Source organism: Meriones unguiculatus, chromosome 6 (assembly GCF_030254825.1).
Source record: "Meriones unguiculatus strain TT.TT164.6M chromosome 6, Bangor_MerUng_6.1, whole genome shotgun sequence".
Classification (NCBI taxonomy): Eukaryota; Metazoa; Chordata; class Mammalia; order Rodentia; family Muridae; genus Meriones; species Meriones unguiculatus.
Window position 1 is genome coordinate 10,785,276 of NC_083354.1, and position 123,397 is coordinate 10,908,672.

The 123,397-nt window shown below is 44.0% G+C and overlaps 4 protein-coding genes and 1 non-coding gene across 8 annotated transcripts in view; 1 reads left to right on the top strand and 4 right to left on the bottom strand.

Moving 5' to 3' along the window:
• The window catches only part of LOC110560491 (glutathione S-transferase alpha-4), a 16,149-nt gene extending 14,405 nt beyond the window's left edge, over positions 1–1,744 (bottom strand). The window contains exon 1 of the mRNA XM_021656445.2: positions 1,591–1,744. The gene's annotated coding sequence lies outside the window, so the exon portion shown is untranslated. The remainder of the gene's footprint in view (positions 1–1,590) is intronic.
• A 15,614-nt stretch (positions 1,745–17,358) lies between these two features.
• Positions 17,359–58,809, bottom strand: Cilk1 (ciliogenesis associated kinase 1). The gene is made up of 13 exons (XM_021656457.2): positions 58,560–58,809; positions 53,426–53,480; positions 49,595–49,716; positions 48,362–48,441; positions 38,844–38,976; positions 36,062–36,233; positions 33,771–33,938; positions 31,274–31,576; positions 28,589–28,779; positions 28,322–28,470; positions 25,344–25,472; positions 22,919–23,041; positions 17,359–22,018 (listed from the first exon to the last, which is right to left on the bottom strand). The coding sequence occupies exons 1-13, from the start codon at positions 58,658–58,660 to the stop codon at positions 21,864–21,866; spliced, it is 1,881 nt and encodes a 626-aa protein (XP_021512132.2). The 5' UTR covers positions 58,661–58,809; the 3' UTR covers positions 17,359–21,863.
• Positions 58,690–80,381, bottom strand: LOC132654588 (uncharacterized). 4 transcript variants are annotated; one of them, XM_060384719.1, is made up of 3 exons: positions 79,884–80,381; positions 79,313–79,370; positions 58,690–58,832 (listed from the first exon to the last, which is right to left on the bottom strand). In XM_060384719.1, the coding sequence occupies exon 3, from the start codon at positions 58,807–58,809 to the stop codon at positions 58,690–58,692; it is 120 nt and encodes a 39-aa protein (XP_060240702.1). In that variant the 5' UTR covers positions 58,810–58,832; positions 79,313–79,370; positions 79,884–80,381. The 4 variants fall into 4 exon arrangements, with proteins under 4 accessions (XP_060240702.1, XP_060240701.1, XP_060240703.1 ...); XM_060384718.1 differs by lacking the exon at positions 79,313–79,370; XM_060384720.1 differs by lacking the exons at positions 79,313–79,370; positions 79,884–80,381 and adding an exon at positions 76,299–76,520.
• A 7,456-nt stretch (positions 80,382–87,837) lies between these two features.
• Fbxo9 (F-box protein 9) lies at positions 87,838–108,259 on the top strand. The gene is made up of 11 exons (XM_060384717.1): positions 87,838–88,016; positions 89,489–89,548; positions 92,057–92,156; positions 94,767–94,897; positions 95,537–95,651; positions 102,346–102,464; positions 102,670–102,760; positions 103,377–103,472; positions 103,763–103,856; positions 105,760–105,911; positions 107,681–108,259. Exons 1-11 carry the CDS (start codon positions 87,872–87,874, stop codon positions 107,787–107,789), a joined length of 1,212 nt encoding a protein of 403 aa, XP_060240700.1. The 5' UTR covers positions 87,838–87,871; the 3' UTR covers positions 107,790–108,259.
• A 1,107-nt stretch (positions 108,260–109,366) lies between these two features.
• LOC132655050 (U6 spliceosomal RNA) lies at positions 109,367–109,470 on the bottom strand. Its single transcript, XR_009592632.1, has one exon. It is a non-coding gene; the product is annotated as a U6 spliceosomal RNA (small nuclear RNA).
• Between the last annotated feature and the right edge of the window lie 13,927 nt (positions 109,471–123,397).

The window sequence follows — 123,397 nt, forward strand, 5'->3', positions numbered from 1 at the left end:
CAGGTGTTTGTATTAATCTCCCATCTTTCACACTCAGAAACTAAACTGCTTATCAATTAAGTGGATCGGTTTATGCTCACAAAATGCCAAGCAAGGGTTTACACGCTCGCTTAGATGCAAAATGTAAAGTCAGGAAAGAGACTCTTACCTACCTAGGTCCTTGAAGCTACTCAAGACTAAATGAAGTGTGCTGTCCTGTGATAAAAAAGGCTAGGGCAAGTCTGAGAAACAAACCCAAACAAACATCTAATCAGAGCGTGCTTCAAGAGCCTCGATGTCTCAGCACAGCACAGCCCAGTGCATGAGTAGGACCAGGAGGAGAACCTCAGTGTTTGATCATTTGGGTCAAATCTTCCGAACACATGGAGCAGATTCATAGATGCAGAAAAAAATTGTTTACTGTTGAAGCATCGTGGCATGGTATAGCTGGTGTCTACCTCCTTTTTCAGTAAGTTAAAAACAACTACTTGAGGCTTTCCTAGGGAGAAATATATATATATATATATATATATATATATATATATATATATATGAGGACTGGAGAGATGGCTCAGAGGTTAAGAGCACTGCTGGCTCTCCCAGAGGTCCTGAGTTCAATTCCCAGCAACCACATGGTGGCTCATGATCATCTATAATGAGATCTAGTGCCCTCTTCTGTTGTGCAGGCATATATGCAAGCAGACCACTATATACATAATAAATAAATCTTCAATATATATGTGTGATGGCTCGAATACAAATATATATTTTCAAATTCTGCTTTGCACCTTATGTTAAGCAGTCAGTTGAGCCCCACTTAAATCTTACTTTTTAAGTTAGAGTTAGTAAGTGTGCCCAATTGTATGTACCTAAGCTGTGACAGACAATGCAAGCCTATAAAGGCGTCCATTTGCTGTTTTCTTTAGAATCATGAAAGACTAGGAGTTAGACCGACTTTCAGGTAAGCAGACACGAATACATGATAAAGATGTTGAACTTTCAAAATGGCTGGCTTCTTCTACAGCCTCCCGGCCCCTTAAAACAATGGCCTTGGAGACTTTTAACAGGTTCTAGGCTGGATTAGGACTGGTTCACACAACAGCTGCAAGCCAGAAAAGCACGCTTTCTTCAAACTGACCAGCCTTAAATTAGCAGAGAAAAACTCTTCAGGGGCTTACAAAAAGCCCAGGCCTTGAGAAGAGACTGGCTGTTTCGGCTCCTGTGCTGCAGAAGGTCCTTTTCTCCGTGTGACTCCTTATCCCCAGTGAATGCCTTTCTTCAACCGCTGATCCTCTCTGCTCCAGTTTGCGGCCTTTGAGATTTCTTCCCAAGCCACCTGTTGTGGTCGAGATTTCCCCTGCCTTTTAATTATTTAATTGGCAGAGAAAAGAACTCCGCGGAAGACCTCTGAACAGTACCAACCACTTATCTACTATGCAGAAAAACGTATGCCTTTAATCTGCCCTGCACAAGCTTTGAGATAACGAACACCAAATAAATCACAGAATCGCTGATTATAAGCCGTAGCGTTAGCAAAATAGTTTAGCTAGTCAGCGGAACTATTTACACACACACACACACACACACACACACACACACACACACACTCACCTTATTCTTCAGGATCTCACCTCCGAGCACTCACTCGTGAAAGAAGCTGTAAAGTCAAAGATCACTGTCCTTCAGGCCAGGCTGAAATCTCCGCCCACCAGCCATTGAGCACTTAGGGAATGCGCCACAAGCTCACTGTTCCTTAACACTTTGTTCCCCAGGGAGAACTGGCTTGCCCTAGCAGCTTTCGCTGGCTCATTAAACAAACGTCACACTCTTTGGAGTACACGCTTTGGGGGTTTTGGCACTACGGAGGGGGCATGACGATTCCAATTCCTATGCTGGCAGTGTTTACATGCTATCTGTATGGGGGAAGCTAGGTAATACAAGCGTTAGCTCCAGGCCATTCAGCTGGCCTGTCCTCGGGGACCTAGCAACCTCTTAATCATCACCTGCAGCCCCCAAGTGAGTTCCTGATAAAAGGACCACATGCCACCCCAGTTTCTTGCTCTGTTCCTGAGTTCTCTTTCTCTCTCTCTCTTCTCTCTCTTCTTCTTCCTCCTCCTCCTCCTCCATTCTCTCTTTCTCTCCGGCCTCAGAGACCCCTTTTCTCTCTCTCTGTCCCCACATTTTTTCCTCTCTCTCTCTCTCTGTTCCCTCCCTGAGAGAGTGAGTTTTCTCTCTGTGTCTCTTCCTGTCCTCTCTGTCCTCATGGCTCACTGGCTACCTCTATCCCAACTCCTTCTCAAGGCCCTCACTCCCCCCTTCTCCCAATAAACCTCCTTATACCAGATCTGTTGCCTGATGTAATTCCTCAGGGACAGACCTTGGCATAGGCCAACCATGGTTGCCATGCATCATAGCAATAAGCATGTGGATGCATGCACTTTATTTAAAATAACTACAGCAGCAACATATTGAAGGACTATTGCTTGTAGGTTTGTTAATTGTGAGTCAAAATCATGAGGTACAATAGAGAAGAATGAGCATTACACTATGGTCAATTTTTGTGATGCTAAAACAGAATATTCAAGACTCAAGAGTTTATTTGGAAAACAAACTAGAGATTTACAGTTCTGGAGTTTGGTTAATCCAAAATCAAAGGAAGCCCATTTTGCTGGCCAGAGTAAAATGAAAGAAAGAAAAGAGTGTATCCTCCTTAATGAGAAAGAAAGAGAGGAGCAAGCTCATGTGTTCTTCTTAGGAGTGGGTTCCTGATGAATGCATGACTTTGTCCTCTCCCTCTCTTTCTCATTAAGGAAGATTTTCCCCCTTTCATTTTACCCTGTATTGTATAATGAGGCAGATGGTTATAAAAGACATGATCACTATTCCTGGAGCCATTTGTAGTTAAGATTACAAGTGGGCATTTCCCGATTTTTGAGAAACAGAGGTTTAATCATAGATAGACATGAACCTAGTTTGTCCTTACTATAAGATGGTTTTAAGCCTACGATGAAGACAGGCTGGCTCTTCAATACCTAACCCACTCCTCAGGAACAATGATCCACTCATGACCACAGACCCCTCATGGACCTCATCTCCTCTTTTTAGTGCCGCCCCTCAAAACTGTCCTAATGCACAGTAGGGTAAGTTTCTGTAACAGGCCTGGCAGAAATAAAGATACTTTAAAGAGACACTTTGTGTCTCTCAATCTGACTATCAGACTATTCAAACAGTGGACCTTAAAGAAATGCTACTCTCCCCAGGAATCTCGTGAAGGGAGAAAGATTAGGTCCCAGCCAGAGGAACAACTTGTCTCCTGGGAAGCGATTTGCTTCCCACGGTTCCAACAGTTTGTCAGAACATCTTACAAGATGACACTGAAGCCCAGAAAAATGATGCGTCGTTGCCGACAGGACCACTGCCTAGACCACTACTGCTTAGATGTGCATATCCTTGGCTCTGTTTAAACTGTGATCTCATTTTAGTACAGACTTGAGGCAGGAAAGGAGGAGGTCACTGGATCCTTGCCCTTCTCCCTAATATGGCTATATTTTCCACTTTCTTTGTTTCTTTGGCTGGTTGGTTTGGTTTTTTGAGACAAGGTTTCTCTGTTTAGCTTTGACTGTCCTGGACTGGATTTGTAGACTAGGCAGGCCTTGAACTCACAGAGATTTGCCTGCCTCAGCCTCCCCAAATGCTGGGATTAAAGGTGCTACCACCACCGACCCCAGCTCTGAGTCCCACCTTTAAATAGGCTCCTTTAATATGCTTTACTAAGGATGAGTGGCTAGACCCGACTGAGGAAGAAGCCTGTTATCCTGGAAATCTGCCACCTTTCCTACTTATCCGTGTCTCCTCTCCCTCTCTGTCTAGAGGCCAGGCTCTGACTCCTAGTCTCTCGCTTCCATATCTGAACACGGTATTTGGAGTAAACTAAGTCTGTGTTTCACGCCGCTCGACTTTGGCTCTAGAAAAATCATCACATCCTCTCTAAGGTGAGAGCAGTCTTTGTTACGTTTTGTGGCAAAGAATCCTGGTAAATCCTGGCCCACAAGACTCAGGAGACTTACAAACCTTGCAAGACTCATGAAGCTAGCTATTCCTCGAGGTTGAATTAGTTTTCAATTACTACAGGACAGGAGGTGCCTTTGTGCAGCTGACTTCCAGTGGTCTGATGAGGTCTGGGATGCAGCTCTCAGACCCGTGCTGAGGCGGACTTCTCAGTGATGCAGGTTCCCGAGTCCCCATCTTCCTGTAAGCGACCCTTCAATCACGCTCCTGTAGGTAACCATGTCAAACTGGTCAGTGTAATGAGGAAAATGGGCTTTTAGATAAGTTCCCTTTTGTCTGTCACTGATGCCCTATCTGGGCAAAGAGACATTGGTTGCATCTCTCTGGGGAAAGTCGGACCACACAAGTGGCACCTAAACAAGGACCTTAGCATGTGTCAAGGGGAAGCAACCCCACGCTCCCTGCTATCTGAGGAATAAAATATCTCACCAAAGCCAGGCAGCCGTGGTGAGCACCCTTACATTCCAGAGCTAGGGAGGCAGAGGCAGGTGCATCTCTGTGAGTTTGAGGCCATCCTGGTCTACAGAGCTAGTTCCAGGGCAGCCAGGGCTACACAGAGAGACCCTGTCTCAAAAAACAGACAGACAGACAAACAAACAAACAAACATAACCTCACCAAGACTGAGCTAAGAGTGGAACATCCCTGTGTGGAATCACAGGGTGGCTGTCGTCCCCTATGTATTGTGGGCTGACATGCCTCCTTGATGAATGGGGCCTACCATTTGAGTCCGGGGGTATCTTCCAAACAGCTGATGGACTATAGAGCATATTTGCATCCCTGAAATAGCCTGTACGGGGCTCTCATCCTCAGCTATGGCAGCGACTGTGTGGCCACTGCCAGGGGTCATTCAAAAGATGCAACTGTGGCTGAGCTGTCTGCCTAGAAAATGCGGGACGACTTCCAAAGAGAAAAATCCATATGGATAGCATTACACATTCCAGTCTGATTTGGTAAGAAAAACAGAAAAAAAAAAAAAAAAAAAAGAGAAAAGAAAAAGAGATGAGATGAAGGTGTTGCCTTGCCATGTCGTACAGCTGGTGGTGTGTAAGGGGAAGAGGGCATGTGTTAGAATCTATACTGAAGAGCCCTTCCTCGGATCCAAAGATGGGAAGAATCAGTGTGTAGAGAAAGCAGGGTTGAAGGGACAGGTAATACTTCTCCAGGTACAACTTTCATACGGAGGATGTAGAAACCCATGGTCCCACATGCAGAGGAGGCCAGGACTGTGTTCACAGGAGAGCTGAGAAAGAAGTTATTTCTGCCGGGTCCTTGGGATTGGAATGGGGCCTTAGTGGTTTGGCTGGGCCCCATGGTGGGATGGGATCTTTATGTCAAAGGAGAGGCTTCAGGAGTCTATGTGATTTAGACCAGCATTCAGATTGAGTTTATCCTGAAGGACTAAGACATTTAGGAGTGGATAAAGACAAAGAAAAGCTGGTAAAAGGGGCCTGTCAATGTCACTCGAAAGAACAAGGGGCATGATTTCTGTCAAGGCAGAATTCCGAGGGAAAGGTTTGACAAAAAGTTCTGTGCTCAGCTGCCTCTGGAATGCTTTAGAGCCAGAATGGAAGTTTACTAAAGGGGGGAAAAAGTAGAAAATAGACCAATACAGGTGCAAAAGATTAAATGTAACCTCTGGGTTACATATGCGGTGTACATTTCCTTCCTGAAAGAAAATGTCCTGGGGGTGGAAATTGTACACCCAGACATAGGCCCCTTTAGCAGCCAGGCCAGAGGTGGCTGACAGAGAAGCAAAAGCCATGGTCCTGGGCTGTGACCTGTCAGAACCAGGGAGCTGGCTCCAGTAACAGACAGAGAAGGGACAGCTGGGCCCTCGTCTATCATGATCCTGGACTGAGCCAGTCCTGTTGAAGCGATTGTAAGTGGGAAGATGTGTAATGGTCTCAAGACAGCATGTGAGAATGAGGCTGAATATGCCTTCATCCATGCTGCTGTACCTAACATTGCTCTTTTGACAAGTGATGACAGAATGAAGAGATCTTCTCATTCTTTTTTTTTTTTTAAGAATTTTTTAAAATTTTGTGTGTATGGGTGTGTTTTGTTTGTTTGTTGTTGTTTTTTTTGTTTTTTGTTTTTTTTTTTTTTTTTTTGCATAATGTCTACCACATCTGTGCAATGCCCACAGATCTAAGATGGGGGCATCAGATCAAATGGAACTGGAATTCCAGACAGTTGTGAGCTGTCATGTCAGTGCTGGGAATTAAACCCAGGTCCTCTGCAAGCATGTAAGTGCTTTGAATTAAATGACCCATATCTCCAGATCTTTTCATTCTACACTAGACTTTAGGAATGTTTCCTTTTCAGTATTCCCTTTATGATCCAAGACCAATTGACATTTGGTTGTAATAGATGGCAGTAGACTTTCAGAAATGCTTCCTATAAAAAGGTTTCATTGTATGTTGCTAAACCTTGAGAGTTCTACAGATTTGGAAACATATTTACAACAACAACAACAAGCCCAGCAATTACAGAGCTTTGATGAAGGTATTCTTATGTGGGCAGAAAAGGAAATCACAGGAACAGCCATAAAGGTGTTGGGCAAGAATCCCAGTGCTGGGCTGGACTACTTTTCTATGAGCTGATGACCAGGGAGACCCTTGAGTCCTAAAAACCGTAAAGGCCATTGCCAGTGCTGTCGGTTGCATGCCAGAGCTAGAAGGAACGTAGGTAGTGCTCAAGAGACTGCGTTCTTTCGTTGCAGGCCATGGAGAAGTCAAGCTAGAACCGAGCTGAAAGGTTCTTCCTTGATGGCAGACTTTTGTAGCCAAAAAGGCAATACATGGCTAATTGGGGGAGAGCCGTTCTGCTCAGCTGTGGATCCAGCACGATAGGCAGGATGGCATGGCTGATGCAAGCAACGACTTTCTAATTGAATTTAAGGTCAGCCTCATGGGAAGAAAGTCATGTTTGGTAATTTTGTGGTTGTTGTTTTGTTTTGTTTTCAAAGATTTATTTATCTATTATACAATATTCTGGCTGCATATATGCCTACATGCCAGAAGAGGGCACCAGATCTTATTACAGATGCTTATGAGCCACCATGTGTTTGCTGGGAATTAAACTCGGGACCTTTGGGAGAACAGACAGTGCTCTTAACCTAGGCACCATGTCTCATTTTTTTATTCATTATTTTGGTTTGTTTGTTTGGCTGTGTGTTTTGGAGACAGGGTATTCAGTGTAGCTATGGCTGGCTTTGAACTCAAAGAGAAATCTGCCTGCCTCTGCCTCCTCAGTTCTGGGATAAAGGGCAAAAGCCACCATGCCTGACGTATTATGTTTTCTTGAGGCCTTGAATTTCCCTAGAGGGGTGCCACTTACTGGCTTCCTCCCATGGCTTGCTCAATCAAAACCCAGAACCCAGAACCTCCAGACCAAGGATGGCACCACCCACAATGGGCTGGGCCCTCTCCCATCAAGCAATAATTTAAAAATATGCTCTACAGTTAGATCTTATGGAGGCATTTGCTCCTTTTAGATGACGCTAGCTTGTGTCAACACTAGCCAGGACATGCTATTAACTAACTGACTTGTTAGATGTCACGCCTCCTCCCAGGTGCCAGTGCCTGGGTCATTCATTTTTGCCCATATGCTGGATCCTCTGTAACTATACCATTTTTATATGTCTGTACACTTCACACACACACACACACAGAGAGAGAGAGAGAGAGAGAGAGAGAGAGAGAAAGAGAGAGATCATCGACCAGGACTTACCTGAGCATTGGTGTGCAGGGTTATTATTGGGGGTCCATCATGTGGGTGCCATTGACTGCCCAGATGATGTTTTTCACTCCCTCGAGAGTTGAGTTGATGCCGTGTAACTACAAACTCCAAGCCTGTATCAGCTTTAGGTAAGGCTTAAGTTGCTCATCCTATATCGTACTGGCTAGGCTTCTGAGCTTCCAATGCTCCGATTAGGCATACACTCCAGGAGCTTACAGCCTGTGTTCCTGAGGCAAAGGCAAGCTCTGCGGGGACAAGATGAAATTCTTTCCTACTTCCTAGCTGCTATGCTCTCAGGGTCCGGCCCAAGCTAGGCCTCACCCTTAGATGAGTAATCCAGGACATCTTCTTTCTCAGGATGAACCTGCCACCAAGCCTTCGCCTTTCCAGGAATTTTAAACATTAAACTGATGACTGTGAACATGATCTATAAGAGGGTCTTCTTGCTGCAGAAGCAGAACTGATTGAACTGCTCCAAGACCAGAGGGCACTCTCGGTAAGGCGTGTTTCTACTCTCCTCTAGAAAGCTGAAAAAAATGGGCTGACTCTGTTACCATGTCCTCACCTTGTTGGCGGAAGGTAAATACAGGCAAACCCCTAAGTGTCCCAAAGCCTTTTGTCATCGCTGTCCCCTGGTGATTCTCCCACAGTGCCTGGAGCAGGAGGCTCAGAGAAGTTGCTGCCAGTCAGCATCCCTGGGTTAGCTTTTTGAGAAAACCATCTTTCTATTTTTTTTTTTTTTTTTCATTTTGTTCTTAAATGGTCAGTAGCTACTGAGTGGGCTCTTCATCTGAAAAGGTCTGGATTGAGGCAAAGGAAATAGGACTGGCATTCTGCAGGAAGGGAACCCTGCAGAGCCCAAAGTCCCTGTCTGTCAAAGAGCTAGTTCACATCAGCCCTGCTGACAGTATGTCTTCTCACAGGCCGCCCTCGTAAGGCCTCATGAAATATTTTCCACAGAAGTAGTCAGAAAGGGGGCCTGGAGAGATGGCTCAGTGGTAAAGAGCACTGGCTACTCTTCCAGAGGACCTGGGTTTGATTCCCAGCACCCACATGGTGACTGACAACCATTTGCAACTCCTGTCCAGGGACTCCAGCGCCCTCTTCTGCCCTCTGCGGGGACCAAGCATGTATACAGCACAAAGACGTAGGTGCAAGGAAACCACACACATACATTAAAAAATAAAACAAGAACAAAAAGAAAGGAATAAACAAGTAGGAATGAAGAATAGAGGGCTAGGGAGATTTTTTTCCTCCCATCGGTTTAATTCAATTGGTGGTTCAATATTTGTGTACAGTTGCACTTGAAACAAAACATGAGATACTCTCTAAAGGAATATGAGTGCTCTCTCATTATTGAATTATTTCCACAAAAATGTTTACATTGATTAAATAAAAGCCAGTCTCCATGTTTGTGCTTATTTTTTTTCCCCCTCTAGTTAAAATACTGTAGCTGCAGCATTGATTCTGACAGTTGCTAACCGCTGCCTTATGGATTGTTTTCCTTCTTGTTTTATGGGGTTTGCTTTTTGTCTTCCTATGTTGAGGGGTGTGTTCTGTACATAAAACCCCTCATTGAAAACTTACTTTCCTCCGTTTAAAAATTTCTTAGTAGTACATTCTCTGAAAGTGGTAAATCGTCCTTTTTCCAGAGGTGTTTCTGCTGTGTTCACAACTTCTGCAATTCTCCGCCCCATGATGAATTTTTCTAACATGCGAGTTCTGTTCCAGGAGCCTGTCACCCAGTACTCTACTTGCTGTGATAGGTATCCAGCCAAGACTATCGAAGTAAGTCAACACATGTCTGAAAATAATACTAACAGACCATACTTAATTTCTAAACTGTATAAAAACAAAAAAGGTGTGTGTGTGTGTGTGTGTGTGTGTGTGTGAGCCTACAAATAATCATTCAGGTATTAAGACAAAAATAAGACTGGGGTGTGTCTGATGTTTATCTAGCATAAATGAAGCCCTGGGTTTGATATCAGCTCAGCAGAATACTAGGAGTGTGCTACCATGAATACTGGGCATGGAAGCACATGCCCTATAACCCCATCATTCAAGGCCATTCTTGGCTTCTGTCCCAGGCACCGTTTTATTGCTACGAAGAGACACCACGAACAAGAGAGTGCTCCTAAAGGAAAGCACTGACTTGGGGAACCCCCAAATCTACATCTGTGAACTGTTGGAGAGCATGAAAGGTTCAGTCCTGCTGACCCAAAGCTGCAGGATCTACATGACACAGGGCAACAACAGGATACTCAGGAGGATCCAATATTGTTTTGGATGCCAGCCCCCACCCCCACCCCAGAAAGGCAAAGTGATAACTGTAAAAACAGAAACAAAACAAAACAAAAAACCCAACACAAACAGTTCCCCCAACCACAAGGTAGAAATCAGGCATATCCAGGACATGGGACATTCTGTGACATAATGGCTCAGACTCAGGGCCACGGACATGGTAGAGAGGCAGGTGTTATTCAGTGACTCCTCACGGATAGTCTCAGTGATGTCAAGGGGTTGAAACAAGGGAAAGGCTGAGAAACCACCGCAGCCTCGGGGAATCTGAGAAAACATGACCAAATACCCCCCTCCATCCCCGAATAGTTAAGAGGACCTCAGTGAAGGAGCCTAGTCTGCTGCCCATTTACTCGTGCCCATTTACTCGGTACTGCTTTCTTTCTCAGTGTGACGTGGCTACGTAAGGCGTTAGCACCAGGGAGCCCTGCCTGCCGGCGCTGTGGTACAACTTCACCCCCTTTTTTATAAGTCTGAAGTTATTCTCCGTGTAAGGCTTACAGCCCTTGTTTGGAGCAACACCATGACACATGACTAAAAACTGCATGAGGATAAAAAGACCTGCTGGTTTGGGTGGGTGTGATAATCCTCGCCTGTTGGAAATAAATACCAAAGCGTGGCACCCCCACGAGAAACAATGTTTGCATTAAAATACTCCCACGAATCCAGAGGAGGCAGGAGACTCACCAAACAGGATCAGCATAAAGCTAATGACTGTCAATTAGGGTGAGGGCTGCACACGTAGAATTTTGCACACGTAGAATGTTTTGTTTGCTTGTGCCTGAAAGTGTCCATAGGAGACTGAAAGAATAGAACAAAAGCAAAAACCGCACACGCAGGCAAGGAACCTAGGCTGCCAGCTGAGCGACACCGGAAACAGAAAATTCACCTAGAGGATGTGTCATTAGCAAAACTGGCAAATTTTACTGTCACTTCCCTTTTCCTTTTTTCCTTATTAACTAATAGATAGTCACCAGCCATGCCCTGATGCAGAAACCAAGGGTAGCATAAAGGTGGAAAGAATTCCGCTAGTTATATTCTATTTACAAAGAAAAGTACCTAAATTTTGATGTCACAGAAAGAAGGAAAGGAAGGAAGGAAGGAAGGAAGGAAGGAAGGAAGGAAGGAAGGAAGGAAGGAAGGAAGGAAGGGAGAGAGAGAGGAAGGAAGGAAGGAAGGAAGGAAGGAAGGAAGGAAGGAAGGGAGGGAGGGAGGGAGAGAGGGAGAGAAAGGAAGGAAGGAAGGAAGGGAGGGAGGGAGGGAGAGAGGGAGAGAAAGGAAGGAAGGAAGGAAGGAAGGAAGGAAGGAAGGAAGGAAGGAAGGAAGGAAGGAAGGGAGAGAGAGAGAAAGAAAGGGAGGGAGGGAGGGAGAGAGAGAGAGAGAGAGAGAAAGAGAGGAAGAGAGGAAGAGAGGAAGAGAGGAAGAGAGGAAGAGAGGAAGAGAGGAAGAGAGGAGGAAGAGAGGAGGAAGAGAGGAGGAAGAGAGGAGGAAGAGAGGAGGAAGAGAGGAGGAAGAGAGGAGGAAGAGAGGAGGAAGAGAGGAGGAAGAGAGGAGGAAGAGAGGAGGAAGAGAGGAGGAAGAGAGGAGGAAGAGAGGAGGAAGAGAGGAGGAAGAGAGGAGGAAGAGAGGAAGAGAGGAAGAGAGGAAGAGAGGAAGAGAGGAAGAGAGGAAGAGAGAAAGAAAGAAAGAAAGAAAGAAAGAAAGAAAGAAAGAAAGAAAGAAAGAAAGAAAGAAATAAATTCCCTGACAGGACCCCGGGCTGAACGGGACCTGTTGTGATGTGGATGTAAGATCCACTGCCTGGCAAATCCGTGAACCTCCAGTGGGTCGGACGCCTTTACTTCAGGGGCAGCTAAAGCCCATCTCGCCGACTCCATGCGACCTCTACCGTTCAGAGAGTGGACCTTGGGCCTCGCGGTCGTGATGGCTTTCCATCTTTCTGGAAAACCCAAAGCGAACGCAGGACACAGCAGCTAGGCTAGGTGCCATCCTCAACCCATCTTTATGGGCATAACCGAACGCTCGGGATTCGGGAGCAGAAGTGTTTTCTCCTATGGCTGCGTTGTCCCGTCGCAGAGCAGGAAGATGCCACCGTTTTAAAAAGTGAGAGAGGCTTTCACTTTGTCTGTTTCATACTCTGGATCCGGGGGCGCTGGGCCATTTTTTGTAAAGAAATGATCCTAGCAGTGCAGGACTCCAGAAACTCTGCAAGCTATAATCCTGCTGGGCCCGGAGAAACCTGGGATTTGACCAACGGTGCTAGGAGAGGTACGGGAAACCAACGGTTTTGTACGCTCTCCGGCGCGTCGCTTCGGCCACCGGACGGAGACGGGGACACACGCGAGGCCCGCGAAGCCCGAGATGCTCGGGGTGTACCTCCCGCCGCCTAGGCCGCCTCTGCAGAGCCGCGCACGCGCACCGACGGCTGCCCCCTCAGCCCGCGCCGGGCGACGCCATACTGGGGCGCCTGCGTCAGGAACAGCACCTCGGGCGTAACCGGAGGGGGCGAGGCTTGGAGAGGTTCAACTAATCCAGACGGCTGTGCTTAGCATATCCCCGCCCCGCCCAGCTGCAATGCATTCTGGTTAGTGTGCCAACGACATTAAGTTTACAAAACGTGATTTACACTTTTTCCTCAGTTTACAACGAAGGAAGCACACAACTCACGTTTCAACGGTAGGAAATATTTCGGCTTTATTGCGGTGTAGCGGTACCGGCAGGTCGCCGAGTCACCATAAATGTAAAGCTGCAGCTTTTGCGAGCATTTAAATAGCCAGCCGCCGCACTGCCTCCGTCGGATGTGAGGGCGATCTGGCTGCGACATCTGTCACCCCATTGATCGCCAGGGTTGATTCGGCTGATCTGGCTGGCTAGGCGGGTGTCCCCTTCCTCCCTCACCGCTCCATGTGCGTCCCTCCCGAAGCTGCGCGCTCGGTCGAAGAGGACGACCTTCCCCGAATAGAGGAGGACCGGTCTTCGGTCAAGGGTATACGAGTAGCTGCGCTCCCCTGCTAGAACCTCCAAACAAGCTCAAGGTCCATTTGTAGGAGAACGTAGGGTAGTCAAGCTTCCAAGACTCCAGACACATCCAAATGAGGCGCTGCATGTGGCAGTCTGCCTTTCTTTTGTGCAATTTCTAATTTTAAAACAGTAATAACTTTAAAATAATGTGAACTCAGGAACAGTTTTCTAATTTTTAATTTAATTTTTTTTAAATTTTATTTCAGCTTGGGTTAAAGGCATGCGCCAAGACTACCTGGCACAAAGGAGTTTTTTTTTTTTTTTTTTTTTCTTAATACATATGTATTGCTACACACTGGATCATTAACGCTTCATGTATCTGTCAAGCACAAGGCTGTCAAGAGACCCCAATGTCATTTCTGGCTTTTTTTTTCTTGCATTTTTATTATTATTTACTTTTATGTATATGTATATGAATATGAATAAAATTTACTTTTATTTTATGTTTATGTATATGTATATGTATATGAACATCTTGCCAACCGTATGGACGTGCACATGTGTATCTGATGCCTGAGATGTTTAGAAGAAGGTGCTGGATCTCCTGAAACTGGAGTTCTGTTGGTTGTGAGCCACCATATGGTTACTGAGAACTGGACCCTGGCTCTTCTGCAAGAGCAGCAGAAGAGGATTCACCCTTCTTTCCAGTCCTTCATGCCCGGCTCTTAGCCAAGAAAGAAGCTGGTTACTCTTCTCTGGAGTCTCGTCTCTTCACCCTAACCTGGACCCCCTGCATGTCCTCTGTAAGAGGTAACCCTAACTTCCACCAGGAATCGGGGTGATGACTGATCTTGCTTTTTTTGAATGATTGGAAATATTGGGTGTAGCACTTGGGGTCCCCCTCCAGTGGGCCTATCTAAAATACCTCAAATGTGCATCAGTGGTTTTGTTTGTATAACTCTCAAGTGTAGAGAAGAATGGGTGTCTGGAAAAAGAGATTAAGGGAGAAGTAAAAGTTAGACTGGCTGTTGGCACTGTGAGTTCTAGGAAAGGAATCAGGAGAAGCCAGAAGAGAGGGTGCTTATTAAATGTCCAAGTCAAAATCCTGATTTTTTTTTTTTTTTAAGGAAATCTTAATCATTCAATTTTTAACAATAAAGACTCAGGAGCCAGATGCTGGAGCCAACACTTGCTAGCTCAAAGAGGAAGAAAAAAGTACCCAGTTGACCTTGTTACTCAGCTCAAGTCCTGAAGCCAAAAGCCTGCTAGTTCACCCAACAGCCCAGGAGGGGAAAGCCAGGGCCAAAGAGCTAAAGAAAGAGGTAGAGAGTTAAAGCTAAAGGCCAAGGGGCTGGAAGATCTAAAGAGCCCCAAAAAGCTTCTCCTTCTCCATGCTGTCTTAAATACTCTTCTGTCAAAGTCCCTCCTTTCTGTTCATCCCTGTCAGCTGGTTACTTGCTCTGCCTCTTGACTTAGGGTTAACATTGTTAAATCCCGTGTACAGAAAGCTCTTGGATTAAAGGTGTGTGTTAGGGCTGAACCACACGGAACAAAAGACAGGTTTGTACAGTTCACAATCTCAGGGACCACAATGAGATCAAATATCCTGCAACAAAAATCCACAGAGACTCGGGATATTTTCAGGCCCTGGGTTAGCTCTTGGAGTGACAGTGAGGGCCCTATCAGATGGCTCCTGGAGAAGGAAAGAGAGAGGAAGTTAACCCTTATTAAATTTTTAGGCTAAAATAATAGTGGACCTATCTCTCTTGGCTGCAGGTAGGTGCTGCAGTGTTGAGCTGAGATCAAGTCATAATGTCCTAAATCTGGGTAGCATTATTCCTTAGCAAGAAAAAAACAAACAAACAAAAAAAAAAACCCTTAGTGAGAAATAATTGTGTAAATAACATCTCATATAGATTTAAGCCTGGGCCTGGGGAGTGCCATTCCTTGGACTGTTAAAGAAACATATCAACCCATTTAGTCTTTGTTTATACTTTGGTTGTGTGGTTATTTCCTCTGAGATAGAACCTTATATCTTCCAACTCCTTAAAGACAGAATGTTAAAGGGGAAGGTGAAATAAATTCTGTTGTATAAAGAAGCCCATTAAGTTCAGGAAGTAAACAACTCAAAGGTTTCAGGAAGTCCCCGAAACCAACCACACATACTAAGTCCCTCCTTTACCAAACATATATAAGCAGTAAGGCCTGCTGAGAAAGACTCTCAGACAGGCTGGGCTGCTTAAAAGACAGTCTCTGAGTTGTTGAGCTGCCTGCAGGCTGTGCAGTATGCTTCAGGTTTCCAGCTTTGGGCTGTTACCCGTGCTGGCACAGGCTGTGTTGACAAAGTTGTCTTTGAGCCACTTCTGCGTCCATCTATAATCTTTCACTCCAACTCCCGTAAATAACTCCCATAAAACTCAGTGGTTGACTAAGCATATTTGGCTGCTATCCCTACTTTGGTTTGGGGTGAGTAGACATTTGTTCATATTGGCCCAAGAATATTGTCACACACTTTCCTATTGGCTTATTGGTTTAAGACTACCTTTTTTTTTTTTTTTTTTTTTTTTTAAACTGTCAAGGCCAGGCGAGAATCTTGTACTCAGGAGCAAGTTGTCCCTGGGTAAAGCCTATGACCCCTCAAACCTTAATTTTTCCAGTTGTTCATCTTGCTTTGCTTGGAAACACTGGGAAAAATATCCTCTGTGTTGATCCTCCTCGTCCTAGACTGGATACTGCTTAGAGGTAAGGTCCATGACCTCTGTGAACAAGAGAACCGGACATTTTGAGAGATGCTCCACATTCTCTTGGAACCTTGTTGAAAACTGTAGGGTAAGGGGGAAACACTGTTCCTTTAAATTTCTCTGTCCACGTTAGTGTAGGCCTTAAGCATGGTTACTGAATGAAAACCCAGTAGGTCAGTTACACACTAGTCTGACCTTCCTTAGTCTCTTCCAGTTATTATAATGCTAGTTCAGAGGTTCTCAACCTGTGGGTCATGACCCCCTGGGGTCACATATTAGATATCCTGCATACTAGATATTTACAGTATGATTCATAACAGTGGAATAATCATAGTTATGAAGAAGCAGTAAGTGAAAGAATGTTATCATGGGGGGGGCACCATGACATGAGGAACTGTATTAAATGGTTGCATCATTAGGAAGGTTGAGAACCACTGCTCTGGCTTCTTCCCAAGACCACCAGACCACCCACAGAAGTGCCTACGACTGGCAGGGAGGAGTGGATGAATCCTCAGACGAGGACCAGGGCCCTGGCCACTCCCGGCAGTCAACAGCGCTGCTACAACGAGCTAGCTTTTGCAAGCAAGCACGGCCGAAGTGGAGAAGATGGCAGCCATTGGGCTTGGAAGACAGTGCTGTGCAATGCCGCCTTAACAAAAGAAAGTCGGTGCAAGTTACATAGATAATGTATTAATATTGCTCCTATGCATGCTATGCTTAGAGTTCCTTGGGCAGTCTGACCCAGCGCTGTCTACCTACCAGGTGCAGTTTCAAAGGCTGTGACCTTTCATGTGTCCAGGTTAAAATGCACTCACAAAACCCAAGTGCTTTAAATCTCCATATGAGGGGATGAGGGGAACGAGGGACTGAATCCAGTAGGAAACCTACCCCGATAGCTTTTCTTAACAGACAGTATGGCTGACATCTTAAAAGTGTAGATAGGCCCTTGAAATGTGATGTCCGTAGGCCCGAGGTGTGTTGCTGACAATCGGGAGGTGGGCCGTGTGCTGCTGCACAAAGGGATCCACCCACAGAACTCTGACTGGCAGGTCTGATTCCTGCCAAATCTACTCAGTCAGTTAAAGAATGCTCAGAACATGCCTTTCCTGGAATGCGCTGCCAGCAGTCTGTGAACTGTGACTCTCTCTAAAGCCAAATGTGGTTTGAAAACAAAAACTAGTTAAGTACATTAAAAACAGCGACAAGAAATAGATATATGCTCAAGTTCTTCTTCTTCATTCTGAAAAAAATAACTTACTTGCTCTGCTGTGTTAAGTGTATGCTTCCAGTTCTACAGCGGTGAATGTAGCCAGTGATATCACCAAGGAAGCATTATAGCTGCTTAAGCACCAAAGGAATTAATTAATAAAAGACGACTACCCAGAGAGCCAGGGACAGTGTTCCTTAACTGCAATCCCAGCCCCCATGGTGCTAGAGACAGGACGATCAGATCAAGTCTAGCCAGTTTGGGCTACACGATGAGACACTGGGAACAAAACCATTTTCTCTCAGCCCTGACGGTACCAGCTAGTGAAAGTTCCGAAAAAGGAATCAAAGTTCTCAAACCAATTTTTCTTAAATGGTAACTTTATTTGGAGCAGAAGTTTCCATCCATAGTGTTAACAACCGTCAAACATCTCAGGATAAATCATTCAAAAAGTAACGTATTTCAGAAGGGTCTCTCTTTACTTCCCGTCCTTGGCCTTCTAGAGATGGGAAGATATGAAGATGGCTTTGTAATAAAATCGGCGGAATTGAACTGCATTCTGTACTGAGAGATGGGAGCTCAGAAGACCATCCAGGGTGTGTTCAAGCCACATTATCAGTGTTTAAGGACTAACCAATATGCTACATGCCCCTATTTTGTCTTGATAATTTACATAAACAGGTCATTACAATAAATTATACAAATGTAGAGTACATTAAGCTGGAAACTGTAAAAATAATTCTAAAAAAAATTCTACCCAATTTATTAAACAAACATATCGCTACAGTATGCTCAGGACAACATAAAACAGTGAGCAGGTCAAATGTTCTCTCATATTGCTTCTGGTCAGACAGTGGGTTGGAAGCCTGTGTTACCCATCCTCCCCTCCCCCCCATTGGCACAAGGCAATGGCTTGATGTTATGGTAACGTGACTTCCTAGGAAAATAGAGTGCCCATCAACTCCAACAGTACTTAAACTTGGAACTGGAAGTGAAAGAGTTTTTTGTTTGCCTTCAGGTAGTCAGGCCTTGCTAGCTCCGCAACACGACAGTGTCACTGATTCAGATGTATGTGGTCCTTAGGCAAGCCCTGCGCCTGAAGCACTGTTTTAGGATCTGTTTTCTACACTTGGTAACTGACAGGACTTATCCTAAAGAAAACGATGCTATGAATGGCAGCTCTCATGCAAATGAAGTTTCCCTTGTTTCTGTGAGGTAAACCCCAGCACCATAGCTTTCCTGCCACCAACAGGCCCCATTCTGTACCAGTTCTTGACTTGCAGGAGCACTGTTTTTGTCTTTTTCATAATAAATCCCATTTATTTAAAAATTGCTTAATTTAATTGTAAGTTTTATCTCTACGGGAGTTTTGTCTGCCTTATCTGTGTACCAAGTGTGTGCCTGATGCCTTCAGAAGAGGGCAGAGTCCTTGGAACTGGAGTTACAGGTGGTTGTGATCTGCCTTGTGAGTGCTGGGAATTGAACCTGGGTCCTCTGGAAGAACAGCTGGTGCTCTTAGCTTCTGAACCACTCTCCAGCCCCAGAAAAGCTTTGTGATTGTAAATGAGATATACTCATGGCTAGGAACAGGCAGTCAAACCCATCACTCCTGTCAGCGTTCTGCTTTTCATTTCATAATTCTATAGTGGCTAAAAATATAGGCAACAGGCAAATTTGACTATCATTGTTTAAAAGGGTGTATTTCCTTCCATATTACAAAGCATGTATACAATTTCTCCTTTACCTATTTTGATGAGGGTAGAGTACTTCTGAGGTTTTTGCTAGTTCTTTAGAACCTGGTTTTTCAGTCAGCTAGTTTTCTCAGCTGCCTAGCCACTTCTTTCATGTAAACGAGTACACTACACTTAACTTCCCGAGGGAAGCTGTTTGCCAGCTAAAGAAAGGAAACGAAGAGAGGGCTGGCTGCAAAGCCTTAAAAAACAATTTCATAATGCTGAACAACCAGGTAGAGAGGAGTCAGTCAACTAAAAAAGAACGTAATGACCTTACTGAATACTAGCTAGATTACAAAGAATGTGCTGTCAGTGATTTATTTGCATATCTAAGTGGTATCTACAATTTAAAACCAGTTTTCCATCTAGGTGAACAGGATCTGAGATTACTTTTTATACATAATACAGAAGAGAGAAAATAAATATTAACCTCACAGTAAAGGACTCATTTCTGAACATACAAATTTGTTGGTTTAGAATATAATACAGAAACAAAAGGTTTCAAGTTGTGCTTGCATATACATTTTCTAAAGTTCTGCTGCCAGCTTGTTAACAGGGAACGTCCCCTAGCAAACCTGTGCCCGTTATGTGCTTTCTTCGTGCCCCTCAAAATCAAAGTGCTCAGTCAAGTGTATTTTTGAGTCAAGATTCTCCAAAGCATAAATTACTTTCTGATTTTAGAGCAGACAGAGCCCTTGGAAGTCATTATTAATACATCAAAGCAATCAATCATTTATCAGCTTAACAGGATGAACCATACAGGAATATTTGCATTCACCTTACCCTACCATTTCAACCTATAAAAATGAACATTTCTATGGTTTGCTTTACTGTATTTTTGGAAACTGTAACCGAAAGAGTGGTTTGGGCCCTGGGAGAACGTGAGTCACTACGGCGCTGAGGTTGACTATTGCAGTCATGGTGGTCGCCCTTCCTTTCGCCTGAAGGGTGAGCATGAAGGGAGGCAGATGCGCAACACAGAGTTGGAGTCAAGCGGGCCCTCTGCAACTCCCTGTCTCCACGCTAGCTTTGTCATTTGCAAAATTGCTGTAAACATTCCTCTCAATGGAACAGCCTCTGCCCAATAGAGGTCTCAACCTCGAAAGACACCACACGAGGCAGGGTGAGGGTTGAGATGTGGCACAGTCTGGACATGACATCCTGGCAACTGTGATCTCTTGGGTAAGTTTAAATCCTCCCCTAAGTCTTTCCCGCTCCTGAAATTGTCCCAAGAAGTTGGCTCAGGTAGTTTGCGAGCGGCTCCTAGTCAGGTGTGGAAAGCTGAGCCGAATACGACATTCACTCAGTTGGGGAAAAAAAAAAAAGTCAGCAGGTGTGGCGGTGTGCGCCTTTAATCCCTGCTCTCAGAAGGCAGAGGCACGTAGATCTCTGAGTTCAAGGCCAGCCTAGTCTACTGAGTGAGTTCCAGGACAGATAGGTCTACATAGAAAAGACAGTTGGCTCTTCCGGTCATTCATTTTGGCAGGGATATAAGTCTGATAGTATGAACATAGGTTAAGAAAACTTCACATTAAAACAATGAAAAATTATAATAAAAAAGGTACTTTTGACATTAAAAAAAAAGCTTCCCTTTTAAGGGATTTTTATAAAAATTTTTACACGTATGTGTTTGTGTCAGTGGGTGGGTATCTACACACAAATGCAGGTGCCCACAGAGGTCAGAAAAGGGCATCGGATCCCTTGGAACAAGAATGGCCGAGTCATCTCTCCAGCCTGGATTTTTTTTTTTTTTAAATAGAAAAAAGTATGGAGAGTATTGGTGGGAGGGAGCCTCCGCTCTGGCTATGGGGGGTGGGGGGTGGGGAGGGGCAGAGGCAATAGGCCAAAACCTTCCTACCCTGCCTGCCTCCGTGGCTCAGCTGATTTTTAGCCAAGTGCTGTTTTCTGCATCTTTAGTCTGCTGTGGCTAAGTTGGGCATGGCCAGCTGAGGAAGGCTTGCTGGCAGTCCTGTGGGTGGTAGGTAGGTAGGTCGGTCGATCCTGGCTGGTAGGACCCAGGGAAACAAGAAAAGCTCACCTGAACAGCAGGTGACCACAGCTCCTGCCATGTTCCTCAGTGCCCAGCAGAGAGCTGTCTGTCACTGCTCAGCCCTTCATTCCACCCCCAGGCGAGCACTGCTGAAGTTGGAGGCCAGCAGGAATTGCAACTAATAGTGAGCAACCTTGTCCATCAAAAAGGAAAAAAGTAAAACTGCAATAGTTTAGCAAACCTATGCTTGGTTTTATCTGGACATTTGCAACTGTATTTATGAGTGTTATAAAATTTCAAAAACTACTTATGAAAACTTCTTTGTTCTGAGGGCAAAAATAAAGTGAAAAGATTCAAAATAAAGTGAGAGTTTAGGACAGAACAGTCGTAAAGAGGATAAAATTAGGGCCATTAGGATGTACAAAGCCCTGGGTTAAAGCCAAGCGCAGCAACACACACCTGCAATCCCAGCACTCAGGAAAACAGAGACATGAAGATCAGAAGTTCAAAGCTATCCTCAGCTACATAGTGAGTGGTAGGCAAGCCGGGGCTGCATAAGACCGTGTCTCAAAACAACAACAAAAGAACTTCTGCCCCCAGAACCACCAATATAAGCTGTTAAGAAAAGCAGTGGGTGGGCCTCTTTCTAAGATCAGTCCAAGAAAGCCTAATGTACCGAATGCGCCACGCTTAAATGTAGCTATGTCACGATAACCGCATACATTGAGTAAGTAATCCCTTATCCCACTGCCTTAAAATGCACCCTGTCACAATACTGCGTCAATATTATTACATATTTCAAAATCTGTATAAAATATTATGTGGGACAACAAACAAAAGACACATAATCTTTAAAAAGTTCATTACAAAGTTGACTGTATAAAATGCTAAAACATAATCCATATATACAAAACGCTGTTGTTTAAGAAAATAATGAGACCCAGTTTTAGAACAAAATAATTTTATACAAAAAGACGGTATTGCGTTCAAATCAACATTTTAAAAAAATTAAAAAGAAATATTGAAATGCGTTAGTTCAGAACAGCTGTAAGTGTGGGTGCGTTTACAGCGTCACGTGGTCCTGCAAGTACAGTGGAGTCAGCTGCGAGTCGGCTGCGGGAGAATGGCCTCCTGGCTGGGACAGTCACCGACGAGACGGGTACTTGGAAGACCAGTCTATCCTGCCATGCACAGGCTGGGCGGCTGGAGGTCTTGGGACCAACCCGGGGGTGCTCCTAGGCTGGGTGTGGAAGAAAGGACGCCCGGGGTGAGGTCTCACGGCCTTCAGGGAAGAGTAGCCTGCAAGGGAAGAGAATGCCGGGCTGACCCACACGGGCCTCAAGCCAAGTGCAGGAGGGCAGAAAACTGACCTTCAGGAGGAGCACTTGCCTCCTTCTTGGTGTCCCCTCCCGCAGATGAGGAGAAACCCATTGGAAGACTTGTCTAGTCAAAAATACTAGTGTCATTCTTGGCCACTCTTACTCTCTTACCTACAACCTGTCAGCAGATCCTGTTGGCTCTCCATCCCACGTACACAGAGAATCTGCTGACTTTTTATCAACTGTTAGCAACCCTGGCCCAAGCTAAGGCTCTTGCTTCTAACAGTGCTCCCATTTAGTCTAATGACAACAATCAGCTGAGGACACCAGTGCCAATGGTCGACAGATCACTTTACTCCACAGAGAATGCTCCGGTGGGTCCCAAGATCAGCCAGTGACAACATACTCCAGTACCTGCCCTCCACTCTATCACTCCTGACTTCCTCTAGATAACCCCTGCCTCTTTCTTGCCTCTGCGCACCCTGTATTTTGGCCTCTTGACTATTCTCTGAGCCTGCTAGGCCTTATCCACTGTGAAGCCCGTGTACTCAAGAATCCAGTACCATTCACAGTGCCTGAGGCGTGTCCAACACCTCCTCCCCACCTTTACTAAACGCCTCCTTTGCAGTGAACTTTCTTTGGTTTCTTGGGCTCCAGTCCCCGAGGCTCTACTTCTTGCCTGCGGTGGATTTTCTTCCTTAGGCTCTATGCACATCAGACTTACTGTATGTTTCTCCTTATTCACTCATCATCTACAGAGTGAAGGTTCACCCCGGGCAAGGAGTGCTGCCCAACTCATTCTGTCTACACTGTTCCGGGCTCAGAGCAGCTGTTTAGCAACTACCGGACTGATTTACAGATGATGTGAAAAGCAACTCACCAGGGGAGGGGTCTGCGAGAGGCGCCAGGTGGACCCTCTGCATAACAGAACCGATTTCTTTCTTCAGGAAAGAAGGGATGTAACTGCTGGTCAGTCCACTAGAACTTGTAGAACCCGAGCCAACTGAGGTATGGAAAGGAAAGCTCATTACTACAAAGACACACCCTGTGACGCCAAGAGTACCCAGCAGCACGTTTTTACTTTTGGGGGAAGAAGAAGAATGAGGAGAGTTCTGAGAATGCAAGCCACCACACCATAGTCAGAAAGGCCTGGGCGGGCAAAGGCAGTGCCTCCAGGTGGGCAGCAACTAAGGGACATATTTAACAGTTCCAGTGTTTTCCCCCCCAAGAATCGGTTTAACCTGTTCTGCAACTTTTTTTCTGTTCTATCGCATGGAATATACTTTCATGCCAATACATACAAATTCTGAAGTACAGCTGAATGCAATTCACTTAACGGATTCTCTTACTGATCCGACACATAGGTAAGCCTAATAATTTGTTTAGATGCTACAAATAGAAATTAAATATCCTGTTGCTAATTAGAAAAACTAACCATTGATAAAAATATTTTAAAATTTATCATTATTGGGTTTGTATGATGTGTGTGTGGGAGTGTAAACATCATGGCATTCATGTGGTGTCAGAAGGCACCTGTGGGGTCAGTTCTGTCCTGCCACCTTTCCATGGTTCCAGGAACTGAGCTCAAGTCTCCAGACTGGCACAGGAAGAACCTTTACTTGCTGAGCCATCTTACTGGGCCCCAGTAAAAATGTCCTAAAAAGTCACTGTTTCTGTCGACCTGCCTTTCCCTTCTTTCTTCTCTGAGGCAGTCTCACTGCAGAGCCCAGGCTGGCCCCATGAGCAGTGCTCCTGCTGTAGCTTCCTGTGTGCTGGGATTACAGGTCTGTGCCGTTAGGCAAAGCTTGTTTAAATCATTTCCATCTGAGAGTGTGGTGGGGCAGACTGCTCACTGCCCTCCTTTGTATTCTAGGAGGCTAATGGGATAACTTTAGCATGGACACATGAACAAGTGTTTCTAATGCTGACCACTGTGGCTCAAAGGCACACAGGACAACGGAGAACAATACCACTGACCCCTACACAGATAAAAGTTCCTCTTGTGAGGAGGTGGTAATGGTACAGTTGTTTTGTCTTGACAGCCAAAAGGCAGAGTGGGACACGCCCTGGAAGGCATGGACTCACTGTGCAGTACAGGTTAATAAAAAGATAGCAAGAAAAATGAGGGGAGAACTTGAACAAGTTCCCCCACCCCATGAAAGAAAGACACACTTAAGATATTCAAGTTTGGACTTAGGACACCATTTTACACCAGATCAGATTCACTTTAGTCTTGGGTACCAAGTGTCACCAAGGACGAAACACAACTATACCCAGCTGAGACAATGTGACGATGGCTGCTATAAAGCCCAAGATGGTCACACCCTTAAACTTAAAATGCTGATTCCAGCAGAGGACCTTTCGCCTGTGTGCACAGAAACATGGACACAGTGGTGTCCACCCTGGCCCCTTCTGATGAACAAGCAACAAACAGCCATGTGCTTATTGAGTAGACAAAGAATAGTGACCCAGTATAAAAATGGGTCATGGCACCATACAACCACATACGGTGTGGTCCACAATCTAGGGCAGATACATATACGTTACTCCTTAAAGTGAAGCGTTCACATAAACTTTAAAATACGGAAAACTCACTGAATTTCGCACATTTCTCAAATGCACAGGAAAAGTTAACATTGGTTCAGGCCTGGTGTATGGGCCGGGGTAGGCTAGTCTCTAGGCCTCGAGTGGGTTCTTGGGTGGCAGGATGGGCACTGTACTCCTAACTGAACCCTAATGGGAGGAGGTGGGGAGTGGTGAGGGTTAGGTGTGTGCTATGTGCTATCGAGGAGGAACTAGTACTAGCAAGGGCTGGGTATGGGAGACATCGTGGGGAAGCTGTCTACTGAGAACCTGGCTCATCATTTCGGAGGACTTTATTTAAGAGAAAAGAAACCACTCAACTAGAAGGGATTCTGATACCCTGGCCAGGGCAGGTCCACCGGTTGAAAAGTCCACCTGGAGCAGAGAAGACCAACACTGACTTGAGGAGCCAGGTGTTCAAAGCACACCAGGGTGTCAGAGGTCAGGTCTGGTAAGTCCGTAAACTTCTTTTTGGCTTCCCCCTGGGTCACGAAGGACTGCTCTACCCCCCACCTCCCCTGAGAACAGAACCCTGCAGGAGCTGGCTGAACCCCAAGGGCTGATGCTAAGATAGGGGGCGAAAGACAGGGAAGCTTAAGAGATGCCTGTGTCTGAGACCAGAAAGTCCTCATCCCACAGTTCCCTATGCTGCCCTTTCCCCAACCCCGTATCATCCAGAGAACTGGCCTCTGGTCACTCAGGAGCTAGCGACTGTGACTTGCCTGGGGTTATTTTGCTCACTACTGACACTGTTCCTGAAGACTTTCCAGACAGACCAGAACTGGACCATGAATTTGATGGAAGAAAGTCCTTGCCTGGATGTGGGAGCACGCCATTTCTTACATTTATTCCTAGAGAAGAAGAAATGAGCTTAAAATGCAAAATAAACCAGACAGACAGACAGAAGTACATACACACAATGGAATATTAGTCAGTCCTAAAAAGAACAGGATCTTGTCATTTGCTGTGACATGACATTAGCCCAAGGGAAACATGCTGACACACAATGAGAAACATTACACGATCTCGCTTGTATGTGGAATCTATTTTTGGTTGTGAGTCTGGCCTTTAGTGGCTGAGCCATCTCTCCAACCCTATATGTGGAATCTAAAAACAAAAACAAAAACCTATTCAAATATATTGGGATAAATGAGAAAACAAAACAATAACAAAAGCCAACAGCCCAGAGCAGGCAGGGACAAAATGGAAGAACTGTGAGAGGGATGCTCAGAGAACAGAGCAACATCTGTTAGTTCACGCCTCTCCACCAGTCTCATCCCTAAGGACCACAGGTAATAAAACTAAACTACATATGAAATCTTTTCTAAATTTGTAGCTTTATGGTGTTCTTGCCAAAAAAAAAAAAAAAAAAAAAAAAAAAAAAAAAAAAACAAATAATGGTAACTACATGAGATAGTAGATGCTTTAATTTGTTAGGTCCAAAGCAGCTCCCACCATGCACCCCACCTCTACCCCAATGGCAGAGCCACTGTTGTGAACGACAGCCCAGGCTCAGTTCAGGCTGGAATCTGACTGGGTTAACAGAAGGGTTGCAGTTGGATAAACAAAGCCCCAAATTAGCGCTCTGTTTCTCAGGAAAAGGCATGGTTTCCCTTATCCCCACCATAGCAGACAGCCTCTGGCAATGAGGCATCTAGCTCCCTATTAACACATACTTGTAACACACATCAAACTCCCCAGACCACCTCCCCCACCACCTAGCTACCTGCTTCCTTTGAAACTGGCAAGGCTTTCCCATCTTTTGCTAGTCTCTTGGAAATCCAAGAGATAGCCATGGGCAGTTTTGAATTTCCCCAAATAAAACATTATTTGGGGAAATACCCATGGAGTGGACCAGTTTGGTGGCTTCACTGCGCCCTTGCTGTGCGGGTTTGAATAGGAATGCGCCCTCCCCCCCCATGCTCATATGTTTGAATGCTTGGTCATTAGGAAGTGATGCTACTTGAGGATGCGTGGCCTTCTCGGAGGAAATGTGTCGTTGGGAGTGGACTTTGAGGTTTCAAAAGCCCAAGTCAGGCCCAGTGTCTCTCCTCCTGCTGCCTGTGGATCTGGATGTAGAACTCTCAGTTCCTTCATCAGCACCATGTCTGCCTGAGTGTCACCACACTTCCTCCATGCAGACATTAGACTAAACCTCTGAACTTGTAAGCAAGCCCCAACTAAACGCTTTCCTTTATAAACATTGCTGTGCCCATGGTGTCACAGCAATAGAACAGTGCCTAAGACAGTTTCTTACATTTACCCTAGTATATTTCTGATTATTTATGTGTAACCTATGACATGATGTTAGATATTTTATCAGACATAGTAAAGTTCATCTGAAACGTAAAATAAATCCCATACCAAACTTAAAAAAATAACACAGCACACAGAATACAAAAACTTTCTGTGGTACAAGGTTCCCTCGTCCCCCAGAAACTGATAACGTCACCTGGCAGAGGCAAAGGGAAAAGGCAGTCTTTGTGTGGAGCGCATGTCTCCTTTGTGACGGTCCGAGAGGTTTTCTTATGTGTCAGCTAACAGATCTGTCCGTGTCCTGGCTGTCAGGCGCCCTCCCTCAGGAGGACTCCTCCAGGGCTCCTCACATTTTCATCTTCCCAGACGATGGCTTCTTTCCTGTTACACGCATGTTCTCCCCACCCCACCCCACCCCGTGCTCCTGCTCTGCAGCCCTTGGTTTCCCTTTGTTCTCTGAGGTTCCACCTTCTCCCGGCCTGGAACACCCTCACTGTTAGCTGCTGATGACTTCACAGGCCTCACTCATGCTCCTCCTTCACTCGCAAGGCCGCCCAGGGCAGAACACAGAAACCCTGAAGCCAACCTCAAGACAAACCTCTCCCATGCTCCGTGCTCCTGCCAAAGCCAGGCTCTGCAGCTATTCCTTAGAACTCAAGCTCACACACTCTTCCACCACAGCTGCAGTGGCTGGACCCCTCTACACCCGGCATCCTGGGAACTATAAATCCAGGCTTCAGGATCACACTATCAAAACTCCCACAGCCTGGCTGGATTTAACATACTCCCAACCCCAAGTGAGTGAGTATGTGCATCCGTGTGCACACTTGTGTGTGTGTCTGCTTCATCATAATCTTCTTAGTGCTCAGCACATAGTAGGTGCTTGAGATAGACTGATGAGTTAATCTGTGAATGGATGATCAGACAATGGTGTGAGGTTGCGATCTGAAGTCTGGAGAGAGGTTTAGGCACCTACTAAACTACAGTGCTGACTTTTAGTACCTATAGTACTGCCTAGAAGGCATAGCTAAAGCTTCTACCCTGCTTTCCTGAGTGGCAGAGAGAGAAAGATGGGCTTTGGGGATGCTGTCTAGTTCTCGCCAAGTCATCCGTCTTCAGAGGCTCAGCTCACATTTCCTACTCTAAGGGCCCAAAGATTCCATGATGTCCTCCCTGACTCGAGGCCATGAGCACACTAACCACAGAGGCAACACAGCATGCAGCATGAGGCGTGTCTGGGGCTCGCAAGAAATTTGGATTTCATTTCATGAGCAATGAATAGCTCTGGAAGGGTTAAATGATGTGATCAATACAGTGTGTCAAGTAGGGCCCAGGAAGGAGCACAGAAGTACTTGTCCTCCGAAACAGAATCTGTAAACATATGTGGTCCCGGAGAGAAGACCAGCTATTGGTGACCAGGGGCGGGGTGTGCCCCTTCTGTTACCAGGCAAGTAGCGAGAATGCTTCAGGTAGTGCTGCTTTGCTGCCGAGCGCAGGGTCGGCGTGTCTCTCCTCTGGGAGGAGGCCTGGGTGGAGACACTGGTTCCCGTGCCCACCGGCTCAGATGGCTTCAGGTCCAAAACACTTTCAAACCTGCATCAGGAGAATGTGGCTTAGGTCAGGGGCAAGGCATGCTGGCGCATCGTCACAGAGACACCGGCGGCCCACAGATCCAAGTCGGCCTGCCCACGGGGAGAAACAGCACACTTGCCTGCAGAGGGTGTCATCGCTCTGTCTCCTCTTGTTTTTCACATCTATCCTGGTGAGAGAGGGACTAAAATCTAAGTCATCCAAATCGGCCCAATCGTCAGAGCCCTTTGTTGACCTGGAAATAAGACCCCACCTTCTCCTGCTCTTTGGCTTCATTTCACCATTTTTGTGTTCCAGGCCTGCTGGGATTTTCTGTGTAGACAAATAGAGGAGAAGGAAAAGAAAAAGCAGTATTAACAGGGTACATCTATCAATAATCTGTGCGTGTATTTGAGTATGTCTGTGTATCTGTGTGTGCCTGTCCATCCGTGCATGCTGGGGATGGACTCCACAGCCTTGTACATGATAGGCAGGTGCTTGAAGGTGCTACGCTGAGCGTAACCTCAGCCCACCGAGCAATGATTCCTATTCTGACTTTCCTTTGGAACACAAGAAGCACCTGGAGTATGGCGCTAACCACAGCCCCATCTGTCTGAAAGGGCATCTGTGGAAAACGAAAACCCTTACCTTCTGTCTCCAACTCATCTTACACCAACTATATTTTTTTCGTAATCAAAACTTCACAAAGTTACATGGAACAAGGAAGATTCCTACAGGAAAGTATCCTGATTTATTCTCTTGCTGCTGTGATGGAACAAACACCCCGATCTGAGTGCCTTAGCAGGCCGGGCGATGATGGTGCAAGCCTTTAATCTCAGCACTCAGGGCAGAGGCAGGAGGATCCTTGAGTTCAAGGCCAGCCTGATCTACAGACTGAGTTCTAGGACAGCCAGGGCTACACAGAGAAAGCCTGTCTTGAAAAAAAACCAAAAACAAATTAAAAAACAAAAACCCAAACCAGCAACAAAACAACTACAAAAAGTGCCTTAGCAGAGAATGTTGGTTTATCCCACGATTCCAGGTTCTGGTCCATCCTGGTAAGGAAGCGGAAATGACAGCAACCTGAGGTGACAGTCACGTTACACCCACAGTAAGGAGGAGACAGCAATGAATTAGTACATGCATGCTGGCGTCAGCCTGCTCCAGTCTCCATTTCTAAAGTCCAGTGCTCATGAGACAGTGTTTCCCACACTAGGAGGGGAGAGGTCTTCCCACTCAACTAACCCAATTAAGAAAGCCCTTGGGCTGGAGAGAAGCTCTGCGGTCATTAGCACACACTGTTCTTACAGAGGACCGGAGTCCAGTTCCCAGCACCACATCAGACAGCACACCACCATTTGTAATTCTCCAGAGAACTTAACACTTCTGGCCTTGTACATTATTTATTAAAAAAAAAAAAAAAAAACAGCTGAAAAAAATGTCTGTGCTCAATTAATAGCCCAGCATGGACATGAGTTCATAATAATAATATAAGTAACAGTCTACAGACAGAAGAATGATTTCCTGCTCCTCAGGATTTTCAAAACATCATCACAGGCATTTGGACCTTCCACTGGCAACAAAAAACTGGTCTGAGGAGGGAGATCGCCTTCCTTAGATGAAGAAATTGACTCTGTTCAGATCAACAGCAATAACACCCACAGATTACTGAGTTTTGTGATGTAGTCAGGGTTTCTGCTGCTGTGAGAAAACACCATGACCAAAAGCAACTAAGGGAGGAAAGGGTTTATTTCCTCTTCCTCTTCCAGTTCATCTCTGAAGGAAGTCAAGGAAGGAACCCAAGCAGGGCAGGAACCTGGAGGCAGGAACTGAAGTAAACGCTATGGCTACCGTCTTGCTCCCCAGGTCCTGCTCAACTTGTGTTCTGCCCCAGGATCACCTGCCCAGGGCTGTACTACCCACAGTAATCTGGACCCTCCCACATGAACCAGTAATTAAGAAAATACACTTCAGGCTTGCCCACAGGCCAGGCTAATGAGAGTGTTTTCTCAACTGAGCATCCCTCTTCTCAAATAACTATCTTGTGTCAGGTTGACATAAAACATACGAGCACTATGCACGTTGTGATGATACGATATAATAGGTACTATTCTAAATTCTCCTCAAGTATTAACTAAGTCAGTCCTCAAAACAATTTTGTTAGGTAGACATGATAGCTGTTTCTACTTAACAGGTGAGATGAAAGGGAGCAGAGAAGCCAGGTAACTAGCTTTCTGTTTCCAAGTGTTGAAGAGCAGAATTCTGGCTATAGCGTCCAGCTTGCCAGCAGCTACTCCCGTTGCTAGCAGCAGTGTGTGGTGGTTTGATGAGAACATCCCCCATAGGCTCAGGTGTTTGAGTTTGTGGTCCCCAGTTGGTAGCACTGTTTGGGTAGAGTTAGGAGGTGTGGTCTGGCTGCAGGGAGTACGTCACTGGGATGGGGCTCTGCCAAATTCGTGTATCATTTCCAGTCTGCTCTCCTGCTTGGTGCCTGCCGCTCCAGATGCAAGCCGTTAGCCCCCTGCTTCTACGGTCATGCCTTCGTTCTGCCATCCTGGGCTCTAACCCTCTGTCCCCATAAGCCCAAATAAACTCCTTCTTCTCTGTTGCCTCAGCCATGGTTTATCAGAGCAACAGCCCAGGGACTAATACAGATTCGTACTGTTAAGGAAAGGGCAAGAGCTGAATTCAGACCTCAAATCGAGGGCCTTCTCACAATGCCATGGTACTCTGAAGACGAACATACACGGCCTAATGCACGGAAAAGGAAACTATCAGTATTGATAGCCAGAAGAGAAATAACTATAGTTTCCTTGAAGACACTTACTGGCTGAAGATTCTTATTGTGGAGGGACGGGAAGAACGGTGGGCTTGGCTTGCCCTCCTGGAGATGGTCTGCCCTGGGGGCTTCGCCTTTGTAAGGGTGCACAAAATGCTGAGGGGGCTGACCGGCTTGGTTTGGTCGTGAAGAAATCAGTGTGTGTGCCTTGGTCGGAGGCTGGGCAGGGGGGGCTGGCTTGATGTAAGGAGTGGGGCCTGTCTTGTCTTGGACATCTTTCTGTGGTTTTCCTGAATCCTGTGTGATGATGCCCAGCGGGTGTCCAATCTGGAAGTAAGGATAGCGAAGTGCCTGGAATGACAAATGTGGCATTAAGAGAGAAGTCTAAAGGGATGACAAACACCATCATAATCAATGAACTATAGTTCACGTGACCACTTCACTACAGACGCTCACCCCAAACCTGCTGTACATCAACATCCTGCACTGGTAACCTCTCTTGCTTTTCCATATCCGAGCTAACATAACATTTACATGTTAGCTGCAATACTGAAAATTATATGGATAAAGCATATTGTATGAATCTGGGAATGGAGGGACTTGCCTATAATCCTAGCACTCAGGAAGGTGGGGGCAGGAGGATCAGAAGTCAAAGACCAGATCTGGTTAAACAGGAATTTCAGGTCAGGCTGAACTATTTAAGATCTTGTCTCAAAAGCAAGCAAGCAACCAACCAACAACAAAGCAGACAGTGGTTATCTCTGCCTTTATTCAGGCCATACCCTGAGTACAATACACCAAACTTCCCCACTAAGACAAGGTTTAGCTGCCAGCTGCTCTGGATAATCGAGTTTCCTGGTTAACCAAGGGATAAGCCTTAACATCCAGAAGCTTACAATTCTATGAAATTATATATATATATATATATATAATATATTATATTATATATATATATCTCCCCCTGGATTTGTTAATGAATGTCACTGAAAATAACAGCATTTTCTTAATGAGTCTGGAAAATATGTTATAAACATCTACAATTATTATATGTAAGCACAGACTCAGAATCCAACAATGTGGGTACCTGTCGGAGCCTTGGACTCTGGCATGTAATCTGAAAGAATTCTTGGTAGCCCCTGGTGTTTTTGCGAGTCTGATCTGATCTGGGGGCAGTTTTAGCTTTTTTGATACCATTCATCCCTCACTTCTTGGTTATAGGAGTTCTGTTGTAACTTGTTTAACTTAATAGTTTATGGGCATCCTATAAAAACTAAAGTGCTTCATGAGACATTCTCCTTCCTGCCCTTCAGCCATTTGTGACTTTCACCATCAGAAGTGCATGGACTTTCTGTGTCTGACCAGCGAGCTGCGGCTGACTCTTTGGGGTTTAATAATTTGTCTGCCCCTTAACTATTCCCAACCCTTACCTTTCCAGCTACCACAACTGGCAATTTCTTCATGTAGCCCTGTGGCTTTTGTGATAAAAGGTCACAGATCACCTTCTCTGGCTAGACCTGTTCCTTAACTTGATGCTCTGAGCAGCGTAATTCATTGTTCATGAGTCAGGCTGACAAAGGTTCAAACACAACTCATGCAAAACCAGGCTTGTGGGAGGCAGGTGAGTAGTAAGAGCTACCTCGGCTCTTTCAGGTACATTTCATAATTTATCAACATGTCCCAGGGGAGGGTAGGCGGGAAGACAAGAGGAGTGGACTCTTTCGGAAGCCCTGCTACTGGATTATAGGCAGCTGCACAGCATACTACCAATTACTGAATAAAGTGAGTAGGGAAAGTCGACCAAACTTTCTTAGATTTAGCTCTCGTACCCACAAGGTCATTTACCTCATGGAGTCTTTGTTAGGTTGAAAGCACATAAAACACACCGTGGCATGTACAAAGTGCATGGAAATGCTAGCTGCAGTCACTTGCCTGTCTACCCATTTGCCCTTCCATCTTTGCTCTCTGCCCATGAGTGATTGGGTTTTGTGAGGTATAAAGTTACCTTTCAGCAATCAGTGCTGGCTTATCACTGAAATACTGAATGATCTTAACTCGTAGAGAAGACATTTTAAAACACCTCCAAAGACACGCAGGTACACACTTTTTAAACATTATCATTATTACTATTATTATTTGTCTTTTGAGACAGGGTTTCTCTATATAGCCCTGGCTGTCTTGGAACAACTCTGTAGACCAGTCTGGCCTTGAACTCAAGAGATCCACCTGCCTCTACCTCCTGAGTACTGGTATTAAAGACATGTGTCATCATGTCCCGATGGCAATTTTATATTTTTTCATTTGTAGATTACATATATATCTCATATTGTGATATATTGTGTGACCTACATGTTAATGTTCAAAGCAAACATAGTTTAATCTGAACTATTTTAATTATGCACAAGTTTCAGATTATCTTAAATTCCTCTGGTTCAGACTATTTTCAGCCATGTTGCCAAATGAAAAACATATTATGTAATTTATAGAAATACTCAGAGTTAGGTATAGATTTCCTAAGAAATGCTTTGAACAGAAAAACCAAGCAAACCTGACTGGCGGTTGGTCGTTTCTTGGGATCCCACTGAAGCATGTCCCTCAGGAGCTGAATTGCCTCACTGCTAGCATTTGGAATTAGAGTCTTTAAGTTATTGGGTATGCACTGGGGCCAGAGGAAGTTCATAGCGCTCGACAGCTGGTAGCCTTCGGGCCAGTCAGTCTGCAGGAAAAGACAGGAAATGCTCTCAGATGGTTGCTGTGGCTGGTTACAGGCTGTCTACGTGTGCCCGTTACAGAAAGGCAGTTGTATGATGGCTCCATTCACTTCACTTAAGAAGGTGTGTGTGATGGGGCCTGGGGTATCCATGACGTTCCCTAACAGGGACTGCACTGTGTGCAACCTGAGGAGCAGCAGAAGCGACAGTGAGTTGTCCGCAGTGGAGCTTCTGTTATTAGGCTGTCCATCTCTGGAGGACTTCGGACTGAAGCCCATAGCAATTTCCCTGCTGTGCTCCCTGACTCATGGGTTTTGGAAACTGCCAGTATGATAACTGTGAGGGGGAGAAACAAAATAAAATGGCAAAATACCAATTCTTGGCCCAATACATTTGTGAAACTCCATGTGTTACTATACCACCAACTCGATGATTCTAAATATCTATGCTGAGAAGACGAGCAGAGATAAAGCTGTCTGTTCCACTTTCCGTGTTTTCATGCATCCCATCTGTACTGCACTGAAGGCTGCAAAATCCAAACAGCTAGGCGCAAGGCTCTCTCCAGTTCCAACACTACTATTTTGTAAGGCACACCACCCTACAATTTTGGCCTCTCCTGGAGCCAACAGCTACTCTGTAGACCATCCTCTCGGACAGTTCCTGAGTGAATGCTTAGTGCTGTCGAGCGTCCAAAAATAATTCAATATAAATCCTTCCCTTAAGAACAGTACTGTCTTCAAAAGACAAAATAGGACATGTATTTTAAAACATAATAGTAAAATATGACAAAGAGGGGTAAATATAGATACAAAGAGGAAGGAGGCCAGCAGGGGACTTTGAAAACATTATCATTACCATGGTGGAAGTGATGATTCAGTTAAACAATTAAAAACAAAATAAATTCTGTCTAGCATGTGTAGGGCCCTAAGTTTGATATTGATACCCAATGCCACACACAGACATGCACATACAAAACAAAAACGGGGGAGAGGAAGGAGGAAGAGAAGAGGTAAGGGCGGGGGCGGAATATAAAGACTGAACAGCAATGAAATTATGAAACAGCAGTGGTACTGGGAAAATAGACACAACACAAATGTATTAATAGCACAGAGCTCAGATACAGTGGAGAATGGAGAAGCAGTGGGGTGGAATGTCACTGAGTCCTTTTGAGGAAGAAAGGGATCTTGATGGCCACTGAAGAGACATTCACTCAGGCAATATGCAGAAACGGGACTATTCCAGGGTACAGTACAGAGCCAGGCTGTGCACAGGAATGAAGCAATGAGTGATGCGTGAACACTTTCAAGCGAAGACCAGATTGGAACCAGAGCTGGGGTTTTTGTTTTGTTTTGTTTTTTAGGAAGGAGAGTCTACTCACAGACTGAAAAATAAGCTGGAGGGAAAGCCTGGATAGCAGGGGAAAAAGAGGAAAAATGAAAGAAAGAAAAGAGAAAGAAAGCAAATATACCCCTGGTCCTGGCTCCAACTCCGCAGTGATTCTGTAAAGATGGCCAAAAGGAGGCAGAGGCACATGGATCTTTGTGAATTCTAGGCCTGCCTGGGCTACATGGTGAGACCCGTACCTCAAAGCCAAAGCCAAAGCCAAACCAAACCAAACCAAACGAAAACCTAAAGAGCCATATAACACAACCTCAAGACTGGCCCCCCAGGGACTATGATGAGAACACAGACAGAAGCAGGCGGTGAAGGAAGGAAGCATGTTAAACGGTAAGCGCTGTGCTTCAGCTGCGCTCAGCCGGAGGTGACGGAGTGAGGAAGGAAGACCCTGAATACCCATAAGGATGTGAACTGTCATAAAGGAGAGAAGCTGGGGGACAGAATGCCTTCGGAAGGCTTAGCGGACATAACTGTTCCTATAGGAATGGAGGAATTTTGTAAAGGGTGAGACCGTGTCGAGAGAAAGCAGAGAGTCAGGACAAACCCCATAGCTGTAAGCAGAGCGAAGGGGAGAAGCTGGCCTTGCTAGAGAACCTGGGCGGAAGAGAATGGTCAAGGTCAAGAGAGACTCTAGACCCGTCTCAAGTGTGTCGGCACCACCCAGCACTGGGGAGTGGCAGGGCAGAAAGCTGCTGGCTTTGGCCCACGAGCCTTTGTTCTACGTCGTTACCTTCTTTGGTGTTCCCAACACTTGGCAAATTTTGAAAATCGTGTCAATTTCACTGGCCCCAGGGAAAAGAGGCCGGAGGGTGTACACCTCTGCCATGATGCAGCCCACGGCCCAGATGTCAATGGGGGAGCTGTAGTTGGTAGATCTCAGGAGCACTTCCGGAGCCCTGTACCTGAAATGACAAAGTCAACAGCTGCTATTGCTTCTGCTGGTCACAATTAAAGTCAACAGTAAGTAACTCTCAGTACAAGTACCTATTTTCCGGAAATGCAACGTGGTTACAGGGGCTTATGAGGACCTGGTAACTGTCACAGTCAACAATAAAAAAATAATAGTCTAAATGCAATGTGGTACAGGGGCTTATAAGGACTTGGCAACTCTTATAGCCAATAAAAAAAAAAATAATACTCTTAGGGCTGTGGTGATAGCTCAGTGGGTACGAGCACTTGCAGAACAAGCATGAGGACCTGAGTTCAAATCCCCAGCATCCGAGTAAAAAGCCAGGCATGTACCCATAACTCCAGCATTGGAGAGTAGAGACAGGTGGAGCCCATGAGCTTGATGGCTTCCCAGCCTAGGCAAAAAGGTGAGCTTCTTTTGCCACAGACCCTGTCTCAAGGAAATAAGTCTGACAGTGATAGAGGAAGACATTAGTGTCCTCCTCTGGCCTCCCCATGGGTGTGAGCACACACACTCATGTGCATGTGCTATACGCACAAATATACCCACACATATACACAATACACACGTGAAAGAGAGAGGGGGAAGAAGGAAGGAAGAGAAAGAAAAGAAGTTGGGATCTACTCAGAGGCTTCTTAAACTTTTTCCACTTAGAACTCCATTTCCTCTAGAAGTTTTTGTATCTCCTCAGGCATACAGGTATGTGAAATAGGTATAAAAATATAAAGACTACTAGTAATAAATCACACATTTATATTAGTCAATTCTTCGGTATACATATAATTTTCTGTTTATCAAAGATAAAAGCAAAAACTCACACCTAATGATTTTCCCCCATTAGACAGGGTTTCTCTGTGTATAACTGGCTGCATCCCTTGCTATACTGACCAGGTTGGCTTCAAACTCAGAGATCGCCTGCCTCTGCCTCTGTGCGCTGGGACTAAAGGAGCACGCCATCATACCTGGCAAGATAAGGTAGTCCACACTGATTTCAAGCTCACTCTTTAGTTAAGAATGACCTTGGACTTCTGATCCTCCTGCCTCTAGTGCTGGGATTGCAGGCATGAACCACCACACCTGTTTTAATGAGGTGCTGGGGGTTGGGCCCCCAGCTCCATACTAGGTGGGTACTCTGTTCATTGAGCCACATTTTTTCAGGCTCATCGAGTGATTTCCTTTCAACTCAACCAGCAAATCAAACATTAATCTTAAGATTCAAGCAAAATGCATACAATCCAATTTAAAGAGATCTTAATTTGATACTAATTTGCTAAAGAATGATGGCAGGAAAAGCCTTTGTTTTCTATAGGTAAACAACAACAAAATCTATTCGTGCAGCATAAACACTGCAACTGGAACACTCGGCAGTCCTGAGTTGGGCCGACAGTGTTTTGGCAGGGCCACTGCACATGCACTGAAAAGCACGCATGCCAAGTGTTCAGAACCCAAGCTGCAGTGAGGTCCTTCATGTAGCACAGATCACAGCCGGAAATACCTCCGATTGATTTTGAATTAGTTTTTAGTTGTACATTCATTAAGAAACCTTTCACTGCTGCCCAATTTTCACAACCCCACATTCAGTTACTTGGCCCCATGTGGGGTTGCAGCCCAGTTTTAAAAGCTAGGCTCTACTCCTCAGAGTTGTCTACAGAAGCCTCCCCCTTCCTTCCTCCTCCTCTTCCTCCACAGTCTTTAAAGAATCCCATGTGGGTATGTGCACATGAGGTCGGAGGCTGGGTCCCTCTGGAGCTGGAGTGACAAATGGTTGGCTCTAAGCTGCCTGACAACAGGGGGGAACCCAACTTGGATCCTCTTCATGAACAGGACACTCTTAAGGCTCAGCCATCTCCCCCACACACCGGAATCTCCTCTGTATCATCTTTAGGAGCACAGGAAGGAACTGGGCAGGAAGAAACAGGGAGCAGGGAGGAGAGGGACAGGGAAACTATCTTCAGAGAAGCTTCCACACAAAAACTACCCATACGGGGACTGGGGCGCTGGCTCAGCCGATAAGAGCACGTGTTGCTCTTGCAGAGGAACCAGGTCTGATTTCCAGCACCTACATGACAGCTCACGGCCAACTGCAACTCTAGTCCCAGAGGGTCTGACTTCCAGGTACCAGGCATACACATTGTACACACACACACACACACATGCATGTAACATGGTACACACATGCATACATGCAAGCAAAACATTCATATACATAAAATGATACATCTAAAAACTTAAAAAATTTAGGCTATTGAAAGCATGATGGCTTTCCTTTAAAAACTGTTGTTTTAAATACAAGCTTTTAACTTCAGTCAGTAACAAAATACCTGCAGTGTTTGAACTATTTTTTTTTTTACTGAGAAATTAATGTTTATGATTAATACTGTCCTCAGAATAATGTTTTGTTGTTTCGTTTTTTTTTTTTTTTGTTGTTGTTTTTTTTTTGAGACAGGGTCTCACTATATTGCCCTGACCAGCCTGGAACTCACTATGTAGACCAGGCTGGCAATGAACTCACAAAAATCCACCTGCCTCCTGGGTGCTGGCCTTGTAACTGTACCTTTTGAAAGAAGCACAATTAGATAACTTAGAGAGGGACAGCATTTACCATCTAGTAGACACATAGTCTGTATATGGAGGTCTTGATCGGATTTCTCGGGCCAATCCAAAGTCTGCAATTTTCACAAGTTCCGGTCCCATGCAGAGAAGGTTCTCTGGTTTTAAGTCCCGGTGGAAGAAGCCTGTGGAGAGAGTGAAGGGGACTGATCGCTCCGTTCCGCATCGCGCTCTGCAGCTCTAACACTGCTTTGACAACGTCCAGAACAAACGCTCAGCCCTTCAGACTTCTCGAAGGGCTGCAGCCCTTTCCTCATATAAAATCCATCCAAAGTTAATCTCTGTGCATTTTCCTTATTCAGAAGCCTTTTTAAACATTAGAACTTGTGTGCTGAGATAAATGCAAACCAAACTATCTCAGGGGTGGGGTGGGGCCATTCCTACCCTGTTCAAGTCAGCAGAAATATGTTGAGACTAAAACCGTTTCAAATGACAACAATTGTTATTAGTATTAAATTTATACTGCAGCAAAAAAAAAAAAAATTTTTTTTTTTTTTTAAGAGTTAAAAGATTGATGGGTAGGGTCTATTCAGACCTGTCATTCTGGTATGTGCTGTGACAGTTTAAAAGTATTTACTACTTTGCCTGATGTGGAGCTCACACTGTGAGGAACAGAGATGGCTCACTGAATGAGAACTCTCAGCTTCAGTGGTGCTATAGGGACGCAGCAAGAGATGGTGAGTGTGAGAGCCTTCCAGGCTCACACAAACACCCAGTGAGCGGCAATGTACACAGCTCTGCAACCCCAAACCGCCTCCTTCCTGAGGTGGCACCACAGAGACGCCACTCAGGGGCTTCTCACTGGGACACAGTGACGGGCAACTTAGTTGATGCCGCTAACGGCGTCATCGTCTCTAATGGTATATCCTGGGTCATCTGTGAAAGCTCCATCCTTACCAGGATCCTGACTGGGTGTCGCTTTCATCCCTGAACCAGCTTGTCCAAAACCACCTCCCAAACAATCTCTCCTCCTCACAGTATAATATCACCAAGTACCTGGCAGTTGAATCCGTTCTTTTGATAGTGATGGGACAAGTCACACTTTTCCCTCAGAAAACCTCCTGGCCCTTCTTCCTTTCACTCTGCCTTCCAAGCTGCTCCAGCTGCCCGTGGCTACACCATCACTGTCTCTCAGCCCCTTTCCTCTAACTTTTCTGGATTCTCACACATTCTAATAATTCAAACAATGTTTTACACACATACCCGCCCCTTTCAATAGCTTCTTTAAATTGTTTAATGTTATATCTTTTATTCTACCTAAAGAGAAGATATATTTTCTAACTGAGCAGAGAGTTCTGTGGTAAAGGGCTTGACTGGCATACATGATTGCGTAACACCCTAGGTTGTATCACCCATACTGCAAAACATATTTCCCAACACCAATCACCAGTTATAGAGAGTGTGTTCCACTCAGGTGAAATTCACTCCCTTTAAGGGTACTGTATTCATCCCCGTTGACAACGTGCCCTTGTTCCTTTTTGTCTGTATCAATCCCAACCTTAACCGTCCTCCGAGGCTTACTGAGTTGCCCTTTGCCTAAGAAACCATTTCACATGAGGCCAAGGAATATTCAGAGGCCACACCAAGCAGGAGGTTGGGCTCTGTGGCTTCAGAACAAGCCAAATGGCCATGGTTCATGGTCTTTACCTTCACAGGTAGAGCAGGCGCTTCCCTGACTGTAAAGGACCATATCATTTACACACATGGTGACCATTTTCACCAAGTAGACAGAAGCGCTTTAGAACATGGTAGTGTCATAGCATGTGGCGGTTGGCTGAACTGAGGGAAGTGCACAGGCATGCAGGAAGAAGGGGGAAAGTGCACAGGCATGCAGGAAGAAGGAGGGAACTGCACAGTGATGAATCTACATGGATCAGCATGTAGGGCCAAGAGAGTAGATCAGAGCCGTGGGGAGGATGGAAGAGGGACAGTCCTGAAAGACAGAAACTGAGACCTGAGTAACAAGTGGGGGACTCTGAAGCAGGATGGGAACAGTGAGGGCTCATTGCTGGATACCCATTCAGAGGGCATTCCTGTTGCACTAAAGAGAGCAATTAGCCATGGCTACTGTCCGAGTGTGTCTCCGCTCTAGCAGAAGGCGATTATGATGTATTTACATGCACAGCATGCAATATATGATGGAAAGAATCAATGTTTTACTAAAGGGACATTCCTCTGTGTTTATCATCCTGGGGACAGCTGGGCTCAGCATCAGGTCAAGTTCCAAATGCATAGTTGATTAGCATAATGATGAACCTGCAGGCCAAGTGGCTGGCTTAGCTGGAACAAGTGAATACATTAGCACCTAGAACCCCATGCCTACATGAGGATGAAGGCACAGAAATGATCAGAGACATTCAAGGGAGACATGGCAAGAGGACGAAGTACTTCCTTCACAACACAGCCACCTGAGTTGCACATCCCAAGGAACTGAGATCAGAATCAGGTATGGGTTAGACAAGAGACAGTCAGGCACAGCACATTGGCTACTTTATAGCCTATGTGCATTTGTAGGCATAGGTGCATGCATGTGTGTGTATACTGTGAAAATATACAGGGACTCACTTATATTTCAGAGCTTCATTATTCTGTTGCTGTCCTGACCGATTCCTTCAGGAATCCCAACCAGATTTGTAGCAAAGCAAACATATATAATTATAAGAACCAAACTTGAGCTTAAGAAACTCAAGAGTGATCCAGTATTAGTCAAGAATGGCCTTTCCAATAAAAGAAAAAAAATGATATAGGCAAACACAGATGGTTTATTAACAGCCTAATGAAATGATGATCTACCCACCAGATGAGTGATATCTGTTCTCAGTCTTGGTGTGCGTGACTCACTGTCACTGTGTTTGGGACCTTTATTCCGAACACCTGCCAGTTCCCAGAAGGCCTGACTGCATGTACCCATCTTAAAAATGAATTAAGAATTATGCACGTATTCATTATCTTTTGTCAACATGCCTAGGACAGTTTCCAGGACCCTTAGAAACTGTGAGATGATGGTTTCTACCTAGAAACTCAAATGCTCTAAAAACCTCTCGGTTAAAGAAGAAATGGCAGGCATCATTCTCTTACCAAACACATGAAAAAACTGAGTCATGAGCAGGAGACAATAAATTGCTCACAATCCCACCAAAAAAAATAAAAAGAAAAAGAAAAAGAAAAGAAAAGAAAAGAAAAGAAAAGAAAAAAGTGTCAGAGCCTAACAGTTCCAAGCAGTACTCTCTCTCTCTTGGCCCATATACCTAAAGCTTGATCCTTTGATCCTTTGGCTTTGATCCTCTCAAGTGCAGCCTAGGTCAACACTGAGTCTCCCAGTAAACCTCCCTTTCCTCCTCTAATTGGGGTAATTATTATTTAGAAACATATATGGCATTTCTCTTATAGTGACTCATCTGTCCTCGGACCTCCCCCCATCCACAGTAACTCCCTCTGGCACCACATGTAACACTTAAATCCACAACTCTCATCTTCTCCAGTTCAGCCCATCCTATCACATCAGCTGGTACTCAAGCATCCCTTGAACACTCCAAACTTCTGCACTGACTGTGAGCATGCTCTTCTAAGCACCAAGCACCCTTCTCCCCAAAGGTAGGCTTTACCCTTTTCCTCATGGCTGATTTGCCTTAAATCTAGTTCCACAGAAAGCATACACACTGGTCAAACAGGGAACGAGAATCCAGACTCCTCACTCATCCCTGGAAGCAGCTGCTTTTCTCATCCTCCATCGGTTTAGTGAAACATTACTATTTCTGTTTAAAGAGACAACTCAGCTTAGGATGTGGCTGTGTAGACCAGGAAGGGTGCTCATGGTCATTTAGCCCTTTAGTGCTTGAGTTTCCTCATTAGTAAAAGAGAGTCTAGCATCTACCCAACAGGCTTTTAGAGGGACAGTGCCGACATGGTAGCACCGTCATGAGGATAACTACTACAAAATTCTCTCTGGTGGCCTCCCCCAAACTGTCAACTTAGGCTTTCATGTATGGTGTCGTGTGTTTGTTTTTGTTTTCAGATAAGAATTAAGGCTTGGGAGCGTAGTGACAAGTGCCATCTGTGAGGAGGTAGCAATGGAGCTCTGCTCCAATTCCCGCTTGGGTCTGTGCTCCGCTGACGGACATATGCAGTGTGGCCTGTAATGAGCCCCCTTCTTTCTTCTGGCTCCTGGTTGGACAATGAAAATACTTCTATCTGTGCCATTTTGAGATCATGCAAAGAGCAGAGTGCTGGCACAGTAAAAACCTCCCTATTCAAATCGGCTTCCAGAACACAGTAACAGGCCCTTACGTTCAGGGTGCTGCCTGCCTGCCTGCCTGCCGAATAACACACGGATTTCCCTTCTCATTCGATAAAAGATTTTCATGAATAACTTCAAGGAAGAAAAGAAAACAAAGCCTCCAGAGAGGCCTTACCCCATCCATATCCTATTACTGAAGACTCTGATTAAATAAGGGGAATGATGGAAGAGTATTTATTATGAGTTTATGGTAGACACCTTCCTGCTGTAAAAGTAATTTCAGGTAATTCTCACCCTCTTTTACTCCTCCCTTTCCACTTTCCCTCTTCCCTTGGATCTAAACTTACAGTATTATTACAAGAAAGCAGAGTAGGCCACAAGAGCAGCAGCACAGACAAGGCTAAGGGCCATCTCAAGGTCACACACTTAAGTGGTGAGGGTCAAAGGCACAGCATCACGTCTGGGGCCAAACACCAAATTCATATCCATTATCCGATGGGGACGTATGCCCCGGACAGATGTAATGGTAGGTCAGCAGGAAACACGCAAGATATGTGTGCTTTGCCACTGTTCAGTCAGTGCCAAGCACAGCCATGTGTTCATTCCCCACGGGTGGGGAAATGCTCGGTGACATGCAGTATGGCCCTAGCAACCAGCCGCTGTGCTGTTCTTCCCTCTTAGAGGAGAGCACTCCCTGGGGCAGACTGCACCTTCCCACTGTGAGACTGAGCTATGGGGAAGGGCTGAAACGCACCAGACAGCTCCAAGTGCAGTAGACAGCTTTTCTATCAACACAGGGAAAGGGTGAAATCTAGGCACATGCTCACTTAACTAACAAAGCCAAGACCATATAAGCCCTCTAAGTTAAAAAAGAAAATTCACCTTTATTTATAGATGTGTGTGTGTGCATGCCATTGGACATATGTGTGAGGGTTCAAGGGCAGCTTGCCTGTATTCCCTCTTTCCATTGAGAATGAATTCAGTTTGTCAGGTTAGGTGGTAAGTGATCTTACCCACTGAGCCAGCTCTTTTTTTTTTTCTGTCCCCATACCATGCTTTAAAAAAAAAAAAAAAATCACTGGGGGGGGGTTGGAAGGAGGGGAGAGAGACAGAAAGAGACAGAGAGAGAAGACTTGAGAATTTAGTGCCCACCCTGCTTACAATCACGACCATCTCCTTCCTCCACACTCTCCAACAAACTCTCTACGGCAGTGTGATCTCTGCAGAGCTGTCTCTCAGCTCCTGATTTTTTGTTTCTTTGAGACAGGGTTTCTCTGTGTAGCCCTGGCTGACCTGGAACTCACTCTCTGGACAGAGCTGGCCTTGAACTCACAGAGATCCACCTGCTTCTGCCTCCTGAGTGCTGGGACTGAAGGGTGAGCCACCACCAGGCAGCCTCCTCTTTTTTGAAAGGCTTAGCTACTATCTGTTCTCTCTACCTGTGAAGGTGACAAGGAAAGGAAAGCGTACCAGATGGAGCTAGCTCTCCAGAACTGCGCATCTGGGAAAAATGTCAACAACCACCACCTCTGGTGAGGGCCAGGGTCTCGAGGTTATGAACGCACAGGCCTGACTCTCTCCACTGCCGAACCTTCCTTTGCACTGCTTGCAAATACATTCTCAATGTCCAAGGCTTGTAAAACAATGGCAGGGCAGAGTTCCAAAGGACTGCGGAGGGGCACTAAATTGTTAGCTGAAGATATCTGTGTGTCTGCCCATACCTCTGTGTATGTGTGACGGAGAGGAGGGGCGGTATGGGTGAAAGGCATGTGGGCAGGTGGACATGCAGAGATAGGCACACGTGTACGAACATGTATGGAAGTGCATAGGTGGTCTGAGTCTATGAATACCTCAGTAAGCAGACTCCCAGAGGAAAGGCTGTGAGTTCTTCCTAGCAACAAATATCTGAGTCTTGTGGAAAGGAGTAAAAAGGAACCCTCTCATGCAGGTTCCAGGGTTAGGGAACCAATGACTAACACTCTGACTGTTCCCTATTTGAAGACAAGCTGGCAGAATTTTCCCTTGGTTCCCCACTTTTCTCCTTTGAGCTCTTATGTGACCCATTTGTCCCTAGGATACTTTGTCTAAATACACACCACTGGCTGTGAATTCTTGTGAATACTGGCTAAAGACCCAGTGCTCCGAAGTCAGTGGGATCAAAGATGACCTGGGGTTCACCAAACTGGATTAACAAGTCAGCTCAGCCTTGTGCAATCAATCACTCACTGATTACAAAGCCTGTGCTGGAGGATGAGAAGAGTTTGCAAAGATAGCCTGTGTCTGTGTCATTTACTCTGGAACTATGAGTTGCTACTTAGAGGTAGAGAGCAAGCTGGTACTCACCCGGGATAGAATGTGTTGCCTTGTGCAACACAAGATTTTTCTACCCACTGACAATTTACACCAAATCCAGTACTGGGTTGAATCTATTTGTAGTGCAGTGTTCACAGTGACAACATCCATAGACTGAGAGAGCATGACTTCTGCCTATACAAAACCAGCCACTGTCTACACGCTAAAGTGACCTCAAATGACCTTCAGAGGACTCCTGGCTCCACCCAGACATGTCCATGTGTTGGCTATGGATTCATGGAAAAGGTACCAATCCAACCTCATCTGGCCTGCAGTGGTTAGGACCAGCGATGTTCCAGAGAGCTGCTGGAGATTACTGTCTCATAGTCACTACTGTTTAACTTCACAGGCACGGATAGTTTCCTGAAGGGCGCATAGCTATGTTTGTTTCCCTTTGGACATTCTAAATCTCTCCGTGGACTACCCACACCATCCCTGAAGTGAGTCACCTGGGGGCAGTGCAGAATTGCTTTCTGTGATCAGGTGACAGAACCAGCCTACCATAAAGGATAGCCCACAGAACTGGCCCGTGCAGCCTGCCACTGTGTTTACTACAATAGCACACGACACAGCGGCCCCTCCAAAGGCCCCATGAGAAAGTGTCTTTCTGATTATGGTATTAAGAATAGTTTGGGGCCCAGTAAGATGATTCAGCAGGTAAAAATGCTTTTAAGCCTGATGACGTGAGTTCCAACCCCATGTAAAGGTGGAAAAAAGGAGGACTCATTGCAAGATTCCTGCGATTTGTCCTCTGGCCTTTTCACCCAAGCTGTGACACATGCAGATATGTGTGTGCACGCATGCACGCACACATGCTAGATAAATAAACATAAAGCAAAGGTATTAACTTAAAAAAATAATGGTTCTGCTTTTGGTAACTAGTCAATTTGTTTGTTTTTATTTTTTGAGACAGGCTTTCTTTGTGTAACCACTCTGGCTGTCCTAGAACTCACTCTGTAGACCAGGCTGTCCTCAGACTTAGAGAGAGCCACCTGCCTCTGCCGCCTAAGTGCTGGGATTAAAGTTGTGCACCACCATGCCTGGCTAACTACTGTATTTTTATGTCAAGGAAACTACACATGTTCTAACTAATGATGTTTCACATTTTGCTTTGTATAACAAGCTCAGAACTAAATCTGTTCCCTGATTCTACTGAAATAAAATTTGCTGGCATGCTGGACATATCCTACAAACATTACAGGCTATAGGGAATGGTAGTGGTTACCTGCCCCCAGCCCCCTTTTACCCCCACCCCAACTTAACCAGAGTGTAAAGAACCATTTACTTATACCATCAAACATGGAAAAATCAAGCTGGTACCCAATTAGAAGATCCATCCCTACAGACTCTGACACAGAGACCCACAACTGAACAGTATGCAGACAATGAGAGACCTTGGAACACTCAGTCTTAAATTTCATATTTTTTTAATTTAAATTTTATTTTACGTGCACTCGTGTGAGGGTGTCAGAGCCCTTGGAACTAGAGTTACAGATAGTTGTGGGTTGCTATGTCAGTGCTGGGAATTGAACCTGGGTCCTCTGGAAGAACAGCCAGTGCTCTTAACCACTGAGCCATCTCTCCAGCCCCTAAATGGGATGTCTTTATCAAACCTCTCTCCTCAGCCCTGGCTCTGTGAAGAAGAGGAGGCAGAAAAGGTGTAAGGCTAGAGGGGGTGGATGACGCTAAGGAAGTAGCATCTTTCAGATATAACCGGGCTGATGCGCACCGTATCAACTCACAGAAATTGTGACAGCACACATCAGACTTGTGCAAATTCAAGGCAGACAAAACATGAGCACAGAGAGGAGGAAGTGGACACAAAGTTCCACCCCTAACCAAGGAGTTACATGCTATTTGCTGAGAAACAGAGTATCAGTTTTCTCCAGTGGAGCTATCTATCAGCCATACCACAACGCCAGCCTCATGCTCAGGTGTAGGTGTACAACACAAAACAGATTCCACATTTTTCTGTGTGCTTTTTTTGGGTTGTGACTTAGTATTTTCTGACCTTTGGGTCCCCCCCCCTTTTTTTTTCTCTTGAGGGAGATAAAAAAAAATCCACAAAGTTGGGTGGGTAGGGAGGTGAAGAAAACTTAGGTGAGGACTTGGGGGAGAGAAAAAATATGATTAAAATATATTATATGAAAACATTTTAAAACAATAATTGAAAAAAAGATTTGGGTATAACGTGACCTTACATTTGTGCTACCATTCCCACCATATATGACGATATCCTTTTGTCCTTTCTTTTCTTTCCTTTTTTCTCCTTTGGAGACAGGGTCTTGCTACTTAGCTGGCTGGCCTCAAACTCGGAGAGATCTGCCTGCCTCTCCCTCCTTAGTGCTAAGGCTGAAGGAAGGACCGTGCCACCACAGCCAGCTATCTCCTCTCTTAAGCTGTGAGCCAGAATAAATGCTTGCTCTCTTGAGAGAGACAGAGAGAGGAAGGAAAAAGAAAAGGAAGGAGGAAAGAAAGGAGGAGGGACTCTTACTCCTGGTTGTATCCCTACCTCGTTTGCCTCTTCATCAATCTGCTAAATTTTAATTTACTTTGTTTTCTTTCTAGGCCACTTTAACCCCCTATGAAACAAACTAGAATACACTGATGTAGAAAAATGAGCTGCATGGTGCAGGGATGCTAGTGTGGGTTAGACACAACACATGAATACCTCAGAATTCTGATCTGACGTTTCTTTTTGACACATCAGTGTTTGTTAAAACTGAAGAACACACACACACACAGACACAGGAAAATTCAGAAATTGAAGTCCCAAGAGAAGGTGTTCTGAAAGCCACTGTCAGCCGGTCAGCTCTACAGCCTCTTCTGGAAGCGCCTTACAGAGCACACAACACTTGCTCTGCGATCTACCTGATGATGTTTCCCTGCGATTCAGGAGTGCAACATTGCAAACCACCTACCATGCTTGTGAATGAATGCCAGTCCCTGCAGAATCTGATACATTATATTCCTTATAGAAGACTCTGGAAACAACTTATTTCTGTATGGACGAGAAGAAAACAAAGTTAAAAACCCTAGTTTCTGTCTTAAAGGGACTCTCGTGTTTGTGTTATTTAGATTGTATAGTATAAAATTAAGAAAAATTTACCATATCCTTTGATAATAAATATTGGAAAAATATAATCACTTGTTGACAGAGTGGAACTAAGTAATAAATACCAAGATATTCAGTTCTATTACAAAGAAAAGAGTAAACTTTTAATAATAATAAAAATAAGAAGCCTTTAACCCTATATCTAAAAATAGGCTAGGCATGGTGGCCATACCTAAAATCTCAGGACTTAGAAGGCTCATGCAGAACAGTGATTCTTAGCCTTCCAAATGCCATGACCCTATAATACACTTTCTCATACTGTGGTGACCCCAACCATAAAATTATCTTGTTGCTACTTCATAAATGTAATTTCGATACTGTTGTGAATAATAACGTAAATATTTGATGTGCAGCATATGACATATGATCCCGTGAAAGGGGTCATAACCCTACAGGTGGAGAACCGCTGACACAGAAGGATTTGGAGTTCCAGGCCAGTCTCAACTTTGCAGCAAGTTTGAGGCCATCCTGGGAATGAGACCTTTTCTAAAAAACAAAGCCAAACAAAACAAAAACAAACAAACAAACAAAACAACCCAGAAAATAAGCAAGATGCCTCCTGGGAGTTATCCCAGGACTCCCAGGCACAAGCGTGTGTCTCGGCCCTTCACCCACCTGGCAGATTTCATCATTAAAGTCCAGAGGCACAAAGGACTACAGAAAGAACTAGAAAACTGAAATAAACAAAACAAAAATCACATCTACTCTGCAGTATCCACTTCTACGAGCGTTCTGTCTATGAGACTGGAGCGATGGCTCAGAGGTTAAGAACACATTCTAAGAACGTTCTGTCTATGAGACTGGAGAGATGGCTCAGAGGTTAAGAACACATACTGTTGTTCTCGTAGAGGAGCCTTGAGAGTCCAGTCCCCAGCACCCACATTAGGATGGCTCACTGTAACTCCAGTACTAGAGGGGGCCAGCACTTCTGGCCTCTGTGGGCACCCCCACGCACACGCATCCCTACGTGCATAATTTAAAATAATAAAAAAATCTCAAAGATACTGTGTTAAAGAATAATGTTATGACCAAACCATACCTTTCTTTAATGAGCTGGTAAAGGTTTTCCTTCATGTACTCGAAGATAAAATAGAGATGGTCGTTTTCCCTGATAACCTCTTTTAACTTTACTATGTTGGCATGATTGAGCTTCTTCAAAGACTGAAACATGGTGAGAAACAAAACAAAATTAGAAACATAAATCTGCCTAAAAGGGAACGTAATCCTAAGCACTTGTAGAAAGGAGTATCTAATCTTAGAACTGAGAACATACCATGAATTACATTTTATTGGTAATTTAATAAACAGTATTTCTCTGAAGTCAACATAACTTTATCTGGAAAGATGACTTTAGTCAACTGACTAGAAGGCAAACATTTGACCACTGGCCGATAATCCCAGCTGCACCCAGCCTGAAGCAATCAGTGACGACTATTTCTGTGGCAATAGGCCCAGGCTATTTTAGGCTCACTCCCTCCAGACCACGGAATTCAGGTTGCGAAAGTGGCCAGAGTGGAACCAAAAAAAAAACAACGCCATGGTTTTAAGTCTTCTGGCTCTGGAGAGTGCAGCTGGTTAAGGCAGAGGCCACCAGGTAGCAGACAGGGCAACAGGAAATTGCACAAAGGACTGAGGCTGATGGCCCGAGTCTCCTGACTGTCTTCAGACTTGTTTGCCTGAGACAAATGCTCCTTCAACAAAGTGAGCTTTAATTACCAGGGAGGAAGGAAGACATATTATTGATGAGGTACTGAGGGAAAGTTGCAACAAAGGAGAGAAAATCAGGCAGTAGCGGAGGAACATGAACGCGGTTTAGAAGATGATGCACGAGTTTCTGATTACTCGTCTTACATGTGTGGTTTTCTAAGTTCGAGTGTAGCCCTGCTTGTCTGACTTTCCATATGCACCGTCTGCCAATGGCGAACAAAAACGCTGTCCTGTCAGTGAGCAGCAACTGTGCTCGAATGTAGTGTTTAGAGACACCCAGTGATCGGGAGTCTTACCTGGATGGTCAGAATTTGATCCCATTACTTCACAGTCTTTTCCCCATAGAGCAATGAGGTCAATAATGAGAAACTGCAGAAGCTTCCCTATCTTTGGATTTCATTAAAAAAAAAATACCTTCTTTTGCTGAGTAGTGGTGCACACCTTTAATCCCAGCATGAGAGGCAGGTGGATCTCTGAGTTCAAGGCCAGCCTGTCTGCAGAGCTGGCCTACAGAGTTCCAGGACGGTCAAGGTGACACAAAGAAACCCTGTCTTGAACAACCTAAAATCATCGACAACACAAAACAAAAAGAAAAAGAGCACCCCTAGGAAACAAAGAGACAGACTGTATGCTGAAGGCAGTGTTAGAGCGAACATCCAAAACCCTGAGGGACCCAAATGACCAGAGCTGGACCAATAAGCTTGGAGTATAGAGGAAACATGGCCGGCGGAGAAGGCCAAGTCAGACTTTCCCGGCCCCTTCTCCCCGAAGGACCAGTTCTTGCCCAGCCATTTTACTGGCATAAATCTTCACCAGTTTTTGGCTAGAATCTTCTAGAATGACCAAGCTAGGTTGATTATTGCTTTTGCCGAGCAAGAAGTTAACATACTACTAGAGCCATGGGTTTAGTTCCATGCCTGTTTAGCTCCCTGCCTGTTCTCAGCAGGTCCATGAGCTAGGAGCAGATTTTACAGATAAGTATTCACAATCACTTTCATGACAGAATACTATTCTTGGGTTTGTTTTTTGTTTTTACTTTCTTTTAGGTGTATGCATGTTGGCCTGATTGTATGTATGTACAGCACATGCTTGCAAGTACCTAAGGAGGCCAGAAGAGGGTACTGGATACCCCAGAACCGGTGGCAGTTGTGGGCCATCCATGTGTGTGTTGGGAAGGGAACCAAACTGGGTCCTCTACAAAAGCACTGAGAACTCAACTTCTAAGCCATTTTTCTAGCCCTGAACACCTGGAACCTTAATTAAGTTTAATGTTACGGTCCCCCAAGAAATCAATGCTATTGGTCTCACTAGAAGATTTACATAAAGGCTGGAGAGATGGCTCAGAGGTTGAGAACACTGGCTGCTCTTCCAAAGGTCTTGAGTTCAGTTCCCAGCAACCACATGGTGAGATCTACAGTGAGATCTGATGCTCTCTTCTGGCATGCAGGCACACATGAAGGCAGAACACTGTATAAATAATAAATAAATAAACTATCTAAAAAAAGAAGACATAACAAAATTATATCCAATTATTATTTTATACTGTATAATTCTGTTTTCTTTTTTTTTTAAAGATTTATTTATTATGCATACAATGTTCTATCTCAAGAGGACACCAGATATCATTATAGATGGTTGTGAGCCACCATGTGGTTGATGGGAATTGAACTCAGGACCTCTAAAAGAGCAGTCATTGCTCTTAACCTCTGAGCCATCTCTCCAGCCCTCTGTTTTCTTTTTTGCTTTGTTTTGAGACAGTGTCTCTCTATCTAATCCTGGCTATCCTGGAATGTGTTTTCTTTGAACTCACAGAGATCCACTTGTCTCTGCCTTCCAAGTACTGAGATTAAAAATGTGCACTGCCACACTTGGCCCCTCTTCTCTTCTTTTCTTTTTTCTTTTCTTTTTTTTCTTTTTTTTTTTTTTGAGACAGGGTCTCATTATGTAGGCTTGGCTGGCCTGGAGCTCAATACATAGGCAAGGCTGGTCTTGAACCTAGAGATCCACTTGTCTTAGCTTCCCAAGTACTTGGATGATAGTCATGCTCTACCACACCTGACAGAATATTTTTCACTCACTACATATATACACAAATGATATTTTCTGGCTCATAGAGTCTAAAGGAGTTACTGCCTTGCCCTTTAAGAACAAATATGTAGGTCCCTGCTCTAGATGTGAAGCTCTGTTCCACGTACTAAAAATGCTGGTTTCATATCCTACTGGGTTTTCCAGACAGGGCTGAATGAGAGGACTAGAAATGCTCAGGAAAATAATTACAAATTAAAAACCCAAGTGGTCAATTTACCTGGGGAGATGTACGATGACGATGAAGAAGGATGGAGAGAAGAGAGGGAGGAAAAAAAAAAAAGGAACAAAAGCAAAGGTAAAGGGCTGGGGTGTAGCTCTGCTCTAGAGAAGCTGCCAGGAAGCCATGGGGTCCTGGGTTTGCTCCCCAGCATGGAATGTAGGGGAGAGGGCAGGGCTCAAAACTAGTTGCTTTACTAGGCATGGTAGAGTCTGTCAAACTCAGCAACTGGGAAGCTGCAGAGCTAAAGAGGATTTCTAGTTCAAGGTCAACCTGGGCTACATAGGCAGACTTTATCCAAAACAAACAAACCCCCAAAACCAAAAACCATAAACAAAAAACAAGCAAGTGAACCAAAAAAAAAAAAAAAGAAAGAAAAGAAAGGAAGAAAAGAAGACAAAGAGAAAACCCCAATCAACCAAACAATCAGAAAAAAAAGGGTAAAGGCATACTCTACATAATGCTAACAAAGAATTCCATCACACACAACAGAGTATTATTGTTATTATTGAAAGAAACTGCTATCGTATCTAGGAGAAACATGCTATAGGAGGTAGCTCCTCCTTGGCCTCAGTAATTAGGAATGACACCTGTGGATGCAAAGCTCCACCAATTAACACTTATGAAATAAGCAGGTTGAAGAAATCTATGAATGACAAAAGCATTCTAGTAACAATACACTCACAAAGTAACATCATATCTCCACTTTCAGATACCAATTGTAAAATATCATTTTTCTACTTTCACAGTATTAGTGAAAAAGTACAAACGAATGACTACGCCAGCTATAAATCTAGCCATACATACAGCCGCTCTAATCAGCCAAACAGAACCGTTGCCTGATAAAGCACTAAATACCTTAACCTCTCGCAGGTTCATGCATTCTTCCCAGGAGTAAAACTTTCTTTTCATTCTGGAAGAGAAGAACAAGAAATGGCATGCTTATTCCAAGTGCTAGGCTGAATATCATTTCTTTGTTTGTTTGTTTTTTCAAGACAGGGCTTCTCTGTGTAGCCTTGGATGTTCTGGACTCACTTTGTAGACCAGGCTGGCCTCAAACTCACAGAGATCCACCTGCCTCTGCCCTTCCTTAGTGCTGAAATCACAGGTGTCGCACCACCGTGCCTGGCTCTGAACATCATTTCTTAAAATTGTTTTTATTCAGAGTTGGAGAGATGGCTGAGTGTTAAGAGTGTTGCATGTTCTTGCAGAGAACCCGCACTTAATCCCAGAGCCCACACCAGGCAGCTCAAATTGCCTACAACTCCAGTTCCAGGGGATTCAATGTCCTTTATTGGCCTCTGCGAACATGAGGGCTTGCCCATGTGCTTGCGTACACACGCACATAGAATTAAGTATTAATTTTTTTTTCATTCTGAACCTAACCAATGTTGGTTTTAAGTTTTACAAAATATTATATATACTGTCTAAAAGAAGCCCCCCCCCTCATCTTTTTTTTTTTTGGGGGGGGGAGGAGGTTGAGACAGGCTTTCTCCGTGGTAGTGCATGCCTATAATCCCAGCACTTGGGAGGAAAAAAACATTATTTTAAAACCTGGCAAGTCTAAGTCACTAAACTTCCCAGCAGCAGTAGGAACCTGATGTACTGCTTGGTTTCTGTCACCTTGACAAAAATCTAGACATATCTGGGAAGAAGGAATCTCAGTTGAGAAAGTGCTCCCATTAGCCTGGCTTCGGGTAGATCTGTGGGGCACTGTCTTGATTGAGGCTGGCTGGCCCAGCTCACCAGAGGGCATGCCATGCCCGAGCACCTGGGCCTGGATTGTATAAAGAAGCAAGCTAGTAAGCAGCCTTCCCCTAGGGCCTCTGCTGCAGCTCTTGTCTCCAGGTTCCAGCCCTGACTTCTCTCAGTGATAGGGGTGACCTGAATGTTCTAAAAAGAAATAAACCCTTTCCTCACAGTTGGGAGCCGCGGGTTTTCCAACTTTGATATTGCTTTGATATTTAGATCTCAGGAAAGACTGGCCTTCATTTGGAGTCAGGGAAGAATTTCCAAGTCTATTTCACCTTTTGTTTGAGACAGTAGGTGGGGCATCCTTGTCTAGGATACAAATTTTGCTTGACTTCCTTGTAAATTTACTCATTTGTCCTGAGGGGCTTTTGCTCTGGCTAAAAAGGAGTCTGGAATAAAGCACGGTATCTAGTTTCCACTAGAGCCTCTTGGAAAGGTCCTGTATGTTGTGTGTTGGTTTATTAATTTCAATCCTCACTCCTGACTCAAAAACCGTTCGACTCTGCTGGTGGGCTCCAGCACCGCACAGCAAAAGAAACCCCTAAACAGGCCACCTGGTGTAGGGCAGAGAGCCAGGATTATTGTCTGGCTCGACCACTAATGAGCTCCTTTGGCCTGAAGGAAACTTGCTCGGGTTTATTCTATCTAGGCCAGTGCTGGCCAGTAGAACTTTTGTTGGTGGTGGAAATCTTCCGTGATGGTATGGCAGTCACAGATAGGTTGCTGTAGGATGAGGTAGAGAGCACTAGTTAAACTCGGGGGGGTTGTAATAAGAAAGGGAAAAGGAGGAGGAAGAGGAAGAAGAGGAGATGGTGAAGGTGGGAGGGACATATGCAAGGAAGGCCCATAGAGTTAGGGGTGGATTCAATCAAGTTACATTGAACATATGTATGAAATTTTCAAAAAATTAGTTTAAAATATATTTTTAAAAAGTATGGGGCTACTGAGCGCTCAGAACATGGCTGGTACACCACAGGAACTGGGTTTTAATTTCACTGCACAGGCCAGATATAGCATCTCAGTACTTGGGGCTGAAGGAGATAGCTACGCTCGATGGTCTAGCACACTGGAATACTTGGTCTCAAGCAGGTGGCTGGTTAGGGAGGCTTACGAAGTGTGTTAGAAAAAGTATGTCACTGAGGGTAGGCTTTGAGGTTTCAAAAGTCTCATCCTATTTGGAGGGAGTGCACTCAGCTGCTAGTCTATTCCTCTGCAACCTGCTACCTCAGCCTCACCACCATGGAAGTGAAGAATTAGTCCACTGTAGCTAGGAATTTGTGGTAGGGCCTAGCACGAGAAGATCTGGCTAGAAATATATTAGGTAAGTTCAAGACACTGGAAAGCTAAAGGCTGGAAGAGGCAAGGAGGCTGTGCTAAGAGATAAAGCTGGAGAAACAGGCCAAAGGTGTGGCAGCTTGCAGGTCTTGGAATTGATGCTTGACGCTAGGAGGATGACACTGAAAGAGAGCTATGTCATATTGGACTCTGCGAAGCTTGGGTGCAGGAAGTTCATTGAGAAGGTAATTCTAGAAAGCCAGGGCAAAGGGCAGCAAAACCAGGGGAAAGGGGAAAGATCTAGTAAGATACGTGACTGAGGTGATGCCAAGACCAGAGATTAGGTTTCAGCTCTGTTGTGGGCACTGAAGTCAGATGAGACAAAGGGCTTGTCTCAGGGTTTTTACTGTTGTGATGAAACACCATGACCAAAAGCAAGCTGGGGAGGAAGAGGTGTGTTTGATTTATGTTTCCACATCCATAGTCATTCACTGAAGGAAGTCGGGACAAGAACTCAAATAGGGTGGAGACCAGGAGGCAGAAGCTGATTTAGAGGCCATGGAGGAGTGTTGCTTAATGGATTGCTCCCCACTGTTTGCTTAGCCTGCTTTCTTACAGAACCCACCAGCCCAGGGATGGCACCATCCACGATGGGCTGGGCCCTCACCCATGAAGCATTAATTAAGGAAATTCCTTACAGGCCAACAATCTGATCTTATGGAGTTGTTTTCTTAATTGAGGTTCCTTCCTCTCAGATGACTTTAGCTTGTGTCAAGTTGACATAAAGACTATTCAGCACAGGGCTACAAAGAGGCAGGAGGACACAAAGAATGCTTGACACTAGTGGTTTTAATTAACTGTCTTTTCAGTTTGCCATGAGCAATGAAATGACTGGAAGCCAAGAGCCTTATCTGGTGATCAGATGGCAAATGGTAATAGGTTGGAAGTGAGGTTCTAGAGGTAATTGAGTAAGTAGACCAGACAGATACTTAGTACAATTGTCAGGACTAAATGACCAAAGGTGAGGCATAAGTGGGAGCAACATCAGGAGGTTTTAAGGTGGCTGGAGATAGGAAAAATGCAGTCAGAAAAAGTGCTACACACCTGTAACCCAGAAGGCAAGGAAGAGGACTGTGGGTTCAAAGCCAGCCTAGACTACACAGCAAGAATGTCTCATATAAACAAACCAAAACAAAGATAAGAAGGATAAACAAGTCTGGAATAAAAGTGGAACAGTATGCTGGATGGTTTTTAAATGGTTACAGGACTTAGTGGAAATGGGAAGAAGGCAGATGGGCATAGGCAGCCCAGTAGGCAGACCTAACGTAGCCCCAAAGACCCTTATCTTCTGCTGTTTATAATCATGCGTACCCTTTGTCCTTCAGTAACTTGCTTCTAGCCAGTAATGGCACAGAGGAAGTCACTTCTGTGCTTGATTTATAAGAGTAAAAAGGTATGTACAAAGAGCAAACAGATGGAAGAGAGACTTCTATCCAAGAAAATATATATATGTATACATACATAAATACATACATACACACACACATAAATATAAAATGCCAGGTGTTGGTGGCACACGCCTTTAATCCTAGCACTCAGGAGGCAGGAATATCTAAATTCGAGGGCAGCCTGGTCTACACACTGAGTTCCAGGACAGTCAGGGTTACACAGAGAAACCCTGTCTATGTTTACCACGTGTGTATATAGAGCCCTTGGAACTGAGTTACAGGTTGTTGTGAGCCGGGACAGAACTCCAATCCTCTCTAAGAGTAGTAAGCACTCTTAAGCTCTGAGCCTCCTCTCAGCTCCTCACTGCTTTCTTACTGCCTGCATCTCAATGAAGCAAGTCACTATACTGTGAACTACTCTTTGGATCAGTCCACACGGTAAAGGACTGAGAGGCAACCTCCGGCCAACCATCAGCAATGAACTGAGACCCTCAGTCCAACAATACATGAAGTTCTAAATGCCACCAAAAGTCACATGAGTGACCTTGGAAGCAGATCCTTTCGCCTTCCACCTATCAAAAATACTAGTTTTGAGGAACCCTTTGACTGCAGCCTCAGAAGAGAACCTGGACCAGATCACTCGGCTAATTTGTGCTATCCCACAGAAACTGAGATATAATTGTAGGCATAAGTAATTTAAATGCTGATTTCTATACCAATCCCCCCTCCCATATCTGGCTGCAATCCTTGTTCTGAGAATTTCCTGTCTTAATGATGTATAAACACTGCTTCCCAATTGTCCCCTGATAAGCCAATGAAGCAGCTCACAGCTAATTGCTGAGCAAGGGAGAAAATAGGGTTGGACTTCCTGCCAGACAGGAAGTGAGGAGTTGGTGGAAGAAGTAGTGGATAGAGCCATGGGAGAAGTCGAAGTGAGATCAAAAAAGGAGCTGGAGCAGAAAAGATAGAAAGTGCAAGTATGTCTGGGATGTACATTGGGAGGAAGCCAAATTAGCTTAAAGGGTCGAGAATAGACTAATAACTGCTCAGTTCTTGTGCTGTGAAACTTGTGAAAATAATATAATAGAGTTTCAATTATTTGTGTGAAAGCAGGATTAAGAGAGAAACTGAGAAACAAACAGTTTTATAAAAATAACCTGAACATATAATATAGTATGTTCTAACGCACAAGTCTGGAGTAAACTGCTGTGTAGCAATAGGTAACTGATTCAACAGGTCTGACCTCTGGCTGCAAGAACTAAGGATGAGGAGACCGCATACAGCAGACACCAGACACATTTCCTCTCCTGAAAAGTGAAGTTCATTGCTTCACCACTGTCTCATCAGAAGTCGTATGGTTTCTTTATAACTTTAGAATCATCGTCTAACATTCTTCATGCCTCCTATCTACTACCCTTTAGAAATGTTTCCAAGACAGGGATTGGACAGGACAGAGTTCAAATCATCGTGACAGGCAGAGCTCAGTGTGAGTTTGCAAGGGTGAAGTATAGACTTACTTTTTAATGGCAATCAGTTCTCCAGACTCAATGCTTCTTCCCAGCAGGACAGAACCATAGGTCCCATCCCCAAGCTGCTTGATCGTTGTATATCTATTCATGGTGCGCCTGCGCTGTTGGGACACTCATCTCAGGGCCGAGGTGGTTCAGTCCTGCAACCGTAGCAGGCCTTCCCAGACTGTAACCAGATTTTTCGATGGCAGCACCAGCACAAGGTATTCAACAGAACGTGATTATCTCCCAAATACATATTTTCAAAGATCAGTCTTCTGCCTGTGGAAAAGCATGGATGATTAGGACAAATGCTAATGAACACTTTGATTCTGTATATTTTTGTAGTCTGAAACAATGGTCACTGAACTGTAGCCACTAGACTGCCATTTATTCATTCAAATAAAGTTTTATTGGGACAAAGCATATTTACAATTGCTGGTTATCTCTACCCACAATAGCAGAACTGAGTATTTCTGACATTGTATAGCCTAGAGTGTTTACACTCTGGAGTCACAGAATAAGCTGTCAACTCCGGGCCTACATATTCTCTTTCAAATACAAGTAAGAGTCTTTATAAAAGTAGACAGCATGCTTGGAAAGTGATGAAATGAATTAGCTCCAATTCGGTGCTTCTCTGGGAAAACTGCATCACTGTGGCGGATGAGGGCTGCTGAACTATGAGCACACATGCTAAATGTGTTCTCTGTGTATCAGCGACAACCAGCAATGTAAAAATACAAAAGCCAGAGGAAGCCAACAGCACACTGCAGAAGACTGACACGTGTCTCATGAACTATTTGTAGCTAAGCATCAAGAACTTTATTTTTTTAGATGCTCAGAAGCTAAAGAAAAGAATTGTTCAAGGCCTATATATAAGATACGTAGCAACTTCAGTACTACCCAATGTTGCAGTTTTTAAAAAAAATAATGCCATTGATTTTTTAAATATATATAATTGAGTCATTCAATCTGCCTATAACAAAGAAGCTTTGTAACCGAGGTGACTGCAAGCATTCATAACATAAATTCTTAATGGAACCAATAAAGGCATACTAATGCTGTTAAACTAGTAATCTGAAGACTCAAATGACAGAAAACGATTGAAGGATGTGACTTTCTGCACAGGAGTCCTGAATATGTGGCTTCTCCTTCAAAAGATTTCCAATCAATAAAGGTATACTGACAGAGGAAAAGGAAAAATGTAAGCAAATACCACAAGAAGACTTGCAGTAGGCAAGACTCACTGATACATGAAAAAGTAATGGATGGCTGAAACAGGACATCTGTATAATCCCAAAATATACTGGTTAACTTGTAGGGAAGAAAAGCTTTACAGGAAGAAATCCAGAAAACAAACAACTCCCCTAAACCAATCCAACCCCCAAACAGCTCCTTAGATGCTAACACAGGCACACTCCAGAGTGAGAACCAGGAGGATCTCTCCAGCCAGGGCTGCCCAATGAGACCATGTCTCGAAACAAAACACAAGACAATCCCCCCAAACATCTGTGTGTAGATGAAGAGTTCAACACCCTCACTAACAAGATGCAATTTGCAAATTCTAGCTGCACTGCAATGAGAAAGGCACGATACCAGTCAGTGTGCCTTAAAATGCAGAGCCGCGGCGAGCCTAATCACAGGAAGCAGACAGAGACCCCAAATGAGGGATACAGTATATCCTATGAGCAACTGGCCAGGACTAGTCAAAAGTGTCAGGATCATAAAAGACAAGAGCAGATGGAGAAGCTGTCAGGTTAGTGGTGACTAAGTAGCTATGACAACCGAGTTCAACATGGGATCCAAGATAGGATCTGCAGAAAAGGATCGCAGCTTGATTCATTGGTAAAGTTAAACTACAGTGCGCAGTCTGGGCAGAAGCACGGCTGCGCCTACAGTGAGTCTCAGGTCTTGACCACGGCTCTGTGGTTACCTAGGACAGAGATGCTGGGTTCAGTTTCTAGTTCTTGACTATTGCTTGGAAAATTTCAGGGTCTAACATAAACTCCAAACTAAGAAACAACAACAACAACCACAAAAACAGACCTAGACTATGTCCTTGTAAAAGTTGTGCGTGACTTGAGAACCCTTCCCTACTCTGTATCATACAACTGAAAGAGCGTGTTGGGGGTCAACCCCAGCCCACTCACGCTCAGCTCTTTCCGTCCCCCTGAAAGGACATTTTATTTCTTCTTGCCCTTCAGGATCAGATTCCCCACAGCTTCTTTGTGCTATTCTTTACAGTGATGTATTCCATTGTGGACTGATAAAATATTCATAAGGCACATAAATATTAATAAATATTTGTAGACACAGACCCTTCTCTCAAATGGCTTAGCCATGGTAAGGAACAAGGGTGGTGATATTTCAAGTAGGCACAGGGTACCAGGTTGGTTTTAGGAAAGAATGAGAAGCAGAGTTAGATGGCATGGTTTCCAGTTGGGTCAGTTCCACTTGGGCTCATGAGGCAATAAGAAGTCTTCAAAGATACGGAGTCATTAAGGAAAGCTAGGTGTGTTGTATGGCAAAGAGGAATGCTAGCAACATGAGGAGCAGCAATGAAAGCATAAGGGTTTAAATCTGGGACTGAGGAGGGGAAATAGGTATCCTAAAATCTTAATTGCAGAGCTTTGCTCTGGAAGACCTCAGACACCTTTGTGCATATGTGTGCGCTTGTGTGTGTGTGGTGTGTGTGCATAGGCACACTGACCTGTGCATGCACATGCTAAGACCAGGGGTCAGCTTTGGCTATCTTCCTTTATCTCTCTCCACCTTACTTCCTCGAGCCAGGGCATCTCACTAAGCTTGGTGCTCAGCGTTTTAGCTAGACCGGTTAAACAGTGAGCCCCCAGGATCCGCTTGTCTCGGCACCTCTCCCTTCCCTAGCACTGGGAGGGCAGCTGTCCCCCAGGCTTTTTACATGGCTGTTAAGGATCCAAACTCAAGTCTTCATGCTTGCACTGCAAATGCTTTACTGCACTGAGCCAGCTCTCCTCAGCTGCCAGAGCCTGCGTTTCTAAATCTAGGCTTTGACTGGAATCTCTTCTGAAAAAGAAAATGCTACATAAAAAGACATTCTCCAGTCAATGGAAGCAACCAGATAAATGGAAGCAAATTTGATAAATATTATTTCTATTTTAAATTTATTGGAGTTGATGCTTATGAGTACTTGTGTTTTTGCTGGAAAATATACCCAGAAAGTTCTAAAGGACAATGATGATGTGATTACAGCTTTGAATGGGGTTATGTCCTGATAGAGCCACTGTACGTTGAAAGTATGCGCTTGATATTCCTAACCTGCCAAATGCCACCTCTGAGCATTGCCTACCTTTCTCATGCTCAAAACACAGCTGGGCTCCTTTAGCAAGTATGACATATCTTCCGTACACACAGGGGTGCTGGTTTGTTGTTGTTGTTGTTGGTGGTGGTTTTTTTGAGCTGTGATGGGCTGTAGACCCAAAGCACAACATAATGCCAGCAAAGCCCTCTAGAGGTCAGCTGTTTGCCTTCTGTTGGCATGGTAGGCCAGGTGCTGTCACAACTCAAAATCAAGAGAGTATGGTACCACATAATGCAAGCCTGGGAAAAGATCAAACTGAGAATTCAAAGTAGTTTCTATGGAATACATGGCACTTTGGGCACCAACTTAAAGCTGAAACAGTGTAATTGGACCACTGTAAAGTTGAGCACCATCAGTATTCTGCGTGTATGCATGCATATATGCAGGTCTAAGGCAACTAGGACAAAATGTCAATAGAAAAAAATCAAGACAAGGGGCGAGCTGTGTTCTGAATTGTGTCTTCACCCCACTCCTATTCCTACATAATGTGACTGTATTTGGAAATAAAACCTGGAAAGAGGTGACAGGGTTAAGAATGAGATCCTAAGGGTGGAGTGCCAATATGACAGGGTTAGTGTCCTTTGCCCCAGCCCTCCCACGTGAAGGTCATCTGCAAGCTATCTTCCTCTCTGGGGCTGTGAGAAATTAAAGTCAGCCTTCCAGCTGGCCAGCCTTCCACAGCTGGCTGCAGTAGTGTGAGCAAGCCAGGTAGGGACGGGAGCTTCCACGTGTTCATCCTGAAGCCTTTCCCTAAATCTGACATCACTACAGCTTCAAAGTTTAAATGCTTCTCCGAAAACAGTAGAAAGAGGGGAGCTTTAAAATAGGCACATACCTCACACTGGACAGTTTGCCTTCATTTAAAACACACAAATGCAGATTTGCTTACTGTGACCTTCCCAAAACTTCCTCATTCAACAGGGCTGAATTCCATGTATGACCATTATATCCTGGACTGTTTGCATCAAGACCTGCTTCAACCTGACATACAGAGCATCTAGCCACAGGCCAGGAAATGGCAACAATGTGCATCTGACCCTTCCTCCGCCATAATCACCCTCATCTGCTTTGTAGTGTGCACACTTTCTATGGCATCCATAGCTTCCTTTGTAGTTTATTAAGACTCCCAAGCCACTGCTCTATATCATCTTCCAGAAACCAACCCACAAAACAAACAACTCACTGGTACTCTGACTCGCCAAGAATCTTCTAACCAATAAAGGACTGCATCCTTCATTTTTAAATTGTTGTTATTCCTGTGTGTCTTTGTGCATCTGTGCACATAAAGGGCGCGATGTGGTGGGAGGGAGCACATGTGCCATGGCGTGAGTTTGGAGGTTGGAGGACAATCTTGAGGAATCAGCACTTTCCTTCCATGTTTACCTGCATTCTGGGGATCAAACTCAGGTCACCAGGCTTGTACTGCAAGTCCAGTAGCTGCTGAGCCATCCCACCAGCCCCATAAATATACATTTATTCATTTATTTATTTGTTTGTTTGTTCTGGTGACATCTGTTCTGCTCTTTAGATAATGGTAAGTTGTTTTTAAAACTAGGAGTCTGCTATGACCAGGCTGCATTTTTTTTCTAGTTCATTAGATGTTTTTCTTCCTGTCTAACCCTCCCTGCATACTGCTATTTAAACTAATCTCTACACGTTTAGTGTTCTGAAGAAGCCACGTCATGAGAGTGAATGTGCACACAGTAGTCAAGTGTGGTTCAGCTTTCTGCAGCCTTCACTGCACAGCTTTCCTCAGAGGACCCATTTTCCATTCCTTAATTATCTCTGGCACTCACCTCTGAATCCTCTCACGCTCTTCCACCTCCTTGATGTATTGTGTTGACTAAAGCTTAATAACGATTCTATTACAGTGGTGTGTGGGCGCCCCGTTTCCCTTTTGCAGTGGCCTTATACTAGCAATTATTAACAAACGCCTTTGCTTTACAGCTAATGCACCACTATTTCCTTCCCCACTTAAATTGGATAATTGTAACAATGCTTTCTTGAAATATTAAGAAAACTACTTATGAATGAAACACTTTACTGATATTAAGATCCACTGAATCATTCCACACACAATTACCCTGACAATTCCTCTTTGTTACAATTTGTTGTTATTATCAAGAAACAAAAATAAATTATTTTGGCAAGATCTGACTGTCACTGTGTCACCGTAGCAGCTTTGTATGCTGTTTTGTCAAGTAATTATACAATGACTGCACAACAGGTAGGACTAATGCTTCTCCATGCGCTGATGTCCAACTCTAGTCAAATTTTGCCGAGAGGCTAAACATTATCCAAGATTTTAGACGCACGTCAAATGTAAACAAAGTATTTTCTCTTGAAATAATTCACAATGGGTGCATATAAGGAAAATGTATTAAGTGCTATGAGAGCACGGTAGAGAGGGAAGTGAGAAGAGATGAGACAGGCTTCAGAGATGAGGCAGTACTAGGATACTAAAGGATGAACAAGACTTTATTGCACAGACAGGGGGAGAAAAGGGTTATATAGAGAGAGCTACACACATAAAGGCTCAGCAGGGATAACGCTGTGATTTGTCTAGAAGGAAGAGAAAGCCTAGGGATCGCTCCTCCTGACTGAACTTCAGAATCACCTGGAGAACCACATCTCTGGTACATGGCCCACTCCTAAGAGGCAGGCTGAGTGGGAAGCAGCTCTGACCATTCTGAAGGCTCTCCAGGGAGGGCTAGGGTACATGGAAGGCAAGGGCATTGAAGGGAAATAGCACCTCAGAGTGGGACCCATTTGTATACTGTGTAGGAGTTTGAGTCTTTATCTTGTGGAGGGTAGCCTCTAGAGTCTTGCAGAGAAACAGAAGTCTCCCCTGGAGACTGTAGCTGTTAGAACAGGGAAAGCAAAGGCAGAGAAACGAGTAGCGGCCACTGCGATGGGTGAGCGACATATGATAGAGGCCTACGCAAAGGCAACTGACCTGACTTAATCAAACAACACAGATTGGGATGTGCAATACGTGATTGTGTTATTTGGACAATGGAAAGAGATGTTTTATAAGTCTACTATCTGGGGTGCTGAACTTGAACTATACAGAACACATCTCACCTAATGATGTCACTCAATGGTACAACATGGGCCTACCCACACAGGCCAGGATTTGATCCTTTTAGAAGTGCAAGCAAACAAACAAAATAACAAGCTAACAGACTAGCAAAACCACCCCTACAACAAAACAGCCATTAAACATGCTCACTAGGCAATTGCAAATAGCTATACAAGTTCTACTTTCCTCCTTAAGACAGTACATTAGTGGGGCCTTATTCAGAAACATAATGCTCAGACCAAGATGACATACTTTGAGATTTTATGGACTTTCATTTACATAAAACACAGGGAATGATATCCATTGGATCATGCAACATGGCAATGCCAGGCTGAGCTGCTGTTCACTTCTGGTTGCCAAACTCTAAAGAGATGCATTAACAAACACAGTAAGGGCCCTAATGAGAGCACAGAATGCTGGAGGTGTAGGAGGCTGTGGAACCAGATTTTCTCAAGCATGCAAAGCAGTATTAGAGAACTGATTAGCTGCATTATGTATGGATCCTGAGAACAGAAGCACTCACACAGGTAGCCGTTTCCTTTTCTGCACCTAATTATTTTCCACACTGAAAAAAATAAAGTGCTGTTAGTAAACCAAAACCCAATTCTAAGCACATTCAAGCAAGAAGAGGTTAAATATGTCTGACATCAGTATAGTTCAGTTACTGCTTTTGTGGACCAAATATGATGGACTCACGTCCTAAGTTGAAAGCAGAGAACAGATGCTCAGTTGCTCTGGGACACAACAGGGTGAAGGACAATGCAAAGAAAAAGAGAGGACACTCTGGCAGATGCTATCGCCAGCCCACTCACCAGCAGCATTACTCATCTTCCTTAGCTTATAGAACCCTGATTTTATTCCAGATTAGCAGATTCAGGCCTAACAGCCACCTGCTCTAGTCCTAGGCATAAATTTAAGCCCAGCAAAGACACAGTACTTTCTACCAAACACTGTTTAGAGATGGAACTGCAGCCCCAGCACACGCTATCAAAAGGGAAGTGTGGGTGCGGGCAGAGGAGGGCTATAAGGAAGAACCACGACAGGTGACAGAAGCAGCCTGAGTCTCTCTTGAGCATGGTTGCATAAAAGCTGCGCTGGTTGGGGCACGCGGAGCACTCTGAGACGCCAGCTGCAAAGACAAGATTCTCGTCTGTTAAGGATGAACAGAAACACGGGGGTTCAGCCCTGTTTGCCATTAGCAGGGCTGCTGTGCACTCCCTGAATATATGTGCCTTTGATTTCCTGCTGGATGACCAAATTAAATGTCCTTGATACTGGACTCACTATTCTATCAAGAACAGCTAAAAGCCCTCCAGATTCAGCAGGTGAAGGCTACACTGAAAGGGAGGTGATAAACTGATGTTTATTACCAGCATCATTATTGGGTCAGTTTTCATCACTGTGAAAAAGTACTTGGCACAAACAACTTAAAGGGAGAAATGACATATTTTAGTTCATAGTTTCAGATGTTTCAACCCACAGTTGGCTGGCTTTATTGTTTTCAGACTGTGTAAAAGCAGAACGTTGTGCTGTCAGGTATGCCCAACCTCACAAAACACACAATCACCTTACAAAAAACAAACAAACAAACAAACAAACAAACCCAAGAATCTCAACATTTTAAGTTTATGATTTATGTTGGGATGTATTCATATCCTCTGCCACGTATCCTTTGAGCCAGAGGGTGAATACACCGTTATGGCAAAGCTGCTGAACTCACGGCTGACAGAAAGCAGAAAGAAACACAATGCAGTACCGGACAAGATATGGTCCTAGAGAATAGGTCTTTAGCAATCTACTTCCTCCAAACAGGTCTGACCCCCTGACCTATGAAGGTTCCCATCACCACCCAATGCTGCTGTCAAATCAGAATCCACTGGTTAGGTTAGAACCCTCAGGATCTAACCAGCTCTCAGTGACTGTACCCATCAGCTGGGAACCTAGCCTTCAGCACACAGCCGCTTTATTTCCAAGCCATAAGAGTCATAAAGGCTGAAGAGGCTATTGTCACAGACATGTAGAGCCTACTTGCTTGAGGTTCACTTTGCACTTGCTTCCACCATGTGTTTCCATTTCGAAAGAATGCACGATATAAACACAACATAAAGATTCAGTAAGAAATATCCAGAATTTACTCTGGTATCACTCAGAGATGCCTGAAGAAGTAGCTGGCCAAAACAGGTTTCCTCTCTCCACCCCAGAGTATTTTTCTATGCAGTTTCTCTTGGGCCTTTACGATCCCTGCATGGGGGCTAGGAATGTAGCTCCATTGGTGGAGTGCTTTCCAAACCTGAACTTGGTTCAGTCCCCAGAACTGCATGAACTGAGCGTGAGGGTGTGTGCCTATAATCTTGGCACTCCTCAGGTGGTGGTAGGAGGATCTGGCTTTCAAGGTCATCCTTGGCCACATGAGTTTGAAACTAACCTAAGATACATGAGACCCAGCCAAAGTAACTACAAAACTATTTGGTATCTTTAACTGTGTGGAACTCACCTCCAACTCAAGTGTCCCTGCTCCTCTCCATCACATTTACCCATGATTCACTGGGACTTCAGTCTAATAGCAGAGGAATGCGTCAAACTGTTGAGCTCCTTAAAATTTGGTAAAAAGGCCAACTGTTATCTTTTGCTGTAGCTGTGAGGTTATCCATATTATGAAACCACATTTATGTTGCATAATACAGATGGATACTGCATTAATTAATTGTCTTTGTTCCAAGGTACCTGACTAAAGCAAGTTGGAAGGAAGACTCCAAGTTAAGAACTGCCTCCTCTTTCCCAGGTCAGCTCACATATCCATTTTAGACCTTCTGTCCTGTCCCATGAACAGATACAACTAAGAAACCTTGCTCATGACGTGAGTGCTCACCTGTGTCGGCCCTTGCCCCATGCTGAGTGACCCAGTGGACAGTCCCCTGCAAGGATGCAGCATACATCTCTCTGTTCTTTGTGCCTTCACAATGCACACCCTTTCTGCACACAGCAGGTTTTCAAAGGCTGGCCCAAATTTGAAGTTTAGACTTCACTATTTATTTTCTGTACCTCCTTGGGTACAGAAAACTCTCAGTGTGTCTCTTTCTTCATGGACAAAACAAAGATCAAGGGAGCTGGTTGAGCTCTCCGGAAGCAGTTTGAAGTTCTGAAGCAGAAGGGCAACAGCACAGAGCTGTTGGAGCTGCAGGCCTCTTAGGCCTCCAGTCACAGGGAGGCCCGTCTATGCTGCTGGAGGAGCCTTTTGTGTTTGGGTAATGCTCTAGCTAAACAGAAAAAAGGCTTTCCTTCAAAGAGTTCTGGAAAATGTTTGAAATGAATGTTACCATTTTGGTGAAAACCTTCTTGTTCCCTGCTCCAGTTCTCTCCCCTCAACTTCAGGGGACATCTGCTCATGCCCAGGCACGCCCGCCAGGCATCCTGCTCATTCACAGCCTAGGAAATGGGCCATGGACAGTACAACTGTGGTCCATTCTTTATTTTGGAACCTTGATGGTCAAGGAATCAGTGTCACAATTACATACAAATACAAACTTATATGCAAACTGGGGGGTTCCAGCTGTGCTCCATCAGTGCTGCTCAGACTTCCCAGACTCTCAGAAGGGCTTCTGACCCTGGGCCTCAGTGGCTTTCTGCTGAGGTCCTGATGTTTTCATCTGCCTCACAGTCTGCTTATGTACAAGCTCCTAATGACCTTCTCAAGGTACTTCCAAAGTGCACGTTACCTTACAGTGCGTAAATATTTCTAATACTTCCTGTATCCTAATTCAAATGTGTAACAACTTTAAGAAAGTAACTCAACACTGAATTTCTTTATAAACTACTTAAAACCAGTACACACCTTTTATATTTCTTTCTCCAGGACCTAATTCTTCTCCCTGTACACTCTTTAGCAAACAAATCTTAGAAGCATCTTGTCTCTTGGACAACTGAGTTAGGAATAGCAGCTACAAAACCAAAAGAACCTGCTTTCTGTGCCTCCACAAAGAAGTGCATTAAATATGCCCTCAGACATTGACTGACTGCTGGGCCTTCTTTTCTGCCCCAGAAACCGTTTCATGTCCCTAACCCCGGTAATAGTGATTTTTTTCATTATAGACAATACCTCACAAAGGCAACTTTTGGAAGGAGTTCCTTTAGACTCAGATTTAAGGTACAGCCCTCATGGCGGGGAGGTCAGGGCGGAAGGAGGTGGCTGGCCACCCTGCATCCCCAGTGGGAGGCTGGGAGAGTTAAACACCAGCACCGAGCACCTGTTCTCATTTTCATCCAGTCGAGGATCCCAGCTTGGGCTGGTACATATCCAGGATGGGTCTTCCTTGCTAAGGTGTTCTGGAAACACATCCACAGATATATCTAAGCAGTATGTTTCCATGGGGAATCTAAATCTTGTCAAATTGGAATTACAACAAGCTTAACTTAGGAATGGTTATAACTTGCTTTATAACACTTCACTAAAATGCAATAGGGATAAAAATAGAGCAAGGATCAGTAAACTTTTTCTGTCAAGGAACAGTAAATACCTGAGGCTCCACGGGCTACACATCTCCATGACAATGGCTCACCTCTGCCACTGTTGGAGGGAAGCAGTCATAGACATCGCATAAACAAATGGCATGGCCACAATTCACTACAGGTTTAGTCACAAAACAGGTAGAGGGCAGGACCTAGTGTCCAGGCCATAACTTCCCAAACAGAAGTTTCCTATGTAAATGGAAACACTGTCCATACAAATCATCTTTCAAGGCCACATTTATAAAAGTATATAGTTCTAGACTGTGCCTCCAGGAGGGCAGAGGTCTTAGCCTACTCACAACTGCATTCCTAGCACTTACAATCCTGCAGACAGCAGGGCACAGAACAGTCTTCAAAAAGGTGTGTTGATGAATACTTATAGATCTGTAAAGTGTTTTTCTGATTGTAGGTGTGACAGCCTTCTTCGTGGCCAAACTGGTCAAACCATATTAGAACGGGGCCACTGAAAAACACATACATCTTAAAAGATATTTTTTCCTCCAGTTTCATCTGAACTAATTCTCTAATAAACTTAGTTTTAATGAAAGAATCCAAGAGGACAAAAGATTAACTATCACTTTTGTGAACTACAATAAGTTTACGAAGAAGCAGGCTATTTTGGAATATTTTCGTAGATGATATTTATATATGTTAAACATAGATTTATAGCTCACAGGCACAGTTAGAGGTTATTATTTCTGCATTTCAACCACAATCTATTGCAGAATCAGGTATGGCCATCACAAAAGTTCCATCATGGGTGTCACCTTGGAGCTTAAAAAGTTCCACATTTTGAAGCACCTCAGAGTTTGTTAAGGTTAGAGGTGGTACTGTCAAGTAAGCAATTAGAACTCTTAATCCTTGTTCTGGAAAATAACATTATTATTGTTATTATTTAAGATTTAGGTTAATTTACTTTATTTGTATGACTGTTTTACTGGCCTGTATGTGTGTGTCCCATGCGTGTGCTTGGGGAAGGTCAGAAGAGAATGTTGAACTAGAACTTTAGCTATGGATAACTGTGAACCAGCACATGGGTGCTGGGAATGGAACCTGGGTCCTCTGGAAGAGGCTGCTATGACCACCTGTTGTTATGACCACCTTGTTATTTCTGTGACCCTGCCTATCTGCCTGCCAAATCCCCCATTTGAAAATGCCTCACCCCTGTGCTATAAAAAGCCTCGACTCAGCAGGTCGTGGTGACACACACCTGTAATCCAGCACTCTGGGAAGCAAAGGCAGGTGGATCTCCATGAGTGCAAGGATAGTCTGGTCTACAAGTGAGTCTAGGACAGCCAAGGCTACACAGAAAAATCCTGTCTTGAAAAAAACAAAAATAAAAAGAAACTTAATTTGTTCATGCCCAATGTTAACCCCTTGAACCCTGTCTCAGGGGAAGGCAGCCCATGCATATGAATAAAAAAGCTTGCTTTAATTAATTGGTGCTTTAATTAATTTGGCCATGAAGATTTGGGTGAGTGGTCTTTCTCCTCATATTTCTGAGATTAATACAAGAAAACTGGAAGTTCTTCTTTCTATATGTATACCTGAAGATCATCTAACACCACACCTTTGCAGAAGAAGTCAGAGAACCCACTGACAACCATGGAATCTTCACCATCTTCAGAGTGGCGACTTTTAAATGTGTGAATGTCAACAGCCGGTCATTTACTAAGGTGCATATGCTCCCACAACCTTGGTAAAAGGCTTATGAATATTTTCCTGATCCTGAACCCACATCTAATTTCACAGATAGACACAGAATGTGGATTCGGTCTGCACAGAGTCCATGAATTACACTTCCTCTGAAGAGTTTACCTTTCAATGTATGAAGGACACTCCAGTAGCTCCATCAGGAAGTTAGGAATGTAAGGGTACAGCTTGAGCTGAACATTTCCCTGAAGTGTTAAACAGGGCAATGTTTCTCTCATTGGCCAGCAGCTCAGGCTGAGCAGAAAGAGTGCCACAGCATTTAGAGTTACTATCTCTGAGACAGTCTGACCTGCTTCTTTTACTTCCTGGCCTTCAAGTGAAGGCAGCTCCATTTTCTTCTTCCCACACTATTTCCCCAGGATCTCCCTCTATATCTAGTCCAGGCTGGCCTGGAACTCACTATGTGTTCTAGGTGGATCTCAGACACAGCAATCTGTATGCCTCAGCTTCTTGAATGCTCGTATTATAGGTGTGAGCCACCATATCTGGCCAGAACACGTGTATTTTGATAAGGAAGTCAGAGCTGTAGTCCAAAGGTAAACACTAACCTAAGTACGGCGACAGTTACACTATGACCTCATAACAACATGTCTGAGTCATCCATCACACACATCCGTACATGATCTCAGGCGACCACACCATCTCTAAACACTGAGGCCCACAGGCAGAGTCTGACACTCCAGTCACAGGCCCTTTTCTGGATGCCATGACCAGGCCAGGTGTGCTGACTTACACCTGAAATACCAGCACTCGAGATGCGGAGGCAGTCTGGAGTCAAATGCTTTGAATTTCAGACCAGCCTGAGCTACAAAGACCCTGTCTTTAAAAAAGAATGCCATGGAGCCAGGTGTGGTGATGCATGTCATTAATCTCAGTACTCAGGAGGCAGAGGCAGGTAGATCTCTGTGAGTTTGAGGCTAGTCTGGGTACATAGCAAGTTCCAGGGCTACATACACATTGATACCCTACTGCAAAAAACATAAATGCATGCATGAATGAATGAACGAATGAATGGATAGAAGGATGGATGGATGAAATTTAATTGTAAAAAATGTCATGGCCTTCAAAGAGTGCTAACGAAGAATGAAAAATTAGGTGAGATACTGAACCTCAGTCTACAGATCAGCTTATACAGAAAGGTCACTGTCCTAATTAGCATTCACTGTCAACCTGGCATGGCCTAGAGCCACCTATGAAGGGAGTCTTAATTGAAGGATTGCCTCGATTGGTCTGTGGGGGGTTGTCTTGATTGTGGGCCTAGTCCACCGTGGGTGGCACCATTCCCTGAGCAGGCAGGTGGTCCTGGGCTAAGCATGAGTTGTGAGGCAGCCAGAAGTAGCACTATTCCATGACTTCTGCTTAAAGTTCCTGCCTGCCTGCCCTCCATGATAAACTGTGACCTGTGACCTGTGAGGTGGAATAAGCTCTCTTCCCCTAAGTTGCTTTTGGTCAGTGTGCTCCATCACAGCAATAGCGATGAAACTAGAATGGTCACTATACCCTGAAGTCTATCCAGAAACCACCACCAGCTACGTAGTCTTACGTAGATTCGTGCAGCCTAAGTCAGGGGTGAAGGTTCACACTTTCAATCCTGAAACTTGGGACGCTAAAGCACGTAGGTCACCATGAGTCTGAGGCGAGCGTGGGCTGCTGAGCAAGTTTCTGCCTTAGTTAGGGTTCTATTTCTGTGAAGAGACACCATGGCCAGAGCAACTCTTATAAAGCAAACATTTAATTGGGGCTGGCTTATAGTTCAGAGGTTTAGTCCATTATCATCACGGTGGGAAGCATGACAGTGTGCAGGCAGACATGGTGCTGGAGAGGTAACTGAGACTTCTACAGCAGAAAGAAAGAGTGACACTGGGCCTGAACCTGACCCCATCAAGACCACATCCACTCCCAACAAGCCTATTCCTCCTAATAGTGCCACCACAGCCTCTGTCCCCCAAACCAAAACAAACAAATAAGATAAAGGCATATAGTCATCTTTCACAAGCACTTAACACTCTGGATAGGTATATCCTAAACTCAACAAGATCCCACAAAATGAAGTAGAAGAGGTTGCTGATTTTTCTTTTCTCTTCCTTCCTTTCTTCCTTTCCTTTTTTTTTTTTTTTTAAGGCAGAAATATTCCTGGCAGGTTCAGAAGGAAAAACAGCAACAGATTCCAGAAGCAGAGTTGTAGCCAGGAGTAACGCAAAGCTCTGGTGTTTTCAGTATGGGTACGATTCACTGCCTGATGGGCCTAGTCCTCTTCTAGGCTCAACTATGCATTGTCTACTAGAAACCTACCAAATGTGAGCCACTTGCTTAGGACTCTGACCGGAGCTCTGGAGGGGTGAGCACAGCTTGGTCAGCCATCACTGAGAAGGCACAGCAGACCATCTTCACACTGCATCTGGCTTGGAGAGGAGAGTAATGCTGCAAGAATTCCATGTAGCCATGTGACTAAAGAGTAATGTCAAGCCCAACCACAATTCTGCCTGACTCTGAAACCACAAAGGCATACTGCCAGGCATAAAATACGGCTCTTGGCCTCAAGAGTCTTAAAGTAACCTAAGCTGATTAGAGAGCAATATAATGATAGGCTAGTGAACAAATACTTCAAGACTTTTAAGGAAAAGAAGAGAAATGAGTAAGTAAAAACAAAACAAAAACCAAAACAGGACTCACATGACTCGGGAGTTGATAAAGTATTGGCTGTGCAGGCATGAGGACCTGCATTCAGACTCTAGAACCCACATACAAGACAAAGCCAGGCAGGGAGGTGCATACTTGTAATCTAACCGAAATAGTGAGACACTATTTTGTTATTTTTTGTTTGTTTGTTTTTTTGGAGACAGGGTTTTTCTGTGTAGCCTTGGCTGTCCCAGACTTGTTTTGTAGACCTGGCCTTGAACTCACAGAGATCCACCTGCCTCTGCCTCCCAGAGTGCTGGGATTACAGGTGTGCACCACTGTGCCTGGCTGAGACACTGTTTCTAAACACAAGATAGGACCGAGAAAGACAACTAGTGTTGACCTCTGGGCACATACATGTACACATAGATGCACATGAACATATTTACAAACACAAACATATGTATTCCCCCTCCTCCCCGGGGTGGGGACTATTTGCATTGGAGAGTATGGAGCATAGAGAGAGTTTTTACAGAGTAAGATGATAATGACATTTGGTTGAAGAAGTCTGGCTCCCACACTATGACATTAAAAATGTCCAAAGAATTTAGATGTGAAGGATGAGGTCCATTATGGAAGGCCTTGAAAAATCAGGTGGACTAGTGTAGAACTGACATAATAGATGATAAAGACCAACTGAAGGCTGCACGGCCAGGAGAAATTAAACAAAGTGATCATGTGAAAAACTCAGCCCGGCAACAGAAGGTATGAAGAGAACAGAGTGGGAAGCCTCTCATTCATTCACTCATTCCCTGGACAAGCATTCCACCAGGGCTTATTAACAGGCTTGGAAGGCTGGCCACAGTGTTTCAAGTTGCAGGAAGGGAAGGGCAGAAGTAGATTAGATGCAGAGGGAAGGATCTACATGAAACATATTTCAAAGGTCTTGATGACTCACTGATACAAAGGATGAAGGGGAAATGGCTAAAGATAATTCAAATGCTTAGAAAATGAAACAATCCCCACCTTTATTAGGAACCTTAAAAAGCTACAAGGGAAAGACAAAACAGAACAGGGTAACTATGAAAAGGGCTTTGATGGAGTGACTGAACTCACTAAGTGAAACTCCAGATGGCCAACTCCTTATTCTGTTAAAGATTATTCATGGCATATAGGGAAGAAACTTCAGTAGGAAAAACGGCTTCTTTGTGACTGGTATAAATGCTCCGCTCCCTTGCCAAGGGTGGCAGGAGCCTGCCTACTCAGGCAAGCTCCATGGATCCTCCAGCACACTCCTCCATTATCAAAACTGGCTGGTCTCATTAGGAACTGAGGCTGCCCTCTTCCCACCCAGGAGGAAAGGCATAAGGCAAAGTGGAAGAGAAGCAGCAGAAAGTGTGCAGGGCTTCCGTAAGGCTGCCCTGCCCTCAGCTCTACTGACTTCCCAGTGATCTACAAGTCTGGGGCCTTAGGAGGCCTTAAGGAACCTACCAAATTGTAGCGCTTTGTTCAGAAACTATTTCAGATGTGCATATTTATGCATACATACATTAGCTACTGTAGCAGTTATGGAGACAGCCAAGGCACAGATCTTTCAAACAACTTACATGTTCACTAAACCGACTTAAAGCTCCTTTCATTTTATATGAAGCAAGGGCACCATTCATTATTTGAGGCACACCCTGAAACCCCTGACTCACCAGGAAACGGGTGAAATAAAACTATCAAACTGTTCTTACTACAAAGAGTGCTGGGGTCAAAATTATTAAAAAAAAAACAAAAACAAAAAAACCCAAACCAACACCTCCCCTTCAAGAAAAACCCCACAAAAAACAGTTTTAATAGCTTAGAGATCCAGTCAGGTGTGCAAAATCCGGGGTGGACTCCCCTCAGACTTAGCAAAAGCTGCTCTTTAGTAATAAGTGGAAATGAATATACACCTTTGCAGAAAAGTGCATTAATTTTACCCCCTGCACAAGCCATAAATGATACTTAAAACTTTTAAAAGGTTAACACCACAAAACAAACGGTTGTTCTAAAACACAAAAACAAAATCTTACAACATCTTCCTCTAAATATCTAGCTGGAGTGGAAAGAAAGAAATCAGAGTAGAAGGAAATGTGGGGGGAAATGGTTTCGAGGAAGGGTGTTGAGTATTCTTGCTCAGACCCCTGGGGACTGTCAAGGGCCTAGTTAGGCAGATGGTAAGCCCAAGTCGTCAGCGCCCACCCACCCGCATCTCCACCCGCAAAAGGTTTCAAGTCCGCTAGGATGCTCGATCTCCAGACTGAAAGGTAAACACACCCACCAGGAGTCCTGGGCTCGGGAGTATTCTCGGCAAAGGGGCGAGACCCGCAGGACTTCCTGCGGGGTCCACAGGGAAGCCGCAGTCCCCAGCCTTCCTGGCCGTGAGTGGTCGGGTCAGCCGGTACCGCCCAGCACCCAGCGACAGGTCGCGGCGCAGCCCTCCAGCCCCAGCCTCACTTACTGGTGGCGATCGCAGCCCGGCGGCGCGTGCACCCGAGCGGGCCCGGCAGGCAGGGGCAGTGGGATCCGAGCGGGCAAGCCCGGCGAGTCCACACCCGACAGCGCGTGGCATCCAGCAGGAACCCGCCGCACCGCGGCCTCGGGCAGCAAAACAAACAAAAGGCGGAGTGGCTTCCAGTGGGGACGACCGGCCGCTTTCCCTGGAAAAGCTGCCCTGCAGCTCCCCTCGCTGGCCCCGCGCGGCCCTGCACCGAGCCCTTCTCCCGGATGCTCGGCAGGGGGCGGCGCTGAGCTTCCCGGCCGCACCGGGCTCGCAGCGAGCCCACCCAGGAGCTGCAGACTCGCCGGGGCCAGGCTGGCTGACCTAATATACTCAAAGAGAAAGAGCCCCGCTGAAAACGTTTTCCTGTCTGAACATCAACCAATGCGACCGAACTGTGCACTCACGACGTTTTAAAACAACACATATTGGTGTCTATATTTAATCACAGTAGAAAAAGGCTTTCAGCACTACTGCAACTTAAGTTTGAAAGACTGAACGGCTGATCTTCCCACGTGGGAAACCAACCTTAGATGCAATCTTCACTCTCCTTTCTGTGCAGCTGTAGGAAATTTAACAGTTTCCAGCGGTTCTCAACCCATGGTTGTGACCTCGCTGGGAGTCAAACGAGGCCAAAGACCATCCCAGAACAGGGATATTTACATTGCAATTCATAACAGTAGCAAAAATTACAGTTATGAAGTAGCAATGAAAATAATTTTAAGGTTGGTGGTCACCACAACCTGAGGAACTGTATTAAAGGGTCACAGCATTCGGAAGGTTGAGAACCAATGGAACAAACTCACATCATAAATTATATTGTAAAACGGGTATGGTGGTGCACACCTTTAATCCCAGCACTTGGGATGGACAGGCAGGTGAATCTACGTGAGTTTGAGGCCAGCCGGGTCTACGTGCATAGTGAGTTCTAGGACAGCCTGAACTATGTAATAATAAACAAACAAATAAAGGAAAATTGTAGGCCTCACCTTAAGTCATCCTGAGGAATGGCTCTGAAGCATTTTAGAAAAAACAAACAAACAAAAAAAAAAAAAAAAACAAATTACCTCTAGGCCCCTCAACTTCATCACTCCACAGAGGTACCCTAGAAGCTAGTAAAGAAAAAATTGCTAGACTCCACACCAGAAGTTCCCGGGGCAGATGCCACGGGTCTGGAGAGCCACACCGTTCTAAACAACACGGTTTTAACCAATGTATCAGGAACCCTTTCACCTTTTTTAATTTAACTCTGCCTGCCAATGCTTGGCAAGTTAGTGACGCACACCTGCTGCCGTGTGACCCTGCGCTGGTGGAAGCGGAAGGGCAAGAGTGCAGAGCCAGCGTGGGCTGCATGAGAGCTCACCACCATTATCGTTTCCCTTTCATTATTTACTTCTGAATCCTAAAGACTGAGGGCAGTCTTTCCCGACCCCTGACTCTACCAAAGCCCTAATGGCATATTCCTTTTGTTGAGGAAACCTGCAGGTCCCTTAGGCTTCTGCCAACATTTATCTACCTCCTTGCTTACTTAAATGGTAGCCAAGCCGTATGGCAAGAGAAACTCACAAACCATCATCAGTGAACACAAGACAAGAAGCCTAAGAAGTCATCAGGTGCTCACAAGAGGCAACTTTTAAAGTAACTAAAATGTTTAAGTTTTACTCAAATTTACTGGTCCAGGCCAAGCCTACCCTGCAAAGAGAGGAACTGTCTTCCTCTACTCTTGTCAGAGGTTCACTGGGTTTCTAAGTAGCTTAGATCAGTAGTTCTGACCCTCGGGAAATTATAACCCTCTAAATACGTGAGATACTAAAAACCAATGAGCACTAGGATTACAGTTGCGTGCCACCGCGCCCGGCTTAAAACCTAATTTTAAAGGGTCATTGGGAGAAAAAAAGTTTTTGTGAAAGACCCAATTCTAGAGTGTCCTTTAAAAACAATGAAAACTACTGAGTTATTGGCCTCCGTTGACTGTAAAGGCTATTTTTATGGGTAGCTAATAATGTACAAATAAAATATCCATAGAAAAGGGCTGTTCCAAAATACAGGATTTGGGCGAGGTGTGCTCACTGGTCCAACAGTGGCATGAAGGTTACAGGGAAAATCAACTGCTTTCTGATTGGTTCTGAGACCTGCTCCACAGGAGGGAATTCGTATCTGATACAGTAAACCCTGTCAAAAGTCCATGGCCCTGTGGAGAAAATAGGAGGTTACAGGGTCTGTGGAGGAAACTCATGACTGTTTTACTAAATGGACATGTTATTAAAGTGCCTTCCGAGCGTTTGTTCATGCCCGGAGACTAGTGTTTCACTCAGCCTTCGGCAGAGAAGCTTCTGCAGAGACTCAAAAGCTGGTCAGAGGGATTCTGTCTAGGAGTCGGGGGACAGGTTCCTTTTTGCTGATTAAAGAATTGAAGGGCAGGTTGTTGGAGAGATGGCTTGGCTGTTAAGTGCACTTAACTACTCTTGCAGGGGCTCCAACGTAGGTTTCCCAGAATCTATGTGAAATCCTCCTAATCACCTGTAACTCCAGCTCCAAGTGATCCAATGCCTTCTGGCCTTTTTGAGTACCCTCACAGATGTGGCGCACATAAACATACCTGGGTGCAAACTCATACACACATATAAAAGTAAATAACTCTTTTAAAGGAAGGGACTAAAAAGCAGGTAATATATATATATATATATATATGTCCCAGCAGAGCCATCATATGATATTAAGGAAAATGAGGTTTCCTCCCAGGGTTCTTAGTCTCATTAATGTAAGAATTTAAATCTGGGACTGGCAGGCTATAAGATCTGAAAGTGCCAGGAGGTAGAGAATGAAGCAGATGAGTAGGTATGGTACGGGCAGCCAATGGACAGGAAAGGTAACTTAGGAGAACAAGGTTAGAGAGTTTAGAAGCGTTCTTGGGCTCTGGTTACAATCTTAAAGAAAAAGACATTAGTTTAAAAAAAGAAAATTTTTTTTCCAACCTGGGTCTGCCTGAACACCTCATGGTGGCTTCTAGGGAATGCACTGGAGGTGAGAATTCTGCGAAGGAAAATGACATTATCTTAAACTGGTCCCACTTTTCTAGGGGGTGATCCCCTAACCAAGCTCCTGACCTAGCCCACAAGATTAATCCATAAGGGAGGAGACAAGGACAGTCTCCACCTAGGGGTGGATTCCATTATTTACAAAACCTGCTGAGAAAAAGTGATTGAGTGCTCAGCCCTAAAAGGGGACACGTACATCCACTCCCAGCCCCCAGCTCCGGGAACGCTAAAGAAGATGGGGTGGACAGAACGTAAGAGCCTGAGGATGGGGAGGACTGCTCCCAAATGCTGTCTTCTGGACACACCCCGACAGCTGTATTCACTAACCCGCTGCGATTATGAATATCTCTACAAAATCAAGCCAACCAGACCAGGTAATATTCCAGCAGGCAGCATTAACTGGACTCGGTCGATTACAAACTAATGAACTAAGCAAGCAATCAAACAACATACACGAGATTTGCAATTTCTTACTGTAACCAAGTTGCATCCCTTCCCATTTTTTTACCTCCATTTCTTTGTCGAGGACGTACTTCATTTATGAGCTCCAGAATAAAGTAGCACAGTAAAAAATTAAATTCTGTGAAGTCGGGTAGAATGTAACGTCTGGCTGTTAGGTCCTGACACTTACAGAAACTCAATAAATGTTGTCTAAATGTCTGTCAAAAACGACGAAGCCTGTAAGTTTTGCTAGCATACGCCTGTGGGTGAAAAAGTTCTAAAACGTGCAATCCAAGTGCCTTCTATTGACGTGGAATCGGATGTTTGGGCTTTAAGAAGTGGCACCGGGTTGGGGGGTGGGGTGGGTTAAGTTCCGGCTCAACGTGGAACAGTTGACTACAAGTCCCAGCGTGCCTCGTTGCGTCCTCCCCTTCAGAAGTCGGTTTCGGGCCTTGAAAAAGCGCGTCCTTCCCCCGTTGTATTGTGGGATCTGTAGTTCGACGTGCCTTGCGTTGGCTGTTACCACTCTCCGGCTGCACACATGAGCGTATGTTTTCTCCGGTCCAGAGTCTGTGGGGTGCAGTGACGGTTGAGTTTTCACTTTCTCTCTGCATTCTGGCAGGACGCCAGTGCCCAGGGCGCCTAAAGTACTGTGTCCCTAGAGTCCAGTTAGGATCGACTCAGGGGCTCTACAACTCAGGTTCAAACATTTCGAACTAACCCCTGCTCCCTTCTTCCTGGGTGTTCCCGGGATCCAGCAGGCGGGTGGAAGGACGCAGGGCAGCAGACGCGGACGGGTGCACACAGTAGGCCCAGCGAGCCTAGCCCGCGACCGGCGGCCGCGAGCCGGGCGGGCGGCAGCGCGCATGCGCGGCGCGGCGGCGCAGTTTCCGCAGCCGAGGAGGCAGCTCCCCGCCGCCGCGTTCACATCGTCTCCCGCTGGGCCGACGTCCGGGTGCTCGCTCAGGGGCTCGGCCTCCGCTGGCGACCCGCGACCCCTCCGCAGCTCTGCTCCCCGGCCGCCGCAGCGCGCCTGCCCCCGGCCCCCTGTCCCGCGAAGATGGCTGCCGTACGCCGGGCTCGCAGTTACTGCCGCTGCCTGGTGCGCTTCTCCGACCGAGAACTCTGCTAAGCCCCGCTGCAGCAGACGGGCAGGAGTAGACACCAGGCAGCCGCCACCCCTCCGGGAGCCGGGCGCGGGGAGCCCCTGGACCGGGCCGGTCGCCCGCCAGCATGGTAACCGCGGAGGGAGGGCGGCGAGGGCCGGGCCGTCGGGGAGGCGAGGGAGGGTAGGGTTTGACGGACAGCCGAGGAAAGGCCCGCTTCGGCCGCTCGGGACTGTCCGGACGGGTCTCCGGTGAGCGGGGGAGGCCCTGGCAAGCGGGGACACTTGTTGATTGCTCGTGTCCTGACGGCCAGGCCCGCGGCTGTCGTCTGTGCATCTTGGGGAGCCCCGAGCGGAGGGCGCACGCCCCCGAGGCTTCAGCGGCCAGGGTGGGATGTGGGCAGGCAGTGCTGGCGACTGGGCTTGCAGGGCTCGGGTCTGGTTTCGTGGCAGCGAGGACCTAAGCCGCTCCTCTGCTGGGCATTGCTGCGCTCAGCTGCTTGTGTGACAGCTCAGGTCTCACGGGATTGGTGCGTGGAATATGTAGTCTCTGCAGTGACTAAGAAACTAATCTCCGACTAGGGCTGAATGAATTAAGACTGAAAGAGACCAGACTGACTGGGAGAACACTCAGGTGGCTGTCATTTTTTTTTTCAAGTGAACTGTCTGAAACGGCTTATTTTATGCAACTAGTCTGGCGCAAAGAAACCGCACTGGGCGTTATTCTTCTAAACTTTCAAAAGTAGTCCTCTGACCGGGATGAAGCCTTAACCCTTCTCAATAATTAATTACGGCTCTCTGCGAAGAAACTACTTAAGTATGCAGTGATGCTTGAGTGATTCCCAACTATGGAAACACTGAAGATTTCCTGAGTGCCTATTTATTTCAAGTGGCATTGAAATCGACCAAACGTAGTAAAATTCCCAGATCATACTGTCAGAATCAAAGTTAACAATAGATTCTGTTACAATACAGAAACGCAGGGGGAAAGAGGTATTGTTTTATTACAGGTCTCCCATTTTCTTATCCTTCAGATAGACATTCTGTAGTCAGCCTTTTTTGATTGATGGGGGAGGGCCCAGCCCATTGTAGGTGGCGCCCTCTCTGGGCTGGTGGTCCTGGGTTCTGTAAGAAAGCAGGTTGAACGAGCCAGTATGCAGCACCCCTCCATGGCCTTTGCATCAGTTCCTGCCTCTAGGTACCTACCTTGTTTGAATTCCTGTCCTGACTCCCTTTGCTGATAAGCAGGGATGTGGAAATGTAAGCCAAATTCCCCCCGAGTTGCTTTTGGTTATGGCGTTTCATCACAGCAGTAATAACCCTAAGACTATATGCCATGTATGCACAGGTGCCCACAGAGGCCAGCAGAGAATTCTAATCCCCGGAAGCTGCTGGGCACCAGTGCTGGGAACCAAACTCAGGGCCCCTGGAAAGAATTATCACATTCTCAACTGTTGAGCCATCTCTTCAGCTCCACGAGATGTCTCTCCAAAGAAAAGAAAGAGACCAAAGTGTATCTCACACTTAAAATTCCCTTCCTCCTGGGCTACATAGTTTCAGTCCAGTGTAGGCTATACAGAATGAGACCTTGTTTCAACCAACAAAAACTTAACTTTTTACCAAAAGAAGGACCAAAGGATGACTTTTTACCAAAAAAAATGCAGTGTGTTTGATCCTAAAGGTACCAAAGATGACCAAGATGTGTTCTCTGCCTTCAGTGCACACACATTCTACTGAAGGAAACAAATAATTTCAATACAAATTTAAGGTAACACAAAAGATGATTGGAAAATGCTGCTAAGATGAAGCAGTCCCTCAATCTTGAAGATAAGTAGGAGCAGCCAGGTGAGGAAGATTCAACCCAGGTTCAGAGAGTAAGCAGCACTTAAAAAAGGGGGGAAAAGGGCTGTTTTTCTTTCTTTTTGTACTTCCTTTTTTCCTTCCTTCTTTTTCAAGCACCAACTTGAAAGAGCAGGGGAAGCGCTTGAGATCAGGCTGGCTTTGTCTGACTGCCAGACAATAGCTGGAAGGCTGTCTTGCTAAAAAGATCCTCTGTGGGACACAGGTCCTCTCTCATTAGCCGTGCTTAGGATGTGTAGCGATAAATCAGACTCTTAAAAAGACAGGGGAGTATACTTCTCAGTGGGATCCATGCATTTCAGAGTCCCTCATGTGTTTCCTAGTAGATCAGTTTCTTATTACAGCAAAATGCATGAGATCGTTCATAAAGAGTTCTTTCTGGCTCCTAATTCTGGAAGCTCAGCGGTGAGATCCAGGTGATCCCATTGCTTTGAGCCTCTGATGAAGCAGCACATGGTGGCAGCAACTGTTTACCTCATGATGAAGCTGTTCACCCTATGAGCCAGGACAGGAGAAAGGGGTCTCTCAGTCTGTTTTAAGGACGTGCCCTCCCCCACCCCCACCCCCCACCCCCCGTGACCCAAGCACTCCCATTAGGCCAGATCCAACAGGTTCTTTCAATATCCAGGAATGCCAACCCGAGGACCTTTACACATGGATCTTTTGGGGAGATAGCTTGCAAGCCCTTTATCCAAACCCAAGATCCCGACTTAGAACAAATGCCCCTTTCATTTATGTCTTCACTGAGGTAATGTTTACCGAGCACCAGGCATTTCACTCTGCACCAACTAGTTAAGTCTTACAGGGCCCATGCTTCGAGTCTGGTTGCTAGAGATAAGGAAGCAGAGCTTATTTATGCTGCACTGTGTGTGGTGCTAGCATGTCTGGTTGCTGTCTTCAGAGATCTGTGGCAGTAAAACTTTTTCTCTCCTGGAAATAACTTGCAGTCAAATTCTGCTGTTAATGAAAGTTGCTGTCTTTGGAACTAGATGGCATTGCTTTTTTTGGCTTTTCTTCTGGGGGGTGGTATGTCTTTGTGTTTTCCTGTGTTTGCAAGCACATGTACAAATGAAACTATATGTGTACCCTTCTGAATGTATGTGTGTAGAGAGCAGAGGCAATAAGATTTGTTTGTTATTTCTCGCTAACCTTCAGGGCCATTTCCTTTGTTGCCACATTCCTGTGTAGGACTGGTCACGTTAAGGGTTGAGCAAGCTCATCTTGCTGATAAGTTATTAGCTAACAGACCGAATTAGGCAATACTTCATTTTCCTGAGGAGTAGGATTCATTTTAGTTATTTAATTTACGGAGACTAAGAGTAGACAATTGAAATAGTAAACTGAAACATTTATTAAACCCAAAGCTACATGCTACAATTCTCTTTAATTCCACTCCAATGTAAAAGATTGGGTTTACAATAGAGATGAAATAGAAGAGGTTGGTTGGTTGGTTTGGGGTATGGCTCAGTGGCTCAGTGGCTCAGTGGCTCAGTGGCTCAGTGGCTTAGTGGCTTAGTGGTAGAGTGCTCGCTGACCATGTGTGAGGCTCTGGGTTCTACTCCTCAGCACTTAAAAAAGGGGGGAAAAGGGCTGTTTTTCTTTCTTTTTGTACTTCCTTTTTTCCTTCCTTCTTTTCTTCTTTTTATCTTTTTTTTTTGTAAGACAAGGTTTCACTGTATTCCTTCACTGGCCTGGAACTCACTATGTAGATCAGGCTGGCCTTAAACTCAGGGAGCTCTGCCTGCCTTTCCTGAGTGCAGAAATTAAAAATATGTGATACCATGCCTGGCTCAGATGCTATGACCACTGAGGTCAGAAGAGGATGTTGGGTCCCTTGGACCTGGAGACAGGCAATTGAGTGCCACTGTGTGGGTGAGGGGAACAGCCTGGGTCACCTGGAAGTGCAGAAGTCACCCTACAGTATCACGAAAGTTAAAGAACAAATTTTCTTTTATTGGTATTGTTTAAACTTACCAAAGTAGATACCCAGATATAAGGAATTGTACTACACTGACATGAAACATCTCAGCCTCCATAACTTGCTGAACTCTTTCTATGTAAATTTCTTCTGAAAAAAATTTTTTTAAATTTTCATTAGACTGAAATAATTGTGTCTGGAAGGCTGGTGCTAGGACTTAATTGACAGCATTTTAGGACACATCACCTGTGAGGTGGTGTTCAGACAGAGAGTGGCAGCAGACCTCACCAGACTTGATTCAGTTTCCTCTTCCAGGCCCAGGCACAATTTACAGGAAATGAGGCCAAAGAAACATTTACGGGTAGCCAATTCTAGGCTTATGATGAATGAGTAGAATTGGTGTTACACCTTCAGGAACAAGATTTTAAGATTCACGGTGATGTTCACACTACTATGGTTTGGAGCAGAGAGTATGCTTTTCAGACTCATTTCTTTCTTTGGTAATAAATAGCGAGGTCCCTAATGCACTGTGCAGCCTGGATGTTCAAAGTGGGTTTCCACAGACTCAAAGGTATGGTGCTAGTTAACAGTTGGCCGAGTAGATCACAAAGTGTTTGCCAGCTTCTGATGCCATTCTGGTTTGTTCTCCCCAGGCAGAAGCAGAGGAAGATTGTCATTCTGATGATGTCAGAGTGGGTGAAGATGAAAATGACAGTCCTGCTGAGAAAGACCTGCAGGCATGTGTCTTCAGTTCTGTATTGAGTTCTCGTCCTGTGTAGGAATTGGTCACAATTGGGAGCATATGTTGGCTCTTCTTTGCATGGAATTTAGCTGGACTTTCATATTCTTTTGTTTGTTTATTTGTTTACTTTGTTTTTGTTTTTGAGACATAGCCCTGGTTGTCTTAGAACTCTCTCTGTAGACCAGGCAGGCCTTGAACCTGGATCTGCCTACCTCTGTCTCCTAAGTTCTGGGATTAAAGGTGTGCACCACCACTGCCTAGCTTGGACTTTGATATACTTTATAACATACTTAAACCATATTTTTTTTCTATAAAAATAGATATCAATAGCTTCAGCTGTGGAGTTCAATATATAGTTTAAAAATTTTTAAATTGTGTTTATTTACTTGTATGTACATGTATGTGTACATGTGCCTGTGTGTGACAGTGCCTGTGGGGAGGTCAGAGGACAGTTTGTGGGAGTCATTTCTTTTATTCCACCACATGGTCTCAGGGATAGAGCTTGGGTCATTAGGCTTGGCAGCGACCACTTTTACCCATGGGACTGTTGCTTTGGTCCCCAGAATGTAGGTTTTAAGTATTCAAACTGATAAGTAAACATGACTCAAAAGTCATAACTATTAATGAACAAGTTTGATGTTTGATCACTTCCATGTTTAAAGCCTGTTTATAACAAAAAGTACCATGGTGTTGAGAGAAATAGCTAGAATAACTGCTTGCCATGTGAGCAGAAGGTTGGAATCCTCAGTGTATAGATTATGTGCATAAATTAGAGGAACACAAGACAGGTGAATGGACAGTTAATGGAAAAATATAAGTGGCTGTTAAATATTTGAAGAGGTAATAAGCCTCATTAATAATTTAACCATAACTCAATGAATTAATAATTTGTTGAATAATGTCCATTCTTGTCTGTACTGTGAAAACACACATTGCATTTTGGATTATAAATGATCATTATTTTTCTGGAGGGTGCACAGCAATGTGGATAAAAATTAAAAGTGTGCATTCCCTTTTGATATAGCAGTTCTCCAAGAAATTAAATCTAAGGAAATAACAGGGAAAATGAGTAAATTTACATGTTCAGAAATGTTTATCATGACATTACTTATATGGGAAAGTGTCACACAATCTAAATATCCATTACTTTTTCTAAGAAATGATGGAACCATAGTGAAATACACTATAGCCATTTTTGAGGATGAGATAAATCATATGTATTAAACTAAAAAATTAATGTAATTAAGCTAATTATTGAACTTATAAGCTTTACAGTACTTTTTTATTTGGTACATGTCATGCAGTAGATGTGAATGCAGCTAAAGATTGTACAGGTCAGGCATGAATGTAGGCATGTTAGAAGAGTGTGGACAACAAAACACTCTACAGACTATTTTCAGAACATTGATAATAACGTAAGTTATTAAAAATGTCCAGAAATAATACACATGATTCTGCTAGCATTGGCGCTCTTCTGCAGGAGAGCTATGTCACCTTGAGTTCCTTGGGAGGAAAGCAGAGAAGTAGAGATCATTCTTCAGGATGCTTTTTGAAAAACACAGCTCGGGGCAAGGCCTTGGGAGGGAGGGTGGGAGAGAGAGACAGAGAGGAAGAAGCCTAGCTGCCGCAGTCTTAATAGACTGAGCTGGTCCCGTGGGGGTTCTCAGATTGTCTGCCTGCCCCGAGAGCCAGATCCTTGAGTGGGGAGCCAGAAGGCAGTGTGATACTGCTGAGGCATTATCCAGGTGGGGGGTGCCTTGGCTGTTTTCAGAAGTTGGAGTAAAGACAGTTTCTTACTAAAAGCAGTCTACCACATAGGGGGCATGACTTTTTCTGTGTTTTATATTTAACTGATCTGTATTTAAGAGAATATCCTTTTTTGGATTATAGAATGTTTATTAGAAGAGAGGCATTTGTGCTGCCCTGTAGGCCTTTTTCGTAGCTTTGTAATATCTACCTGATACGCATTGTTAACAATTTCTCAGGAACATATACATTCAGCCCCTAAGTCAGGGGTTATATTTTCAATTCTAATTAAAATGTAGTTTTCTAGTATTTTTAGTCTTTTTACTGTATAGACAGTCTCAACTTTTGGTTGATGTTTATTCTTTAAACTTTTAAGCAGAAAATAATTTTTTTTGTTTGGTTTTTTTTTTTTTTCCTCTGCGTAGCCCTGGCTGTCCTGAAACTTACTCTCTAGACCAGGCTGGCCCCGAACTCGGATATCTGCCTACCTTAGAAAATGACTTTTTAAAGTATGTTCATCAGGTATTGGTTTAAGAGAAGGTGTGGGGGAGACTGTTTTCTGTGTTAGAATTGCAAGAGTGCACACTGAAAGAGATGTCGGACATATTGGTGAGTCACTCCAGAGTTGCATTGCCCTCTTCTGATGGGTCCTCAAACACTCTCTTGTGACAGGCACAGCTCCAGATGTTCAGAGCTCAGTGGATGTTTGAACTTACCCCAGGTGTAGGTTCCAGTAATTCAGAAACCCGGCCCTGCAGAGCAGGAAGAGGCTCCATCCTGAAAGCAGCTGCAGACACCAAAGGAAGGCAGGAGCTGGCAAAGGAGGAAAAGTTAAGTGCTGAAATGCTCTAGCAAATCAACTTAGCTCTTGTTTGGGGCACATAGTGATTTTCACTAGCATGAATCAACTCTGATGACAGACACGTGGTTTGTAAAGTAAAGTAATGTTTTTCTGATGTGGAAAAATTTTGAATGACTAGTGTTCCTGTTTACCTGTCTAAGTGTTTTGGGGCATATTATTACTGTGGCTTTGTTGTGATGTAATGAGAAATGTTCCCCATAGTCTCTAGCATTTGGGTACTTGGTCCCTCGCTGGTGACACGGTTTGGGGAGACTGAGGAAGGGTGTTATTGGAGGAAGTATGTCACTGGAGGTGGGCTTTGAGACTTTAAAGAGCCAGGTCATTTCAAGTGTGCTCCATGCTTGCTGTTAAAGATACAAGCCCTCAGCCTCTTGCTCTTTCAGCATCCTTTGTGAACTCCCAAACCTGAAACCGTGAACTCAAATAAACTCCTTGTTTTGTAAGTTTTCTCGGTCATGACATTTTACCACAGTAACTAACACAGGCCTAGTTTCCTTTCGCCTGCCATCTTCATGTAATGTTTGTCATTTGTTACCTCTCAAGTCTCACCTAGGCTAAAAAAATGGCTATCTGGAATGTACAGCAGGCGTCCTAAAGGCAGAGGTAAAAATGTTCTTGCCTTTTCAAAGGATTTTTTTTTTCTTTTCTTTGAGACAGGTTCTCATTCTATAGTGCAGGTGACCTGGAGCTCACTGTGGATGCCAGTGTGGCCGAGAACTTAACCGTGATCTCCCTGCCTCTGTGTCCTTATGCCTTTTGCTGCCTGACTCATGACTGGGCTCCTGGCTCTTTGGGAGCTTTAATTGGGCTTTTGCTTTTTTTTTTTTTTTTTCCTTACATTTTAAGCTAAGCATGGTTTCATGTTGTCTCAATCATTACCTTATTCTGGAAAGTTTGTAGTGTTCACGCTGGAGGTTCTCCCCATGCTAGCTGCTTGCCCTACTGCTGCCATTTCATGTTTCTGTCTTCCTCATGTACGGGGTCCGTTGTCATCACACCCTAGCAGGTGCTTCCCAGAGTGTGAGTCCTTTTATGTCATACACACAGGAGAGCCACCTAGGAGCCCAAGATTTATTTAGTTTCCCTGAAGTTTTACAGTTTTGCATTTTGCTTTTGAGTTCATAATTCATTTTGAGCTATTTTTATGTAAGCTGTGGGACTTAAGCCAAAATCGATTATTTTGCTTTGGATGTACAGCTTCTATAGTATCATTTGAGGATGCTGTCTTTGTACTGCAGGTCTACTTTTATTTATTTACTTATTTTTGTATAGGGTTTCATGAAACCCAGCTGCCCTCATATAAGGATGACCTTTAACTCCGGATCCTGCCGCCTCTGCCTCTCAGGTGCTTGGATTGTGGCCTTGTGCCACCACACCTGGTTTGTCCACTTGCCATACAGGTTTTCAGAGTTTGGCTTTTTCTTTTCTTCTCATTTCACAGGCTCGAGAACTCTTTCTGAAAGCAGTAGAAGAAGAACAAAATGGAGCTCTCTATGAAGGTAAACACTCCGCTTCTGAATTGCAGCTCTTTGTTAGCGATCAGTATTTTTTTGCGCTGGAATTTATTTGGTATAGGACATTGTCCTCCTTCTACTTGAAATTATTTTTTAAGTAGTGCATGCCTGAGGCTGGAAGTTCCTTGCAGGTTTGAGGCTAGCCCGGTCTATATAATGAGTTCCAGGCCAGCCAGGGTTACACAGTAAAGACCCCTTTCTCAAAATGAATAATTTGTATATAACTTGTTTATAAAATATGTTGCAGGGCAATATCACGTTTGTAGGATGAGTAAGATACATCTTTTCTATTTAATTTTGTATTAGTTATTCATTAATATAATAAAGATCGTATTGTGTTCTTTTCATGTGTGAAAATATTTCAGATGCATGAAATATAAAAGATGAAATCGGGGAACACATAGGTCTTTTTTCTAACCCTGACTTTAGTTTTATCAAAGGCAGATGCTTCACCTTCTGTCTCTGTAAACCCGAAATGCGTTAGTGAAATGGGGAGGTGGCCCAGTGGTGGAGTCCTTGCCTGCCCTGTGCATGACCTAGGTTCTGCCTCCAGCAAGGAGTGGAGGAGATAATGTACACATAAACACAGTGATTGCACCACTTAAGTCTGTAGTAAGTTTTTTCTTTCTTTCTTTCTTTTTTTTTTTTTTTTTTTTTGTGTGTGTGGTAGTTATAGTAATTGAAATGTTTGAAAGACATGAAAAAATGTTTGAGATTAAGTCCTTTGAAAACACATGGAAAATATCATCATTTGAAGTTACTGTACTTATTTGGAACTTTCTTCTACTAGTGTTTTTTAATTCACATTTTCAGTGTCTAATTGGTCAAGTCTCTTGTGTAAGTCTGTATTAGTTTGTGAGGTTCCCACCTGCATTTACGGGATGGTCCTGTACTCAGGATGTGGAAACATGAAAGAATATAGCAAATCAGCTGGGTGGCGGTGGTGCACACCTTTAATCCCAGCACTCTGGAGGCAGAGGCAGGTAGGTGGATCTCTGATTTTGAGGCCAGCCTGGTCAACAGGGTGAGTTGCAGGACAGCCAGGGTTACACAGAGAAACCCTGTCTTGACAAAACAAAAAAGGATATAGCAAATTGAATGAACTTCATCCCAAAGAAAAAAGCTTGATAGAGTCTACAGCCCCAGATTCCAGTGGGGAGAAGATGACTAAGTGTCACAGCTATAAACCACTTACCCATAGAGTTATGAAAAGCAGGATTTAAGCTGGATGTAGTGCTGCATACTTGTGATCCCAGCCCTTGGGGGCTGAGGCAGGAAGATCACCACAAGTTTGAGGCTAGTATCAGCTACATACCTAGTACCAGGCCATATTGAGTGCTATATAATGAATTCAGGGAAACAAGATCCTATCTCAAAGAAAACCAAACAGAGTTAACAAGTTTTGGGGTCTAGAAGATGGCTCAGTGGTGCTGCTCCCAGCTTCTTGTCACTCCAGCTCCGGGGCACCCAACACCCTCCTCTGTCCTCCATGGGCACCTACACATAAATAAAATAAAAATAAACTGTGGGGAAGCCCAGGAGGCCTCAGCCCTGCACGAAAACTACAGGAAACTCAGGAACTCTGAGAGCAGAAGAAAAAGTCCTCCCCGGGGAAGACCACACCACCTGGTTATCCAATACCAAGTGGTCAGACCTGAGAACATACACACAAGTATCAGTGTGCATACTGAGTAAGTTATATCTAGGAATATATATGTGTCTACATGCACATATATGCGTGTAACAGCAACTAATTAAAAAAGGGAATTTGAAACAGAGCAAGAAGGGGTACATATGAGGGTTTGGAAGGAGGAAATGTTGTGATTATGTTTATAATCCAAGAAAAGAAATAATGTTAAAAAGTAGAAATAAAAAAAAAATAAAAGCAATAATATTTAAAGTTTATTTGGCTGAATAAGGGCATACTGAGCCAAAGGAAGTTGGATTTGAAGGATGAATACACATCTCTTGATCATATCCAGCATTTTATTTTCTTCAACTCAGTGACACAAGGAAAAATTCATTCACAAGTAATTATTTTGGGCTATAACAATTGTGTTTTTTGAAGCCCTACAAAAAACTAATCATATAATCACATCTCATGAGTCATAGAGGGTGAGAAAACATATGGGACGCATGAAAAGATAGCAGTGGTGCACACCTGTAGTCTTAGGACTCTGGAGGCAGACGTAGGTGGATCTGAGTTCAAGGCCAGCCTGGTCTACAGAGCAAGTTCCAGGACAGCCAGGGTTACACAGAGAAACCCTGTCTCGAAAAACCAACCTACCAAAAACAAACAACAAAAAAAGCCCAAAACAGCAACAAACAAACAAAAACCCACATCTTAAGTCCCTGTACTTGTTAGCTCTGTATGCTACTGTTGCATGTTTGAAATATTCAGCTGTTCATAAAGAAGTCTACCAACCGTAGTTAAGGGCAATCAAAGTAACAGAAACAAGTGGCCATAGCTAATTTAGCTTTCTCTTCTTTTAGCCATCAAGTTCTACCGTAGGGCTATGCAGCTTGTACCTGATATTGAGTTCAAGATTACTTATACCCGGGCTCCAGATGGTGATGGCGTTGGAAACAGCTAGTGCGTATAAAATTTGACAGACAGTAATGCGTAAAGTCTATAAGTTAAGCACTTTTGCCATTCTGCCTCTTAACCTGCCAAGAAGGTGGTCCTATTCTGTTACTGTAGTGTTTAGTGTGTCCGTATTTATATGTGCTTATTTAATTAGAGAAATTTTAGGATTTACATTTTAAGTAGATGAAAGTTGGTAAAATTAAATCGATGATTATTGAGAGTAAATTGAAGATATATTTCAAATCTCTTCGAAGTGGAAAGTACTAAAATGTGGTTAGGCTAGTTGACAAATAATGGCAGTAATGCTTGAAGTTGAGGGGCATATGGAGCTTCATCATGCTAGTCTCTGTGTGCTTCAGTCTTTGACATTTCAGACGGCATCTTGTTAGGGAAATGCTAAATGGTGGTGATTTCCTTCTGATGTATCTAGAATGAGATTTCCTGACCTCTCAAACAGCATTGCCTAAAAGCATGGGTGCAAGGCATAAGCATTGGGAGAAATCATGTTTCACCACACCTGACAGCATTTCCACCAGAGTCATGATCGTTGAAACTGAAAAAAGATTGAGGGTATTTCAAAGCCAAAGCTTTTTTTTCTTTTTCAAGACAGTTATAAAATTGTTTTGACCTAACTTCTCCCCAAAACCCATCTTGATGGCATGAACAAGAAGGGTGTTTGTGCCCCAGAGGAAATGCAGGTTTAAACTGGGCGCTGCAGGGCCAGGGCTAGGGCTCGATTAGTAGAGGGCTTGTCTAGCATGTGCAGAGCCCGGGGTTTGATCCCCAGCAGTGCGTAAAGTGCGTGTGATGGCACACACCTCTGATTCCAGCACTTGGGAGGTGGACACAGAGGAATCAGTGTAGCGTCCTAGTGTGTATTGAGGGATAGCCTGAGCTGTCTCATTAAGCGGTGGGTAACCGTTACATACATTTTTGCTAAGGAGTTCTTCACTACTGTATTTTTTGCTGTCATGAAATAATTAACTTGCATTTTTCAGATTTCTCAGTATGTATGCTTATTGCCTGTGTTTCTGATATTTTTAGGTTAGCATACAAAACGATAGGCTTCCTTTTGGCGTGTGTGTCTGTGTGTATTGTAATAAGACTGTTCTTTTTGTTCGTTTTTCCTTCTTGCTGCCTCTCTTCCTTCTCCCAGCACCAGTGTTTCTTAGCACAGAAAAAGCAACTTTTAAGAATTGGATAAGCCATATTATAACCATCCAGTGAAGTCAGTTTTGCCTATTTAAACTTTTTAGCTCATACTGTTCACCACATTAGCTTTAACAGCGTGAAGTAGTTCATACCCAGATGAATCATTTACTCAGTTACCTAGACGTGGATCTTAGTCAGTTTTACAAGTATGTGCTAGGCGCTTTTAAGAAAAAAACATATTTGTCATAGAAACCCAGATGTTGTGGGAGCTGTGTACAGACACAGTCAAATTTATATTGCCAGATCTATCAAGTTTGTATTAGATCTGTTAGGCTTGTGTTACCAGATCTGAGGTTTTCATGACAGCTTCACTCCTGTTCAAGTCTTTGCTTGTTTGCTTTTATTTGGTATGGTTTTTGTTGTTTTGGGAGCTTATCTTTTTGTTTGTTTGTTGACACAGGGTTTCTCTGTGTCCCTGGCTGTCCTGGAACTCTCACTGTAGATCAGGCTGGTTTGAAACTCAGAGATCAGCCTGCCTCTGTGTCTTGAGTGCTGGGATTAAAGGTGTGTGCCCCCACTGCCGGGCTGAAGGTTTGATAGATGAGCCATTGAATTTATCTAGGCCCAACCATATCTATTTTCTGTATTATGAAATGTTCTTCCTGTTTTCTTAACTCTGTCCTCATGCAAGTCTTTTTGTAACTTTGATCAACTTTCAGGTTAACTTCCTCAAAAATGGAAAGCAGAAAGAACCTTGTAACTACACACCTGTAAATATTGGTAGATGATTGGTGGATCTTAAGCTTGCTCAAATTTGATATTTTACTCTTTAGGGTAGAGTGGCAAATTAAGGCAGTTCTATTAGAAAACTTAGCAACTCAAATGGCATCTGTGTATATAATTTTTTCATATAGCCAGAAGTGATTAGATCACTAAGTAGAGGCTGGAGAGATGGCTCAGTGGTAAAGAGCACTGGCTGTTCTATCAGAGGACCCGGGTTCAATTCCCAGGACCCATGTGGCAGCTCAAAACTGTAACACCAGTTCCAAGGGACCTGATGCCGCCTTCTGGTCTCCGAGGGTTCTGTCTAGTGCATAGACTCATACAGACAAGCACCCCTTCAAGAAGAAAAAATATTCACTAAAGAACTTACAAAAAATTTTCAAATCACTTATTTTTTTCACTAACTCATAAAATCTTTACAATTAAATTAGTTAAATCTTAGCATCTGACCCTAAAAATCTTAACTCTTTGGGTAACTACCAAAATGTCTGATTGAAAAGCTTGGTATGGCACTTCGCAACAAGGCAGTGTGTACATTAGCACATCTTTAAAAGTAGCCAGAAAGTTGGCTTTTAGACGTCTTTCTAAAGCAGTTTTGAAGGTGCTATGAAAAACCAGTTTTTAACCTGTATGCTCATACGCCCGGAGGCGTTCAGTTTACTTTCTCCCTCTTTGTTCCAGCATTGAAGACAACGATGACGACAGCAAGGTGGCAGATCTCCTGTCATACTTCCAGCAGCAGCTCACACTTCAGGAGTCTGTGCTCAAGCTGTGTCAGCCTGAGCTGGAGACCAGTCAGACTCACATCTCAGGTGTGGCTTCTTTGTTGTTTTCATTCAGAAGCACTGGTGCTTGGCATGGAGGCGGATAATTAATGCCCCAGTTCCAGGTTCGATGGCAATCCAATTATAATAGAAATAGCTACAGATATAAATCTCTGCTTTTCAGAATCTGAAAGAGCAGGTCTGCTAATGCAGGTGTTTGGGATGCCGTGCTCTTTTCAGGGAAGCCCCCTGGGAACTGGAGGGACACTGGTGTCACTGAGCACGTCAGCCAGAGTATGCAGTGGCCCAGAGAAGACTAACTCTTCACAAGTTCACATTTCCATCTGTGAATACTGCTTGTTTATGGGAAGACTGTTCACACAGTATTCTCAACTAAAAATAGCTTTCGTGTTAAACACATGAAAGACATTATTTTTCACATTTATTTTAAACTGTCCTGGTGATAAAATAATTATCCAGGGGAAAATGGTACCTCGCTCGGGTGGCATCAAATCTATGCCGAGCAGTGAAGATTCCCATGTGCTGGTAAAGGAGCCATTGTTTACTGCTGGTAATTAGTACGCTCAGCCTGTGTGTTTGAGCCTGCGAGGCTGTGATTTCTAGGCTTTGCAGATGCACAAATGCACTAAGAATAAGGGAGTCACTGAAGATGGTCTTCTGTTGCAGTTCTGCCTATGGAGGTCCTGATGTACATCTTCCGATGGGTGGTATCAAGTGACTTGGACCTCAGATCGTTAGAGCAGCTGTCATTGGTGTGCAGAGGATTCTATATCTGTGCCAGGTACTTGCTTTAGAAACGACTCGGGCGATGAAGAAGATGATGATGGCCTTCTGTCAATTTTGATCCAAAACAAAAACGAACAACAAGAAAAACCTTGATGTTCAGAGTGAAAGCTAAAACAGAAAATTGTAAAACTTAATGTGATTTTTCTCAAATCGCAGCATTTAAAGGTCAGAATGTGCTAGATCCCCAGAGTCTAGCGCTGTGAAGCAGGTTCAATCACACTGGCTGCTTCACAGCTCCCACGGGAGTCCAGTTGATGAGGAAGAAAGAAATACATCACAGTGTCTGTATAATAGCTCTAAAGCCATTAGGGGTAGATGATCTAAATTTAATTTACTGGAATTCTGCTTTGACCCCTTGGGTAACTATTGTATACTTTAAAAAGGGGGCAGTGTGAAGAGTAATCATTTGCATCTGATCCTCCATGGGTTTCTTATATAAAAACATATACTTACTCCTTAGCATCTAGAATTTTTTTATAACTGTAGTTCTTAGAATTCAAGTACATTATTTTAAAAAAATTCCCAATTTAGAATTAGTAGATTCCATTTAGAATCTACTATTTTGTATAAACTATTTGAATTATTTAAAGCCTGGGTTTTTGATAATTCTCTTTTAGTCTGTTGCACAAATATCCATCAAACACTTACTGGATTGCTGCCAATCCTTTGAAATTGGTGACTATATTAGTATTATTCTGTTAATTATACGTGGGAGGAAATGACTGTTTGATAAAGAAAGCAAAATTTCAGAAATGAAACTTACTATATCACCATAAAACGAATAATTGTTAAAAGAAGAAAGTTTGGGGCTGGAGAAATGGCTTAGTGGTTCAGAACACTTGCGGCTCTTTCTTTTGAGAACTTTGTTTACTCTCTTGCCCAAATTTTTTATTAGTTTCCATGATGTTTAATCTTTTGAGTTGTTTCTATATTCTAAATACTAATTCTTTTGTCAGGTTATAACAAATAAAGCTTATAAAAACACTACAACATATTATAAAAAATAACTGGTGAAGAATTTTTTTCTGTTCTATAGGCTGCATCTTTACTTGAATGATGGTGCTCTTTGTTTAGTTCCATTAGGCCACATTTATCAATTGTTGTTCTTTTCTTTAAAATAACATTTTAAAAATATATTTATTTTTTTTTATTTCATGTGCATTGGTATTTTGCCTGCATGTCTGTTTCTGTGTGAGGATGTTAGATTCCTTGAAACCGGAGTTACAGAAAGTTGCGAGCTGCCATGTGGGTGCTGGGAATTGAATGTGGATCTGTTAACATAACTTTTATTTGCCTGTGGTGACTGTTGTCTTGGAAGCTTACTGACTCCATCTGCTAATGTAGGCCTAGTCCTGGAAGCTTCTAGCCTCCAGACAATCTCATCTAGGCCTAGAATGTTTTCAGCCCCTGAGACTTACTCCTGAATAAGCTCACCCTTTCTAGTTCTTTCTGAACTCCAGCTGGCTGGTTCAACTCAGCTGTTCTGGCTCAAGCTCCTCTCTAAGCTGATTCACTCTGGCTTCTCTCAGTTTTTCACTGACTAGCTCTGCTTAGCCTCATAGTAACTCTAGCAGTCTGTTCTAATCTTCAGGCTCCTTCTCATTCTCTGGCTCATTCTGTCTTCACTTGTGTTTAACCTGTTCTCTCCAGCTTCTCTCTGTAAAACTCTCTGGGTTAAAGACTGCCTCTGAATTCCACAAACTCAACTCCACTACACTGCCTCTCAATTCACTGACCCAACCTAACTCCTGAACAGCACTGACTAGAACTCAGAGGTCTGCATGCCTCTGTCTCCTGAGTGCTGGGATTAAAGGCATGTTCCACCATGCTTGAACCTAAGCTTTTCTTTACCTGAATCTTGCTCTGTTCTGAACCCTGAACTGGGAGATCTGCTTGCTTCTGTCTCCTGGGATTAAAGGTGTGTCTGTATTCCAGCTGGATCCCATAGACCTTGAAGGTCTTTTGATTCGCTTTCTAGCCTATAGCAGCCATGTTCTGAATTAAAATTCCTCTACATGGGTCCTCTGGAAGAGTAGCTGGTACTTTTAACTGCTGAGCCATCTCTCTAGACCTTAATTGTTGGTCTTAGTCCTTACACTGTGCTGGTCATGTTCAAAAAGTCCCTATTTCTAGAAGTTGAAGTACATTCCATACTTTCTCTTCTATCAGATCCAGGGTATCAGATCTTCCTTGATTGAAGTCCTTGATCTCTTTGGAGTTGAGTTTTGTACAGGGTGAGAGATAAGGGTATGGCTTCATTCTTCTACATGTAGCTATCCAGTTTGACTAGCAGCCTCTGTTGAAGATCTGTCTTTTATCCAGGATTTAAAAATATTTTGAGCTGTATCAAAACCCTGACTAAATTTAATACAGCTTTTCATTTAATTTTCTACATTTATATGGTGTGTGTGTGTGTGTGTGTGTGTGTGTGTGTGTGTGTAGAGAGAGAGAATGTGTCCACACATTCACAGGCCTGAAGTTGAATAAGGAGTCTTGCTCCATCATTTTCCACCTTATATATTGAGAACATAAGGCTTGCTGTGGGCCTCCTCTGTCTCTGCAGAGATGAGTGTCAGGTGTGTGTGTGCTGGCCGTGCCCACCTAGCATTTGTGTGGAGGCTGGAATCAACTCCAGACCTTTTAATTAAATGATACACACACTTTACCAACCACTGAGCCACCTCTTCAGCCTCTCTTGTTTTTACAGTAAAAACTCTGTTGGTGCTATCTTTGAAATGTATTTTCAGTTATCCATTTCTCTTCTGCTACCATCTGGATTTAGCCACTGTTTCTTCTGGTCTCAGTAATTCAGTGATATCCCTACAAGGTCTAGCTTCTACTTAGGGACCCATAGACCATTTTCTCTGTAAACTACCAGAGAGATTTTGTTTTTTAACCAACAGAAAAAAATATTGTGTATATTTATTGTTTATAGTGTGATGTTTTAAAATATATTTGCACTGTGGGATGCAGCTCACAACAGCCTGTAACTCTCGCTCTGAGATCTGATGCCCTCCTCTGTCTTCTGAGAGCACTGACACACACACACACACACACACGCACACACAAATAAAAGTAAATGCTTTAAAAATCCTTTTTCAAAAAGGTGTATACCCAGTAGTAGGATTACTAGATCATATGGTAATTACATTTTTAATGTCTTGTGGAGCCTCTATACTATTCTCAGTAGTGGCTGTACTAGTATACATTCTCACCTATAGGTAGAGTCCCTTTCTCCCCGTAGTTGCTAATGTTTGCCATTTTTCCTTTATTTCAGAATCTAACAAGAGTGAGGTGATAGTTCAACATGAGTTTTTAAAGCAATTTTTATTACATTATTTGTTTGTGTGTTTGTATGTGTGTGGGTATGCAGGTACCACAGCATGGGTGGGTGTCAGGGCAACTTGCCAGAGTCCATCCTCTGTCCAGGCATTCTGTCTTGTAGTTGGGAAGTTAATCCTCCTGTATTCAAGGTAATTATGAATACAGGAGGGTTTGATGTCGTCATTGTGCTGAGACCCTTTCCCCCTCTCTGATCTTCTTTTGTTCTGAGGTGGTTTTGCCTAGTAGTGGGTTTTTATTTCCTGCTTTTTGTTTTTAGTGGATTTATTGTAGGTTTGTGCTTGCGTTTACCATGAAAGCTACAAATATCATCTTTTAATAAGTTACTTTCAGCTGATAACAACTCATGCATGCGTGTACACACACAGACAGACAGACACACACACACCTCCACACTTTGATTGTACTCTCCCTATATTTGAATACTTCAAAAAAAAATTAAGACTTATTTCATGTGTGTTAACTTTTAGAGTACGTGCATATCCGTGCCATCTGTGGTTTTATGCTTGCAAAGGCCAGAAGAAGACCTTGGATTCTTTGGAATTGGAGTTATAGATAGTTGTGAGGTGCCACGGGGTACTGGAACTGAACCCAGGTCCTCCGCAAGAGCAGCAAGTGCTTTTAGCTCCTGTATTTGAATTCTTGATGTTATAGTTTACATTTTTATTTAAACTTGAGAAATTTGTATTATTTATTTCCTCTCCTCTTAGGAAAGTCCTATTTTCTTTCATCTTAGGAAACTTCTCTAGTATTTTACAGGTCTGAAGGGCGGTTCTGATGAGAACAGTACTGGTTGGCATTTTTGTTTGTTTCTAAGAGTTTGTTTGTTGGTTTGTTTTGGATTTCGAGGCCAGGTAGTACTGCCTGGGCTGGTACTGACTATGTGGCCTAGGCTGACCTCAAATGGAAAGCAGTCCTGAGTCAGCCTCCCAAGTCCTACTACCACAAGCATGCACCTTAATTTATTAATTGTCTTTGCTAATGCATAAAAAGGTAAAATAAATTATTAATGGTACTATAGAATGTATAATATATGTGTATTTTATAATGTATAATCAAATTAAACATATTTACTTCTGTTTTTGTACTAGGTAAGTACTCTTTATAAAAGTATACCTAGCACTTGTTATTTTGAGACTAGGTCTTGCTATGTAGTTTGGGATAGCCTTGAATTCAGTGGATAGCAAGGTTGTCCTCTAATCCAGAATGATGCCCCTCTCACAGCCCAAATGAGGCAAATATTCAGTTGCTGTGGACAGCCTAAAGCAGCCCCATATTCTGCACCTGGGATTAAAACAAAAACACGTTTATATAATAAGTTTTTAAAAGAACCAAAACTCCCACTACATAGGACCTTCCCACCTTCCTGGTGGACAGACACGGGTGAGGCTGGGACTGTATCAGTGGCTGCAATGCCAAGAGTCAGGGTGAAGGACACCCTCCCAAATTCCCTTGGGGAAAATGCACATGGGAGTCAAGCCTCAGGCAGTGCCACCTGATGATCTGAGAATGCTGAGTAGCTTTGCTGAGTAGCCCACACAAGCCCAAGGCTTCTGCCAGCATCAGGGAACTGGCTGCTAGTTCCAAAGGCAGAAAGATGTCCAGCATTGGCTGCTATTGTTGCAGCTTAGATTCTGCTGTAGGAAAAGGTGTGCTTCTTTATGGAACATGACAGTCACTCTTATACCAGCCAGGTCCTTGAACTATACTTTTTGTTTGTTTGTGTTTCGAGACAGGGTTTCTCTGTGTAGCTTTGGCTGTCGTAGACTCGCTCTGTAGACCAGGCTGGACTTGAACTCACAGAGCTCCACCTGCCTCTGTCTCCCTGAGTGCTGAGATTAAAGGCAAGTACCACCATGCCCTTAAACTGTATTTAAAGCCCCTATAGATAGTTCAGTGATGGAGTGCTTGCTTAACATGGGTTTAATCCCTAGCACTTCAAGTCATCCCTACTACCCTCTGAAGCCTGTGGGGACAGGCACTCCTTGCCCCACAGTTAGAACTGCCAGCCTGCTGTCCAGCTGATGCTGTCACTGAGCTACTTTTCTTTTCCTGGCAGCATGAAGACCTGTCCCAAGCAGCTGGCCAGAGCTGCAGTTCTTTCATTCTCTTCCTTGCTGTTTGCAGAACTCTCCCTTAGCCAGCGGTGGGATGTTTGCAGAACTCTCCCTTAGCCAGCGGTGGGATGCACAGTTTCCCTCTGTTGGGTTCTCTGTGGCAGTCCTGACAGTTTCTCTCTCCAGATCTCTTGGTCCTTCATCTCTGCCTAGCAGTTGCTTTTCCTTCAGGGTTAGAATGGGTCATCCCAGGCCCCAACCTGTAGTACAAGTTCCTGTTAGAAGTCTGTGGCTAGGCACATTGGGATGCCTCTTTGTCATGTTTGATTGTATTTGATTAGGGTCCTCTGTTCTTCCTGATTCCTGGGTGCTTATCTTTTTCCAGGTTTGGAAAGCTTTCTGCTGTTGTTTATAGCAGCTTTCTGTTCATTTATTATCCTCTATTGTCTTGGATGCACAGACTCTGCTCCCTTTCTCTTTTTGAGGCTGTCTCAGATTCTGTCATCCACCTACCTGTCTGTCTGTCTATATGTCTGTCTGTCTTTCTATCTATCTATCTATCTATCTATCTATCTAACTATCTATCTATCTATCTATCTATCTATCTATCTATCTATCTATCTACCTACCTATCTATTTATGTTTGAGACAGGGTTTCTCTGCATAACAGAGGCCTGACTTTCTTGGACTTGCTTAGTGGACCAGGCTGGCCTTGAACTCATAGAGATCCCTCTGCCTCTCCTTCCTGAGTGCTGGGGTTAAAGATGCCCAGCCCATCTACCACCTTTATTCTATCTCTTCCAGAGTTTTCCTTTGAAAGTGTAACCATGCTCAGAGCTCCTAGTGGCATGTGTTTCTTGTGAGCCAGCTTGCTCCTACTGGAGGCTTCCTCCTCTGCCTTGCTTAGCTTGCTCACGTCTGCAGCCTGTGCTCTTACTGGCTCTGGGCTAAGCTCAGCATTCATACTTTAACCCAAACCTCACACTGACTTCTGCTGCCAGGATAGTCTTCCCTGTGGTCACCCTGTCCAAAGGGCCAATGTCTTGAACAGTGTTGCTCCTATCTAACTACTTTGATGGTTGGTTTTTGCACTAAGCACTCTACCTGAATTTTCCTCTCACCAGTAAACTAAAGGTCTTCATCTCTCAGTCTCTGCCTACTCCTTAAAACAGTGTCTTGCAGGTGTTCAACAAATAATTGTTGAATTAAAAAGAAATGCATAATAATAAAAATATTCATTTGCTTCTAGGGCTTAGCTTTTTACATTTGTTGATAACCTTTCTTTCCTAGAGACCCTGAAATATGGCGTCTGGCTTGCTTGAAAGTGTGGGGCAGAAGCTGCATGAAACTTGTCCCATACTCATCCTGGAGAGAGATGTTTTTAGAACGGCCTCGTGTTCGGTTTGATGGTAAGCTGGAATGCAAGAACTCAGGAGAAATCATAATCTATAATGATAATTTTGAAAAAATACAGTTTTCACCTTTTGTAATGAACATAAGTTGCATATGAGAATAATTAAAAGGAGCAACACTAAAAGTAAAGCAGGGTGTGTTTATATGATTACGGATGATATTTTCTTTATGTACTTTCAACATGGTTTTCTTTTTTTGTAGGAGTGTATATCAGTAAAACCACATATATTCGCCAGGGAGAGCAGTCTCTTGATGGTTTCTATAGAGCCTGGCACCAAGTGGAATATTACAGGTACAACTGTTGTAAACTGAGTGAGTGGAAAATTCTCTCTCAAGTATCAGTCCCTGAGTTAATTTGGTCTGTTCTCTGTTGCTAAGGATTTACCTACAAAATGGTCCTGAGTGTTTTTATCTAGTATTATGACAGCAACTGCACTCAAAAACCAAAGGTTAAAATAAATTTTATAATCCCCTTCCAAGCCCTAGTAACACTCCTGAGCCCTTTTTCTCTGTCCTGGTTGTAACATATAAGGCTTTTCCCAGCCTCAGTGTTTACCACATGTGTCTGAGAAGTAAGGAGAGTAGTGTTAGTCACTGTGTATTAATTATCGGGCTTCTGTTTTGTCGGATGTTAATTAGCGCCATAGGAAAATGCAGAACTTTAATAAAGGAGACAAATTTAATGTTTATTCAGTGAGTGAAATGAGAAGGTCACCAGATCCCCAAGGGGATTGTAGACTGCCTTAGTTCTCTTTTGTAGACTGACACTTTGTCCCGTTGGATTACCTGTCTTATCAATGCTCTGCTGATGGTATTTCAGCCTGGGTTTCACAGCTATGACTAAGTAAGTCCCGCAAATGGAGCGTGTTTTATATATATATGTGTGTGGGTGTGTTTCTTCTGTGTAGATACATAAGATTCTTTCCTGATGGCCATGTGATGATGTTGACAACCCCTGAGGAGCCTCCGTCCATTGTTCCCCGTTTAAGAACCAGGAACACCAGGTAGCGTTTTTACACAGCCTTCAGCCAGTCCACATTTTCAGGTTTAACCTAAGGCGGTGCTTCTCTGGCTTAATGATGTATGACTTAAAAAGCATCGGCTGGGGAAAACAGTCTCTAGAAGCCTCTCCCTATATTATTTGTGCAATAAGTTTGGGGCTTTGGAATTAAAGTTCATTCTCATGCTAGTAACTGTTTGCAGGCAAGTTGAGTAAGTGGTGTTGTTACTCAGTTTCCTAGATTGCTCAAATAAGTATGCCTGGTTGATTTAAGGTGTATTTATTATTTCTTAGAACGGATGCAATTCTGCTGGGTCATTATCGCTTGTCACAAGATGCAGACAATCAGACCAAAGTATTTGCTGTAATAACTAAGAAAAAAGAAGAGGTACGTATGCGGGGTGGAACTGGCATGCGTTCTCAGGTAGGAGACACGGTGCCACAGCCCATTCATGCATGGGTTCTCAGGTAGGAGACACGGTGCCACAGCCCATTCATGCATGGGTTCTCAGGTAGGAGACACGGTGCCATAGCCCATTCATGCGTGCATTCTCAGGTAGGAGACACGATGCTCTGGCGTTGCGTGCTGACCTCTGCCAGAAGAGCTGGAGTTTCATCTGAAACAGTGTGTTTGTCTTTCCAGAAAGCTGTTCTAGGGCCCTTCCCATAGGAAAGTGGTGCCAGGATCCCCAACACTTGACTGCCCTTGTCTCTGCTAACCAGGGCCCTGCTGATGCCTGGATGGCTTGCACGGGCTGTTCTTTTGCCAGAAGACTTGCAGAGAGAGCATTTTATTGGAAAAAGGCTTCTCTCTTCTGTTTTTGTGAAGAAAGAAAAAAATACCCAGCAAACATGATTACAAATACATATCATAGTCTGTGGTGCTCTAAGTTCTTGGCAGATTGAAGAACTAATATTTTCGCAACTTTCTTTAAATTGCTCTGTCTAGTCCTAGATAAAAGACATAGTGTAAACCTGTCATATCTCTTGGGAGGTAACTGAAGCAAGTGCTTGTCTATTGTCCACACCTGTGGTACCCTTCTCTTGTCCTAGCGGCATGGAGTCACCCTGTGACCCCTGTCCCTAGCTTCCTTGCCTCCTTTAATAGACTCCTGGAATACTATGGTACAACAGTGTGAGGAACTGAAGAGAATTCCTTTGATGATGACCATGAATTTCCTGATGTCAAAATTAATTTTATTTGTTTGATTGTTTGTTTTGAGATAGGGTTTCTTGTGTATCCTTGGATGTCCTGGACTTGCTTGTAGACCAGGCTGGCCTTGAACTCACAGAGATCTGCCTGCCTCTGCCTCCAAGTGCTGGTGTGTGCTCCTGTGCTTGGCTAAAGTTTGTTTGTTTTTTCTAATACAGAGTACTTAGGAATTCCCATGTGGCATGTCAGATCCTTTTATGATGAAACCAGACACAGAATTCACAATTTACAAAAGTATGATTGGAATGAATCTAGCACATCTGTTTACCCATGGACTATTTTATTGTGATTATAAAGCATGAGTTGTACTGTATGCTTTATATATAACCATATATAAACGAAAAGGTCTTACTGTGTAACCCCGACTGGCCTGGAGCTCACTGTGTAGACCAAGCGGTCCTCAAACTCCGTGAGACCTGCCTGTCTTTGCCTAGTACTGGGATTAAAGGCTATGCCAGCATGCCTCACTCTATGCTTTCTTTGGTAACGTTCACCAGTTTATCTCTTTCTTCCTTAAAAAAGTTGTTTTATTTTTAAAAATGTATTTGTTGTATATGTACGGACACCTCGCGTGCATATCCATGTACTGTGTGTGCCCGCTGCCCACAGAGGCCGGAAGAAGGCATTAATCCCCTAGAACTGGAGCAGCTGACAGCTGGTGAACTGCCGCTGCTGAGACTCAAACCCAGGTCTGCTGCAAGAGTAGCCCATGCACTTAGCTGCCACGACATCTGTACAGTCATTTAAAAAAAAGTACTTTAAAGGAACCACGTCCTACTAGAAGGAAATTACTGGGTTAACAGATAAAAAGTTTTATTTCTGAAACTGCTAGGTCACTTTAGCTCACTTGTTTAACCTCCCTAGATCCTCCTCCTTCAGCCATGTATTTAGCACATGAAGTAACCACGATGGTGGGAAGCAAACCTGTATTTACTTACTGCTCTCTAAAGCACTCACAGATTTGCCTGGGATACTGTAGAGGACCTGCAATGTGTAACTATTTAGTAATTGGTCGTGTGACTCTGATGTCATCTATTCCTATCCACAGTTATCATAGCTCAGGAATCTTCTCTTACAGAAGCCACTTGACTATAAATACAGATATTTCCGTCGTGTTCCCGTACAAGAAGCAGATCACAATTTTCACGTGGGGCTGCAGCTGTGTTCCAGTGGCCACCAGAGGTTCAACAAACTCATCTGGATCCACCATTCTTGTCACATTACTTACAAGTGAGCAAATGCGCTATAGAATGCCAAGATTAGGGGCTGGAGAGATGGCTCTGTAGTTAAGGCCACTTACTGATTTTCCAGAGGACCCAGGTTCTATATTTAGCACCCATATGGCAGCTTATAACTGTCAAAACTCCAGTCCCAGGGGATCTGATGCTTTCTTCTGGCCATTATAGGACACCCATGTGGTATATAGACATATGCAGGCAAAATAACTATATACACTTTTGAAAGAAAATTAAAAAAAAAAAGACTTTATATCTATCTCAAGAAGCTTGATAAGTTTGGAATTCTTCAGTGTCTTTTTACAAAGTAAAACCACAGTGTGAAAATACAATGAACCAAAAAGAAAAAAGATATAACGATTGAGCATAAGTGAGAAAGACGAGCTCTGGACATTCCTATCCAGCGTCAGTCAGAAAAGAAAGTGCAAAAGACCAACCATGAGTGAGAAAGAGGACTGCTCACAGCCGCTCAGAAAAGAGGGGACATTTGGTCAGTATAGCTGAGCTCTCTGCAGCTGTGCCTGCATTGCTCATTCATTGACATACTGTAGGTACCTTTCAAATTTTTCAAAGGGTTGGTTTGTTTGTTTGTTTGTTTTTGTTTTTGTTTTTTTTTTAATGCAGATCACCCGTTAATATTTTCACTTTGTTTCTGTTGGTTGATTCTGAGGGATTATAGAATGATTTTTTAAATTACACTTACAAAAGTATGTTGTTAAAGTGGTGCTCAATGTAATCAAAGCCAAATGTATTAGGTGGATAATTCCTGTGTAAAACTCTGAATTCTGTGTTATAAGGCTTATTCCGTATTAGGTAATTAATTAAGAGTATCAAAAAGGAGTAGTACAGAAATAAGAAAAAGTTTAGAAGACAGCAGAGAAGTGAAATACCCAGTCACATGACTGCCGGTTAGCAGGTGGCAAGCTTGAAAGGAGACTGGCATTTTGGAGCTCTCCACGCAGGCTGAATCCAGAGTTCTGAGAGGGAGGTTTTGAAGCAGGCTCCCGTCGGTCCGCTCTGTGGTCTTGACCATGCAGGGTTCTCCATCACACGGCCACCTTGTAAATGACGTCAGTGCTCATCGGGCAGTGTCTCCTTCACGTTGCAGTCTTTCCCTTCTTGATTCAGTCTGTGATCTGATGCAGATGTTTTCCGACTTCTCAGAGTAAGACCCATAAGAAGGAAGTCACTTAATGGTTGCCACAGTTTATGCCTGCCCCAGCAGGAAGTGAGGATCGCTGTTGAGAAGGAAAGTGCTTTAGAACAGGTGTTGGTTGTAGTTTCTTGTGAGCACATCTTGTAATAGTCAAAGGCCACTTAATTTTTTGCGTGGTTGATTTCTCCTCGGGAGTATAGAATACAGTTGTGGTAGCATAATTAGCGGCCCCCTTGACATGCACACGCTTAAATTTGCCATTGATCCAATACTAACCCATTTTTCTGTCGTAATGGTAGGATTTCATTTGAAACACAGTTTAACAAGGACTGCAGGTTGTAGTCCTTACCAAGGGAATTCTCTTAGGAGTATGCTGAAGGTCATCATGAAGAATGGCACATTATTCTAATTGCCAAGTATCAGAAACAACCTACATTTCCAAAAGAATAAGCAAGTTATAAATAGAGGTTATGTTATGCAGCCAATAAGAATGGTTTCTGAAGGAAGCTCTTGAATATTTTGCAGTGTGCCTCCTGTATTCAGACTTGACTCAGAGCACACATTGTACAGGGCTTTCCTCACTGTGGTGCTTTTGTACTCTGTTTCAGATCGACTGGCGAGACTGCAGTCAGTGCTTTTGAGATCGACAAGATGTACACCCCCTTGTTCTTCGCCAGAGTGAGGAGCTACACTGCGTTCTCAGAAAGGCCCCTGTAGAGCCTTGCCAGCATGCCACTGCTGCATGAGCGGAAGCATAGAGCGCCAGAATGCCTAAGTTATATGTACATACACATACATGTATATATACATACATATATACACATATGGAGTTGGAACTTTAAGTTGTTGGAATTACTTTAAGAAGAATATAAATTATTTTTTTTATTTAAAGGGGTAGTTGATTCTTGGGGTCCTTTGTTTTGAAATTAGAAGTTGTTTAGCACACTTTGTTGTAGTAAACCTTGCTGTGGGGTTTAAATCATGTTTCAAGCAGGTTTCTGAGCAGATCTGTACGTGCACTGCCTTGTGCCTGAGCACCCTCATCCTCATACATCAGGGAGCACACTGGATAGTATTTATTCCCGCATGACTTAGTGTCTCTGCATCAGACTCAAATGTGAAGCCTGTTCTGGATTTGTTTGAAACTGTTCAATAAAGATCATAAATAAATGTTTCTCTCAAGGAAATATATACGCATGGCCTTTAAAGATGTGAGTATTTAATGAACTGTCCTGGGATAGCCAGCAGAGGCTTAACAATCACTGCCTCAGTCATTGGTCTTTACCTACAACCCCAAACCTTGGGAACTCTAGCTCATCCAGGCACCTTACAAATATGTAAATGGGAAGCAGTGACTCTCAGGCCTGGAAGTCAGCAAGCTCAAGTAACCGGTTTGCAGGGCTTTCTTCATAAATGAACATTTGAGCATCACATAAATCATGAACTGTGAAAATAAAGAGGCAGATATGGTCAGAAAGGGGAAATAAGATGCATGAATGAAACAGTAACAGCAGATTATAAAACAGGAAGAAAACATTGGATAACAGGTTCTCTAAACATGACAAATGATTAATTTTTAAATTTCATATGAAATGAGATATCAGAGCTAAAAGTTATCTCTAGTGGTTCTCAACCCTCCTAATGGTGTGGCCCTTTAATACAGTTCCTCAGGTTGTAATGACCCCAGCCATAAAGTTTTTTTTTTTTTTTCTAAGACACTATGTTCTTTTTTTTTCCCTTTTTTTTAATTTTTCATCAGTTACACTTTATTCATTCTGCATTCCCCCATAAGCCCCTCCCTCCTCCCCTCCCAATCCCACCCTCCCCATAAAGTTATTTTGTTGCTACTTCATAACTGTAATTTTGCTACTGTTAATGAATCATAATATAAATATCCGGTGTGCAGGATATCTGATATGTGACCCCCAGAGAGGTTGCAACCCACAAATTGAGAGCCCTGCCTTAGACATTGCTAACTGGCCAACTATCCTCACGGAGGATAATGGGTGAGGAAACCCACCCATTATTTTAAAAGTTATTATTATTGTTATTGTTATTATTGAGACAGGGTCTCACCGTATGTCTCTGGCTTTTGTGGATCACTATGTAGACCAGGCTGGCTTTGAACCCACAGAGATCCTCCTGCCTCTGCCTTCCAAGTACTGAGATTAAACACATGAACTGCCAGGCTTGGCCCAATTTTATATTTTGAGATTATAATATAATTACACCATTTTTTTCTTCCCCTTTTCCCTTCAGGGCCTCCCATATAACCATCCTTCCTCTTTTTTTTTTTTTTTTTGGAATGCTTCATGAATTTGCGTGTCTTCCTTGCACAAGGGCTATGCTAATCTCTGTAATGTTCCAATTTTAGCGTATGTGCTGCCGAAGTGAGCACCGTCCTTGTTCTTTTCAAAGTCATGACTCCCTTGTTTTATTATTGTTATAAACCTCTCTCCCTTACTCCCCCTCCCTTTCCTACTCTCCCTTTGCCCTCAGCCATAAGCATAACCTGCTCAGTTTGTGTAATGTTGCTCATGTATGTTTTCAGAGCTGACTGTCTGGTATTGAATAACCAATTGGAGGGCTCTTCCCCTGGAGAAGACTTTCTCCTGGTGTCAGCATTTCTTAGTTGCCCTTAGTCCTTTGTGTGGGTCTCCCCTACCCATGTTACCGTGTCTGTGCTTGTCCTCATTCAGCTAATGTTTAGGCAGTTGTGTTGCCGAGGCTTCATATGTCTGTTTTCTGACATTAGGAGACACAATCTCATACCAAACTCTGTTCCTTTGACTCTTGCAATTCTGCCCTTTCTCCTCACTGTCCCAGAGCATAGGCACGGGGCTGTTTTGTAGATGATTGGTTTTGGTTTTCTGTAATGGCCTCTACTGAAAAATGAAGTTTCGTTGATGAAGGGTGAAAACTACAGTCATCTGTGGGTATAAGGACAAAAATCTAGAGTGTAGTTGGAGGTTATGCTTGCTAAAGTGATACCTGTGGATCTTCAAGATCCGGGACATCACTAGCTTTAGGTAGTTCACTAGGCTTCCAGTACCAGCTGTTGGTTACTGCCAAAATATGTGTGCCACCACTGCACCCTTAGGGTTATCTTGCCATGTTGGCCATTGTGGTTCATAAGCTTCATGGCTGAGAAAGACTTGATTGCTTTCTCCTTCGGAGCCTGCATGGTGCCTTCTGGTACCATGAAAGCTAGTTCTCAGGGAGGAGGCTGGCTGGTCAGTTTCGACTCAGAGGGCTTTGGGCCTTGTGTCTGAAGTGCATGGTGTCTTCAGCAATAAATGCGGACCTTCACCTGTGAGGGGCAACCAAGGGCAATAGCTATAGTCAGTAATGTTTTGGGACTCTTGGACAACCCTGATCAACAACTCGAAAGAGGGCCTCTCACTTCTGGTGTTGGAGATTTTGTTAGGTGTTCTTTGGCTCATGGAGGGAGTGCCATCAGCCCAGGTGGAAAATTTTAATTTAAGCATAAATGTGTATTTATGGAGTATTTATAGCTTATTGTGAATTATCAGTAGTTTAGGTAGATAGTTAATAATATGATTCCTTACTTTCCCAGACATCCTTACTCTAGTTTTACTTCCCTCCTGTATTTATCTCCATCTCACGACCCCCATCTAGACCCCCTATTTTCCCATTTCCCCATAACTCAATTTCCCTTTCTACTTTCTTGTTTCTGAATGTACTTTAGGGTGTGTATTCACTTCTGAAGATTTGTCGTTTGGGTCTGGGTTACCTCACTCAGTACAATCTTTTCTAGTTCCATTTGCCTGTAAATTGATTTTATTTTCCTTTACAGCTGAAAAGTATTTCTTAGCATATGCTTATTCCATTTCCATTATCCATTTGTCACTTGAGCAGCATTTAGATAGTTTCCAAGAAGTTAGGTTTTTTAAGAGATGAAGTTGGAGAAGATGGCTCAGCAGTTCCCAGCACCCACATCAGATGGATCATAACCACCTGTAACCCAACTCCAGGGGACCTGAACCCTCTTCTGATATCAGGGGGCACCAGGAATGAACAGGGCACACACATATATGCAGGCAAACACTCATTTACATAAAAACAAAATAAATCTAAAAACAAAGCTGCTTTCTCTAAAAAGGAAAAACCCTGGCAGAAACAAACCTTGTTTCTAGAAGGAAGGGCTTTATTTCAGTTTATGCTCCAGGTCTGTCACTGTGGAAAAGTCAGCAAGCAATTTAGACATTCTTTCTGCCTCCTCATCATCCATGATTTCTGAACCTTGAGTGGGGAAGAAGGTTGAAAGATCTCATATTGTTCTATAGTGCACAGAGATCCACCTGCCTCTGATGGAATTAAAGTACACCTGGCCAGTTTCTTTAAAACCTTGATTCTAGTTCTTTGAGAAAATAACCACTAAGGAATCATAAAAGTCACCTAGCCTCTTATTTAGTTATTTATTTATTTACAGTCTATTCACTCTGCATCCCAGCTGTAGCCCCCTCCTTCATCCCCTCCCAATCCTCCCCTCCCTGCCTCCTCTTCTCCTATGTCCCTCCCCCAGTCCAGTGATAGCCAGTGATAGGGGAGGTCCTCCTTCCCTTCCATCTGTTATGAAAGAAGGGGGAGACAGTAAGACCTGGAGGGGACTGGAGCTCCACAAGGAGGGCAACAGAAACAAATCTGGGCAAAGAGGTCTTTTCTGAGACTGATCAAACAAGGAGCATGCATGGAGGTAACCTAGAACCCCTGCACAGATCAGCCCATGGCAGTTCAGTGTCCAAGTGGGTGACCTAGTAATGGGAACAGGGGCTGTCTCTGACCTAACCTCTTTTTAAAATATATATAGTATAGTAAAGTGTGTGTCTTTGCCACTAGATGTCACTCATGTCCCAGGTTTTTACTATTATTTTGTGGTGTTGGCTCGTGTGTGTGTGTGTGTGTGTGTGTGTGTGTGTGTGTGTGTGTGAGAGAGAGAGAGAGAGAGAGAGAGAGAGAGACTGAGGAAATTTGATCAGCATCAAAGCTTCTGTCTCTCTGTCTTAATCAGGGTTTCCATTGCTGTGATACAATTCCATGACCAAAGCTTCCTGGGGAGGAAAAGGTTTATTTCACCTTCCAGCTCTCAGGTCACACTTCTTCACCCTTCCTCGCTGAGGGACGTCAGGCCGGGAACCTGTTGGCAGGAGCTGACACGGAGGCCATGGAGGGGTGCTACTTACCAGCTTGCTCCTCATGGCTCAACCTGCTTTTTTATAGCACCCAGGACCGTGTGTCCAGGGACACCTCCTACAAGGACCGGGGCTCCCACGTCAACAGCTACTTAAGAAAATCTCCACAGTCAGCCTTTCATCAGAGAAGGCCTTGGGACGGAGGCTTCTTTGTTCCGGTTCCTACTATTCTTTGTCCAGCACACAGGAATATGGTAAGTACCATGAAACTCCACTCACTTCCCTGGCCTTCCCGTGAAGCTGCTTTGCGTCTCCCTCACGCTGCCGTGACTCTGGAGGCCTTGGCATTGGCACGGATGTCTGCACTGATGAAGGCTTGGTGTTAGGAACAGCTAGGAGCCATTTCTAGCCGAGCCCCCGTGCCATTTTCTACTCTTCTCATACTGTGTCTGATGTCAGTCTGATTTCCCTGATGACTGGCTTGAACCGATTTCAGGCTCGAGAGGTGGGAAAGCAAGCCTTCCTACGGGTTCTTCAGTGCCACTATCCCTGGGGTGAAATGTTTTATAAAGAAACTAGAAATAATAGTTTCTCCTGGGCTTGGACTACATCCCATTAATGTGGGCATTGCAGAGAAAGACCTTCCCCTTGTCTTAACGATTTATTTTATTTTATTTTTTTCTGAGATGGACTCTTGCTGCTCAGGCATGCCTCAGACTCACTGTGTGGCTGAGGATGGCTTTGAACTCTCAATCCTCTGGCCTCCACCTCCCCATTGCCTGTGAGTGCCACTGTGCCCTGTTTATACAATGCTGGGGGTAGAGCTCAGTGCATGCTGAGCAAGCGCTCTACCCTGATTTGTGTTAAAGCCCAATGCTCAAAGCTCAGAGCTTCTCCCCTTGCCTCACCCAGCCCCGTCCCTACTTTAAAGCAACCTGTGGCTTTGGAGAAAAGGAACCTGTGCAGAGGGCTCCAGTGTGAAAAGACAGCTGTGTGGTGAGATGTGAGGACCACACACCGGATCAGAGTGCACATGCGCAGAGCACGAGACGTGATGCTAACAGATGCTCAATAAATGTGAGCCTATTCCCAACCAGACCTCCACTTAGCCTCCGAAGTGAAAGAGAGGCCTCTGTGGCAGTCTCTATCAACAAGGTGTCAAAAGAGGTGTGGGGGGGGAGGGGCAACCTCAAGCTCCCAGAACGCTTAGCTATGTCAAGTACCACTGAGGGCAAGTGAAGGTCACAAACACTGAACCCTCTTTAGGGGGAGGGGGGTGAGTGGTGGTGGGGGGGCTTTCATCCTCTAAACCTTGGATCCTTCAAACCTTAACGGTGCTTCTTTTGAGTAATTGGGGCCCTGACTAGGAAACAGGCAGCCATGTTCCCTCCACCTGGACACGAACCCTTTTGCTAACTCAACTTGACAGAAGTAGGAAGCAGAAGGCCTGTGAGCTTGTTTAGACTGCCCTGGGTTAGCAGGCCAGCCAGGGCTATATAGTGAGACCCTGCCTCAAAAAGCAGAAAGAAAATCAAACAACAAAACCCAACTGGAAGAGAAACAAAACCAAGAGGTACAGAAACATAAGAAACATGAAAAAGCAAACAAAAGATATCTTCAAAAAAAACATAACCTTTAGCTCCTCAGTGATACTGTACTAGGTAAACTACAAAAAGAATTAAGATTTATTTTATTTTATTTTATTTTTAGCAGAATTTGATCTACGATCTGAGAAAGCCTTCAGATTCAGGACCCATGGGGGAAGGCAGGAGCTCAGAGGGAAAAGTCAGGAAAACCGTGTTGTAGTCTAAGAAGAGCCACACAAAACACCCACACTCCAGCCTCAGATATGGATAGTTTACTGAACGCAACACCCCAAACCCCAGGACTGACCATGGTCAGGGACACAGTGGTCTCAGGAGCCTGTGACATCAACCTCTTTTCCAGAGTCAGTTTGTAAGGGCAAAAACCTCAATTAGTTCATGCAGGGACCAGATGGGAGTACAAGGATGGTCAGTCCTGACTTGCTAACTAGACAAGCCATTCTAGCTGACCTTCAATTTGGTCCCAAGCAAAGTTTATGGTTAGGGCCAGCTGCGCTTAGGGTTGGGGAATCTCTAGGAACAAGGCCACAGAGAGAGAAGGAGACTATTCATTGCTGGTGGGATAAGAGCCGGCTCTGAAGATGATCAGACAGGGCAAAGCAACACTGGTTCTTCTCACCAACAACTGCCCAGCTTTGAGGAAACATAAAATAGAACACTGTGCCATGTTGGCCAAGACTGGTGTCCATTGCTACCATGGCAATGCTATTGAATTGGGTATACCATATGAAGAAATCTACAGAGCATACACACTGGCTATAATGATAGGTGATTCTGATATTATTAGAAATTATTAGAAGCATACCAGAAGAGATTGGTGAAAGTAAACCAGGAAAGCCTTTAATAAAACTTCCTACAACTTGTTTTTAAAAATAAGATATACATATTTCATTAATTTATTAATCACTTTACAGCCTGATCACAGCCCCCTCCCTCCTCTCCTAAAATAACACAGAAATCATTCTAGTTAGATACAAATAAGTTTTTATAATTTTAAGAAAATATATACCCAATTAACTTTAATAAAGGAAAGTCCTATATGTTTTTTTTGTTTGGAATAAGAAACTAAAAAAATATAATGTAGTAATAAAATATTATAAAAAGCAGGAGATAGAAGTAAAAACAAAAGTATGTTTCCAGCCCTATTGAAGAAATAGCTGCTTGTAAATAGCCAAATAGTCAAGAGAAAAGGCTGCGAGTGTCACTAAAGTCACGGCCCTTCCCAAATGTATAGGCTTGCTGTAGCTGCTCTATACATCGATGAAGACCTCACTCTGGAGAGTACTTGAGTAAGAAATGGTATAGCCTGCTTCTTCTTTAATGACAGAGGACAAAAGGCGATCTTTATAAATGCTCAAGACTAAAAATAGCCTACCCCTGCTCTTAGCTCTGCCTAACCTCTGCCACAATTCAACTCAAAGACACAGTATGTGAAGCACGAATAGCAGTCTTAAAAATGCTCCTTCCAAGTTATAAGAAATAGTCCTGAAGAACCAGAGGAGTTGGAGAAGGAATGTAAAGATCAAGAGGCTTCCTTGTTCAAGCATATAGTCCCACCCCTGCCAGGAAAACAACCCTAATTAAATGCAGTGGAACATCTCCCACTCCCCTCATCCACTTCTACTCCCCAACCCTACCGTCATCCTCCACCCACTCACTATCCTTTACTTCCTCACTCTACCTGCACTCCCTGCCCCCAACCTCTGCTGCCAAGAAAGTTATGAAGGGGAGGGGATGGTTGGGAAGAAAATGTTCAGTGGGATGCATAAAGGGGATGCATGGGGGATAATGGGGGGATTTAAATCGGGTTGGGGGTGTTTGCTGATGAGATGGCTCAGTGGGTTCCACACGCTGACGACTTGAGTTCGATTCCCAGGATCTACAGGGTGGAAGGAGAAAGCCAGCTTCCACAGCTTGTCTTCTAACCTTAATATGAACATGGGCTATGTGCCTGCCCAGCCACCCACCCGTATATACATGGAGAAATAAACAAGCACAATAAAACCAAATAAAAAGAATTAATGGCTTGGGGGCTCCTAAGGAGTGGTGGGCACAAACTATGGAAAGAAGGAAGGAGAAGATGGTGAATAATGTTATGTAGAAAAAAAAAAGAGATTTTTTGCTCCAAGAAAGAGCAAAGATTTGCAGTAGGCTTCTCCTTCCTGCTGAGACTGTCCTTAAGACAATGTCTCTGTGTGCAAGAACACCTGTCCTTGTGACTGCCATGTCACCCAGCAGTTGCAAGCCCACTTGAGGGCCAGCTGTCCTGGGGTGCTGTGCTATAACTCTCTTCCTACTTGAGATAACCATTTCACAATGGCACATCTGCCTGGGAAGGATCTTTAACTTTCATAAACTTTTTTTTTTTAGTTTTAGTTTTTGTTATTGTTGTTTCTTCTGAGACACGGTTTCTCTGTGTAGCCCTGGCTGTCCTTGACTCACATTGTAGACCAAGCTGGCCCCAATCTCACAGAGATTGCCTGCCTCTGCCTCCCTGAGTGCTGGGATTACAGGTGTGTGCCACTGCGCCTGGCTTCACAAACTTTTTGAATCAGAAAAATGAGAAAAAATAGACCTCAGAGACTGCCACTCCAGTTCCTGGCCCTCTACATGGGTAATGAAGAGAGTCCAGGAAAACCTTATCAATGCTGGCTGTTGGCAATCCTTTCCTCATGCCTGGGGCACCCTGAGAAACATCCACAGGCAAAGCTTTCAGAGCTTGGCTCAGTTGGAAAATACGTAGGCAAGCTCCACAGACCCAAATGGTTAGCATGTGGTACCTAATGAAAACATGGAGGTTCTAGATGTGTTTCTCTTCTGTATTGTTTCCTTGGGAAATATATATTTCAAAACTTCCTTTTGATACAGAATTAACATACTCCTTTCAGGAAATACTGAAAGGCGTTAAGAAGAAATGAAGAATTACTCACAGACACACAGCAAAGATGACCACTGTTTCCACTTGCTAGCCTGATTTTGTTTCTTGCCTGGTTCTTGTCCTCATATGGAATAGGGCATCAGCACGAATAGCAGTCTTAAAAATCTTAAACATCTAAGGAAGATGTTCTTAGCATCTCTTTGCTAGCCTTTAGGTATGTATGTATGTATGTATGTGTGTATGTATGTATGTATCACCAGGGACAAGCAGTACTGACAAGGTTTGGGATAGGCAGCAATGGTGATCTCCACAATAATGAGAGGTGGGAGATGGAAGATGAGCAGGGGCAGGTGTCGTTAAAACATGGTGACTGTAGAGGCAGCCACACTAGTGGGTGGGCTGGAGAGTCATTGGTAAAGATTGGTCTTTGGGGGAGTAACATCACAGCGGATAGATATGCTGCTGACTAGGAGCAAGGCTAGGTTTATATATATTAAAGCTACATTTCTTCACGTGCAAGGTCAGAAGACCTTTCTTTGTGCTAGATTGGGTTTTTGATTCCTGCCAGTTTCCATGGCAATTAATGTCAAAGCCTACTGCTTGCTAACTGCCTTTAAACCTTAACCATGGGCTCACCCCTCTTCAAGTTTCATTAGGCAGTAAGTGACCACTGGTTTATTTTGATAGCTGGAAGGGATAAGGAAATATCAAGGAAAAACCAAAAGCTTTCCAAAGGTTAGCTCTATAGCTTATCTCCCATTTCTCTTCAAAACGGGATTTCACTATAGGTTGCCCAAGCAGACGCGAAGGGACTCCTGATCCTCCAGCCCCTGTCTCTAGAGTGATGAGTCTGCAGGTACACAGCACCATAGCTGTCCTTGTTTTTGATCACTGAAAGAGTCTCTAGAAATCTCTGCTCTGCCCTGGAAAGATATGACCAAGGGAACCGATTCTCAAAATGGTGCAGGCAACTCAGGAGGAGCAGTAGACACACTGCTCCTTGAGAAACTGTGCAAAGTGGTTTAAGGTGCATTTTACGGGAAGAACACTCCTTTGCAGTCAGTGGCTCCTCAGAGTTGAAAGTAACTCTCCTGATGCCTGAGTGAGGGTTGGCTTGGGACTTCCAGAACTTGGTTGGGTAACTGGAGGGAGATTGAGAGGAGCTACCTCACTCACTAGCCACCCGGATTTGAACTTGTCATTCTCTGCCTTAGGTTTGTCAACCTTAGCACTGCTGACATTTGGGCTGGATACTCTGTTGTGATGTTCTGTTATCTACCAGGGATCTCTTGCAGCATTGCTCTCCCGGGTTGATGAGATGTCAGTACTAAATGTCTTCTCTCATTTATGATAACTAACATTTCTCTACAAATGTTAGATGCCTCCTGAAGGATAAGATCACCCCATCTCCAACTTGTTGGAAAGCACCAGGTCATCCTGAACAAAAGAGGGCTAAGGCCACACAGAGGCTTAATCCTGGTACTTGTAGGTGGAGACATGGTTTAAGGAAAGCCTCTTACTAATCTCTGTATGACAACGAAAACTTTACTCACATTTCCTGGAATGTATTAAGTTTGACTCTTGTCCCCAATGACACTTCTCCACCACTGATATCACCCAAACCCTTAGACCTTCTACAATTTCTTTGTGCCACTGTTTTGTGTTCCTTTGTTTGGGAAGGGTTTCTGCTTGTAGACTGTAACCTGCAGACTAGGAAGTTTTTGTTTGTTTGTTTGTTTGTTTGTTTGGGACAGGGTTTCTCTGTATAGCCTTGGCTGTCCTGAACTCAAGCTGTAGACCAGGCTGGCCTCAAACTCATAGAGATCTGCCTGTCTCTGCCTCCCAGAGTGCTGGGATTACAGGTGTGTGCCCATCTTGGAGAGTTTGTTATTGTTGTTGTTGCTGTTGTGTGTGTGTGTGTGTGTTTTTAATGAGACATTGCCTATAATAACACTGAGATTTTTAAAGTAAGATGGATTCAAGGTGGCTAATTCAAGATGACCAGTTCCCACCTCCTTCCCCACAAAAATCACCAACAGTACCAGGTATAGAGTAACATTTGAGGGGAATGACCATGTGAGAACAGTAGGAAACAACATGAATGAAAATAGAACCATTAAAATTCGGAGACTAGGTGGCTAGGTGGTAGTGGCCTTTAACTCCAGCACTCTGGAGGCAGAGGCAGGCAGATTTCTGTGAGTTTGAGGTCATCTTGGTCTACAGAGTTAGTTCTAGGACAGCCAGGGGCACATAGAGAAACCTTGTCTCAAAAAAACCCCCAATAATAATAATAATAATAATAATAGTAATAAATAATTTTTAAAGATGCAGAGACTTGGAGCCAGGTAGTGGTGGAGCACACTTTTAATCCCAGAACTCTGGAGGAAGAGAGAGGCAGGTATAAAATCTTGTCTCAAAAGAAAAAAACAAACAAACAAAACAACACAAAACACACAAAAGAAGTAGAGACTTGGGATCAGCATAGGAAGAGAAACATGATGCTCTAAGGACCGCCACCCAGTCTGATGAAGTGACAAAAGAGAGGGTCCCAGAAAACTACATCACTGTAGATAGCAGTAATCCCAACTCAAAGTTTCACAATGCCAACAGGTTGGTAGCCCACTGAGATAAGTCCCTAAAATCTGCAGAGCACCGTATCTTAGAAATAAGGATTATGTGACCTTCACAGAACCCCCAACATACCACAGGTTGTAGCTGTCTTGAGAAAGGAACTGTCGTCTGAATTCTGGATGCTTTAGGGTTCGGGAATCCTTGCATATTCCCTTTACTGGGAGTCCACGGATATTTTCACTGCAATGGCGTGGGGAACAAGGGTAGCATCTATACGACCCAATTTGGCTCAGCAGAGTAAATGTGACGTAAGTCAGGGACCAGGAGATCACAGCACTTCTTGCCCTCTGAGCCCGCATGGCCAGCCACGTGCAAACCTGCAGCCAGGACCGAGGGCATACGTCCATGTGGCCTCTGAAGCCCTTTCTTTTTGTGCTATACAGCATGGCCTAACTATAGATAAAAACATAAATTTCTCCAAAAAAGTATAGAGAATAATATTTATGGCCTTGGATTAGGATGTGATAACTGGGAAATATTTGTAAATCATAATCTGATTACAAATGTTTATTTAGAGGACAGAAAGCAAAAAGCCTACATAACACATGTCTGATCAGAGATATAGATCCCAAAGCTCTAATTCTTGGACCTCATTTTCTGTAACCAAACAAAGAGATAGGCAAAAGATGTGAATAGATACTTTACCAAAGTCATACAAGCGGTAAATAAAACATTTTTTTTTAATGTCCAATCCTATAAGTCACTGGGGAGATGTGATTTATTGCTTCTGTGAGAAGCCAGGCCTAGTAGCTCAAGCTTGCAACTCCAGCAGTTGGATGGCCCCGGTTACATAGTGAATCTCAGGCCAGCTGAGGCTATTGTAAGACCTTGTTTCAAAAAATAAAAGTAAAACCTTAATGAGATGCCATTACTTCTTTCTAAGAATGGCTAAGAGTTAAAGAAGCTTGAAAATGAAGTCACAGAGGGCAAATCATGTTTGCCTCTGACAGGCCTGAAGAATTCTGCAGCCACACAACTTAGCACTTTCTTCTAATGTTACACTATGCATTTACTGTGTGATGAAATGATTTCATTCCTCGGTACACAGCCAGGAGAAATGTCCACAAGAGAGCCTTTAACTTGAACAGGTAGTCTTATTTGTAATTTGCAAAGCTGGAAACAGTCTGAATGTATGAAGGTTAATTTATGGATAATGTGTGGTGGCTACAGCAGAGTAAATGAATTAACTAATATCCCAGGAGACATTTGTACACCTTAAAAACATCATTCAGGGTGTGGTAAGCAGATATCAAAGACCTTGTGATTTCACTTGCAGGTGATTTCAAGGAATGGAACACTGTCGTGACAGGAAGTGTACAAGAGCTGCTGCAGGCTGAAAATCAAGGAAAGAACTGACTGAGAAGAGGCCCAACAGCTTTTTAAAAAGATTCTCAGTTATGTGTTTTTAGGTATGTCTGTGTGCATGTGAGCAAGGGTGTCCATGGAGACCAGAAGAGTGTGCAAGATCCCCTGGAGCTAGAGTGGTAAGGATTGTGAGCCACCTGATATGGGTGCTGGGAACTAAACTTGGGGCCTAAGTAAGAGCAAAACATATATACTCTTAACTGCAGAGCCATCTCTCCACCTCTCTCCTAACCCCCTACCAGCAGAAGCTGTTAGGGAAATGACAGTGTTCTATATCTTGATTTTGTTGTGTTTCATTATACAAAATGATCCAGTATACTATAGGAATCATCCATCTATACAGTTAAGATGAAGGATGGGGCTGATACCATTATGTATATCCTAGATCCTAATCTGTGGTCAGATTATCACAGATACATAAAATGAAAAACCAGATGTGTCATCTTACTATGACTGGTAAATCTTGAGCTAATTGTGAGAAATATGCAGGAGTTTAGGAGTAAAAGCCTTTTGGAAGGTTGGGAATCAGACTCAGGAGTAGAGACAGCAGTCAATCACATGTTCGTGCTTTAATAAATATCAAGATTATGGGTTCTTTTGAAATGTGAGGGAAGGAGAGTGGGGAAACAGGAAGGGAGGGTAGGGCTGGGAGGAGACAAGAGATGGGCTATGACTGGTATGTAAAATCATTTCTTTTGTTAAAGTGAAAATGTTTGACATAAAAGAGTGCTTCAGTCTAGTGGAGAAAAAAATGAAGTACTAAAAAAATCTCAGACCAAGAGAAATTGGTTCTTCTTCTTCTTCTTCTTCTTCTTCTTCTTCTTCTTCTTCTTCTTCTTCTTCTTCTCCTCCTCCTCCTCCTCCTCCTCCTCCTCCTCCTCCTCCTCCTCCTCCTCCTTCTTCTTCTTCTTCTTATCAATGAAACTGGAACCCTCTTGGTGTAGGAAACTCCATCAGCCCCATAGCTACATCCCACCGCCTAGGTGATATTCAATAAGGCTTCACTAGAAGACCATTGTTTGTAAGCAGCTGTACACGTCAAACAAACTGTGTCTAATGTGAAAAGTATGTTGTTTCTCCCCACAGAGTGCACGCCAGCAACATGGCGAACAGACTTGGCTATCTCGATGTGTTAAGCTATGCACTATGAATTTTACACTCTTCATGGGTGCTACACTCCAGCAACTTCTTTTCACATCTATTGTGTGTGTGTTTTGCACATAGGCAAGAGTGCAGTGAGCACATACGGAGGCCAGAAGGTAGCTTGCTAGGGTTAATTCTCTCTTTCTACCATGTGGGTTCCAAGGATTGAAGTGATGTCAGCAGGCCTGGTGGCAAGCACCCTTAGCCACTACACCATCTCACCAGCTTCCTCAACAACCCTTCAAAATGCATCAAATGGTTTTGTTAGTTCCCTTCGAAAGACCAAGCTCAACACACACAGACTTAGCAAAGATACCAAGAGCCAGCTGAGAGATCAGCTTTGAGATGTGGAAGGGCCTTGGGGCAGGGTGGGATTGGACCTTCTGAAGTTCTGCTCTCTGGCCGGCATGTACTTATACAAGCATTTGCAGTGTAACTCTGCTAGAGTAAGTATTTAGTTTTCTGCATTTATACCAAAGAATTTACCAGAGTCAAACAATTAAGTAGTCCTGGGGACTACTTAATTATAACATGAATCACTATGTGCCATTGAAAATAAAGCCACTCAAGCCCCATATGCTTATAAAGGTCCAGCGTCCAATTGTAACCTAAAATGGAAAAAGCCAGGGTAGATAACAGATAAGACACCGCACACAGACACATAATACATATAGAAAACAGTATATTTTATATATTATGTATAATAATATTTACATATGTCTCTAGAAAATATCATTAATCTATGGAGTAGACAAGAAAGCTTTTAGTATTTCAGAGGACTGGAGCCACAAGAAACATTTATTTATGAATCTTGTATCATACACATTAGTTTCAAATCAAATGGTGAAGATTATTTAGAAAACACGTGCTTATGGCAAGGTTCATTCCAGATTTTGTGCTGGGCTGTCTTTACCGAAAAGTACTTAGGCAGAGAACAGGGACTGACTAGTTAACTAAGGAACAGAGGCTTCATATCCAGCTGTTTGGATCTTTGGTACTGAGCCGAAAGCCCAGTCTGGCACCACATGCTAAATTTATGTTCCACCGTGCAGCCATGCCTCTTAACCTCCACAAAGAATATTCTAAGTTTGTTGGAGATAGGTTCACACTATGTCTCCTGGGCTGACCTCAATCTCATGATCCTTCTGCCTCAGGCTCCTGAGTTCTGGGGTTACAGGTGTGCGCTGCTGTGCCCAGCAAAGCTTTGCTATTGAAATGTGCTGCTGGGGATTGAACCCAGGGCTTCGACATGCTAAGGAAGTTCTCAATCATTGAGCCATACCCCAAGCCCTTCACAAAGACTGTTAAATAAGGATTTTCTCATATATGAACCTGACACTGAGATATCATAAAGGATAAAAATGAATAGAACAGAGTCTTAGCCCTTGTGGAAGGAGAAGTCATTAAGAAGGAGAAAGGAAAGGAGAGGTGGGTCCCATTCTCTTCTTGTGTCCGTTTGTTTTCTGATCTTTATAAATAGGATGAGGTCATGCTTCTTGTTTTGACAAGTCACAAATCTAGAAACCACATTTTAAAAAAACTAAACAAAAT

Coding starts and splice junctions, on each gene's coding strand:
- Fbxo9 (XM_060384717.1), top strand. CDS start 87,872: ATGTTCAGAGCTCAGTGGATGTTTGAACTTACCCCAGGTGTAGGTTCC. Junction 88,017..89,488: donor GGAGCTGGCAAAGGAGGAAA/AGTTAAGTGCTG, acceptor TTCTCATTTCAC/AGGCTCGAGAACTCTTTCTG. Junction 94,898..95,536: donor CAGTCAGACTCACATCTCAG/GTGTGGCTTCTT, acceptor CTTCTGTTGCAG/TTCTGCCTATGGAGGTCCTG.
- Cilk1 (XM_021656457.2), bottom strand. CDS start 58,660: ATGAATAGATATACAACGATCAAGCAGCTTGGGGATGGGACCTATGGT. Junction 49,717..53,425: donor TGAACCTGCGAGAGGTTAAG/GTATTTAGTGCT, acceptor ACCATGTTTCAG/TCTTTGAAGAAGCTCAATCA. Junction 48,442..49,594: donor TACCAGCTCATTAAAGAAAG/GTATGGTTTGGT, acceptor TCGTCCATACAG/AAATAAGTTGTTTCCAGAGT.
- LOC132654588 (XM_060384718.1), bottom strand. CDS start 58,809: ATGTATTTGGGAGATAATCACGTTCTGTTGAATACCTTGTGCTGGTGC.